Source organism: Mustela putorius, unplaced genomic scaffold (assembly GCF_011764305.1).
Source record: "Mustela putorius furo isolate JIRA1106 unplaced genomic scaffold, ASM1176430v1.1 tig00000242_pilon_pilon_pilon, whole genome shotgun sequence".
Classification (NCBI taxonomy): Eukaryota; Metazoa; Chordata; class Mammalia; order Carnivora; family Mustelidae; genus Mustela; species Mustela putorius.
In genome coordinates, this window is record NW_025421325.1 from 16,111,530 (window position 1) to 16,233,425 (window position 121,896).

Consider the following 121,896-nt stretch of genomic DNA (forward strand, 5'->3'; position numbering starts at 1 on the left):
GGTGCTATTACTTTTAGTTTTGAAAAAAGTTCAAGTTTATGAAAAAGTTGCAGGTAAAGTGTGAAGAACTCCACTCCCCCACCCCAAACTGAGACTAAATTTCTGGCATGAATGTCCTATAACTCCCAAACGCTTTAGTAGTATTTCCAACAAACAAAAACATTTTTCTCCATAAGCACAGTACAACCATGAAAATGAGGGTGTTTCGTCATGGTCCCATTGTCTTTTATAACAAGAGATCCAATATAAGATCCCACATTGCAATCGGCTGTCATATTCCTTTAGTGTCTTCCAGTCTAGAAGAGTTCTTCATCTTTCCTTGAAATGCATGCCCTTGACATTTTTGAGGATTATAGAGCAGCCATTTTTTGGGATGTCTTACGGTTTGTATTATTCTGATGTTCCCTCATGATTAGATTCAGGTTGTGCATCTAGGGCAAAAATATCACAGAAGTGACATCACTGCATCCTATTAGGTGACACATGATTTCAATTTGGTGAATTATGAATGATGTTTGTTTTGATCATTTGATTAATGGTGGTGTCTGCTAGGTTTCTCCATAGTAAAGTAATTCTTTCCTCCTTTGTAATTAATACACATTTTATGGAGAGGTATTCTAAAAACTCCTTATCAAACTTTCAATTTAATCATTTATATATTTATATTGTATAGACTCAAGTTTCTTGTTTTATTAAATGGGTTATAATCCATTGTAAACATTATTTAGTTTGGTGCTCAAATTGTCCCAGATATGGTCAGTAGATGCTCCTTCAGACTAGTTCTGTGTCTCTCTGACTTGTACCCATTATGTCTAGGTTCATCTTGTCTTTTGCCCATTCCAGCTGTGAAATAAACCATTTCTCCCAAGAATCCAGTTTATTTTAGGGTAGAATAATATTTGGAAAACAAGATCAGGACCCTAGATGGGATTATTGTTTTCATGAGTGTCTGCATTCTTAGAACTTCTCTCGGTGGACATAGCTAGGGAATACACACACACACACACACACACACACCCCTATATTTATTTCTATTTCCATAGAGTTCAATTCCAATCTAACACCACAGGGTCCATTCTGCTTTTTCCTTTCTGTATTTGTGATATCTTTTTCCAATGGTTAGACAATTGCTCCCATTATCCATAATGTATTTATTCATTGGGTCAATCCCCCTCAATCTTCCTTAGAAGCTGCCACTTCCTCTCCTATGAGGATCCCTCTGTCCACCCTACTGGGTGCCGCTGATTACCTGGACACCCTCTTCATCCTGCTCAACTCCAGTATCCAGTGTTGGGCTGCTCCTCTTCACAGGCAATCTCCTTGTCTCACTCAACTCTGACCCAGCACACTGGCAGCCCACCTGTTCACAGGGACACCCTCTGCACCCACTGGGTTTCTCTGTCCCCAAGCCCCAGCATGGACACCTATTTTACTCCTCAGCTCTGCATTATGGTTTTAGGAGTGAATTGTTCAAGAAAAGAAATGAAGGGAGGTGCCTGGGTGGCTCAATCAGTTAAGGGTCTGCCTGAGCTCAGGTCATGATCCCAGGGTCCTGGGATCAAGTCCCACATCGGACATCGGACTCCTTGTTCAGCAGTGAGTCTGCTTCTCCCTCTGCCTCCCTGCCCCACCCTGGCTTGTGTTCTCTCTTTTTCACTCTCTCTGTGAAAGAAAGAAAGATGAAAGGAAAACAGAAGACAAGGAAAAGGAGGAATTGTTATACTTTTTCTTTAAATAAAGAGAAAATACTTCTTGAGTATATATAACATTTCCAATTCAGATTTAGGGGGAGTACACAATTTTACTTAACTTCTTCGATTCTATATATTTATCTTTTTCTCTTAAGCTAAAAATCTTGATTCCTGAAATCAAGACTATTAGTTATTTATTCCACCTTACTAGATAGTTAGTAGATTCAGAATAATCAAACCAATACCATTACAAATAATATGGCGAAACAAGTTTAAGATCTTTTAGAGTTCTTTTTATCCGTAGGGCACTTCTGACTAAGAGTGTACAGACAAATTATTGAGCCTTTTAGATCAATTAAAATATTACACTCGGTGTGATTAAGTCTCTGACTCAAAATGTGGTTATGTTTAATTTGCCTTTGTATTTTAAGAATAATTAGAGAGAGAAAAGAGAACCGAGAGTGGTTAGAAATTTTGGCAGAAACAACTCTCTGAAGGAGGCTAGTTCGGGATGGGTGCAGGATAGAGTGGAGACGTTCAAAAAAATTGGATGGTCAGAAAAAAGGATTGAAGAGCCACAAAAACCATATAAACTCTTTTAAGAGGATCTTAGCAATATCTACCAACATAAACTTGAAACCTTACTACCATGTAATATTTTACTGCTCAGTATAGTCTTACCACATAAATCTCTATTTACATACAGAATTACCCTTTGACCCACAAACTCTACCTCTAGGAATCTATCCCAAAGACACAACACCAGCATAAATATGAAAAGATATGTATTCAAGACTATTCATTGCAGCTCTGTTCGTAACAGTAAAAGATTAGGGATAAGACAAATGTCCATCAAGATGATGAGACAGGGGAGCCTGGGTGGCTCAGTTGGTTAAGCTCCTGGCTCTCGACTTCAGCTCAGGTTATGATTTCAGGGTCTTGGGTTCAAGCCTCATGTTGGGTCCCACAGTTGGTGGGGAGTCTGCTTAAGGATTCTCTCTCTCCCTGTGCTTCCCCCTGCTCTCTCTCAAATCAATTAAAAAAAAAAAAAAACCTTAAAAAAAAAGATGTTGATACAATCATGAGAACATGGAACCATGAGGAGTCATGGTAAACCAAAGTTTGAAGAAGCAGAAACTGTGGGGAAACAGAATGATGGGGGAGAAAGACAGGAAGAGAAGAGAAGAATTGGTTTAATTGGAAGCTCTGTGAAGCTAGTTAGGAACTGTTTTAAGTCATTACAGTATCTCAAACACCTAAAATGGCACTTGGCACATAATGTGTACTCAATAAATATGTACTGATAAATACATAAGTTAGCAAGGTAGGAAGAAAGAATGAACTTAACAGAGAGATGTGGTGACCAAAAACAAACAAAGAACAAAACAAAACAAAGAAACCCAAACCAAACAACTATGCAAGCCGCAAAAACAAGAAAAAGAAAGTAAGCTTTTCTTCCCTAGTCTACTGTGTTCTTAGCGTGTTTGATTCAAAGCATCCTGGGATCCAAAGATAAAACTCAGGAGTCAAGATAGTATCTGCCCTCTTATACTAGCCCCTGTCTTCTGCAGATTTTGATCAGAATCAAAATATGTCGTCAAACTTTTAGCTTTTTCCTGTTGAAGAGATAAGAAAGAAGTGACATCTCTGTGTAGTTTAAACTTGCATTTCTTTTATTATGAGTAAAGTTGATCATTTTTTTATATATTTTTTTAAGTAGGTTCCACTCCTGAAGTGGGGCTTGAACTCACAACCCAGAGATTAAGGGTTGCATGCTCTACTGACTGAGCCAGTCACCCCTCTTTTCCTATGTTTAATATCCATTTGTTCTTTTCTTTCTTGGCCCCTTACTGTTCTTTTTGACTTCCTGATTTGGGAGAGCTCTATATTGTCTTTGGGAACATGACAATCCTGTCTTAATTACTTTATGACCAATTGGAATCAATCCAAGTACCTATCTAAATGGGATTGATTAAATACACCACAGTACATCTACAGAATAGAATACTCTACAGTCTTTTTAAAAAGAAATATACTAATAAGAAAGATCTCCAAGACACTTTAGTGAAAAATCAAAATGCAGGCCCGTGTACACAAAATGCAGGCAAACACTGGCCAGTTTTTTTCCAAAATGTTTCCCCTTTTCTCCTGGCACCGCTAAGCAGCAATTCTCAACCTCCATTGCAATATTGATTAAATTGCGGCCAGTGAATGTAAGCAAAAGTGATTTAATGTCACTTGCAAGCCTCGCCCCTAAAACTGTCCAGGGGGCATTTGCCCTTCTTTCTCTTCTTATATGACTGGTTAGATCCATAGGATCTTAAAGAGTTTTCCAAAGCTTTAGTGGATGGTAGAGCTACTAACTAGAAGCAAAGTTCTTGAAGGCCTATATGATTGGCCAACCAATACCAGACTGTTGTGAGCAAAATTAAATCTCTTTTGAAATGTAGGGACTATTTGTTACACCAGACAGCTCACACTGATTATAATTATGCTACCTAAGTATTTCATTTTATGCATCAACTTGGGTAGGCCGGGGTCCTCGGTTAGCTTATCAAATAGCCATCTAGATATTGCTGGGCAGGTATTTTTTTAGATTGGTTAACATTTAAATTGGTAGACTTTGAGTATAGGAGTTTACCCTGTATAGCTCAGGTAGGCCTCATCCAATCAGTTGATGGGCCTTAAGAGCAAAGACTGAAGTCCCCCAAAGAGGGAAGGCTTCTGCCTCTAAACTCTAACACAGATATTTGCCTGAGTTTCCAGCCTACTGACTCATAATTGCAACATCAGCTCTTGCCCGGATTTCTAGCTTGCCAGACTGCTCTGCAGATTTCAGATTTGCCAGCCACACCCCACAACTGCATGAGCCAATTCTTTAAAAAAAAAAGTGTGTGTGTGTGTGTGTTGGCTGAGATGTCCAGTAATGGGGGCCACACAAACATGGCATTAGAGCAGGTGGGAGGCAGAGTGGTTGGCTACATGCATGAGATTGAACAAATAACTTAATAAATTGAGGACAATGGGAGTCAGGTTTTTCACTGACAGAGACAATCGGTGTACATACGAAAACGAAGAAAGGAAGAATGAACCCTGTAGTATAGATTAAAATTAAAAGTATCAGTGTGAATTCGTGGTTTAATAGATTGGTAGATAGATGATAGATGGATAGGAAGAAAGACGATAAATGGATATGCTGAGAGGGCTTGAGAGCAGGATTCCCCAGCAGAAATGAGCATGTCTGGCTCAGACATCTCCATAGCCCTGACCTTTAAATACCACACTCTACTAAGAGGAGCCAGGAATTCATGAAAAAATGACTGATTTCAGGGCTGGGGCAATGGAAGTACAAGGTGAGCCTGGAACTTCTCTTTTTTCTTTTTCTTTTCTTCTTCCTCTTCGTCTTTTCCTTCCCCTTCCCCTTCCCCTTCTTCTCCTTCTCCTTCTTTCTCCTGCTCCTGCTCCTCCTCCTTCCTCTCCTCCCTCCTCCTCCTCCTCTTCTTCTCCTTCTTCTCCTTCTTCTCCTTCTTCTTCTTCTTCTTCTTCTTCTTCTTCTTCTTCTTCTTCTCCTCCTCCTCCTCCTCCTCTTGCTCCTCCTCTTCCTTCTTCTTTTTCTTTTTGTAGTACTAGAAATTAAGGAAATTCTCAAAGAATGATAGTAGTATGTAAAAGGACATGGAAACTAGCTTGCAGGGGTTCCTGTGTGTCAAATCTGGAACAGTTCAAGCATCAAAACCATGACATTAATAGATTTTTTTAAAGATTTTATTTATTTATTTATTTGACAGAGAGAGATAGAGAGATCACAAGTAGCCAGAGGCAGGCAGAGAGAGATGGGGGAAGCAGGCTCCCTGCTGAGCAGAGAGCCCAATGCGGGACTCGATCCCAGGACCTTGAGATCATGACCAGAGCTGAAGGCAGAGGCTTAACCCACTGAGCCACCCAGGCACCCCGACATTAATAGATTTTAATCCATTTCTTAAAATAGGAAATCCACACTGATATATGTACACAAACTAATAAATAGATGAGAAGAGAAAGCTCTTTCATATAATAAAATAAGACCTAATAAATACAAAAGAACAATGAAGTTTAAAAAAAAAAACCCCAATTCACAACCACCAAAAGAATAATTAAATCAGACCAAAACAAAAATCGACAGGTTAAAACTAGTAGGTGAGAGTAGAATAAAAAATAGAATAATCACAGAGTCTCAAAGGATTGCCATACCAAGTACCTTTCTGGTACAAAGTAGGAAGAACATAGATTTTCAGTGGCAAAATCTGGCAGACCCCATCTTAATTAAGTGATTAAAGCTAATACCACTAGGAATGGAACAAGTCAAATCACGTGAAATCTAATAGGGTGTAACAAGAACACAGCATCGCTTCTGTGCTATTCCTGCCTCCCAAAATGCATAATCCGGGTCTAATCCCAAGGAAATACTACATGAATCCAAGTTGCAGGATCTCCTACAAAGGCTGGCCTTATAGTCCTAAAAATATATGTCCACGGTTTGAATTTCAAGGAGGACCTGTTCTGGATTGAAGGAGATTAGACAGGAATGGCAGCTGGGTGTGACGTGTACCCCAGGACTGCACTGGGACCCATGCTAGAATATCTCCAGGGCGTTTGGTGTAATGTAAGTGGGGGCTCTTGGTGAAGTTCTTTGTAGCATTTTTGCAACTCTTCTCTAACATCAAAATGACTCCAAAATAAAATAGAGGTGTAGATGTAGCTACAGATAGATGTGAAGATGGAAGGGTAGATGTAAACGTTAGAATGATACCAAAAAAATTAATAAAAAGTGGTAAGCTAGGACACCAGAGTATGGGAGAAGGGATGGTTGGAGTCAGGCACGAGGACAAGACTTCCCAATACATACCTTTTCACATAATTTTTATTTCAAACCATGCAAGTATTGATTTACTCAAAAAAATAAACCAATTTTAAGAAGCACAAAACACAACTCCGACCATGTCCCTGTTCCACCTAAACCTTATCGTGGCATTTAGTTCTGTCTGTCCTTCTGTCTCAAGCAAGCTTCCTTGCTGTTCATCTCTGTTCACACCCCTTCAACCCTGCCCCCGGCCCTGCCCCTCCCTCAGGTTCTATTACTACTGTAAACACTTATGGGCACTCAACCTCACTCAGGTTATGCCAAGCACTTGGCACATACCTCATCTAATCCATATGCTTCCCCCGCTGTGGCCTTGGTTCCACGGAAGACCCTCTACGGAGAATGTTCTTCCACAACCTGGTAGGTTCCTTTGAAACCCAGCCCTCCTCATTTGTTTGAGTTTCTGCCACCAAAATGTCTTTGGGTTTAAATGATAAAAGGCACAGTCCTTGCCCTCTGGGAACAAATGATGGATTACCATTTACTCTGAGAAGTGCTAGAGATCATTCCAGAAAACCTCCAGAAAACCAAGAAACACGGAGAAAGAGCAGGTAACTCAGCCTGCAGGGGATCAGGGAGAGTAAAGCCTTCACAGGTCAGGCCTTGGCAGGGTCAAAGTAAGGGAGAGGACCAGGGATCCTTCCCAGGAGAGACCTACAGGTTGGGGTTATGGAGATTATAGGAGAGAGCCGTGCCCCACCGGTGGGTATCACCTGGGTGAGAAAGTGCACCTAATTCCAGCAAACACTAATCAAGAGATGCTGAGCGGCCCCAGGAGTGGAGGCTGGGTCTCCAGCCTTGCTCAGAAGAGTCTAGGGGAGCCTGATGGTTCAGAGGCAGCAGAAGCAGGATGGAGCCAAGATCACATCCTCAGGCCCAGATCACATCCTCAGGCCCAGATTTCCTCCTTTGTTCCTCATGTGAGCTTGAAGGTCTGGTCTTCTCAGCATCATATTTGAGCGTGGAAGGTACAGAGGTAATACATGCCCTCGGCAGAAATCCATTCCCTCCCTGACTACCATCCCAGCCCACAGGATGGTTCGCTTGCCACGGACTGCACTTTCCCTTCTCTCCAGCCACGCCAGAGCTCATCTAGGAAGAGGAGAGATTTCTCCCCCAAACGGCTCCATTTCTAACCTCTTGTGAATCTTGTCTCTCCTCCAAGTTTGGGGTCTGGTGGGCCAGGGAGGTGGATGGGTCAGTGGTTTAAGGATATGTATATGGCATGGGAGTAGGGAGTGAGGGTAGGCCCTTCAGTCTGTGCCCAGGACTGGATGGATTCCCAGTTTGGGGGAGCCTGAAACTGACATGATTTGGCAGGAGACTGTTTTTAAGAAGAGGAACAGAATATAACAAGTGCAAAAATATAGACCTTGGGCATAGGTCTGTGCAAGGACACAGGATGGAGGTTACAAAGATAGTACTGGTCAGGGAGTCAGGACTCTGTTCCAGACCTGCCTCTGCCACTCCCTAGACGATGAAATCAGAGCACATCTCTGTCTAGCTCATCTCTAAGGTCCTTTTCACCTTCCTTCCCTCTTTCATTCCTTCAGTCATTTCATGAGCAAAGCCATTTAAAAGTCACCCAAGCCCCTATTACTTTTTTAAGAAGCCCCTTCCTGCCTCACATTAAATGCAACAAAATGCATTCATATCATCCATTAACTATATACTTGTATATGCTGTGTTCTTAAGCTTTTTTTAAACTTATAAGTTGAGGGGTGCCTGGGTGGTTCAGTGGGTTAAAGCCTCTGCCTTTGGTTCAGTTCATGGTCCCAGAGTCCTGGGATCGAGCCCTGCATCAGGCTCCTGCTTGGCAGGGAGCCTGCTTCCCTTCCTCTCTCTGTCTGCCTTTCTGCCTACTTGTGATCTCTGTCTGTCAAATAAATAAAATAAAAATCTTTAAAAATAAATAAATAAATAAATAAATAAACTTATAAGTTGAACTTCAACTTCACTTTTGAAAATTTCATTCACATGACAAATATTTCACTGAGCACCTAGTATGAGCCAAGCACTGTTCTAGATGTTGGGGTACAGAGTTAACTAAAATCCCTTCCCTTACGGAGCCTACATGGGGTCAAGCTCCACAAATAGATTTTTTTTTTAAGAATTTATTTATTTATTTGACAGAGAGAGATAACAAGTAGGCAGAGAGGCAGGCAGAGAGAGAGAGGAGGAAGCAGGCTCCCTGCTGAGCAGAGAGCCCGATGCGGGACTCGATCCCAGGACCCTGGGATCATGACCTGAGCCGAAGGCAGTGGCTTAAACCACTGAGCCACCCAGGCGCCCCACAAATAGATTAAAAAAAAAATATATATATATACATACACACACACACACACATATATTACAGCAGATGGTGATAAATGCTAGGGAGAAAAATAAAGCAAGGGGGAAAAAAAGCAAAAAATAAATTTGAAAAATAAAGCCAGAATGGGGGGTGAGGTTGGTTTATTGCCCATGAAGTTCCCTGGGTTTCAGCGGTTAGTTCTGGCCCTAGGCCAGGATTAATAAAGGATCACTGAAGTTAGCCCTAGGGAGATAATATCGGTAAGACTGAAGGTCTTGCCAGGAACTCAGGATCCTGGAGCTGAGCCTTGACACAGAGATGATTCAGATGTTGGTTGGTTCAGATAAACTCGATCCCTTTATGGATGTGTATTGCTAAGTTACAAGCTTAGAATGGAATGTTTATGAATGCTACATTTCAGCATAAGGATGGCATCTTAGAATTACATTTGTAGACCCAGTTAAGTATATGTATATTAGATTGTGCTGGTGCCTATTTCAATTTGGAAGCCCAGCTGTGCTTTTAAAGGTGTCGCTGATTTCCTAGGCCCTGGAAAGCTCGTGGGTATTGTGTCGAGTAAATTGTCCTGTTAATGAACTTCTGACTTTGGGCAGCGGCTCCTTTGGGCATGGAAGTGAGTAAAGACCCAAGTAGGCCCTGCTCACAGGGTACTCATTATTTACCTTCCTATCAACTTTGGACTTCTGCATTTAGAGATCTGCAAAGAGATCTCCACCCCATCAGGGGATCAGAGGCTGCAACAAGATCACTCCTGATCCTTACACAGAGCCCCCCAACTCTTTGTACTTCCTCTATATTATCCTCAGCATCTCTCCTTGAAAAACCGCCCCCTGCCACCAGCTCCCTTGCTAGGTCCTGCAACTCTCTATTCGGCCTCAGCCCATTCCCGAAAGTCTGAGTCCCAGAGCTGCTGTCCCTGAGCCCTGCCGTTCCAGCTTCATCATTGAGAACTCCCATGTATTCTCACTGCCTTTCCTCTTTGGCCCTTCTCCTTAGTAAAGTGGTTTCCACACTGTCCTTTGGGTACATTGGGAAACCCACTGCTATCACATTCCAGGGCCATGCGGAAAACCGGCGTGTCCCTTGCTACAACATCCAGACCATTAACTCATTGCTGTCCCCTGCTCCTCCTTGGAAGATCATGCCATCTGGCTCTAGTACGTTCCCTTTCAACCCTAAGGTGTGGGCCTGGTGCCCTGATAGTCAGCGGTGCTCACCCTCAGAGGGGTGCCCCACCTGAGCTTGTTTCCACCTTCCTGACCTCTTCAGCCGCAGGCAGCACCATTTTCTAGCACATATTGCCTTTCTCCATGTGTCTCCTACTCAGGGCCTTCCTTTCCTACCATAACCAAACTCACCTTTCATTAAACCCTCAGTCACATAACCTATCCATTTCCCCCACTTCCTTTGTTCTACCTGATTTCCTTCCCCCGGGGCCTGGAGCCCCTCAGCTCCTTTGGTGTTGCCCCCACAAATGTTGCTCCCCTAAATTTACCCCTTAGTTGGTGCACGCTCAGCCCCAGACTATTCTGTCTTCCTTCTCCTTTCCTGCTCCTTGGCTGGGAGTTGGCTGGTGGAGAGGGTTATCATTCCATGCTAAATGGACCGACTGCAAAGTCATCCTATCTCAACTCTTTCCTTTTGGCAATCTGATGCCTTTCTCATAAAAGCACACTTTCATGACTCCAGTCACTATCTCAATCCTGCTCCTTCACCCTCAAATTTTATTCCCACTCCTCTCGCCAATTTCTGAAAATGTCTTCATCTGCCACTTTCTGGAAGCCAATCATTAAGGGTTTTGTCCTCTTTGTGCTAAAAATGCCTTCCTTGTCCCAGCAGATTAATCTTGTTCCCTCCAAGTCATAACTGCCTGGTCCAGGCGAAGGACATTCCAGGTACTGAAAACTTGCTAAGGGAGGTCATGCAAGTGTTATTTGTGAAAGCAGAACTCATGGAAGGCAATAGATTAGAAAGTGGAGTTCTGATTTTCTGAGGGTCAGTGGTGATGTCCTGTAACTACAGGCTTGGTGAGCTTGCCATCATTCTCAGGGAGGATTACTGAAGGGCTGCTTTAGGTGATTTAGAAAACGTCACAGCAATTATTAGGAGCTAGTACAAGTTCTTTAAGTCTCATTTTGACAAAGTTGCTCAACAGGTAAATCAAATGCCATAAATCTATTTGATCTGGATTTCAAACAAGGTGTTTTCTGATACCTAAGTAAGCAAGGAGAAAAATATGGTCCGTATTAAAGTAAAATTAAGAGGATTAGTTACTGGGAGAGTATGCCCAAAGAGTGCTGAATAATTGAGTAATCTATCAGAAAGGATGGTTCTAGAAGTTTGCTGGGAAGGTCCTACCCTGAGACCATCTACATTCAATGTTTTCCCAAATTTTTGAATTATAATATAGGAGGAATATTTATAAATAGGTAGGTAATATTTGTAAAGGGGATTATTTTGGAGTAAATAATTAAAACCAGGATTAAGTTAATGAATTCAAACAAGATAAATAGGAAAAATTCATTAAAAATATATTAAGTGAAAAAATGAAATCATAAAAAAAATTTCAAGAAGATTCTAAGTGAATGTATCTTTCTATACACTTCTTTGTGTGTTTGTTGCATTTTACAGAAAAAAAAAATCAATCCATCCATCCATCAGGCCAAAGTCCTCAAATCCCAAAAAACTCCCCCAAGCCCCAACAATCTAATCACCATGAGGTATGGAAAAGACTCTGGGGTTGACAGTGTTGGTCAAAGAGTCAGCTGATCGAGGCTACACAGTGAAGACAGGTTTCAGCCCTGTTCTGCGCAAACCGCTGGGGTTGGGGCCAGGGACTATGAATCTTTGGGGAGCTGCTCCGTCCCTGGGTGTTAGGCAAATGACTGAGTGAGGGGCGCTGACCACATGTGATGTGAGAGGTCATCTTCTGTCCTCAGAAACCTGTTTTTCTGCTAAGGGGACACTTAGGAGCAATCCCAGGGGGCAAAAGACAAAATGATGGGTAGAAGTCACTGAGACCTGTGTGGCTCCATAAGTAACTTTCTAAGAGACACGTGGCTTTAGATTTTTCTTAAAGATTTTTTTTTTTTATTTATTTGAGAGAGACAGAAAGCACCAAGTGGGAGGTGCAGAGGGAGGAAGGGAGAGAGAAAATCTCTAGCAGACTCCATGTTGAGAATGGAGCCCAACATTGGACTCAACGTGGGGCTCGATCTCATGCCCCTGAGATCATGACCTGAGCGGAAACCAAAAGTCAGAAACTTAACCGATGGAGCCATCCAGGTGCTCCTGGACAAATGGCTTTAGAAAGTACTGAGCTTCCTGTCTCTGAATGCATTCATGCTGACACTGAAGGAGTTCTGTAACAGGATATCATAAAGGGCACAAAGAGGTCCATTGGCTTTGGTGACCTTCAAGGTCCCTTCCAAACTCCACAGCACATGTTTCTATGAAAATCCATCATTCTATGAAATCTGTGCATGAATGCCTGTGAGGGAAAGCTAGAGGCTGAATCTGAAACAAAAGAAGTCTGTTTTTAAAGATAAGCATTATGTTTTGACAGCCATTTTATTTTTATTTTTTTTATTTATTTTTTTAAAATTTTTTATTTTTTATAAACATATATTTTAATCCCCAGGGGTACAGGTCTGTGAATCGCCAGGTTTACAAACTTCACAGCATTCACCAAAGCACATACCCTCCCCAATGTCCATAACCCCACCCCTCTTCTCCTAACCCCCCTCCCCCCAGCAACCCTCAGTTTGTTTTGTGAGATTAAGAGTCACTTATGGTTTGTCTCCCTCCCAATCCCATCTTGTTTCATTGATTCTTCTCCTACCCACTTAAGCCCCATGTTGCATCACCACTTCCTCATATCAGGGAGATCATATGATAGTTGTCTTTCTCCGCTTGACTTATTTCGCTAAGCATGATACGCTCTAGTTCCATCCATGTTGTCGCAAATGGCAAGATTTCATTTCTTTTGATGGCTGCATAGTATTCCATTGTGTAAATATACCACATCTTCTTGATCCATTCATCTGTTGATGGACTTCTAGGTTCTTTCCATAGTTTGGCTATTGTGGACATTGCTGCTAGAAACATTCGGGTGCACGTGCCCCTTTGGATCACTATGTTTGTATCTTTAGGGTAAATACCCAGTAGTGCAATTGCTGGGTCATAGGGCAGTTCTATTTTCAACATTTTGAGGAACCTCCATGCTGTTTTCCAGAGTGGTTGCACCAGCTTGCATTCCCACCAACAGTGTAGGAGGGTTCCCCTTTCTCCGCATCCTCGCCAGCATCTGTCATTTCCTGACTTGTTGATTTTAGCCATTCTGACTGGTGTGAGGTGATATCTCATTGTGGTTTTGATTTGTATTTCCCTGATGCTGAGTGATATGGAGCACTTTTTCATGTGTCTGTTGGCCATCTGGCTGTCTTCTTTGCAGAAATGTCTGTTCATGCCCTCTGCCCATTTCTTGATTGGATTATTTGTTCTTTGGGTGTTGAGTTTGCTAAGTTCTTTATAGATTTTGGACACTAGTCCTTTATCTGATATGTCGTTTGCAAATATCTTCTCCCATTCTGTCAGTTGTCTTTTGATTTTGTTAACTGTTTCCTTTGCTGTGCAAAAGCTTTTGATCTTGATGAAATCCCAATAGTTCATTTTTGCCCTTGCTTCCCTTGCCTTTGGCGATGTTCCTAGGAAGATGTTGCTGCGGCTGAGGTCGAAGAGGTTGCTGCCTGTGTTCTCCTCAAGGATTTTGATGGATTCCTTTCGCACATTGAGGTCCTTCATCCATTTTGAGTCTATTTTCGTGTGTGGTGTAAGGAAATGGTCCAATTTCATTTTTCTGCATGTGGCTGTCCAATTTTCTTAACACCACTTATTGAAGAGGCTGTCTTTTTTCCATTGGACATTCTTTCCCGCTTTGTCGAAGATTAGTTGACCATAGAGTTGAGGGTCTGTTTCTGGGCTCTCTATTCTGTTCCATTGATCTATGTGTCTGTTTTTGTGTCAGTGCCATGCTGTCTTGATGATGACAGCTTTGTAATAGAGCTTGAAGTCCGGAATTGTGATGCCCACCAACTTTGGCTTTCTTTTTCAATATTCCTTTGGCTATTCGAGGTCTTTTCTGGTTCCATATAAATTTTAGAATTATTTGTTCCATTTCTTTGAAAAAGATGGATGGTACTTTGATAGGTATTGCATTAAATGTGTAGATTGCTTTAGGTAGCATAGACATTTTCACAATATTTATTCTTCCAATCCAGGAGCATGGAACATTTTTCCATTTCTTTGTGTCTTCCTCAATTTCTTTCATGAGTACTTTATAGTTTTCTGAGTATAGATTCTTAGCCTCTTTGGTTAGGTTTATTGCTAGGTATCTTATGGTTTGGGGTGCAATTGTAAATGGGATTGACTCCTTAATTTCTCTTTCTTCTGTCTTGTTGTTGGTGTAGAGAAATGCAACTTATTTCTGTGCATTGATTTTATATCCTGACACTTTATTGAATTCCTGTACAAGTTCTAGCAGTTTTGGAGTGGAGTCTTTTGGGTTTTCCACATATAGTATCATATCATCTGCGAAGAGTGATAATTTGACTTCTTCTTTACCAATTTGGATGCCTTTAATTTCGTTTTGTTGTCTGATTGCTGAGGCTACGATTTCTAGTACTATGTTGAATAGCAGTGGTGATAATGGACATCCCTGCCGTGTTCCTGACCTTAGCGGAAAAGCTTTTAGTTTTTCTCCATTGAGAATGATATTTGCGGTGGGTTTTTCATAGATGGCTTTGATGATATTGAGGTATGTGCCCTCTATCCCTACACTTTGAAGAGTTTTGATCAGGAAGGGATGCTGTACTTTATCAAATGCTTTTTCAGCATCTATTGAGAGTATCATATGGTTCTTGTTCTTTCTTTTATTGATGTGTTGTATCACATTGGCTGATTTGCGGATGTTGAATCAACCTTGCAGCCCTGGAATAAATCCCACTTGGTCGTGGTGAATAATCCTTTTAATGTACTGTTGAATCCTATTGGCTAGTATTTTGGTGAGAATTTTCGCATCTGTGTTCATCAAGGATATTGGTCTATAGCTCTCTTTTTTGATGGGATCCTTGTCTGGTTTTGGGATCAAAATGAGTTTGGAAGTTTTCCTTCCATTTCTATTTTTTGGAACAGTTTCACGAGAATAGGAATTAGTTCTTCTTTAAATGTTTGGTAGAATTCCCCCGGGAAGCCGTCTGACCCTGGGCTTTTGTTTGTTTGGAGATTTTTAATGACTGTTTCAATCTCCTTACTGGTTATGGGTCTCTTCAGGCTTTCTATTTCTTCCTGGTTCGATTGTGGTAGTTTATATGTTTCTAGGAATGCATCCATTTCTTCCAGATTGTCAAATTTGTTGGCGTAGAGTTGCTCATAGAATGTTCTTATAATAGTTTGTATTTCTTTGGTGTTAGTTGTGATCTCTCCTCTTTCATTCATGACTTTATTTATTTGGGTCCTTTCTCTTTTCTTTTTTATAAGTCGGGCCAGGGGTTTATCAATTTTATTAATTCTTTCAAAGAACCAGCTCCTTGTTTCATTGATTTGTTCTATTAGTTTTTTTTTTGTTTGTTTCTATTTCATTGATTTCTGCTCTGATCTTTATGATTTCTCTTCTTCTGCTGGGCTTAGGGTTTCTTTCTTGTTCTTTCTCCAGCTCCTTTAGGTGTAGGGTTAGGTTGTGTACCTGAGACCTTTCTTGTTTCTTGAGAAAGGCTTGTACCGCTATATATTTTCCTCTCAGGACTGCCTTTGTTGTGTCCCACAGATTTTGAACCGTTGTATTTTCATTATCATTTGTTTCCATGAATTTTTTTCAATTCTTCTTTAATTTCCTGGTTGACCCGTTCATTCTTTAGAAGGATGCTGTTTAGTCTCCATGTATTTGGGTTCTTTCCAAACTTCCTCTTGTGGTTGAGTTCTAGCTTCAGAGCATTGTGGTCTGAAAATATGCAGGGGATGATCCCAATCTTTTGATACTGGTTGAGTACTGATTTAGGACCGAGGATGTGATCTATTCTGGAGAATGTTCCATGTGCACTAGAGAAGAATATGTATTCTGTTGCTTTGGGATGAAATGTTCTGAATATATCTGTGATGTCCATCAGGTCCAGTGTGTCGTTTAAGGCCTTTATTTCCTTGCTGATCTTTTGCTTGGATGATCTGTCCATTTCAGTGAGGGGAGTGTTAAAGTATTATTGTTGATGTGTTTCTTTGATTTTGTTATTAATTGGTTTATATAGTTGGCTGCTCCCACGTTGGGGGCATAGATATTTAAAATTGTTAGATCTTCCTATTGGACAGACCCTTTGAGTATGATATAGTGTCCTTCTTCATCTCTTATTATAGTCTTTGGCTTAAAATCTAATTGATCTGATAAAGGATTGCCACTCCTGCTTTCTTCTGATGTCCATTAGCATGGTAAATTCTTTTCCACCCCCTCACTTTAAATCTGGAGGTGTCTTCGGGCTTAAAATGAGTTTCTTGGAGGCAACATATAGATGGGTTTTGTTTTTTTATCCATTCTGATACCCTGTGTCTTTTGATTTGGGCATCTAGCCCATTAACATTCAGGGTAACTATTGAGAGATATGAATTTAGTGCCATTGTATTGCCTGTAAGGTGACTGTTACTGTATATTGTCTCTGTTCATTACTGATCTACCACTTGTAGGCTCTCTCTTTGCTTAGAGGACCCCTTTCAATATTTCCTGTATAGCTGGTTTGGTGTTTGCAAATTCTTTCAGTTTTTGTTTGTCCTGGAAGCTTTTAATCTCTCCTTCTATTTTCAATGATAGCCTAGCTGGATATAGTATTCTTGGCTGCATGTTTTTCTCCCTTAGTGCTCAGAAAATGTCATGCCAGCTCTTTCTGGCCTTCCAGGTCTCTGTGGATAAGTCAGCTGCCAATCTAATATTTTTACCATTGTATGTTACAGACTTCTTTTCCCAGGCTGCTTTCAGGATTTTCTCTTTGTCACTGAGACTTGTAAATTTTACTGTTAGGTGACGGGGTGTGGGCCTATTCTTATTGATTTTGAGGGGCGTTCTCTGAACCTCCTGAATTTTGATGCTCATTCCCTTTGCCATATTGGGGAAATTCTCCCCAATAATTCTCTCCAGTATACCTTCTGCTCTCCTCTCTCTTTCTTCTTCTTCTGGAATCCCAATTATTCTAATGTTGTTTCGTCTTATGGTGTCACTTATCTCTCGAATTCTCCCCTCGTGGTCCAGTAGCTGTTTGTCCCTCTTTTGCTCAGCTTCTTTATTCTCTGTCATTTGGTGTTCTATATCACTAATTCTTTCTTCTGCCTCATTTATCCTAGCAGTGAGAGCCTCCATTTTTTATTGCACCTCATTAATAGCTTTTTTTATTTCAACTTGGTTAGATTTTAGTTCTTTTATTTCTCCGAAAGGGCTTTTATATCTCCCGAGAGGGTTTCTCTAATACCTTCCATGCCTTTTTCGAGCCCGGCTAGAACCTTGAGAATTGTCATTCTGAACTCTAGATCTGACATATTACCAATGTCTGTATTGATTAGGTCCCTAGCCTTCGGTACTGCCTCTTGTTCTTTTTTTTTTTGTGTGTGTGGTGAATTTTTCCGCCTTGTCATTTTGTCCAGATAAGAGTATATGAAGGAGCAAGTAAAATACTAAAAGGGTGGCAACAACCTCAGGAAAATATGCTTTAACCAAATTAGAAGAGATCCCAAATCGTGAGGGGGGAGAAAGGGGATAAAAAGAGGTTCAAAAAGAAAGAAAGAAAGAAAAAAAAGAATTAAAAAAAAGAAAACAAAGAAAAATACAAAAAAGAAAAAAAATATATATTAGATAAACTAGTTAAAAAACGTTAAAAAAGAAAAGGGTAAAACTTAAAAAATTTTTAGCAGAAGAAGAGAATAAAAATGAAAAAAAAATTAAATTAACTGCAAGACTAAAAAAATCACAGAGAGAAAGCCAGGTGTTCCGTGCTTTGCCATTTCCTCCTCTGGAATTCTGCTGCTCTCCTTGGTATTGAAACCGCACTCCTTGGTAGGTGAACTTGGTCTTGGCTGGATTTCTTGTTGATCTTCTGGGGGAGGGGCCTGGTGTAGTGATTCTCAAGTGTCTTTGCTCCAGGCGGAATTGCACTGCCCTTACCAGGGGCTGAGTAATCCTCTCGGGTTTGCTTTCAGGAGCTTTTGTTCCCTGAGCGCTTCCCGTAGAGTTCCAGAGGACGGGAATACAAATGGCGGCCTCCCGGTCTCCGGCCTGGAGGAGCCGAGAGCCTGGGGCCCCACTCCTCAGTGTGCCCTCAGTGAACAGCTCCCAGTTACTCCCGTCTGCCTGACCTCCGGCCTCGCTCCGAGCTCACCGAGCCTGCCACCGGTTCAAGGAAACCCCGAGCTGTGATCTTACTGTCAGCTCTGTCTCTGTAGCCAGTTTTCCCATTCCAGTACCTGCAAGCTCTGCGACACTCAGACACCCCCATCCTTCTGTGACCCTGCAGGACCTGAGGCCACGCTGACCCCGCGTGGGCTTTGCCCCCGTTTAGCCTCTGGAGCGATGGCCCTCAGCGGAACAGACTTTTAAAAGTCCTGATTTTGTGCTCCGTTGCTCCACCGCTTGCCGGGAGCTGGCCCCTCCCCCCGGGGTCTATCTTCCCGTCGCCTGGATTCACTTCTCCGCCAGTCCTACCTTTCAGAAAGTGGTTGTTTTTGTTTCCTTCTTCTCTTCGATCTGCCGATGGATTTGTAGGTGTTTGTAATCTTTAGATAAGCTATCTAGCTGATCTCCTGCTAGCTGAAGTAGTCTCAGCCTGCTACTTCTCCACCATCTTGACTCCTCTCGCCATTTTCTTTTTAAATCAGTACATGGTATTGATTTAGAAGATTTAGTCACCTTCTACCCCACATTTCTAAGATTTCAGTGGCAAAGAGCTTTGAGACCCCTCCCTCCCACCCACCCAGACACCAAAGCATAGCTTTTCCAGTTGTGCTTCAAGATTCTTGGTGCTGGAGGGATACCTGAGGTCCTGTCTTCCTCCCCCAATCCAAATACAAGACATTGATACAGACTCACAAGTTGACAGCTGGAACCACAACTGGACAGAAGCTAAGACCCATACTATTCTCTCCTGCCACCTGCTGGCCCTTCCCTTCAGGTCTTGTTTCTGCAGGGTTCTCGTTCAGGAGAATTCATTTCCAGGAGGCCTAGAGGGGAACAGGAGTGTTCCCTGTCTCTAAGGGGAAAGCCTGGATGACTTCCAGTGGTTCCTACTCAATCTAAGAAAATTATAACTTTGCAGATGACAATGACTGGAAGAGACCTTCAAACCTGTTGATAGCCCACAGACAGGACTGATTTGGTGCAGGAGTGTTGGGTAATTTTGCACTGACATACACAAATTTGACTTAAAAATCAGATTCATGGTGTAATTTGCTATTGGATAGTCACGAAGTCGCAAAACTGAGAGCAGCATGTAAGTGAGTACACCCACATTTCAGTTGCAAGCCATGCCAATAAGGAGAGGACAATAGTCACAAAAGGCCTGCACCTGCCCTGTCTACCTTTCCAGTCTCTGCACCCCCTGCCCCACCTTCTAGAAGAGCCGGCCACTGGGGGGAAGAGGGAAGCATTGGGGGTGGTGGTTGGGGGGAGAACTGAAGGAAGCGGTGACCTAGCTGGTGGGCTGAAGTTTTGAATCATATTTGGGATTCAAGTTTTTATTTAAATGGCAATATTTTTTATACCTAAAAGGACATTCTAATTTTAAAGGGAATCTGTTCCTATTTTGGGCACTTGATCAGAAAGTCTCAGAATCTGATCTCTTGGCCCAAGACATCATCAAAAGGTGGACAGGGGAATCCAGAGTTCTGCCAAAGAAAGACCTAGAATTAAACAGCCACTTCTTTTTTCCTGTGCTATCAAGCTCAGCCCTTCTAATGAATCGGTTAATAAAACCTCGTTTCCCCATGGCAATTGTCCTGAGCTGAGAGGCAGCTGCCGCCTTTAGAAGCTCAAGCTTGGTTCACCTCGCTGGCCCTCCTTCCCGTTACCTGCCTGACCCCCACAGCACTGGAATTTACCTCACTTGTAGTCCATTTTCCAGTAGGCAAAAGGAAGCCCAGAGGGGACAGTCTTGTGCTAGCTCACATAGAAAATGTGCTGAGTTGCATCCTAAAATCCACACTCCTAAAGGTAACATCCATGGAAATGGTGTCTGGTGTATAGCTCCCTTTCCTTCATGTTCCTGTGCCTATCCTCAACCACACTAGATCTTTTCTCCCAACCCCTGGAAGGGGCAAAGGGGCGCTGGGGCATGGGGTAGCCAAGTTGCAGGGGGTTGGGGCATGGACCTCCTGAGTCACTTGAGGCCAGTTCTGTCCCCAGCCCCTCCTCTCCCACCCCAAGCACCAAACTTAGGTCAAAGCAAGCAGCTCTCTTCCTTCCTCGTGTTCCTTCTCCACTGAGCTCAGGCTGAACTGGTATACAGGAGACCCTCGAGAGGCAGCCTGTCCAAGCAGACATTGTTTTGTGGGTGGGGACACCGAGACACTCAACTCTTTTGCTCCTCTCTATTTCAGACCTCATTACCCACCCCAAAGCCCTAGGAATCCAGCGTGATGTCTGGGAAGTGGCTGGGCCTTTTCTTTTGGATTAGATGCCCCAGGAGGCAAACACAGAGAGAAGCCCCTCACCCCTCCCTCCTTAGCTGAGCCTCTGCTACATCCAGGCCCAGCTCAGCTGAGTCCAGAGAGAAAAATTCTACCTTTGATAAAAAACCGCTAACACTGGTTGCCTCCAAAAAGGGGAAACTGGGAACATATCACTCTGTACCCTTTCCTTCTTTTAAGTAGACTTTATTTTTTTAGAGCTGTTTTCTGTTCGCTGCATAATTGAACAGAGCTACAGAGTGTGCTCATTTACCATCTACCCCCGCCCCTACCTACACACAGCCTCCCCCAGCATCAACTTCCCGCCAGAGGTGTCCATTTGTTATCACTGATGCCTAGCTACTGACACGTCACCATCCCCTGGAGCCCAGTTTCCCTTAGGGTCTATTCTCGGTGTCCATGATGTGGGTTTGGATGAATGTCTACTGACGTGTGTCCACCATGACAGTATCCTACAGAGAACTCTGTCCCCTCTGCCCTTTTATACATTTGGAATTCTGAACCATGTGTCCCTAATTCATAAAAGGGAAAACAGTCTGAACATTCTTCCCAACTCAGAATGCCAGGAGATCCTGGGGTGTGGGGTTAGTCCTCCAGAGGAGCTCACTTGCGGCACCTGGAGGCAGCCGTGGGCAAGATGAAGTGAGGGAGGGTTTGTGTTCTGTACTCTTTTTAGTCCCTGCTATTCAAGTTGTCTGAATACGAGCAAGGAAGAAAAAGTCCAGCTAATCAATGTGATGTGCTGTTCACCAAGGTTTTACGATGTTACAAATCTTCAGTCGTTGTCTGGTTTTAAACGCGGCAGATATCACTTTTCACCATGGCAGAAGAGAGAACAAGCAGGGCCTCACTTTGGGGGTGAGGGACAGGAACCTGGACAACCTTCTCCCTTTTTGTGGCAGAAGGAAACATTTTCTAGCCATGGGCATCCATAAAGCCTTCTCTGGGACAAAATTTAAGCTTTGTCTATTTGAGACCTTCCATCCATTCTCAGACTTTTTTTTTCCCCCATGAAGCATGTTAATAACATCCTGGAAACGGCCAGGGAGAAGGAATTTCACAGTCCCTGAGCAGACAGCTATAACTTTAGCTTCTCATGCAGCAAAGGCGGTGGGAAGACCAGGCTGATCCCAGGCAAGGGCAGGAACAGGGGAGACCAGGCCTGGCAGGGTGGTCGGAGAGGCCACAAAACTTGCTTCCTGCTAGGACCTCTGGAAGCACCTGGGGAAGACTGGGGCATGATGGTGGATAGGGACTGCCCAGGGGATGCTTTCACATCCAACATTCAGCAGCCTTGGGAGGTCTCATGCCCATTTTGCAGATGAGAAATGAAGGCTCTCAGAGGTGAGGTGGAGACCAGCAAACAGCAAAGGCAAGGCAAGCAGGGCCCAAGGTTTCACGTGAGGTCTGGAGCAGGACTATCAGCACAGAGGTCCCCACGGTGATGTTCTCATACAAGCCAATGTATAGTGACTGGCTGAAGATGGCAGGTTACCATTCTCATTCTTCTACAGAACCATGTGGTCAGACACCCTCTCACTGGCAAAGAGGTTGAAGTCATGGCGGTCCATGGTCTCAGAAGCCAGGGGGACGGCTGCCTGGATATGAATGTCTAAACCCCACAGCACGGGAATTTACCTTGCCCTCGTCCTAGTCATTTTCCGGTGGGCAAAAGGAAGCCCAGAGGGGACAACGGTCTTGTGCTAGTTCATATAGAAAAGGACAGAGGTAGGAGTAGGGGAGATAATGAAGTGCTGGGAATCACTCCCTACCTCGAACATCCTGTTCTGGCCCAAGTTCCATTACTCTGTACGATCCTCTTGGCCGTGGGGCAGGGATGAAGGAACACTGAAGCTTGGAAACTCCTCCAGAGGAAACAGGAATTCAGAGAGGTTAACTAAGGCACCCAAGGTCACACAGGACATTGGAGGCCATGAAAATAAAAGTCCAGGCCCAGGTCCCAGGCTGGGCTGCCTTCCAAGCCAAGGGAAGCGGGGTCAGGGCATCCCCCAATTGTCGCTCCAGTATAACCTGAGCTACCAGAGCAAACAGAGTATGGCTGAGCACTCCAGAGCCATATCTGAGTGAAGGCTGGCAGGTGAGGCCAAGCAGGGAGTTGCCCCAAGGAGGGGTTTTAAACTGGCTTTAGGAATGAAGGGAGAATGGACTTGAAGAGTTCCAAAGACTAGCAATTCTAGTTTTGAAATAAGTTATGGAAGCCTCACTGATATAGAGGACATTTATGATAAAATGGAAAAGTTGGAGTCTTGAAGTGACAAAACAGAGATAAGGGCTCCACACCCGAAGAGAATTCTGGCAAGGCTGAGCTGGTGTAAAGGGTGGCCTCTAGCAATATTTTTCTCTTGACCTTCTGCAGTTTGTAATTTTGACCCACTGACCCTGGATTTGGCCGAGGAGCTAAAAAGGTTTAAGACTAACGACCAGTCTTTGACAGCTGAAAGATCCTATTCTCAGAAGCAGAATGCAGGAGTGAGCAGCACACGTTAGCCTGCTCTCTGTGAGGCAAAACCCAAAATACCAGCAGGCGTGCGGGCGCCTACGGCCTCAGCCAGGCAGGATGTGAAATGTCAGACCATTAGTCTTGTATTTTTACTGCAGTGGCTACAGGATGGGGTTGAGATGGGAATGAAAGCGCATGCTGACTTAGGAGAGTTCTTTTCTTTCAGCCTTAAATATCACCACCCACTCACCAGGCTCGGGAACGAGTAATGGCTACAGAAGATACTGAGGCTGCGCCTTTGTTTCCCCTTGGCCTCCATTCCTTGGCTCTCAGCAAAGGCAGAAAATGCCAGGTCAGTGGCGACCGGTGCCTGCCAACAGCAGAGAAGTTTCTTATTTCATCTGGCTCTGAGACAGACTATAGTCACAACCACTGAGGTGGGAAGTTCCTACCATAAGTGATACTGTGAAATCTGAAAGGCAGAAGGAAGCCATCAGTGTGAGCAAGAAAGAGAGGTTAAGTCAATTCCAACGGTAAACCATGGGGAGCACATGGTGTGAGACAGCTATTTGTATTTGTAGTGTATTCCAAGTATATGCTCAGGTCTCCACTTTTTTGGCATGAAAATTCTGGTTTCAACCTATATTCCTTGTATCAGTTAATTTACTCAAAAACTGAAATCCAAGAATTCTCACAGCTAAGGCAATTCAAACCAAAAGGATCTATGTGTTTCCCTGACTAGTGAGAAACAGGACTCAAAAACGTCTTGTAATAGTCATTGAAGAATTCAAGTATGCTTTTGCAGTTAGGAGAGACTCTGTGGCTCCCCTCTACCCCAAGACCTCCCCCTGCAAAGGTACTCAGTTACAGAACAAGCACCACTACAGAAGGGGTGAATCTGTAAATAACACTGGTCCAAAGCCCCTACATTCACCAGAGATACTATTCCAAGGCACCTGGGTGACTCAGTCACCCAGTTCAATGTTCAGATTATGATCTCAGGGTCATGGGATCGAGCCCTGCGTTGGGCTCCTTACTCAGTGGGGAGTCTGCTTCTCCCTCTTCCTCTGCCCCTCCCCCTACCTGTGCTCTTTTTCTCTCTCTCAAATAAATAAATAAAATCTTAAAAAGAAAAAAAAGAAGGCATACCATTCCAGCAAGTCTTCAGAAGTACAGCCTCATCCTGGTCAAAATCTCAGCAGAACCCCCAGGAATTCTGGAAGGTCAGATATCAAGCTGTAAACTTCCAATACTAACGCTTAAACATCATGGCCCTTGGGCTCCAGGCTTTTTGCTTCTCTTCCTGGAATTCTTGGGCAGTCTTCCCTTCACCCTAATTTGCTCTTTTCCTCTTGCTAAGAAGCAAAACTGACTGTTTGAAGGGCATCATTTTAGGCAGCCAAGAACTTCCTTCTTCCTACTTGCCTAAAAGAAGTATGCACATCCCATCAGTGAGACAGAGGCTTGGGGAAGCAACGTGAAAAGTAAAATCACCCCCCCCACACACACACTTGATTCTACTCAAAACTATAAGCTTTTATTGTATTTTACATATCATTCATCCAGGACGCGATGAATATGCAGTTGGCATCTTCTTGTTTGTGAAATGACACAGTGCGCATAAAGCCTCCTTAAGTGTGCTGGGCCCGGGTGGGCAGAAGCTGGAATGGAGCCCTGCTTGGGCGCTGGCAGCGGCCTCATTTCTGAACCATTACACTTACTGGATGGAGTTAGATGGGTTGAGACTGACACTGAGCTTGGTATTTCAGTTTCTAATTTTACACTTTGGATTGTAAGACAGTTTGATTGTTTTATAGTCTACTTTAAAATCAAAAGGTTGCCCACTCACTTTACCATCATTTTGAGTATGGGATTTGTTATTCACCAAGCTGTATTTGCAATCAAACAGAGACAAAGCAGGCTTCAGTATCACAGTTCAGGAAAAACTGGGAAGGTGGTTCTATTTCCCTGTCCGGCACACTGTTCCCCAGAATCTGTTCCCACCCAGAGAACAAGGACTTTGCCTCTCAGATGCAGAGGCAGTAGGGAGAGCTCTGGTCTCCAGCTGGAGGCTACAGCTGAATTCTTTCTCCTCCTGCTCTGTGTACGCCTGACACCTTCCTTCCACAGTGGGGAGACTACTGGCACTGAGTAGTTAAAAGGCTCACCGATAGCCGTGTTTTGAGAAAGTGTTAAAAATAAAACAACAGGGGCACCTGGGTGGCTCAGTGGGTTGGGGCCTCTGCTTTCAGCTTGGGCCCTGGTCCCAGAGTCCTGGGATGGGGCCCCGTGTCAGGCTCTCTGCTTGGCAGGGGGCCTGCTTCCCTCTCTCTCTCTCTCTGCCTGCTTGTGATCTCTGCCTGTCAGGTAAATAAATAAAATCTTTAAAACAAAACAACAAAATAAACAGGAGCTACTGAGAGGGTTCAACCGAAGCTTGTTGCCTATTCTGCTAATAACCACATCTTCCAGACTTCGGGAAGCTTCCCAACATGTGTTTCAGCACCGGCACTGTGACTGAGCTGCCTTGCCCAAAGACTGTGACCCCAGATCCACAAAGGCCGTTAAGAAATGAATTCTAAAGCTGTGAGAATAAAAGAGCCGAGCTTGTGAAGCCAATTAAATAATGTGACCCTCACCAGCATGCCGCTTGGAGCAGGGCAAAGAGACACAGGTAAAAAGACACACCCTTAGGATGCACAGATTTGATCAAGGGCACAGCTCATAAAAATAATGACCTGGAACTTTCCTATAGGAAGTTTAGCGAACACACCACTAGCAAGAAACGAGAGGGCTTCAGTGCCAGCAGCGTGACCGGTCAGCTCCGAGTCAACATCCTCAAGAGAAAAGGTCCTTGTCCTTTCTGGGATCATGGACGCTGGGAAAAAGACTGCCCCCTACCCAGAGGCAGGGGAGATCAGCACAGAGCAGCTCTGGAAGTTCAGAGAGCTAGGAAATCGATCCGGGACAATTCAGAGGAGAGGCTTTGACACTAAACCAGTGTGAGGTAAGAATGAGGACAGGTTTAAAATTTGGACCCCAGGATCTCACACATTACACCAAATATAGATGTCTGCTTCAAAAGCTCTAATTCTTCCTGCTGTAATGGGGGGTATACAGGAGTCCTTCAGAAGCACTGGCAGGCTAAGGTGATATGGTGAGGCCCATTCCAGATGTTGGCCACAGTGTGCAACAAGTACCTGAGGTGCCGAACTGGAGCCCTACTAGCTCCCACAGAGGGTGGGAAAGGGCTTCCACCTCGGCCCTGTGGTGGGCATGTGGGGGAGACACAGGGGCAGCGAGGGAGGAAGAGGGTACCCTTCTAGAAGCTGCCATGTTGAGCCTCAGATGGACAAGTTTCTCTTACAGTCAGAGCACCCCAAAACCAGCATGGAGATGGGGATAATGAGCAAATTCTGAGAGTTCATATATTAATATCCTTCCAAATTAAAAAAACGGTTTTTTATTTTTACATTTCTAAAATCACAGAACTCCAGGCTGAATGTTATCAGACACACGTACACGTGCGCGTGCACATGCACACACACACACAATCTCTGATTTCTGGAGTCATCTCCCATACCCTCTCTCAAAATCTGGCTGAGTTACGCCTCAGGGAAATTTTCCAGTTCAACCCTACACACCGACTTGGGATAAATAGAAACACTGAATTACCCACAGCTCCAAAGTGCTCTAACAGGGTAACTTTTGCTGAGTTGGAATACAATTAACAAGAAAAAAGCTGCATGTGGAGTTCTGGGTGTGGTTAAAATGTAAATTTGTATGCCTCCTGACCCATAGGCTTTGCTCTCCTCCCCTCTCGGTTTTGTTTTGTCTCTTCCTACCAGGACGGCAACAAAAACACACCTTCTATTCAGAATCCCACTGGAGAGTAGGTAGTTCAGATGAGCAGTCCTGTTACATATTAAGTTACTGGGCCTACAACTGAGAAATCTGAACTCTGAGGATACAACTCAAAGTCAATATTAACTCAAGGTAAATAAACAAATTACTTAGCTGGCCCCTGAAATACTTCATTGTCTCTAAAATCATAACCCCAACAGGACTTCTGCCTTCTGCTGTATCCCAAAACAAAAATCAGGTAACCTGACATCCTCAAAATGATTCAGATCATGCCGTCCTATTTCTCCCCTCAGCGCTGAGAAATGACTCCAGAGCCTGGAAGTTGTCACGTATGTGGTCTGGGTTACTTGGTGCTTAGGTAAACAGTGCCACGTGCCTGACCTTGACTAACACAGACTACGTCTCTAAGCATGATGGTAACTGGGGGGAGGCTCTCGCTCAGAGAAAGTATGCGGAAGGTAGAAGCCAGGATGAGGGGAGAGCTGAGGACAACGCTGCTAACACACTCATACAACATTGGGACAGGAGTACTGAAGCCATCAGTCTTCTGAAAATGTCACTATCACCTTCGAAACGCACAAGCTTTTTTGTTCTAGGCCCCTTCAGGGCCAAGGGCAACACTTGCATATACTGCTCACCAATACATTCTTCTTAACAGAAGTGAAGCTATTTTAAGAATATGAAAAAGCTTTTCAAGACATCTGTTTTCAGGGACACACCAGAGTAACAAATACTTCTCAGGGCTGGTTTGCTCTAAAGTCTATCCTGAGAACGAGGGCAGCCAACTTTCATGAGGTACCAAGACAGGTTTCAGCAAAAATATTTTCACTTTCCTAAAGTTATATGCCGTTTTTCAAGTCCAAATATATTATAAATATCTGATCCTTTTCCGTCAGCAAAGAAGGAAACTTTTTTTTTAAGACGCCAACGTTGGTAATATTTGTGTAGAATGAAGGTAGGATTTTAGTTGTGTTTTTTTTTTTTTATATATATAACACCAAACACAGATGAAATCAAACCGTCTGCAACTGTCCCGAAATTCACATCTTTCAAAAGTCCTTTCCTCCATTCACATGAATTCATCTGAATCATTGCCATCCTGCAGGGAACAAAAAAGTGCAACTGTAAAAGCCTTCAACATAAACTACTCAAATTTTAAAAACTATCTTTTTTTTTTTTTTTTTTAAGAATTTATTTATTTGCCAGAGAGAGAGAGTACACACAAGCAGGCAGAGAGGCAGAGGCAGAGAGAGAAGCAGACTCCCCGCCTAGCAAGGATCCCGGTGCGGGACTCGATCCCAGGACTCCGGGACCACGACCCGAGCCGAAGACAGCTGCTCAACAAACTGAGCCACCCAGGTGTCCCTAAAAACTATCTTAAGTAACAAGCTTCCTGATGTGTAACTGCAAAGTTCAGAAAATAAAAGTAAAAAGTAACATCATTAAGTTCACTCACCAGTTCTCTACCTTAAAGTAGGAGTCGTTTAGACGAGCTGGATTTCTATGGTGTCATTATATGGCCTGAGTTACATAGCCACAAGTGACTAACAGTTTCTAAGTTATGAAGTAAAGGCCCACCCAATCTAGGACAGGACGGAACAGGTGTGACGAAAACAAAATGGGATTGCTCTAACAACAACAGCAAATTACGAATCCAAACAGATCCTGCCTCATATCCTTTGCCAATGATGCTGCCAATCGGCAAACACATTTTTGGCCTAGACACCATTATTCTGAGCCCCGAGGCTGTCACAAGATGGATTTTTTTTTTTAATAGGAAAAAAGATTAGGAAGTCATGGGCTAGGTACTAAATTAGGTGGCTTGCCAAGTTTTTGATTAAAAAACCTTAAATGATGGTATACATTTGAAAGGCCCTTGTTTTATTGTGTGGCTTATAGACATGTCCTAAAGACCAAGGACAAGAGTAAAGCCTGACTCCTTTTTGATCTGTTGCATACCCTGAGAAAACTGCCCTGGATGCCACCATTCATTAAGTATCTAAGTTTGGGACATTTGCTTGAAAACGTCACAGCCTTAACATATTACTTGCTGCAGCTTCTCCTTCCCCCGGGCCTGATACCTGAGCTGTGAGAGAAGGGGAGGGCTCAGGCTTCCTCCAGGTGTATATTCTCTACTCCCCCTTATTACCTCTTATTAAAGAAGGGCAAGGAAACAGGAAATACAGGCAGGAAACACTGGTTTCTGAGGCCCGCTCTGATCTCGAGTTTCATTCGGTAGTTCTCTCTGTGCTTCTCATCAATGAGTACAAAAACCTGAGGCCATGGCAAAAAATGCCTTAAATAATTGTATGAAGAGCAAACTCATGTTGGCATTCTATGCACAAACTGGAACTGTGACTACCTTAGTTAGTGTCCTACGCTGAAATCACAGCATTAGAGATGTTCGAAGAGTAACCATCTATCTTGGAAGGTCCATATTAGATTCTGAACACTGAGGTGGAAAAATGCTCTAAGAAAATTTGGGTTGGTGACAATGAAAATGTGTCACTCCCAATAAAGGCTGTGAGTCAGATTTGCAGAGTATCTGTCCCATGTGTCTGAGGATCTGTATTTGGGGATTACAGTAACTTTTAAATATACATCTGAGATCTAAGACTTTATTTGGACAATTTAATTTTTTTTAGAGAGAATGAGAGAAATGGTGTGTACGAATGGGGCAGGGGATGGGGAGGGCAGAGGGAGATGGGGGAGAGAGAATCCCAAGCAGGCTCCAGTGCGGAGTCAAACGTGGGTTCAATCCCACCACCCTGAGGTCATGAGTTGAGCCAAAATCAGGAGTTGGACGCTTGAACAACTGAATGACCCAGGTGCCTCTATTTGGCCAATTTTTATATTGAAGATTCCCTTTAAGAGTCAATATTGGGGCGCCTGGGTGGCTCAGTGGTTAAGCCTCTGCCTTTGGCTCAGGTCATGATCTCAGTGTCCTGGGATCGAGCCCCGCATTGGGCTCTCTGCTCGGTGGGGAGCCCGCTTCCCCCCTTCTCTCTGCCTGCCTCTCTGCCTACTTGTGATCTCTGTCTGTCAAATAAATAAATAAAATCTTTAAAAAAAAAAAAAAGAGTCAATATGTTTTTCAATATAGCAAATAGATTTCCTGTCATCCACCTATAAAGTGATAAATAAACTGAATTGAAAGGAACCGTTCGCTGGATACCAAATTTAAAAGATTAGGAAGAAATTACAGATTGACAAGAATTATACTAAATAGGAGAGCAAGAGCTCAAAATTAAAATCAACTTCAGAGTGGAGACTATTTTTTCCTGATGAATTTACATAAGCCACATGAAAACTCAAGTCCTATTTTACATAAACACAAAGCTTTAACTAAAGACTAACCGATCACGCAGCCAAACTGGATCACAAAAGGTCTGTATTCCCGCAAGAGGGTTACAAGGAGAATGGAAACCTCTTCTTCAGCAGTACTGGGGGAAAGATCTAAGAGTCCTTCCACTACAAGGCAGAATAAAAACACCCAATGCAAAACTTCCCTGGAAACACAAATCTGATTGAAACCTGGAGCTCAGCTCAGGGACAGGGGAGCAAACAGACAGGAACAGCAGAGCAGTTAGGAGTCCTTTGGTTTATAAATCCGCCTCACTAATCCTGGAGCTTTTAACATAGGCCCCACTACTCAGATCATGTCTGTATATATATGTATATTTGTGTGTGCGTGGTCATTGTTGCTTCTCATCAATATAGTCCTTAATTGCTCTTTTCCCACAGACTTTCAGTATTAATGAGGATGAGATATATTTACCTTCTGGAAACTACTCTTAGTAGTTAATAATCCACAGTGATGGAAATGAAAATGCCTAAGGTTAACATAGTACAGGTGCCAGATTTCTGCAGGAAAGTAGTCTCTAAATCACAGAAAATTTTTAAGCAACAATAACCGTGACAAAGACAATGGGCTGAGGGTATGTTAAAGACTTCTGTTTAACTGTTTAGCTGTTTTAAGGGTTCCAAGAAATATAAGAGTAGTTTCCAGAAGGTAAATATATCTCATCCTCATTAATACTGAAAGTCTGTGGGAAAAGAGCAATTAAGGACTATATTGATGAGAAGCAACAATGACCATTTATATTCAGAGACTAAGAAACAACTTTCACATATATATGCCCTTGTTTGAATTTTAGCGCAGACCCAGGAAGTCATTAGGTCTCCCTGCCACTGCTGCTGAATACTCCCTCAGAGAGGTTAAATTATTTTATTAGGCTTATCCACTTAGTAAATGACAGCTTAGGGCTCTAACCTTCAAGTTCAAGGCTGTATTTAATTACATAATGCTACTCTTGTATTTTTCAGAAATAAATTACAAAGCTACAGCTGTGACTCATAAAAGAACCCCGTAAATTTAGTTCTTCACAGAGACAGGAATAAGAATATTGTTCTTACTCATTTTTAGAAGGATACTGAGATATGAACAAGGTATAAAATACTACTAACAAACCCAACTGGTGAACTAAATATGCGGTTTGACTCATTGACCTTTAAGGGATCTTAAATTCTGCTGTTTCTAAGCATCAAAGGAAGTAGTGTTTAATATTATTTTCTGTGATGGTGGAAATGTTCTATTTCTGTGCTGTCCAATATGGTGACCACTAGCAACATGTGGCTAGTATGACCGAGAAACTGAGTTTTTAAAGTACATTTTAATTTGCTATTTTAAAATTTTAATTAAATTTAAATGGTAACATGTAACTAGTGCCTAGTATCCTGAACAATAAGATCTCAAGCATACATAGTTGACCCGTGAACAACATGGTTTGAACCACACAGGTCTACTTCTACACAGACCTTTTTCAATAAATATAGCTCAGAGCCATAAAAGTATTTTCTTCTCCCTATCACTTTATGGTCTTTTCTTCTGGTTTACTTTATTTTTTATTTTATTTTTTTTTTTAAAGATTTTATTTATTTATTTGACAGAGAACACAAGTAGACAGAGGCAGGCAGATAGAGAGGAAGGGAAGCAGGCCCCCTGCTGAGCAGAGAGCCCGATGTGGGACTCGATCCCAGGACCCTGAGATCATGACCTGAGCCGAAGGCAGCGGCTTAACCCACTGAGCCATCCAGGCGCCCTCTTCTGGTTTACTTTATTGTGTGACTATGGTACGTGATACATATGACATACAAAATATGTGTGTCAACTATTTATGTTATGGGTAAGGCTTCTGATCAATAGTAGGATACCAGCAGTTAAGTTCTAGGGGAGGATACCAGCAGTTAAGTTCTAGGGGAGTCAAAAGTTACATGCTGGGGCACCTGGGTGGCTCAGTGGGTTAAGCCGCTGCCTTCGGCTCAGGTCATGATCTCGGGGTCCTGGGATTGAGTCCCGCATCGGGCTCTCTGCTCAGGAGGGAGCCTGCTTCCTCCTCTCTCTCTCTCTGTCTGCCTCTCTGCCTACTTGTGATCTCTCTCTGTCAAATAAATAAATAAAATCTCAAAAAAAAAAAAAAGTTACATGCAGATTTTCAACTGTGTAGGTGGGCTGGTGTCCTTAACCCCCTTACTGTTCAAGAGTCAACTGTATTTGTAAACTATAAAATATGCAACATAACAAATATATACACCCAGTTTCGATTTTCTGCAGCCTGGTTTAAGTGATAGCTAAACTGAGCTATCTCCAGCCACTTCCAAATAAATTCTGGTAACAGAGTAGTCATGGACAGTAAGTCCCTGACATAGTTCCAATAAAATCATTAGCTGCTGATGCTAAGAAAATTCTTTCAGTACTATAATCTGGATCTCCATTTCTCTTTATCTGAGGTCCTGAGGAACATGAAATCAACCAATGTTGTCACCTAGACTGCAGGAAAGACCCTGGGGTTAATATTTTCATTTTGTTTTTTAATTAAAGGTAAGGATTTTGTTTTCAGATGTTAATATAGAAACCACAGTCACATTAATGTAGAATATTAATAAGGGCCCTTCTGGCAGCTACAACTAGGAAAGAGGGAAATGAGCAGGAAAGTTCCGAAACAGACCTGGACATCATAAAGAGTGCAACGATCTCTTTCGTGAGGTGACCTACTTAAAAACACATTGCCCCGCTTTCCCTTTTGCTCCAGGGAAGAGGGGCAATGCCCAATAGAATGCACCTGAGTTGCCAAGTCATGTCAAGCCATCAGCAACACGTGACTCAGTACTGGCTAGTCACCCGATTATTAAAAATTCTTTATTAAGGCACAACACTGAAACAAATAACTTGAACATACCTGATTTGAAGACATATTCTCAACTTTCATTAGTGATGAATAGCTCCTAGAAGAAAACAACACATTTAAAATAAGGTCATCCAGGGGGTGCCTGGGCGGTTCAGTCAATTAAGTGTCCTAACTCTTGATTTCAGCTCAGGTCATGATCTCAGGGTGGTGAGATCAAGCCCCAAGTCAGCTGGGTGTGGAGCTTGCTTCCGATTCTCTCTCCTCCTCCCCGCTTCTCTAAAAATAAAATAAAATACAATAGCGCTATCCAGTCAGCGAGTATTTCATGAACATTCACCATGTATCCCGCACTGCTGAGGGTCTTTCAGAGGAAAATATGATCCCTCACCTCAAGGAGAATGCAACAAAAAAAGGGTAGGTATCTTCGAACAGTAAATAAAATGTGCACAGCACTTTATAATTTACAGAGTGCTCCAGCCAATCTAGCTTCAAATCTTAAAATTTTATCTACAAAATTACTTCTCCCCGGTCCATTTCTCCCCATCTTCACGACACCCCTGTATTCCAAGCTACCACCATCTGTCATGTGGCAATCTGCCATAGTTTCCTAACCAGCCTAGTTACCCCCACCTGGATCCCCTTCCCTCCAGGTCAGTAAAATGAGCTTTCCAAAACACAAAACTTATCATACAACCCCGTTAAAAGTCTTGATAACCTCACGAACGTCTGACGAGGGATAAAGACAAACATGACCAACAGGCCCTGTGTGCATGGGCACTTCGATCCATGCATTCCCTCACTCCTGCATTCCACACATTTGGGCCTGCCTTTCAGGCCCTGTGTTTTGCCTCGCTCCCTCCCATACAGTCTTTGTACACCTAGTTCCCTCTGCTTAGAGCCCTCTTGCCACTCAATCCCCTTTTAACCAGAAAACATTGTTCTGATCTTAGCTCAAGCATCACTGTATCAGAGAAGCCAAATTCAGTTATTTATAAATCCATAATACATTAACCAATCACTCACTGCATATGCAAAGCACCGGGTCACACATAAGAGATACAAAGATGCATATCAGTGCCTCTTTGAAGAAGCTTATCATTAAAATGGAGAGCTACAGCACACAGGACAGTATAGAAAGCAGCAGTGCTCACATGTGAGAGAGAAACAAAAGAAGGTACAATTAAAGCAGTCAATTCTACACTGGACTATATCATCTTTTAAATTAATGGTCTTGCTGTTGCCTCTTCTACATGTTGCCACTAAACTCATCCTACGGGTCTACTACTTCCTAATATCCTAGGACACCTATAATGGTTCCTTATCACTTACAACCTGAAATTCTGTACTATGCAAAACCTTCTAAAATCACTCTCTGCTGTGCCTATTTTTTTAATTCTTTTATTTGCCTATATGATTTCGACTCTGGCCTAGCCAACCTGCTCCTTTCTTGCCTTACAGGCAGCACAGTGTGGACCTCAGGACTCTAGACTTGAGGTAGAATTCCTGCTTTGCCACTTAATAGCTATAATTTTCCAAACATTGACCACCTTGCTAAAGTCATCTTTGTCCCCAAATCAAGTGCAGGTTACTGTTCAAACTGATGATCCATTCACCTGTGACTAACCATTTCACCTGGGTCTTGTACTTGTCTGACTTTGAGTACCCGAGCCTTGGATTCAAATTCGACCTCCCAGTCTCCCAGTTTTTAAAATGGGACTGTAGCCACAGTCCCTACCTTTTTCTTTTCTGATCTGTTACTCAACTTATCCTCTATTAACTGCCTTTCTCTATTATTTCCTCTGGTTTCAATAACCACATGGTAGAGCTTGACTTTGATATTGATGTTATCACACCACAAAGCCCAAATAAGAGAATATAAGGCTGAAAGAGACTGGCGAACTTTCATTTGCAGGCAACCATGCATTCCACTGCAGAGATGAAACAACACTACTAGGACACACCGAAGGGAGCCAGCGATGCTCTTCCCCAGCACCTGCCAACAGATGATGGTGTCTACTGGGAGACTCATGGGTAATCTGCCTAAAGGATTTCTCCAAATGCCTGGTCTCTCAAACCAAATGTAGAATGAGTAGAAGCCATTCTGCTTCTCTCACTCTCAAGGTCACATCTAAGACACCGACTACTCTGAAAGCCTGTGTTGAGTCTCTGCTGTCATCTCAGCTTGCTCAATGTATGGCTTATGGTGTAGCGGTCACAGAAAGGAAGGAACCTGTGAGGAGGCTTCTTTCTTACACCATACCCTACACAAAGATTCTGTAACCCCAAGCCCCATGAGCTTCTAGGCTCAGGAGGCATGTGTCCAAGGAGCTAACGAGTAAGATGGGTAAGTGAGAATATGCAAAGTCTAAGGAAGGGGAAATTTTTCAAATGGTTTGGATGAAGAAAATAAACGGTGAGCAGAGGGTGTTAAGATAGTGCCCTCCCAACAACCCAAATATTGCTAAAACCCGTCTAAGAGGATGATCTTTATGTAGACCTATTCACATGATCAGACCATTCCAGGTTCTGCATGCTCAGTATAAGGAGTATAGGCTCATCAGCAAGAAGAAGATGGAGTTCTGTCTCCAGAGGCTACCGCTCTTCACGGCAGAGCAGGAAGTAATGCCTTCCACAGGGTGGGCTGGGCTTTGTTCACTGCTAGCTGGGGCTGGACAGGATCCAGACTAGAGCTTGGAGAACTTGGAGCTGTATAATGGCAATTCCATCCAGTGCTTCTCCCGGTAGACATTAGAAAGGAGAAGCTTATTGCCACTCTTGTTCAACAAGTTGAGAAGAGAAAGGGGACAAGAATCTTAATGGCTTTAGACTTGGAGGGAAGTGGGCTATCTCCGGATATGAGGCTGTTGAGTTTTTCTTTGCTGCAATCATCTGGAAGCACTGGGGAGAACTTCTGGGAGAAGAATATCCCTTGGTTTCTCTGCAGAATCCCCTAGAGACTCTCAGTTTCTTAGGCAATTGCAGCAACTAAAGTGGACATTCCCTACCAGATGGTCCAAATAAAAGAACCATCTGCCAGTGAAAGCTCATGAAATTTTCATTGTCAGAAAGCCAAGGGAAGGATGGAAGGGGAATGTCAGACAGCCAAGGGAAAGACTTGAGGATGAGATGATTCTGTAGGCCCACCACTAGAGCTCCTGGGTAGAAGAGTCAAAGGTAGAAACTCAGGTCATGGATAAAGCACTATAACGTATAAAAACAGATTCTAAGGCAGGTCAGAAGCTTAGAGCTTGTGGCTGGAACTTCACAGAAGCTGCAGGGCACAGCATGCAAACAGGTAGGGGCTTGGTGGGTGTTGGTTCCCCGCACAGCAGCCCTGCCTTACATCCTCCCAGCCTCGGCAGTTTGGAGAAGTAAGTCACTGTGGTAGCACAGGTTTCACGGGAACAAATATATCAGTCGTTTTTTGCCTTCTCAGAGCCACAATCATTCATTAAAAAAGAAAGCATCAGGGACAAAACTGTGTAGAAAAACATGGACTAGAAAAGTGATTTCCCCATTTCCCCATTTTGTTCACTTACACTTTCCTTTTGATAAATACAGGCCAGAGCAATATATGATAAAAATCTGTCTGAGAAAACAAATGGAAAAATTACAGGTGACAAGGGACAGCTTAAAATATGGGACTGATTAGATAAATTTGCTTTTGAGGCAAAAATTTCATTCAACAACAATGAGAATTTTTTCCCCCTCAACTTATGTAAGTATTTTATGGGTTGTTGATACTATAAAAGAAAATCTGGGAGATATGAACATTGTGTCTTAAACTAATAAAATCAAACACACAAAATCCCCTAAATTTTACTAGTACCCAGCTTTATTTGAAACAAAAATGATATACATTTCAAGATAAATTCCCATATCTAGAAAGTTCTTGATTCATATGCAATAAATTTTATTTTAAAGCTGAATAAACTGATCAGAGGCAGAAGAGAGTGGTAATAGCGTGTTATGAGCTTGAGAATCAGAAAGACTAGCTATGTGACTTTGGGCAAGTTACTTAACTGCTTGTCAGGCTCAATTTCCTCTTCTAAAAATGCAAGTAATAACAACATTTGCCTCATATCCTTTATTGTTAGGGTTCAATGAGATAATGGAGCTAAACATAGTACAGCGTTTGGCGGATGACAAGGGTCCCAAAATGTTAGCCATTCTTTCTCAAGTTTTCAGGTAAATTAAGTGATATTATATTCCTAACATATTATGTTTCTAAACAAAATTGTTAGATTTAGAAAGGGTACCAGCAGGTGTGTTTCCAATCTTTTACCCCCTTCACATGAAAAACAAAAATGAATAAGCCGCTCTCAATCCCACATTGCTCAAAATCCCACACATTTTACTGCGCTGATCGAGCTGATAATTTTTCTTTCATTCACGAAACAAAGCAGACTCCCAATCTAGGTCAAACCCAATCTGTGCATTTGTCTCGTGTCAGCAGATTGTAACTCAGGATAACACTTCTGGAGTTCTCCATTTGAGTATTATGTTTTAATTGAAGTCACTTATCCCACTTTAGCAGAACCCCCAAAAGGGGCACATGCAGGCAGATAACTAAGAAATACCAGTACTTGATCATTATACCTACGCCAGGACCCAATACTCTTTCTAATCATCTAGTGTATTGCAAAGAAACCGAGTCAGGACATGGCAAGACAGCTCATTTTGATCCTATACCTTTTGCAGAGGCACAGCAGTATCCTTTCTTTCCCCCTTTCTTTTTGGTATACTTAACACAAATGGTATCTATGGAGAACTGTGGGAAAATCCAGAAATCCTGTGAGTAGAGGTGTAGGATTAAATTCCCTCTTTGACAAAGCAAACCCAGTAGTCCCTTTAAGTATAAACTATACATCAATTATAGATTTAGAGTGGTGGGCAGAATAATGATCCCACCTGTAGATGTTCATATCCCATCCCCAGAACCTGCAAATATGTTGCCTGGCATATTATCTGGCAAAAGGGGCTCTACAGATGTGGTTGGGTTAAGGATCCTGGATGCAGAGGCAATGGATTGTCTGGGTGGGCCCAATGTCATCACACTGGTCCTCAACAGTAGAGAAGGCTGTACTCAGAGATAGGGCTGTGACTGTGAGGGTATGTTTCAGAGATGCCATGTGGCCGGCTTTGAAGACAGAGGAAGGGGCCACAAGCCACAGAATGTGGATGGCCTCTAGGAGCTGGAAAAGGAAAAAGAGTCTTCCCTAGAGCTCCAGAAAGGAACACAGCCCTGTTGAACCTTGGTATTAGCCCACTGAGAACCATGTTGGACTTCTAACATATGAATGGATGGAACTATAAGATAAGAAATCTCTTTTATTTGAAGCCACTGAATTTGTGATAATTTGTTACTGTAGCCACAGAAAACTAAAAAAGTCAGTATTCTCATACACTAGAATTTTAGGACCCAAGCTATATTTTAACTACTCATTTTATTTATTTTTATTTGTTTACTTTTTAAAGATTTTATACCTTATTTTATTAGGTAAGCTCCATACCCAACATTGGGATTGAACTCAACCCCAAGATCAAGAGTCACATGCTCTACTGACTGAGCCAGCCAGGCGCCCCCTACTATTTATCACTTTAAAATGTAGCGCGTCGGAGTAGGCCCATTACATTAATCACTTCCAACGTTCAAAATGTTTTTCTTTCTTTAAAAAAAAAAAAAAGGGTTTTAAAAACAGATTTCTTTTTTAAAAAGATTTTATTTATTTATTTGACAGAGAGAGATCACAAGTAGGCAGAGAAGCAGGCAGAGACAGAAAGCCGGACATGGGGCTTGATCCCAGGACCCCAAGACCATGACCTGAGCCAAAGGCAATGGCTTAACCCACTGAGCCACCCAGGAGCCCCTAAAAACAGATTTTAAGAAATACTAGCATTGGGGCACCTGGGTGGCTCCCTGGGGTAAGTGTTTGCCTTCGGCTCAGGTCATGATCCCAGGGTCCAGTGATGGAGCCACATCTCAGGTTCCCTGCTCAGCTGGTGGCCTGTTTCTCCCTCTCCCCTCTGGCTCTCAACACCCTCACCCTACCACCCTTGCTTGTGCTCTCTCTCAAATAAACAAATAAAATCTTTAAAAAAAAAATTACTAGCATTGGTCTTCAGAGCTAAGACCATCTTATTCAAATACCACAGCAAGTCAATGTTAAACCATTAATATAGCATCTTTTCTTTTCCTGAAGATTTTTACAAACCAAACTCTAAAGATAACCCATGACAGTTTATCTAAGAATAAAATTAGCTCTTTTAATTTCACACACACTCATATCCTGCCCCTATAAAAGGGAGTCATTTAACTGCCCTTCCCGGGAGAACATCTGTCCTGCCCTCCACTGGTCTAACCTTCCTATGGTCTGGTCCCTGATGAAAATTAGGGGCGATGAATCTCCTCGGTTAACACCAATACTGGAGCTCCGACATACCTAAGCTCGTCCATTTCCCGCTTCTTCTTCATCTCTTCCTTCTCTCTCCTTTTCATTTCCTGAATTTGGGCTTTTTTCTCATTCCTCTCTTCTCGGTCTCTGCATTCCTTCTCTGCCGCGAGGTCTGGGAACCGCTCCATTTTGGTCTTTTCTAATCTGTTCAGGATCTCATTCACTTTCTTCTCCACAGTCACGATTTTCACCTTTGAGGGAGATTTGGGGGGCGGGGAATAAAATGGAATCTTTATTGTAGGTTTCCACCCAGAACAGAGGCGACATTTTCGAGAAGCCGAGCAACCCAGCTGAAAGGGATCCGGAAGGCAGACGTCATGCAGATCCTTCACCAACCAAGGCAGGAGCCTGAAAAGCCTGGACTCCACCCCGCCCCCCTCTGGCGGTGTGCGACACTTACATCCCTTTGCCTGTGAAAGCCTATCTGTCCCACGTCCATGTCGGCGGTTTTCTTCAGGTTAGACCACGGTGTATATACCACATTCACATTGTTCATCTTGCAGCCTGCCAAGAGAGACTGTCTTCAACATGCAGGCCGGAGGATACTGAGCAATGCGCTCCCTCACCCACTGGCGAATTACCCAAGTCCAACAAAGGGAAAGGCAGCGCGAACAGCCATAGAGGGATTCAATCCACCAAATACTTTTTTCTTCAACGCACCCACAAGAGGTAAATGGTAAAGGTGACCACCACGAATCAAGCACAAGTATTATGAAGAAAAGCAGGGGTCTGTGGCTCAGCTTCAGGGACTTCTGAGACTCCCAAATACTGAATGCAAAATTTAGGATACGCATTTTTTAAAAAGAGAAATGGACCAAACAGGTTTCCCTCAGATTCCCAATGGAGTCCTTGATTCAGCAAAGGCTGAACATCGAGATAAAAAACTACGGTCTGAGATTCAAGAGACCGGCATGCGCCCCTGGCACCAACACAAACTGGCTGTGTCCCCTAAAGAGCATGCCCAAGGCTCCCGGAATCTCAGTTGAAACAGGAGGCGACTGGACTAGCAGAGTTGTTTGTTTCTCTTCACAGTGGCCCCCTTCTTTTACCAAAGAAAACGTATCAAAGGAATAAAAGCAGAGATGCTCCGGATGAAAGGGGTGCTGGGTACCCCATACCCCACTCATTCCTCCTACCACCTCCACCTCACATTTCCCCTCTTCCCAGGACTGCTTCTCAGGCAACTTGAAGAACCTCAGTTTAGTCACTGGTTCAGCACTCTTTAAGGCCCTCTTCAGTATATTACAGAGTTTATTAAATCACCATATACAGTGGAGAAAACTGGTGCCCAACTGCTTAAGTGATCAAAATTAACCTCATCAAAAATGGAGCAAAATAGTACCATGTGCCTCCCGACTGTAACACACAAGATTTCACTTATGTGGTATTCCTGACTCAAGTGGAAGTATCAGACCAACACATATTACAGGATATCCTACAAGTGGTTTCCATTCAAAGCGTCAACATCTTGAAAGATAAAGAAGTGTCTTTAGAAGCAGAAAAAAATATACAGTGGGAAAAGACCATCTCTTTAATAAATGGTGCTGGGAAAATTGGATAGCTATGTATAGAAGAATGAAACTCGACCATTCTCTTACACCATACACAAAGATAAGCTCGAAATGGATAAAAGACCCCAACGTGAGGCTGGAATCTATCAAAATCCTAGAGGAGAACATAGGCAGTAACATCTTCGACAACAGCCATAGCAACTTCTTCCACGATATATCTCCAAAGACAAAGGAAACAAAAGTGAAAATGAACTTTTGGGACTTCATCAAGATCAAAGCTTCTGCACAGCAAAGGAAACAGTCAACTAAATAAAGAGGCAACCCATGGAATGGGAGAAGATACTCGCTAATGACAATAAAGACAAAGGGCTGATATCCAAGATCTACAAAGAAGTCCTCAAACTCAACACACTCAAAACAGATAATCACATCAAAAAATGGGCAGAAGACATGAACAGACATTTCTCCAAAGAAGACATACAAATGGCTAACAGACACATGTAAAAATGTTTATCATCATTAGCCATCAGGGAGATTCAAATCAAAACCACACTGAGATACCACTTTACACCAGTTAGAAAGGCCAAAATCAACAAGACAGTAAACAACTGTTGGAGAGGATGTGAAGGGGAACCCTCTTACACTGTTGGTGGGAATGCAAGTTGGTACGTGTAGCCCCTTTGGAAAACAGTGTAGAGATTCCTTAAGAAATTAAAAATAGAGCTTCCCTATGACCCTGCATTGCACTATTGGCTATTTACCCCAAAGATACAGGTGTAGTGAAAAGAAGGGCCATCTGTACCCCAATGTTCATAGCAGCAATGGTCACAGTCACCAAACTGTGGAAAGAACCAAGATGCCCTTCAAATGGATAAAGAAGATATGGTCCATATATACAATGGAGTATTATGCCTCAATCAGAAAGGATGAATACCCAACTTTTGTATCAACATGACAGGACTGGTAGAGATTATGCTGAGCGAAGTAAGTCAAGCAGAGAGAGTCAATTATCACATGGTTTCGCTTACCTGTGGAGCATAAGGAATAACACGGAGGATATGGGAGATGGAGAGAAGGGAGTTGGGGGAAATTGGAGGAGGAGACAAACCATGAGAGACTGTGGACTCTAAGAAACACTGAGGGTTTTGGGGGTAAGGTTGGGGGGTTGGGTGAGCCTGGTGGTGGGTATTATGGAACACACATATTGTATGGAGCACTGCGTGTGGTGCATAAACAATGAATTTTGGAATACTGAAAAAAAATTAAATTAAATTAAAAAAATAAGTGTCGGGGTGCCTGCGTGGCTCAGTGGGTTGAGCCTCTGCCTTCGGCTTAGGTCATGATCCCAGGGTCCTGGGATTGAGCCCCACATTGGGCTATCTGCTCCGTGGGGAGCCTGCTCTTCCTCCTCCCTCTCTCTCTGCCTGCCTCTCTGCCTAATTGTGATCTCTGTCTGTCAAATAAATAAATAAATCTTAAAAAAAAAAAAAGTTCTTAAAAAAAAAGTGTCTTCAGGTTAAAAGAGACTAGAGATATGATGAATAACTATAACATATGATCTTGGGTCAGGAAAACAAAATGCTATAAAGGGACAGTAGTGGGACAACTGGGAAAAAAACAACTGGGACTGTATATTAAATGACAGTATTCTATCCACATGAAATTTCCTAAATCTGGTTACAGTAACACAGTTACTTAAGACAAGTTCCTGTTCTTAGGACATACTAAAGAGTTATGAGGTCTAGAATTTTTCCATTAAATGATTCAGCTAAAAAAACAAATAATTAGAACATTATAGAGAGAAGCAAATACATATGGAAAAATTATTGAATCCAAGTGAAGGGCATATAGGAGTTGTATTTTTTCTTGCAACATTTCTGTAGCTTTGGAACTTTTTTTTCAAAATGAAGATTTAAAAAGATCTCCATGTGCATGGTGCTATGGGAGACCTAAACATGGATCAGACAATGGGTCTTGCCTTCCAAGACTAAAGGAAGGCAGGTAAGTATGTAAATCACTACCATGGAAAGCAGAACTCACCACAGCGCCGAGGTGGCTCAGTTGGTTAAGTGTCTCCCTTTGGCTCAGCTCATGATCTCAGGGTCCTGGGACTGAGCTCCATGTCAGATTTCCTGACTTCCTGCTTAGCAAGAAGTCTGCTTCTCTCCCTCTGCCTTCCCTGCAACAGACACCCTCTCCCCTGGTCCCCGCTCTCTCTCTCTCTCTAAAATAAATAAATCTAATCTTAAAAAAAAAAAAAAAGGAAAAAGAAAAGAGAAAGATAAGAAAAGCAGAACTCATCAAATGCTACTTGAAAGGTAGAGGTAAAGTGCTCCAAGAGGGCAGTGATCACCCACACTGGAAGAAGGCAAAGGCTCCACTGGATCGGTTAATACAGTTTAGTGGTTTAGACAGAAGACTTTTAGGTCAGACTGACTTCAAATGCACCTGCTGCCACACTTCAGAGCTCTGAGGACTTGGGAAGGTTCTTTACTCCCTTAAACTCAGCTCCCTCACCTCTAGAATGAAAATAATAATGCATATCTCCGTAGCGTTGATAAATGAAATAATCCGTGAAGTTTTTAGCACAGTGCCAGGCATGTAATTAGCGCTCAAGGTTAGCTATTAGTACCATTACTACAACCACTGGGTGGACCTTGAACCTTAGCTTGCATCTAGACGTGAGATGACTGACAAGGCAGATAAAACTGAGGAAAGAGAAGACAACATAAGCAGAGGTGTATGGGAAGAAAACAGCCAAGACATGCTTTGGCTGGAGGGTGAAATATGTGAAGGGAAAAGAAGCCTGTAGTCAGAGCAGAGATGCTTACCTTCCAGCTTAAGAAGTCTGGACTTAACTGTGTAATTAAGGGGAAGCATGTCATAGATAGTATCTAAGCTTTTAGAAAGTTTAATCTGGCAAAGGAGTCTACGAATAAACTGACCAGATTCCATGATGACAAACAAGTTTAACTCAATTTCTTGGAGCCAGAGGTGGTCAAGCAGGGGGTTCGGGGGTAGCAAGGAAAATGGAGCAGCTCAGCATCCTCTGCTGTCAACTCCTAGGTGAGGTTCCTGGGCTCAGCTACTTGTTCTGCTAAGAGAGCTTTCACAGGGGAAAGCTGAAGTGGAAAGCAGCGGAAGGCAGTGTCAGAACTCTTCTGTCTTTTCTGTCTTCTCTAAAACTAGTAAACTACAAAGAGATTAAAAAGAAAGAGGCCAGGCCCAGAATAAACAGTCCAAAGATCCCTTAATAAAGTAACATCTCCTCGCCAGGGGTATGGAAAGGGGACAAGATCACGTGAAAGGCTGCAACACACAGGAGGATAATGATTGTTTTAATTTTATTATTTTTACTTTAATAACTGAAGCTCATGACTGGAAATCTTAAGAACTCTGTTCTGCTCATAAAAATGGAATGTCCTAAGATTAACTGCAATTTAATGATTTATGGAGTTGAAAATCACTGGCTCTACAAGACCAGACTTCTACTTTCTTTGGCTCAGTATCTGACTCAGTAAAGCTGCCCAACTCAGATTTAGGAAACCCTGTCTAAGTGATGAGGAAAGGGTACACTGGCCAGCTCTTATCCTATAATCTCCAACCCTGGTACCTGCTATCAGCTTTGTGTCCGCCCTCTATCAAACCATATTACTTTCCAACCCTCTAGATCACATCTCACCAAATTTACTTCCACTCTAACTCTACGTCCTACACCCAAAAATCCAACCTACTAGCTCAACCATTCTTAGCAGACTATCATCTCCTGGCTTCCTTTTTAAGTCACACTTCCACCCCCAAAATTATCCTTCTTGACCTGTACCGACTACTGACTGATTAAATCTACTACTGACAGAACTAAACAAGCACCAAGCCCAGAATTGCAGGCCTCCCCTAAAACAAGCCAATTGTTCTCAACCCTCTGTGCACATTACAATCTCCTGGAAAACAATGGAAAAATATGGATACTTATGGATCACCCCAGACCAACTAAGTGAGATTCTCTAGGAGATAAAAAGATCAACAGACTTGATTCCTTTAATATACAGGGAGAAGAAAGAATGAAAAAAAGAGAAGGAAAGAGTAGGAAACAGGGATACAGAGCTTTGAGTTCTAGAATTTAAGAAAAAATGATGAAAAGAAAGACATCACATAGCATTAAAAAAATAAAGCCTTAAGACAATCTCTTGCTTAGCTATTAACCTAACCTCATTTCCAAAAGCTTTCTTTCTTTCTTTCTTTCTTTCTTTTTTTTAAAGATTTATTTATTTGTGTGTGAGAGAGAGAAAGAGAGAGAGAGAGAGTCGCTAGTGTTAGGGCAAGGGCAGATGGAGAGACTATCCAAGCAGACTCCCACTGAATATGAAGTCCCACAAGGGGATTCGATTTCACGAGCCATGAGATCAGGACCTGGGCCAAAACCAAGAATCAGATGCTTAACTGATTAAGCCACCCAGGCGTCCCCAAAAGTCTTTCTACGAACAACATCAAGGATAGGCAGGTCTAGACAAGCTTCCAGTCAAGGTAATGAGAACACGGTAGAAAGAACTTTTTGAGAAAGGACCGGGAACATGAGAGGGGTGGAGAGATTAGTTTTCAATTCTTGGACAGGTAGCAGAACTGCCACCTTAAAGAACAAAACAGGGGAAAGGTGTATTAGAGATTATTCGTTTGACTCAAGCCGAAGTCACTGACATGTTTTCTAAAATATATTCAATTTCAGACACAGACATTGGCATTAATTCTGAACTGACCTTGAATGCTATTGGCCTTCACAAGATGGGCACAGTCCATCAGGACTTCCTTTGGAATGTCTTCTATCTTCTCCCCCTGGAACATAAAAATAAACCAGATGGTTCACTACCTTGTGACTGATCAATACCAGGCTTTGGTGCCTTACAAGGCACAATTAAAAGCAGAAGCTCTTCATCATATCTCTGAACACTGAAAAATGAAGTCTATATTATGGGAATGTTTGAGAGAAGGCAGTACAAGTAATATGGAAAATAATAATACTTAATAAGTGGGGGAAAAGGGTATAAAAGAAAACCACCAAAATACTAATTGGAATTATGTCTCAGGAACTTTCTCCTCTCTCTTGTTACTTTCTTCTCTTCATTCTTACTTCTGGAAACATTGTAGGGAAATGGTACCTATTTTTGATAATTGGAAGTCTTCTTTGCTGAGGTCCCTACGACCTTCCTCTCACAGAGATATCTTATGGTCTTGGGTCTCAAATGTCATTTGAGGCAGGTCATCCACCAGCCTTAATTAGGAACCCAGCTCTTGGTGTGTTCGATGTAGCCACCCACCCTAACGGAAAAATAATATTGACTCATTTTTCTGTACAGATACTGTAACAAAGTTCAAGCTGAATAAGCAAAGCCATTCCAAAAGAACAAAAATATTTCAAAGGCAGAGCAAGCTGGAATCACCTCAGTGCTGGTTCCAACTAGGCATGGGACTAAAGCAGCACTTCTGTATGGGAATGAAATGTCCTACCTACCCAAATAACTTGAGATAAATTAAGTTTATTCCATGATGTTTTTGAATTTTGTTTTGTTTTGTTCTAAAGTGGGGATCACTCAAATACATGAATTTTGACCAAAAAAAAATACACGATTTAAGTTTGCCACTACTTCAATGACATACCTCATGCTAAGCAATTCCCTGACCACTTAAAGAAAGGATTCTGAATTTAACATCTTGATAATACAATGTCATTACTAAGACTACCAACCATTACACTAGGCCATTAAATGGTGATAGTGATGGCTTCAGAAGCTTCTAAAATGCACAGGACATTCTGTTCTAAATAAATTCAAATGAATAAGTAAAAAACAAAAGAGCTACCACTTTTTAAGTAGCCACCATGTGTCAGGCACTAAGTAAACAGTCATATGAAATAGACAGCATTATCTTAACTTTAGCAATGATGAAAATGAACTTTAACAAGGTTAAGTAACTGGGCCAGGGTCCCCCAAATCTAGTAAGTGACAGAGCTGAGAGACAGGCTCTCTCAGCTGAGACAGGCCTAAGGGTTGTAGCAACTGACCCCAGGGTACGGTGCTTTCAGAATTCTTACGGAAACATAGGTTCTTGGTCCCTGATGTTAGGCTACATCCTGATATCCCTTCTTACTACCTGTGTCTGTCACTATGGCTGAAGCGATCTCATCTTTCTGTTGGCTACTTCTAATATAATATGGGAGGACTTAAAGCAATCTTTCAGCTTAGCATCATGCATAAAGTCAGAGTGAACTGACTGGAGAAGTCTGAGGTGCTCTCAATGTAAATGTCAGAATTGTGACTGTGGGCTTTGTGCCATCTCTGTCAACGAGATAAGAGACCTCTAGATAGGTGAGGGTTTTCTACAGGTTTCTGAAAGTCAAAGAAGCCTAGGAAAAAACACTGCTGAAAATCCATGATCTTCAAGTTCTGGGTTGAACTGAACTGAATTCAACAACCAAAAAGTTAACACATACGAAGCTTAGCATGTGCTAGGCATTACTTTAACTGCTTCAGTCATTATTCAGTCATTATTCTAACTGCTCAGTTAATTCTCACAATGGCCCAAGAGGACAGGCACTATTAGCTCCTTTTACGGATGAGGAAACGGGCACAAGGTGATCTCCTCAAAGTCACAGCTAGAGAGCCTTGGCTCACCTCCAGCAGTCTGGGTCCTCAACCACTTGGTCTGACTCCAGCTCCAACACTCACTTAGGACCTACTAAGTACAAAAGGCTATGCCATTTACTGCAGATCGAACAGGTAAACTTCCCTAAAGAGTGTATATTTTTATAGAATACATGACGTGCTTCCAAAAGAAAATGAAATTAAACTTCTTCTCAAACAAGGAGTAACTGGTGGTAAATGAACTTGGGGCTACCACTATTATTTCCATTTCCTGACAAAGCAGAGTCTAAAGGAAAAAAAAATTTAATTTGAACCAAAGGGAAACTTGGTAACACCATACTCTATTTACTCTAAAATTAAAATAGTTCTAAAATGGCAAGAAGTTGCCAAGGAGAATCCAGACTTTTGTTCCAGCACAGAGTTCAATCTTCCTTTTTCCTTTACAACACAGTTCTCAAAAACAAACAGTATAAATAAAGATGGGGCACACTTTTTAACCTTGCTAAAAAATTAAGAAGTGAATATTATTATAATCATAATGAAATAGCATCTTATACTTATTAAAAAATTGTCAAAAGATTGCTATTGTTTTGAAGTTATAAAATCCCAGGAAGGATTTGGAAAACCTGTATATATCAGGCAGCATTTTAAACTAGTGCAATTATTTTTAGAGGGCAATTATCTTTTGACTCGGTGATTCCATTTCTGAAAATCACTGTAAAAAACTTAATTCAAAAGAAGAACAGAAAATGGTTCATTAAAAAAGAAATTTCTTGGGATGCCTGGGTGGCTCAGTTGGTTAAACGACTGCCTTCAGCTCAGGTCATGATCCTGGAGTCCCGGGATCGAGTCCCGCATCAGGCTCCCAGCTCCATGGGGAGTCTGCTTCTCCCTCTGACCTTCTCCTCGCTCATGCTCTCTCTCACTGTCTCTCCCTCTCTCAAATAAATAAATAAAATCTTTAAAAAAAAAAAAAAAAGAAAAGAAATTTCTTGTTGGCAATTCATAATGCCGAAAACCATAAAGAACTCATGTTCTGACATGAGAGGTTCCGTATTAATTGCGGCACAATATCTATCAACTCAAAGCATCTAGTCAAAACAATAAATATGAAATACAGTAAGATGAAAAAGCGTATCAAACTGTCATTTTAAAGAGTAATATAATTAACTAGGGGAACTAACAATTGTTGCATAATACAACAGGATGGAATGTAAACTGAGACAAAAAAAATCTAAGTGCGTGGCATGACATCACTGAAAGGCATCGGGTAAAAAACGGAGCAGCTTAAAAATAATTTTGGGAAACAGTATTTTGACTGGAAACTATAAGGCAAAAAGATAAAAAATAATTGCATATAAACACTGTACTTTAGTTGATAAAGTTGTTTTGCATGGGGAGATACCTGAACAGATCTGAAACCACTTATACAAATAGTGGAGCTGAATAAGCAAATAGATGGTAGATTGTGGGAACCAGGCTTCTTGCTCTGGGAAGTAACAGAGAAGCAAGGAGAAAAGGCTAGAGTGGCCTCTGTAATAACAGGTTAGTCAGAGACATCAGTATGAGCTCATGTTTAGCTTAAAATAGATAAAAATGGAGACACAGAAACAAAGGTTCATAGGAATTACTAACATGTTAGTATACACATATGTAGTTCCTAGCTCTGTAGCTGGCATATACATACATGTAGTTCCTAGACCTTGGAGAGGGCCTAGAAGCAATGACACTCCTGGAGCAGTGAGCACACCACATCCAGACTTGGCTTCTAAGTACCATTCCCCAATAAAAGGAATCAGCATCCCTTGAAGAAAGGGCTGGTTCTAGGACTGTGCAGGGAAAATACAAGACAAGTCCACAGCATCTTAGTAAGCCAGAAAGTAAGGAAGTGCTCAAAAACAAAAGAATGGGAGCATATCAAAGGAACATAGAAGTCAAGCTGAAAGAGCTCCGACCAAAGCTGGGACAATTTCAGCAACCAAATAACACAGAATTGGTTTATAACCCAGAGTATAAAATAAACATATGAGTCCACAGTGATACAAATAAATTACTGTATTAAATATACAGGGCAGAAGAGGTAAATTTTCCTTATATATGTAAATACTCCACCCACTGCAAGAAGTAGAGCTTAATTCCATCCCTACCCCCTTGAGTATGGGCTGGACTTGATGACTTGTTTCCAAATAACAGAGTGTGGAAGGGGGGAGAAAAATAACACTCCAGTGGGCAAACCTCGCAAACACTGGCCTGGCCAGGAGATGAAGGTTAGCCATGTCAGTGCTAAGTTCTATCAATGCATGTACCCTTGACATGATGGGATGAGGAGGGTGCTCCACCTTTGTGCTATTTCTTCCTCCAAAACCCAGAACTCCAGTCATGAGGAAAACATCAGATAAACTCAAATTGAGTGACATTCTGTGAAGAACCTGGCCAGTGCTTCTTATATTGTCATGGTCATGAGAAATACGGAGAGTCTCACATTTTCAGTGTGAAACTGCCACATATCAGAGCCTAGGCAGATGTGACCATTAAACACCGTGTGGGACACTGGGCTGGTTCCTGGGACAGAAGGAGGACATTAATGGAAAAACTGGTGAAATCAAAATAGAGTCCAGAGTTTAGTTAACGGTAATGTACCAATGTTGGTTTCTTGGTTCTAACCAATCTGCCATAGTCATGTAAGATGTTCACAATGGGGGGAAAATAGGCATGGGGTCTAGGGGAACTCTGTGCTATCTCTGCAACTTTTCTCTAAATCTAAAATCATTCCAAAGTAAGACATTAAAAAAAAAAAGTAATACACATAGCAAGTATATACACCCTATGATTCAACTGTATAAAATGTAATATATGAATGTAAAGATATTAGAAAAATAGCACTTTTATGTTACTAGGAGACACTGCATTTTTTTTTTTTCCATTTACTAATTTAATGCTGTTTTAAATGTCTCAGAGAAGCCCCTGATAACTGGGAACATCAGTCCTCAGTGAGGCAGGACAATCCCATGAGTGTGAGAAAAAGGAACCACACATGATCTCCACAGGAAAAGATAGAGGTCCAGAATTGTCAAATGAAATGAAAGGGAGAGGAAGCAGAGGTGACAAACCACACAGCTGAACTGGCAGGATAATTACGCCAGTCAGGGCAGTGGTTCTAGCTGGGGTATATGGACAATGGCCCCTTCCAAGTATCCAAAAATCACCAGACTTTCCCTTAAGTGATGTTCCAGGTCAGGGGTAAGACATCTCTTCATTTGCTCATTTTTCAACTGTTGTACATATTTATTACTTTAAGCAATTTAAACTGCAAAAAAAAAAAAAAAAAAAAAGGACAGAGGACGAGATAGGATGTTCATCCCCAGAGAAAAAGTCATGAGTCCACGTTTAAATCCAGTTACCTTATGTAATCGAAGGTATACATGAGCCGAAGAAAGTTTGTCCACATGAAACCTACAAAGAATGAAAACCACTTTTAGCAAGAGGTATAAGACAACCATCTCCTCAGGCCCCTTGCATTCAAAGCATTCCAATTCAGAAAGTATTAACTCAGTGCTTACCACATGCCAAGCACCACAGGGAGTATAAAACACAACCACCGCCTCTAAAGGCACTATCAACCGGGAGAGGTAAGATAAACACAAAAAGTTCTGCAGCTGTGTGAGACGAAGTGCCAAGATGAATACCAGAGAAATGGAAATACCCTGGAAAGGGTGATTTTTCCAGTGAGAAAGAGCTACCCATGACCAAAAGCTTCTCTGAAGGACTGAGGTTTAGAGAGTCCCTGAAGGAACCAGAGGTCTTAGAGAAACACAGGGAAAGGAATTTCAGGTGAGGAGAGAAGGGGAATGAAAGACGTCATCAAGACTTCAGTGTTGCAAGCCTGGGAGACTGGTAGGACCACAGGGGGAAATATTTTACAGCTGGAGAAGACACCAGCTTGGGAAAAAAGATGAGAGGTTTGGTTTGAGACATCCTAAGTTTCAAGGCATGGCAAAACAATCCAAAGAGAAGCACAGAGTTGGAAAAGTCATAAAATGGGTCAGACCAACAACTCATCCTCCCTCACATCTGGCAGTGGCCCTAATACAGGCCTTCTCGGAAAGTATGGGATAAACCCTTTAGGATACTGTCCTAAAAACATCTGGAATGTCCTCCCATCTCAATGTCCCAAATAAAACCTTACCTTTTATTAAGGCTCTATCACCCGCCAATGTAATGAAATCTTTCTAAACTTAATCCCTTTCTCACCTAGTCTAGTGGTTAAGATTTTCATACTTATAATTTACCAAATAAAGTTGACTTTCTCTCTTTTCAACATCCAGAGATGCCCCCAGGATTCTAGCACCAAACAACAGTAACACATGATGGTCACTTTGGGATTCCGTTAACTTGACTTGTCTCTTCCTTAGTCCATAATGTCCCGGGCTGTAGAGTTTTCGGTAAAAACCTAAGGAGGTTCCATTGCATCCCATTATGTATTTCTTAAGACATTTTCTTAGCATTAATGTATCTTTCAGAAGTGAAAATAGTCACTCACACCTAGTACAAGATGCAGACAGTATGATTCTACATAAATGTTAAGATTATGGTGTTCCTAATATTCTTTTCAACAAATTAAGCATCTTGTTAGTCACTGTGGATATAGAAAAACAGTACACATTTTTGGCAGTCAATGATGACTCTAGGTTTTTTTTTAACTTTTTATTTTTTAAAAGATTTTTATTTATTTATTTGACACAGAGAGAGCGAGAGCTCACAAAGCAGGCAGAGAGGCAGGCAGAGGGGGAGGGGAAAGCAGGCTCCCTGCTGAGCAGAGAGCCCGATGTCTATGGATGCCTATGCCAGGCTAGATCCCAGGACTCTGAGATCATGACCTCAGCCAAAGGCAGAGGCTTAACCCACTGAGCCACCCAGGTGCCCTCTAGATTTTATTTTTAACCATCACTGCTAGCCAGAAGTGGATACTGATTTTTCCCCAACTGGTTCATTTACTCATTTGCATTCCATATAAAAGATTGCTACTGATTATCGTCTTCAGCTTGGCCTTTTCCATTGGGAAAAAAATGTGTTTTTACAAATTTAGAAATTATTTATATCATTACTCTCTTTCAGAATCTTAGGAAAGACTCCATTAGGAAGCAAGTTCAGCCGAGAACTAACTCCTCCCATTCCAACTTGTTTTAAACCACTTCTCCACTTACAGCAATGTTTTCCCACATACACACAGTAGTTTAATTGTATTCTGATTTCCCTTAAGAAAAGGTCTCTGATATGGAATTTTATCAAAAGAAGTACACAAATAATTCAACGTATATCTAATCCCAAAACCCACACGGGAATATATACTGATACACAGACCAATTCCACACTGGTAGGTTAACCTCTATGAGGGCACAGGGAATGCAGGGAAATACAGGGCTTGGTTAAACTGTAAAAACAAACAAAAAAACCCCCAAAAACCCAGCTCTACAAGTTTCCTTAAAAAACCTTTCCAAACCTTCTAAAATGTTTACTCCAAAAAGTTTCAATTATTCCCTGTAGTTTCCTAGTTCCTTCTTGTCCTTGTTATCTTCCTTTCTCTTACTTCATCCCTGTTTTCTTTACTGAATGCAAAGACTAGAAAGATCAACAAATGAGTGTCAATGACTGGGAGATGCAGACCCTCAAAACTGAGTCATTTAACTCCTCAAAGTGGGGTCCCTGGAAATAGTGTTCACTAGGGTGTCTGGAGGCAAACTATTTCTATTTTTCTATGTTCTTTTGTTTAAAGATAAACCCAGTTTCATTCTCATTTAGTCCCGGGAAAATCCTTTGCTTAAAGGTGCCTCAGAAGGTTTTCTGGTACAAACTCAGGTAAAGTTCCAAAGTGTACCTTGGAGAGACACAGGTTGGAAAAATCACCTTGGAATGCTGATCAACTGAATCATTCCTAGCATGCCGAGGACTGTTCCCAGGATTGCCAAGAAAGTCCTGAAACCGAGGGCTGGCTATTCCACCTTACATTAGGCCCCAAATAGCTTCAGAATGTAAAAGTCCATCACTTCCAACAAGTCATTAGTCTCAAGAGTTGGTCAAGATGGGTATCAAGGTATCTATAGACATTAATTTGGTTAAATAGCATTCCAGGAGAGAGTAAACCATAGTGAAATAAAAAGCTCAACTCAGAACACATAAGGCATAGAAATTTCTCTTCCATGTATTTAATTTTTTAAAAAATTAAGGTAAAAGGCTGTGGTAAATTGACTTCCGTGGTACATCTGAATACTCTGAATATGGCACCTTTACTAGGCGAGTATTTACACCTCAAACGTGAGAAATTCACAGCAGATAACTACATAACAGAGGCAGCCATTCTCATCTCCTTTGACAAGATCTGGAACTCTGTGGGTTTCAAGGACAACTGAAATAAGCCAGCTCAGTGATACGTCCTCAAAATAGAGATACCAGAATGTAGTTATTGTGGAGAAATGTCCAGTAGAGATACTGCTAGAGAAAAAGAGAGTTAATCAGGAAGTTAACAAATATTTATAGGACATGTGCCATAGGCCAGGTGCCATGGTAGGTAATGGGATGGGATAGTAAGTAAAGTGATCATTGTCCTCATGAGGCGTATAATCTAGAGTTCCAAGAAGGTAAGCAGTACTCAATCCAAAAGCCCCTTGGCAGTGTACACTGCCCACCTCAGGTAAGAGGGAACCAAGCAGTGTCTACCTTGAGGACCCCTAATTTTTGAGTTCAGAAGACAGGCCACTGTGCTGGAAGAGGGGGTAGATTGAAAAAAAAAAAAAAAAAAAAAGACTTTAAAATTCTTCAGGTTTATAGTGCCTCCTGGCTCCTGGAGTGTGGACTTCAGAGAAGACGGACAGGAAAGCATTTCCTCTTAGTCATGAATTATCCCCTCCATCATAGGGCAGACTGAAACAAGAGAGGAGGCACCCTTTGGTGGGTACCTGCAGCTGGGCTTGGGGGTTCTGAGGATGGCCACCTCTGGCGGGGAGCTTAGGTTAACTTCTGTGCAATAGTTTTCCTATTAAATGTCCAACGCTGTCCACTTTATTGAAAGTAAAGCAGCCCTTCTAAAAAAGTGTCTAACTTCTGTCTCTCTAGGGAATTGAGTGAAAGATCCAGGCCCACACTTGGGAGAAAGGAGGTCCAGAGAGAGCTGCAGCAATGGCCCGAGGGAGGAAGGAAGTCACCCTTAGCCAGAGCGCAGCAGCCGAAGGGAAGAAAAAAGTTGGTACTTCAGAACTCGAGCCAGCTGGGGAAACAGCAACAACCAGAGCACATCTGTTCAGTCTCCCAGAGACTTAGTTTCTTCATCTGAAAATGGGTATAATACCAGTAACTCTTTTACAGGGTTACTGTGAAATTAAAGGTATTAATAAAGTAAACATCTACCAGCACTTGGCATGCAGTTAGGTATTCAATACATGTTTGTTATTACTATCATTAAAGCAAATAGGATCTGTGTGCTTATCTTTAGGGACAGCATTGAGGGGAGGGGCGGTGTTTGGGATGTCGTGGAGACCATTTCCTGCTCTCTATATAGAATTAGGCTTCAGGAAGAAAAAATGAAACAAGATGGGATTGGGAGAGAGACAAACCATAAGTGACTCTTAATCTCACTGAACAACCGGGGGCGGAGGGGGGTTGTCAGTCGGGAGAGGAGGGTGAGGTTATGGACATTGGGGAGGGTATGTGCTATGGTGAGTGCTGTGAAGTGTGTAAACCTGGCGACAGACAGACCTGTACCCCTGGGGATAAAAATACATTATATGTGTATAAAAAATAAATTAATTAATAAAAAAAAGAATTAGGCTCCAGGAGACACATCACAAGAGTAGAAGTTGAAGACAGAAAAAGAACACAAACTGAGCCCAAAAGTGTTATGTGAAAGTCATGGGAGTCCATGTCCTCCTAAAAGGTTCAAGGTCTGAGAAGTAGAAATGCCCATATGGCATTCTAAGGCAGTCAGAAAAAGAAAAAGAACTCAACTAAAATGAAGGAGTTTTTTGATCATTGGTCATCATCCTTTGGGCTGGGTTTTGTGAGCAGCAAAAATAATCCTCGAAGGAGGCAAAGAAAGTAATTATTATGTTTTAAATTTCCAGAAAATATTTTAAAGAAGGAGTAGAGGCTGGATCAAGATGGTGCTAACTTCATGAGGGAGCTGGAAAGACAAAGGGAAGCCAGACTCTGTTTTCTTTAAAGCTGGACCTGGTCAGATGCTCTATATATTCCATCTACAGGAAAGCTTCTATTTTCCTCATTGTAACAACTTGTAAGGCCCTCACTCATCCTTTGTCCTTTCAGGAAGAACTGTCTGAGTGTGTGAGTGAGATGGTCTCATTAGCCTACTATGAGAAGACACACATGAGGTTAAAGAAAGGAAAGCCTAGGTTCCAGAGGCCTCTGTGGTCATCCCTAGTTTACAAGGCAATTGTAAATGAGGGGAGCTGGCAGGCAGCTACTTACCACTGACCATTCGTAAACAAAATGCAAAGCAGTAAGTTCTAGGTTTCAACATAAAGATCAGGTAGGCTGGCCAAATCTAAAAAAGTAAACAAGGCATAGAAAGCAGAAGCAAAATTATTTCTTACCAAATATCTTCAGGCCAGCCATGCTTTATTAGATCTTCATCTATAGAGAGAAACAAGAAAACAAAGAAAAGGTTAAAAAAAAAAACCTCAAATGAAAATATGCCAGAGTTTACAGTAAGCTGGGGAGTGGAGAAATACCAAGCCTTTCCACAACTGTTTCTCTCACTTAATGGAGGAAAGAGGAATTCAGAGAGGCTATGATGCTCGAAAACACAGGAAAAAGAAAAATTTGTAAAAATGGTTTTTACATTTGGGCCATGATAATTGTCATTATTTTTATAATAACACTTCTAAGAAACTTCAAAAATATTTCTATTAAAAAGTAATAAAACTTCAAATCAGAGCAGCTAAGAAATTAGATGAGGTCTAAGAAATTGATGCACTGTAAGAAATTTATTTGTTAAAATGGTTTTGCTAATCAGAGAACCGCATTTTACTTTTTTAAAAAAGACCTCTCAATTATAAAATTGTAGGATGCAACAACCATCAGAAGTATAAAAAAGGAAATAAAAATCACCTAAAATTCTGTCACATATAAAACAAAAATAAAATAGAAGAAATAGCTAGAAATTAAAACTGTCTCTCTGGGATGGAACATGGGTGTTGGAAAGGATAGGGGAAAAACAAATGTTTTTATGATACGCATTGTTACTATTTGAAGTTCTGAGCTATGTATTTGTTAGATCAAAGTAAAATAAAAAATGAAAAAGTTCTTTGGAAACAATGACTACTTAATTCTATCATGTGAATAAACTTTTCTACTGTTCATATTTGTACTGTTTTTAATTATAAATACTTTAGTAAATATTTTTAAAATAAATATGTCCATATTCCTGATTATTTCCTTCAAGCATATTTATAAAAGGTGAATTATTCCTTCAAAATGTATACTTTTACATTCTTAAGGCTAATAATATATTATCAGTACAGAAAACTAATATCAATATACACTTCCAATAGCCACATTAATAATTAAAAACTAATTGTGTTTAATACAAAAGCATTATTTAAAGTGTTAGATACAAGGTTAGAAACTGTAAGGTAAACAAAATGATTAATATGATGATTTAAAATGTACCCAAGAAAGTATAATCTATCTTACTTGAAAGGGGTATTCATTTTCCAGAAAAACAAAGGGATGATAAATCTTGGATGAGGGTGTAGACACCATAAATTTTCTGAAGGGCTTCCTACTAGCTGAAATGGGAAGCTGAGCCAATAGCCAACAAGGAACCAAAAAAAGTAAAGGGAAATACAAAAACCTCTTTCCCTCAGTCAGGCCATGTTTGGCTCCCTGGTGACACCTGCTGGCTAATAAAAAGAAAACATCTGAAAGCTTTTCAGTAAAAGAAAATTATTCAATTAAAAATTCACTTATGTTCCACGTAGTCACTTGTCTGAAGTCATCAAGGCTGTTAGAAATAAGTATGAAGTGCTAGGAGCACTAGAGAATGGGGTGTTTTAAAAATTTAATATTTTCATACAAAGTTGACTAGGAAAACGGACATCTCCAAATAACTCCAAATGGTCGTGGGGAAAAAATGTTCTATCATAGATTTCTTTCTACATACATTTTAAGGACAGCAAAACACCACTCCAGTGGGTTCTGGAAAGAATCTAAATTTACATCTGTAGAATCTAAATTTATGTCTTTAAATATAAATCTGTACATAAAAGTTTCTACAATGGACATTCCTTTAAATGGGCTACAATCAAGCCCATCCTAATCCTTCTTTCTCCACGAAGCCTTCCTGGTTCTCTCCCAATCACTCTTACTCTCTGCCTCTCTACTGCTACAGCACTTACTCATACTGCTTCAGTGAATCCATACTTTTTTTTTTTTTAAGATTTTATTTATTTATTTGACAGACAGAGATCACAAGCAGGCAGAGGGAAGCAGAGAGAGAGAGGGGGAAGCAGGCTACCCACTGAGCAGAGAGCCCAAGGAGGGGCTTGATCCCAGAACCCTGGGATCATGACCTGAGCTGAAGGCAGAGGCTTTAATGCACTGAGCCACCCAGGAGCCCCTAACCCACACTTTTAAAAATAGGCTTCATTTTTAAGAGCAGTTTTTAGATTCACAGCAAAATGATCATTATTTGTTTTTGCATGTACCTCTCCACATTTAATGCTGCAAAAGCACAGATTACATCTTCCCCTTTGGCTACTCAGAGAGGATGGCATGTGGACCCACACAGATCAGCCTCAGCAAATAGTAAACTAAAATGGAAGGAAAAGAGAGACATGATGGGACTGTCCCTGGCATAGCTGCCTTGGGAGCTCGTCAATGGGAAGCAGTATCAATGCAGTCCTTCATTGTAATAAATAAAGTTTCCTGCCCAGAGTCATATAGTGCAAAACCCACACAACCGTAGGGAGCAGCTCTCCTTTAGGTGCTTCTCAGTAACCTAAGTCTTGGGCTTGCATCCTCAATGTAGTAGAAAGCAAAGTAGATTTGATCAGGTATGGATCTATATCTAGTGTAGGTAACCAGGACTGGTTCTAACTGTTCCTCCTTGCTCAGCATCCTCTTCTCAGCCACATTCATCAGGAGGATGCTATGAAAAAAATACAAATTACCTATGATGATGTATGAGTTACTAAGAGAAATAGAAAACTCAAGTATTAATATAGAGCAGATTGCTTCTCTATAACTCCACCAGAGACAATGTCATAAATTCATTATAAGGAAAAACTGTTTAAAAATTACTTTATTCTATCGTTTTTAGGTTTTTTTTTTTGGTCTTGGATGGGATGTAATTGTCTTGCTTATTCTCATTCTGCTTTATGCAACCAGTATTATTGCAAAGTTCTAAACCATTTATACAGATCTGATTAAAACTATATATATTTACACAGCTATTACATGTCATGTATCACATTATACATTTTATATATATTACATTGTATGTTATATTAAATATGTGTATATGTTAACTATAGTTCTACATCTACATATACTATAGTAATATATAACATTACTGTTCTCTGACATTTTTTTCATTTTTGACTTTATTAATTTCATTCATGTCAAATGTCTCATACTGAAGAATGTTACACTTGCCTCTTTTAAAGAATCAAGTTTAAACTGTTATCAGTTTCAAACTGCACCTGGAACAGACTGATGGCTTTAGGGGTGGCGGTGGCGGGGGGAATAAAGCAATACCTGGAGGTTAAAGAAAAGTAACTGGAGGGAACTGGCCAGCTCTCAGAGTCCTAAGGTGGTCACCCAGCTATGGAGCGGTCCCAGGAGCAAGAGGAGCTGGTTCTAGGGAGCTAAAAAAGCTCCATTGGTGACTCCTACCATTGCTGAGCACCCACCCCAGGCCAGGTGCTTTACTCAGGCTCTTTATTTAACCCTCACACCCTTGCAAGACAAACAATGGCCCATGATCCTCTTTGTACACCTCAGCAATGTGAGGTTCAGAGAGGTGAAGTGACTACAGCCAGTCTACTAAGAGCTTGCATTTTAACCCACATGGGCCTGAATTCAGAGTGCTTTTTTCCAAAACATGACACAACCCCTGTGAGAAGAGCCACTGCGTATTCTCCAAGCTTGAAGAAGAGGGGTTCTGTTGGGTCTCCAAGCTCCCCTGCTGCCTATCTTTTCTCCCTCAGCTCAGGGCTGTCAACTCCCTGCTCCATAGCAAGAAAGCTCACCTCTGCTTTCATCTCCCTCCTCACTCAGGCAATCAGAAGGCCACATCCCTAAAGCGGTTTTTCCTTTTAAACTTTAGTTTACATTGATTAGTGGATCAAAAAAATTAATATAGCTGGTTGAGTCTAGCTTTGTAAAAATCAAACAAAACAAAAAACAGGGCACAGCAAAAAGTATGGGCATTTTTTGTAAATTTTTATTTTAGTTACATCGATGTGTACAGTGTGGAATAATGTATTTCATTCTGAGCAGAGTGATCAACATAGTTTGAAAAAAATAATGTTAACATTCTGTAACTCAAAAAGAGCCATCTTCGGCCTCAAAAATCCTAAAAGTATGTTTCCTCTATTCTTAAATGTGGTAAAAACATACAGAAAATGATCTTTACAACTAAGTTACACATGATTTTTACTTGATATAAATTAGCACAGGTTAACCTCTGATTCATATCACCTTACATCAGACGATACCACAAAACTCTTAGTAAAAGTTAAGTTTCTAATCAGCAACAAGTGGTCCAAAAAACCCCAATACTATTTGATATAATTAAATCGTAGGAAAGTTAACCCACTGGAGTGTCTTATAATGGGTTTAATTAGTAGAAATTAGCTGAAAACTCATATCTGACCAACCAAGGCAGGGGTAGGGGAGGAGGCAATTAACACTTACCTGCTGGAAATTTCAAAATCAAATGCTTTTGAAAACTTACTTTCATATTTATCCTTTCCCATGTAAATAGTGTAAGCAGATGAATTAACTAAGACAAAACAAAAATATAAAAAACAGTTAGGTAATTTCATCCCCAACAAAACTGCTTCATGGAAAAAATACACAACAATACTTTGATTAGGGGTTGGCAACACATGGCCCACAGGCCAGATCCCGCCCTTTTTTGGAAGCCCGCATGCTAAGAAATGACTTCTACATTTTTTAAAGAGTTGAAAACACAAAATGAGGAAGAATAAAGCTAGAGACTGGATGTGGCTCACAAAGTCTAAAATATTTACTACCTGGCCCCAATAAGGAAAAGTTTATTGACCCTTATACAATAGATACTTTCCTGCTTTCATCAGGGATAGAGTTCAATACAATTCCAGTTCAGCCCTATACTTTTGCCTTCTTCAAAAGAGTAAAAAAACAAACAATTTAACCTTCACCTCAACCATATAAAAATAGGCTCCTATACTTAGCTGAGTTTTTTCATAATTTTATTTTGGCAGTATTATTCTCTTCCAGGTGTGCTGCAAATTTTATATATATATATATATATATATATATATATATAAATATAAAAAATATATAAAATATATATATTATATATATATATTTTATATATATAAAATATATATATATATAAAATATAAAAAATATATATAAAATATAAAAAAATATATATATATTTGTGCTGCAAATTATATATATAATGCACTATCCCATTCCGGGCAAAGACAGGTTTTCAATTATCTTCAAAATCAGTGACTGAGCCCTGATTACACATTAGAATCACCTTAATTATGTCCCAGGTCCATTAAGACTAACCAAATCCAGATTTCTGGTGGATAAGTAATGGTGTTTTTTTTTTTTTTTTTTTTAAGAATCTTCAACTATCTCTAATGTGAAGTGAGTGTTAGGAAATACTGCCTTAAACCAAACTGAATATTCTAGATATGGCTTACCTTAGAAATGACATTTGTTTTTACTGAGCTAGTGACTTGCCGCAGGCATCTTCCATCTGGAGTCAAACAAAAATTTAAGTTTCTGAAATTGAAATTCTGTCTGGGCATTGGGTTTCCAAGCTAGTCTACCAAAACTTGTTTGACCCCATCTGGATCTAAATTCCTGAGTTAATAGTCACTGGGCCCCCAATCTGGGCAGCCTGTTGGCTGTCATTCCAGGGTACAAACTAGTACATATGAGTGGTGCTCCAAAGGCCAGAGGTAGCACTCTCATTTATAAATTTTTAAATAAATTGCCTGTACTTTCAGTTATGAGAAACTCCTTAAATTATCAATCATAGTTGCTCTGTTGGGGCGGGAAAATCCCATTTCCTTCAGTTAACTATTATAAATACCATAACCCAAATTATGGTATTTATAGTAAGTAGTTGAGGGAACTATCTGGAAAAGAGAGTATTTGCATTGACTAGTTGACAGAAATACTCATCTATAATTGAGTATTACATTAGCTTGGTAAGACCTTAGCATAGTCAGAACAGCCATTATAACAAATGCCAGAAGTGCAGGAATAAAACCATTTCAGATGGTCTCTGTACAACCTAGTGTTATTCTATGTGTACACTCTTTGATCCTGTAATGTCACCACTAGGTATATACTATAACGACTCAATCAAGCAATGATGTTCTTTTTACAATCTAAATACCCATTAATTAAGACTGGTTAAACACAGAAGAACATACATAAACAAAATACCACGTACCCACTGAAAACAAAAGGCAGGAATTAAATAACAGTATTTTTGTATACATATAGCAAGATTCAATTTGTAAAAAATTAATATATAGTTGTATATTCAGGTTTCCAACCATACGCTTAATATATGCATCTGTTTTCTTTATATGTATGAGAAGATATACATATAACTATTAACAATGCTTACCTTGGCTAGCTTGCTTACCAAATATATAGATGGTTTTTTATAATCAGAACGAAAGTAATTTTTCAAATGATTAAAATAAAATAAAGCTGTTTCTGCAGGCTAAGTGACCCAAATTGTAGCCAAGAGAGTGAGAGACAATTGTTTGGATGGTTGACCTATAAAATGAGGTGATTAAGAACATAACTCAAATGCAAACTAAGAGGCATTCTACAAAATAATTCTTCAACAAAAGTGTCATGAAAGACAAAGACTAAGCAACTGCTCCAGATTAGAACAGGCTGAAGAGTACTGAATGACAACCAAATGCAACAATGATCTGTAATGTTCCTTTGTTATAAATGCATTATTGACACCAATGAAAACCAAATAAAAGCTGATGAATTAGTAGTATTGCTGCAACGTTAATTTCTTAATTTTGATAACGAGGAATGCTTTTTGATAACAGAACATCTTTGATTTTAGGGGGAAAAAATCCTGAAGTATTTGGGGGTAAAATGTGACTTACCAAAAAATGACTCAAGAAAAAGTAGTGTGTGTGTGTGCACACGTGTGCACACACATGTGGCGAGAGGGAGATGAAGAAAAATAAAGAGGGAAGGAAAGAAAGAAGTTCTAATGTTAGAATTTGGGCGACCTAAGAGGTTATAAAGGAAATCTTTTATTATTTTTGTAACTTTTCTGAAAGACTGAAATTAGTCAAAAGAGAAAATTTAAAAAAAAAGGAAAATGTTCAGTAAGAAATCTGAAGAAAGTTCCTGTGTATGTTAAGAGGGATATAGGAAAAGTAAATTGAATTATTCTAGTACTTTTGTTATTCTTGCCCAAAGAATAGGGTTGATTAGTATGGAATATAGTCATCTTAAAGGTAGAGGATTCAGGTGTAGCAACCAATCCAACTTTAGAGGCTCTGAAATAATTTCATTATTTACAGATGCAATCAAAAGGTACTAGAAGTGCAGATGGACTTATGAGCCAAGTGCATATACTGTGTGGATCCATAAATCAGATTGTCTTGAATCTGACAGTGGAAATACAGTAAGGCTAATGTTTCATTATTCCATTATGACAGAGCATGAAAGACGAATTAAGTCAAGGAGATTTTAGTCCGAAACTAATTTTAAAAGAAAAAGCAATAACTTTGTATTGAGATTTTCTTCCCATTTAAAAAAAAGTTTTTATACAGCAAACCCTAAGTTGTCTGAAAAGCTTGGCAAGTGCTTTCCTGAAGAATCTGTATGTTCAAGTTGATTTCTCTAAGAGGATATGTTAAAGTTCTATTACTATTTTACTAACCAAGTTAAAATTTTTCCATTAACTTTGCAATTTTATTTTTAAAAATTGTATTTATTTATTGGAGAGCAAGAGAACAACAGAGAGCCTGCAGGAAGAAGATGGGTAGAAGGGAGAGGACGAAGCAGGACCCTGGGATCATGACCCAAGCTGAAGGCAGATGCTTAACCGACTGAACCATCCAGGTGCCCCTTGGCAGTTTTAAAAGATTTGCTGCCCAAGTGCGTTTTTGTTAGACTTAAAGTCCAAATATTTTTCTAACAGGAAGCAGTTCTGACCTTATAATGGAAGCCAATGAGGAAAACATGACCGATAATCTGCTAAAACACCTCTCTATTATGGGCATCTGTGTAAGTACAAATAGTGCTCAAAGAATTTAGAATGGCTTTAAGGAGAATAAAGCAGCTAACATAAAATACATGTAGTACCTATAAACCCCACCTGTATTTTTTATTTCATCGTTGGGCTTCTTCTTTGGATACCTATATTGTTGGGAACTCTCATGAGTGGAGAAGCTAAAAAGAGATTGGAGTTAGGACAGAGTCAGCAAACAAAAAAAAGGGAGGATGCTATTAGGGGTCTATAACAGCTTTTCAGGCTAGTGTGAATTGTTTCTGATAATTTTAATAATATGGGTAATACAAACCAACTCTATAAAGGCAGACAAATGGCTTCCGGCACACTGTCAAGTCTAGACTACTGAAAAAAATGAGATGGGACAGTGTTATGGAACGAGGATGGGGGCAGTCTGTGAGCAAATTCCCTGGGCCTTAATGTTCTCATCTTTAGAGAAAGTATCACCTTATTCAACATGAGACTGGTTTCGCTTAAATCCCACGTTTAACAAGCAAGCAGAGAGAGTAACAACAGAATAGTATGTGCTGTGACTAAGTCAAAAAATACCTTTATTCAATAAGCATTTATTAACTACTATAAGCCAGGCACCAGACTAGGAAACAAGGAGATCCTGCCCCTGTCCTCAAGAAGCTTACACTCTAGATTAAGCAGACAGCATCTAATACCAAAGATACACAGGGGGTGTTAAGGAGGTTCCCCAAAGGGGTTTAGCTAAGTAATCTCTGGGTTAGGTTGGGAGAGGCATTTGTAAAAGATGGGCCAGAGCTGTCTTAGGGGAGTTAATGAGATGGATCAGGCAAAAGGAAAGACACAGGCACAAAAAACGAGGTCAAGACATAGCATTTCCTGGGAACTAAAAGCACCCTTTCCTGGGCTGCCAAAGACAAATCAGAAACACTATCATGTGTCAAATTTTGAGATCTGGGACATCAACTCTAGCCAGTGAGTGGCTGTACCGCCACTCCACGTTTTTTTTTTTTTTTTTTTTTTTTTTTTTTTTTTTTTTACTGTTTTCTGTTGCATTCCAGGATCTACAACGCTATCCTAGAAGGGTAAGGCGCACTTCCTGGAAGGCAGTGTGGTTGGCAGGTAAGCCCCTTCTTTCTCAAGTGGGTAATTACCAGGACGCAGTCAGAATAAAGGTCAAGGAGGTGGAGATGAGACCTGCGACGGGGGTGTGAAGAAGCCCACAAACTCTGCCCAATTCCAGGTAGCGAAGGGAGGTCTTTCCGAGGAAAAAGAACTCCCGGATGCAAAGACAGCAGGAGTGATGGTCCATTTACACTCCCCCAGACCCACACAAGGGGCACAGGGGGAGGACAGAGACGGACACAAAGTGGGGACCGAAAGGGAGTAGGAAGAAGCCCCCACTGCTGAGGAGGAGCAGCTTTAAGATGAAGTTCAGGCTGAACAGCCGGGGGTCCCGGCTTCGGAACCCCACTGTAGAGCAGGGACGGAAGAGGTCACCGCGCCCACTCACCGCTGTTGCTGGTAAAGTAGAACACCATGATCTCGGCGGCGGCGCGGGGACTCCAGCGCGCAACAGCAGCACTCAACTCGCTTGCTCAGGATACCAGAAAGCGGAGGCCGCCTGTTCCCCGGAACTCCTCACGCACTTCCGGCGGACGTCGGGTCGCGTCATAACGCCAGCCGTTGGCGCCATCTTTAATCCTGGCGAATTGCTGAGGGGGGGAAGGTGTGCGGGCGGGCTAATAGCGTTCATTGGTTTGGGGGTTGAAGAAGGAAAGTAGATGGAGCTAGGACAATTCGTAGTTGGAAAACGCAGCGAGGAAATTCTATCCTCTTAAAAGAAAAATACCTTTGGCCGACTTTGCTTTTAGAGTCACCACCAAGTGAGCAGTCTTATCCTGAGGCTTATGTGTTGGTTGTTCACGGCTACCCATCACCCCCTGATGTGCTCCGGGACAGCAGCAACCATTGCCTCCACAGTGTTCCCTGCGCCAATCACAGTAGCTGGCACGTAGTAGGAACCTTTAATTTTGAAATGAACCCAAATGCTTCCACTATTCATATTCTAGCTCCACCACTTACAAGGTGTTTGTTGGCCACATTTTGTGCTTCACTCACCTGATCTCAAAATGAAGATGAATACACCAACTAATTCATAGGTTACTTTTCCAAGGTGAAGTAAGTTAACAGGTGTAAATGGTTAGAATATAGTGAATGGTTAACTAAACTGATTTGTTAATGATATTCCCCACAGGCATATGCTTCTTGGGGTTTGGACTCAGGACTGTTCTGCTATAAACTCTATGATGGGCCATCCATTACCTGTGTTATAGGGCAAATTCCAAACCAATGAATCTTAGAAATCTTACTGCTTTTGTCACGTGGGAATAATATTACTTATGTAAAGCTCCTCAGCAGTTAGTTTTGACCTGATGGTTTCTCTTTCACTCCGACAGACTACGTTCTATGAAGAAAAGTGCATTCTTTACCCAAATTTATTTAGAACTAAAAATGTGCCTAAGATTGTACCAGACTCTGGTGACACAAAGAGAGTAACAGTAGCTGACAGCCCATGAGTACTTTAAGAACCACAGAGCTTCCCAAAGCAAGAACCTAGCTATATCCTATAAATAGTAATTGTTTTCGGGCCCTCAGTTTTAGTTTCAGTAAAATGGGAATGATAATACATATCTCACAGGTTTGACGAGAAGTAAATGGAATGAAACTCGTAAAGGGTGTGAGATGCCCGGCACGTCACAGATGTTTAGAGCCAAGACTTAATTTTTTTTTTTAATTTAAGTTGAAAAATTTTAAAATAAGCTAGAAATCTAACATATTACTAATTAAAATCGTTAATGAACAAAGCTTCGAACGTAAAAGACAACTGCCTGGAGAATCTTGGGGAGGCTACTTTTCAAAAACATGCTGAACCAGTAACCCCAGAAGGTGACTCAACTTCAAGAGGATGACTTTTTCCGCCGAAAACTACAATCCCCAGAATGCATCTAAACCAGCTCTAGGGAAGGGAGTCCAGCGCTCCCGCAAGGGATTATGGAACGTGTGGATTCCTTGCCTGAAGAGAGCGGTTCACCTGCCAAGGGCGGGAGAATCTTGGAGACCCCCTCCCGGATAGGCGGGGCAACGGCTAAAGAGCGACCAATCACCGAGCCAGCCCTTGGAGGGTCTGAAAAGCGGCGAATCAAAACGCAGCGGCTTCAGCCTTCACGGGCGCGCGGTAATTTGAATATAGTGGAGGAGAAACGGGCTCCACCGGAGAGAGATTCCCGGCTTCGAACCTCAGGTGAGCTGCGGGGGCCGAGGCGCGGGGCGGTAAGACTGAGGAGAACGGGAGATTCTGTGGAACGTGCGGGTGAATGTCAAGGAAAAAGGGCTTTAGCTGAGAGCTTGGCGCCGCGGCGGCTCGAGACCGAAACCACTCGGGGGTTCTCCGCACTTTGAGGTCACCGGGTTTCCATTTTTCTGACTTAAGGTTTCCTTGTCTTTTTGCCCTGACAGGGTTTGAGGACAGGCGCGCTTTTCTGTCATACCTTTCTTCATTCCTCTCCAGAAGAGTCCTCTCTTAAGCAGGGGCTCGACACTGACTTCCAGAGACCCCGGTTTTCTGCCTGTGTGTTACTTTTTTTTTTTTTTTTTTTTTTTTTTTTTTTTTTAATGTAACTAATCCGAAGGAAGGAGGAGAAACTACTGAGCAACATAACCAGGCTCTCTCATGCTCGAGGATTAATGTGCAGGATTGTGTTTATTTTCAGCAGCGGGAGGAGCTCCTAGTCTTTTATAAGCAAGGCTTGCTGTAGGCTCCTCAGGAAGATGGGAGAGGATTATGCTAAACCCATTTTCTTGCATGAATTCTGAAGAAAAAGCTAGAAACGGTCTCTGCCTTCATTGAGCATTTGGGCTGTTGAGGAAGAAAGTTAAACCACCAAGAAGATGTGTTAAATGTCGTATTAAGGAAGTGTGGGGTCTGGTGAGGGAAATCACAGGAAGATATCCCGGTAGAGTATTTAAACTTGGTGTTAATTAATCCGGCTAACTAAAGGGGAAACTGTGCCCTGAAATGGAATTTGAAAAAACAAAACAAAACAAAACAAAACTTCTTCCTTGGTGGGATCATTTTCCAGCTTGAAACATGTACTAATTCTTTTATTTCTTCTTCTTAATTGCTACTGTGAGACCGTGTTTTCCTTTTTTTTTTTTAAACCTTTCAAATATTTATTAAACTGATTCTTTTTAAAGTACCTCTCCATCAAAAAAACTTTTGCAGACTCTGAAAGTATAATTTTGATAGCAGTGACTTTTATACATATTGGATAAATTTGGTTGTTATAATTTTCCTGTTGCTTTTAGGAGTCCAATTAAGAAGATGTCAGCTTTTACTCCAAGAAAAAGGAAGCAGCATTCTTCAAACTATGACAAGTGAGTCTCATCCCGTGGTTAGAAACTCCTAAAAAAGTAAAATCCACCTTTTTGTCTTTCTTATATTTCCTTTCTTTTTCTTAAAATCTCCATTATTCCACTTATCTACTTGTGGCTATAGCAACATTTTAAATTCCAATTCGAGGGCGCCTGGGTGGCTCAGTGGGTTAAGCCGCTGCCTTCGGCTCAGGTCATGATCTCAGGGTCCTGGGATCGAGTCCCCCATCGGCCTCTCTGCTCAGCAGGGAGCCTGCTTCCTCCTCTCCTCTCTGCCTGCCTCTCTGCCTACTTGTGATCTCTCTCTGTCAAATAAGTAAATTAAAAAATCTTTAAAAAAACAAATAAATAAATTCCAATTCGAATCTGGAAATACTGTAAACTTTCAAAATTAATTGTTCAGTGCCTTTGGAGAGAATCAGGAAGAGCTGTTTTCTCTGACTTGGAAATGTATGTTAAATCTTTTATTACCTTCCTCCTTTCTGTTCTCTTATAATAATTAACATAGTGGTTTTCATTCAGTACTTTTCTGTGAACAATCTTAGAAAGTCTGTTTACTCACTGCTTACTACATGTCATAATAGGAGATAAATTACTCTGCATAGAACAGGCTTGAGAGGGTCAGTTTATTACATAGAATTAATAATTTTAGGGAACTTATAGTCAGTTAAGCCTGGTGAGCTCTGAATATATGGCCAAAACTTACAAATAGGTTTTAAAGCAAGGGCGTGCCACGATATAAAAGCTTTTTTATTAACAGTGTTTGTTATTGTAAGCATTATTGGGAGTTTACTTTTGAAAAATATTTGAATGTTTTGGTAAAGACACAATTTGATAATCCTGTTTAATAAATAATGTGTATGGATGGATGTTTGGTAGAGAAGATGTATTATTTTTAGTATGACAGACAAGTATGGTTGTTTATTACTTAGCAATAGATTGCCATAAAATTGAAGCACGATGATACTTAAAGATGGACTTTCTTTTCATAGCCTATTATCAGACATTCCATCAAAGAAATTAATTCTGGACTTTGCTGAGAATATACTTCCATCACCTGACCAAAATTATATTTGCCAAAGAAGTGATAACAGTGAAGAAAAGGCACATTGCTCTCAACAAGGCCATTTCCTTTCAAGTCCACTCGAAACAACTAAAAAAACCAAATTTCCACCTGCAAATCAAGGTTCGCCATTTAAATCTGCTGTGTCTACTGTATCCTTTTATAACAAAGACAAGTGGTACCTCAACCCATTAGAAAGAAAGCTGATAAAAGAGAGTAGATCCATTTGTCTAAAAACTAATAATGAAGACAAATCTTTTCCCGTTGTGACAGAAAAAATGCAGGGAAAACCAGTCTGCTCCAAGAGATTGAATAAAAAACCACAGAAGAGTTTAACTTCTAAGTGTCAACCAAAATATAAATGCATCAAGCCTCTATCAAAGAATTCTAAAAATTCTAAGCAAAATCAAGTGGCCTATAAGCCAATTACAGAGAAAGAGAATAGTTATTATTCAGCTCAAAATAATCTGAATGCTCCTCGGGTTCTAAGCCAAAAAGTCAAACCACAAGTTACACTTCAGGGTGGAGCGGCATTTTTTGTTAGTAGAAAAAAGCCCTGTCTTAGAAAATTGTCTCTGGAAAACAAGCCATTATTGGGACTCACACAAAAGAATATATCAGAAGTGATTGAAGATTCTGATGTAGAGACTGTCAGTAAAAGAAAAAATTTTGAGACAAGGCAAGTGCCAAAGTGCTTGTTACTAGAAAAAGAACCGAACGTCGAGCTACTTCATGCAAGAAGTAAAAATGAAAAATTAATAAAGGTAAAGAAAACCAAATATGTAACTTTAAAAATAATTAAAACTTCAGTATACGTAATATATATGTTTACATAATACGGTTGAAAAAAAATTTTATTTTCTTTATTGTCCAAAGGACTGTTTTATGAAGCCAAATAGTATGTTTAATCACCACAAAAGAATATAGGGGCAGGGTGGAATGATGGGACTTTTGCTCTCTTTTTTGGCTTAAGGAAACCTAAACATTTTCTTGCATTAGGTATGCATTTCATTAAATCCCCTTATTACTGAAGTCCAGAGAAGCTTAGCAATTTTTACTTGGTAGTATTTTTAGAAAGTCGAAATAACAAAACCAGGGTAGTAGTTTTTCAGTCTATGAGCATATTGCTTTTGTTTGTTTCAGCTCATTATTTAAAGTGCTAGATTCTAGAACATTTAGAGAAGACAAAGTACAACTTTTTTTTAATACCTTGTTTTTGCTGGCTAAGCCATGACATTATGATTTTACTAATTCTTCCTATTTTTTCTGTCAAAAAACACCCCTATATCTTGACTGGAGTTTTGGGTTTTGGTGATGTAAGTGTTTAAGTTAATCAAAACTGATCAGATTGTATACTTTATATCTGTGGACTTTACATAAATGTACCTAAGTTTTTAAATATGCACAATTCAGGGTAAAATTCTCAATTTAGCAAAACCAAGTGGTGGTGTGGGGGTAGTTTCTACATTTCCACCCATCCATCTTATTGTTAGTATTCTCCCTATCTGTTTAGTAATAGAGAACATTTATACAGAGACCTGATGAATTCTTGGCAACTGTCTTTTTTGCCTTATTTTCTTTTCTGAACTTCCTTTTGAGGGGCTGGGTATTGGGTTCTGTCTAGTTTTCAGTAATCTTTGAGAAGCTGGGTTTTTGTGCATCTTAAATTTGTGAAACTGAGCTCTGCTCAAGATTCTTAATAATTTGTTAAGTACCTATTAATAGTATTCATCTCATCTAGCCAAGGATGAATCCTCTTTTCGTTTGTGGGTACATCACCTTTCCCCAACTCATTATGGTGCCCTGAGAAATGGTGAACTGATGTGTTGTCCCATTTCTACTGAGATGTAATGGTCTTGAATAAGAGTTCTACTTTGATCAAAAGGGGTTATTTCCTTTCCCCTCAAGCTACATATTCTGAGTCTTACCAAATTAGTAGTGTTAGTGAAATACTTGAGAGTGTTTTCTACTTTGCTTTTCTCCACTTCCCTGCTACTGCCCAAACAGGTAGGATTTGGAAGTCTCTCCAGCTACTCCAGAGTGGTTTTTTTTGTTTTGTTTTTTGTTTTTTTTCCCCTTGGCTGCCTCTTTTTTTAAAGTTCATGACAGAAGGTTGTTCCTTCCAGTTTGGTGGCTGCTGGGGAAATTTTTGCCAATTTTTTTTTTTTAACTTCACTATCATAGAAGGGATGTTTTATAATCTTCAATCTACCATCTTTACCAGGAAATGTAATATGTTTTTGACAGGATGACAATTACAGTATTAAATATGTGCCCTCTGTCTTTTAAAAGATTATGTACATTTAGTAAACAGAGAGGAAATTTCCTTAAAGTAGTCTGAAAATTGAGGATTTAAAATCAATTTAAAAGTGTAATTTATAATAAACTTGATATTTTGCTTTAGGAATAAATCTATTGGGATTCATTCATGAGATAGAAAATAATTTAAGAATTATAACTTTCCTTTAATTTTCCCTATTCATTATTTTCAGGATTCATTAGGTGGAGTAGTTTCTTTAAGAGAATGTAAACCTAATGAAAATAAGTGTTTTCCTTCAGAGGATTCTCTCAGTGAAAACAAGGCAGGTAAGTAAGAGAAAACTTCTCAAAATGAATTTATTTACTTGTACTGATAATTCATGTGTCAATATGGAATTATATACTGTAATATATTGTGAGGTTTTTTATTTAGTATGTGAGCTTCTGTTTTGTATCTTTGTGTTTATCTCAGTAACACTGTTATCAATGGTAAGCATTGCAATGCATTTTGAAGACAAGGAGAACTTGGGCTGGAATTTAAGACAAAATACTGATGCATAATTGGTCTATGCGATTTGGCCAAGTTACTTAGGCTCCTTAGAACTTGGTCTTCTCATCACACCTACCCTACCTATCTTTTACCCAAAATAATAGGAAGGAGTAAAACCAATTTATGTTATATATATGTGATCAAAACCCTGTTGTAAATAAGCATAATTTACGAAACCATAGAAAGAACACTGAAATGGGCATCAGGAACCTTAGGATTTTGTCTAGGTCTGCCACTGTTTAACTGTGTGATCTAGGGAGGAGATGGCTAAAGTAAGGGGTTGGTCTTCATTTTTAAATTTCTCTTAGTTCTGAAATCCCATTATTAACTCGTGGTGTCATTGTTCAAATAACCAGTATTTACTAAACTATGAATATACAGACAGGTTAATTAACATTTTATTTACCAACCAGATTCTTGGTAACTTGACCTTGTTGGCTATATCTGTAATTTTGGAAATAAATTAAATTCAAGGGGTATATATGTTGACTATGAGAAAACTGCAGTTTATAGGAAGAAAACAAAGATAAAACTAAAAGCATAATCTGGAACTATAGAACGTAACAGGACTTAATGATATACACAGAAGGATTGTTCATAATGATAATTCTGAAATACACGGTTAATAACTAGTATTTACTAGGTGATGAATATGGTTTAGGCAGTGCTAAGTGTTTAGTATGGGTTGTGCTATTATTGATCTAATAGAACATGTAACAGAACAATAATGGCTTTCTCTTTGCAGTAGTTATAATGTTTTCTTTTAAAATACATTTATTTCAGTACACTAAGTCCATTTAAAGAAAAATATTTAATGAAAAATAATACAGATGGCATAAGGATATGGTAAGATTCATAAAGGTAGTATACAAATGGTAAAAGTTTAATTTGTACTTCATAATTAGTTTATCATTTCTCACAATAACCCTAGGAAATGGGTTTGTATGCCCATTTTATAGAAGAGGAAAGAGACTTAGGTTAAGTAACTTAGCCACAGCAGATCAGACCTGTTTTGGCCTTGTTTCTAGAGAATGAGCTCTATTTTTCAATGTGAAGTTTAAAGTTTGCTTTTTTCTACATAGCCCACTGCAACATATTTTTCTCTAGTCAACTACTATTTTAACTTCGATCTTTAAAACTTTTTTTTTTAAGATTTTATTTATTTGATAGAGAAAGCAGGGAGATCAGCAAAGGGAGAAGCAAGCCCCACACTGAGCAGGGAACCCAATGTGGGGCTCGATCCCAGGACCCTGAGATCATGACCCAAATCTAAGGCAGATGATCAAGGGACTGAACCACTCAGGCCCCCCCATCTTGACTTAATTTTTATGGAAAGTGCTGTCAGGTTTTTTTGCATATGACTGCACCCATTTGTTGACTGTCCTTTCTCAGCTTAATTACTTTTGCTTCTTTGTCAAAAGTGGTTGGCTGTATGTGTGTAGGTCTGTTTGGTGCTCTCTATTTTGTTCCATTGATCTATTTGTCCTTTTGCCAATACCATATGGTTTTGATTACTTGTTAAGTCTTGAAATCAAGCAATTTGAATACTTTGGTCATATTAACGTTTAAAATTTTATGATTTAAAGCTTTGAGTTTATGTTATAAATTATTGTCATTTTTTCCCCCTCCCAGTTTCTCCTGAGTCCATTGTTTATCCCATCTTCAGTGTGTCTCCTGTCAGTACAAAAAGGTAGGGATTGCTCTTCTTTAATGTTTAAGTTGTTTTTAATTTTGGGTCCTCTGGGTATCTTTCTTTCTTGCATTCTTTAATTTGGAGAATATTTTTTTTCCTCCCCACTAAGGGAATATTGAAAATAAGATGAAATCAGGTCCTCTCATAGAAACTTCGTAAGAACCTAAGAGTTGAGAGAAGGGAAAAATCTTTATGGGTTTGAGCAATAATAATTGTTAGCTTTTTTTTAAATAAAGATTTTGTTTATTTGAGCGAGAGAGAGCATGAGTAAGGGAGAGGCACAGAGGAAGAGGGAGAAGCAGACTCCCCACTGAGGAGGGAGCCTGATGTTGGTCTCAATCCCAGGACCCAGAGATCATGACCTGATCCAAAGGCAGACAGATGCTTAACCAACTGAGCCTTCTAGGCACTCCATTTTGCTAACGTTTTTATTACAGTACCTGACCCATAGTAAATAGTTTATATTCTTTATCTCACTTGATTCTTACAGTAACCTAGAAGGTAGGTAGTATTAATAATTTTTTAATAATTTCATTTTCAGCTGAGGAAACAATTGCACAACTCTTAGGTATAACAACTTTTAATAGCCATGATTTGAATCCATATCTGAATTAAAGCCCATTCAGCTATATTGTCTTTCCTGGGTGATAATATATTAATAATAGTTCATGTTTAACAAGCATTTATAGCTTCACGATGTAGGTACCATTATTACATTATTACCTGTTTTATAGACTGGGAAACTGGCCAGAGGAGTGAGTAACTCGCAGCAGTTCAGTGCTCTTTTATAAATGCCAGCTGAAGCTACCACTATCCTAGTCAAAGCTAAGACTGGGTTGAGGGAGCATTGGCAGGTGTGAGCAGGATAGGTGGAAAAGCTCTGGAAAAGAAGTTTCTTATAGTCTTAACATCTTCCTAAGTAGTTTTGCTCCTTCTCTCCGTACTTGATTATAAATAGCAAGGTATTGAGCAAGGAGCTTGTAACTAAGTTTTACTTTCAGGACACCTTAACTTCTGTCACCTCAGAGACTGGGTTGGGTAGACAACTTTCTCTCTTCAAAGGCCATTTTGCGGGTTTTTGTACGTTTCCATTTTTTCATCTATGTCTTCTTTCATGAGTATTTATTGCGAATTGAAACCTGCCACAATTGACTGACAAAACTATATACACTAATCTAGCCTAAGGAGATACTAGGATACTATTGCTTGAATTGCTCAAAATTTCTCTTTATGTAGGATCCAAAAGGTCAAATCTCATCAATCCCTTACAGTTTAACCTATGATTTTTAATTTAGGTAGGTTACAGATTCTCCAGGCACCTTGTCTCACATTTTTTTTTGTTCATTCACTCATTTGGCCAACATTTAGAGTACTACGCGGTACTGAACTGTACTGAGTTTTGGAGCTGTGAAGATAAATAACACATAGTCCTATCATTGAAGTTATGGTTGGAGGAAGACCGGTATTTAAATGAGTACATATAATAAAGTGTTAAAATTACTAGGATAGAATAAAGGGGGTGCCTGGCTGGCTCAGTCACTTGGGCATTTGCCTTCAGCTCAGGTCATGATCTCAGGGTCTTGGGATTGAGCCCTGCATTGGACTCCTTGCTCAGTGGGGTGTCTGCTTCTCCCTCTGCGCCTTACCCCTTGCTTGTGCTCTCTCTCTTTCTCTTTCATAAATAAATAAAATTATAAGAAAAAAAAATAGATTGTGGTCATACATGCAGGGGTGGGAAGAGCTGAGTTCCTTAGCAAAGTTTGCATAAACAGGAGGGGTTAAATCAACCTAGAGAATGTGTTTTATTTTGCAGGTGTGTACCATTAGAGGTATGTCAGGTCAGTTTAAAAGCATCATATCTAGCATTTTTTAAAAGGAATAATGCATCTCTCACACTTATTTTCAGTAAGTCGTTTAGTGGAAATTCTTTGTTTTTAGTTTTATATATGTGTATTGGTCAAAATGTAAAATACATTTCTTACCAAAATATTGCCAAATCAGTCTGAAAAATATTATTCTAGTCAAATGATAACAGGGTTGGTTGGCTTAGCCTTAAAGCACTGGACAGGATTTTTTCTAGTGTTTGTTTATTTAACTTGTTAGTTTTCTCTGAATCTCTTGCTTTGGGCCCTTGGTTTTTTACTTGCTAATTTTCTTTTACCTCTACCCTCCACAGATTTTTATTCCTTTCATTCTTGGAAACCAAGGTCCTTTCATTATAAGACAAGAGTTACAAACTCGGCCTACAGAGACTGGTGAAGAGTGCATACCTCATCTAAAAGAGCATGCACGCTATTAGTTACATTCTTTGAAGAAATAGTGGTCTGGTGATATTATAGTGTCTCTTGCAATATTGAAAATACACATTTTTAAGTGAAGTCTGTAGATTTTGAAATATTGGTAGCTAATCCAAAGTTTTAAACATTGTGTAAGCCAAACAAAACATACCTGCTAGCTGGATTTGGCCTAGTTTACAACCTCTATAAGCCAATCCCAACATTCTTTCCTAATGAGAACAGGTTGCCTCAACACCATCTATCCAGCCAAAATATTTTTTTCCTAAGTATTTGAGAACAGTGGAGTAGTGCATTTGGTATGAGGACAAGTGAATATATTAGCCTCATTCAGCTGCTCAAGTAAAGAGTTGTTAGATCATGAAATGCTGGTGACTGACTTCCTGTGGAACTGTGAGGTTCAATAATAAATCTGCTTATTTTGTATGGTGTTAGGAATTTCTTTATGCCTACATTGGTAGTATTATGCCTACATGTCCTAAAATTTGGTAAAGAAAAAAAAAATTTTTTTTTTTTTCACTTTTTAAGAAGGAAGTCAACTTACAGCTATGTATGTACATGTGATACTTTCGATGAGAGTCCCTTGGATTTTGAGTTAGAAGATAAGGATTTGTGTCTTACTGCCATTCTTTACTACTTTGCCTGGATGAAACTACTGATCCTCTCTGCGTGGGTTTCAGGTTTCTCTTTGTTCTGAGCCATATTCATTAAGTTACTGTCAATAAAGAGCAATAAAAATTGCAAGGTTCTCTGCAAGTATTATATACATATGTGTTTTCATTGTAAGTCCTTAGACATTTTTAATTTATTAAATAATTAAATGCTATTAAATATTAAATAATAATTAATTTTCATTTCAAAGATCTTTAGTTGAAGAACAGTCTTCTGTGGAATCCATCATATCTGCTAACTCCTTGAAACAGATCAGTATGCAGAAAAGTACTAATACCAGAGATACAAATAAAGGAACAAAAGAGCAGCTCATCATTGTGAGTAAATTTAAAACAAAGCTTCTCCTGTTTTGTGGCTCTCACATACAGAACATGAAGTCAGACATGTTGGCTTAGCGTAGTTAACATGGTTTAGAGACATTTTGAGTTTTGTAAATGCCAGCTTTGTTGTAGTGATAGCCTTTAAAGTTAGTAGAGTAGATTTTCAGACTCATAATGTTAGGCAGTGCTAGTAATTTAGTAGAATACTGATGAATAAGTTGTCTCCAGATAAGGAAAATTATTAGTGATCCACAAAAGATGTAATGAGCATAGCCACACTGTATTAGACCTGGGCTTGGCAAATGATGGCTATGAACCAAATCTGAACTATGGCCTGTAAACTAAGAACAACTTTGACGTTTTTAAAGGGTTGGCAAAAAGAAAAAGAGAAGAATATGAGACAAAAGGAGCCTAAAATATTTTCTGTCTTTCCCCTTGCAGCAAAAGTTTTCCAGCCCCAGTATTCATTCAGAACTCGGTGTTTTTAGTAGCATTAAGTATTGCCTTATGAGATAAAATGGAAATTAATAAGCCATAAAATTGAATATTCCTGACTATCCTATAGTCATGAATTTAACTGTGCTTTTTCTGATCTTTTATTATGTATTACATTTGGGGTTTTTTTTATTAACTCTTAGGGCAAAGAATTTTAATATTTTGAGTCACTTAAGGAAAAAGTACTATATAACGAATATACAAGTCCTGAGATTTTTGCCCTACCCCTTTGAAACAAGGCCTTTTCAGATCTTTCATTTAAGAGCTTAATAAAGAGGCTCTATTGTTCATCTTAACTATTGTCTTTATGATTTAATTTGATTCCTTCTAGAACTATGGGTCCAGGCAAGGAATCTTGATTTTTTTATATTATCAAAGAAATAGTTTCATTTCTTTCATCAATTTATTGCATTTTTAAGTTTCTTCTCATTCCATTATTTTTAGGAGATGGGGGAAGAGCATATAATAACCAGACTTTCATTTAGTATTTCACTCATGCCGGCATAAAAGAAAAATAGGGAGAAATTTGAGTGAGTGGTTACATAAACTAAACATAGAGCTATTTGTGATATGTTTAAGATGGGCTTTCTCTTTTCTTTTCCCACATATAGGACGCAGGTCAGAAACACTTTGGAGCCACCATGTGTAAGTCTTGTGGCATGATCTATACTCCTTCCAGCCCTGAAGATGAACTGCAGCATGTTCAGCATCACTACAGATTTCTGGAGGGCATCAAATACACTGTAAGTCAGAAATAGTCTTTCAGTTTGGTCTAAAAGTAAAACTGCCTTAGAAGTTATATTTCTTTTAAAAATAAATAAATAAATACGTATATGTGTGTGTGTGTGTGTATACATATATATTTTTTCTTTTGCTTAGATGTTGAAAAGGCATATATGATCCATAAATAATATCATCTGTAGTTTCATTGTCTTAATATTTGAGGCTGACGATACTCAAAAGCTGAATTTTAATAAAAGTGCCAGTTCAAACTTTCTATCCTAATATAAGGGAAGTATTGTTCTAGGTTGAGTGAACACCCTATTCCTAAGTCTAGCCTTTTGAGCAGAGCTGAACCATGAGGATACAAAACTGAAAGACTTGAAACCCTCACTTCCCTGGACCTCCTCACTTTACTTTCTTCTTTGTAGATAGGATTAGAAAAACAGCTTTTCTGTGACTTCTTCAGACTCTTTTCTTTTCTCATAGGAGAGGTTCCATCTTTTTATTAAGCACCTTTCTAGTCCAGTACATCCACTTGTTGGCTTTGTGATGGTTCCTGCTACTCAAATGCATTTCCTTTTTTCTTCTATTTTTAGTGTGGTTTATTAAAACTGCTTATTCTAGCCCTCCCCCACCTTCCTACTGCTATTAAGTCATCATTTTTTCTCTATATTGCTATGAAGGGCTCTTTAATTGACTTTGTCTTATTTTGTAGTAAATTATGTACATGTCTCCCACTAGGGTGTCAGCCTCCTGAGGACTGGCATTTTATTTTAGGCATCTTTTATTTCCCTTTTCACATTCCTTTACATGGATCATGTCTTTTTTCATAGCATTCATCGTTCATCTTTTTGTTCTCTCCAGACTGTTTGATGGTTTTTTTCCCCCTTCTTCAATTAAACTGTGACTTTTTTTCTTTTTGTCAGGGCTGGAAAAAAGAACGTGTAGTAGCACAGTTTTGGGATGGGAAAATTGTGTTGGTCCTGCCACGTGATCCAAGTTATGCTATTAGAAAGGTATGGAACATTAGTTTTTTAATCCTTATTCTCCTCCTACTCCCTATTTCTCCTCTCACCAAGAAATCAACCTAAGTATAAAATACCATTCCTAAGGGCTAATCCACTTCAGTGCACATGCATCTTTTAAAATATAAATAAATAAATATTAAAAATTAATTAAAAATTAACATAATAAAAGGTGCACTTTCATTCTGGTTTATATAAAACTAAATTAAAAATTATTAGACAAAATGTCAGTAAAAGATTAAAGAAAACAGTTGTCTGTTTTATCTTTTACCTTTATTTTCACTTATGAAAGATAAATTAAGCTTTTTAATATTGAGAAATTGCCCCCGTAGTCTTTTTCTGTATTGGTATTGTTGTTTCTTGGGCGGGATGATGCGCCCCCAGTAAACAATGAAAAAAGCTGAAACAATCTCTTCTGGCACTTCCCACTCGTTGCTCCCCCAGGAGTCTGAATTTCTTTCCGCTGAGAGTAATATATAAAATCAGTTTTTCAGACCCTGTTTCCAGAGTGACAGATACATGCAATAGTGAAGTAATTTGGGGAGTGTGTAAATTTAGGAAATAGAGGTAAAGGAGGCTAAAATGAGAGTAATCATAAATTAATCACTTCTCATGTCTGACATCGTTAGGTAGAAGATGTCCAAGAACTGGTCGATAATGAATTGGGTTTCCACCAAGTTGTTCCCAGATGTCCAAACAAAACCAAGACGTTTCTCTTCATATCTGATGAAAAGAGAGTAGTTGGGTGTTTAATTGCAGAGCCCATCAAACAGGTATGGTATATGTCTTTTAAATTATTGTCATAACATGTGAGCAAAATAAAGCAGTTGGGTGAAATCTCAATAAGCATTTTAAGCATGCTACCATTAATGACTTTTTTCCCTACTAAAGTATCCTTGACCATGTGGATAATTGAAGTCATTTATTTCTATTAGATTTGGCATTTTGTCATATGTAAGCAGAGTAAGTCAGTCTTAGGTTCATGTAGTCCTCTCCATACCTGGGCTGTAAAATACAGGGATTTTAAATAAGCAAATCTATAGAGCCCAGATATTGAACATGTGGCTTAATGCAGGTTAATATATCTGGCAAAAAATTATTGTTCCTTAATTAGCATCTATTTTAAGTGCTAATTAGCAATGTTCTGGAAGAAGAGTTGGCAAACTTTCATCCCATGGACCAAGTGAAGCCCACCACCTGTTTTATAAATAAAATTTTAGGGGCACCTGGGTGGCTCAGAGGTTTAAAGCCTCTGCCTTGAGCTCAGGTCATGATCCCAGGGTCCTGGGATTGAGCCCCACATCAGGCTCTCTGCTCAGCAGGGAGCTTGCTCCCTCCTCTCTCTCTGCCTGCCTCTCTGCCTACTTGTGATCTGTCAAATAAATAAATAAAATCTTTAAAAAAAAATTTATTGGAACATAGCTATGCTTTTTAATTTCCTATTATCTAAGGTTGCTTTTGTAACAGAGACCACGTGGCTCAAAGCGCCTAAAATACTTACAACTTGGCCTTTCACAAGAAAAGTTTGCCAACATTTGTTCTAGACTAGAGAGAGATAGTTTTTGTCTTGAAGGAGCTTACAGTATAATCTTTAGCTAAAGAGAACTATAGTTCAAATATGTTTTTTTTTTTACCAGACTTTATAGTATTCTACCCTTATGTCTCCTTTTAAAAATACTGTTTCATTGTCTTAAAATGAAATTTACGTAAATGTATCCTTTACCTTTGTATAGGTCTTCCCTTTCTCCTCTCATTTCTACAACCTTTTTTTTTTTTATTTTTTTTAAAGATCACATGTACTTATTTGAGAGAGAGCATGCGCACAATCGGGAGGTGGGCAGAGGGAAAGGAAGAACAAAATTCCTGGCTGAGCTGGGAGTTGGCTGCAGGGCCCAATCCCAGAACCTTAGGATCATGACCTGAGCCAAAGTCAGATGCTTAACAGACAGAGTCACCGAGGCACCCTTCATTTCTACTATCTTTATTGTTCTTCCTTATTTTCTCTTTTTAATCTGCCTTTTCATTGTGTATATATGTGATACCCATAAATATGTGTGTGTATGTGGAAACGTGTGTGTATATATACGAGATATATACACAATATTTGTGTGTATATATGTGAGGTATATACAGACATATCCACATATACACACACATAATATAGGGTGTCTTGTGGGTTTATCAGAAAATGGAGAGAAAAGTTACTGGTTTGTATTAGTGATCAATTTGGCTTTTTCTTTCATTTTAAGGAAGTAGACTATTTATGTAGTGATGATAGGCAAATACAGCCAAATATATTCTCTTCTACTTTTTATTTCTTATTTCAAAAGCAAAGTTTTCTTGATGTTAGTTAAAAATTAAGTACCCACCTATCAGAATAGCTACATTTAAAAATAGTGACAATACCAAATGCTGGCAAAGATGCAGGGAAACTAGATCTTTTAGACATTGTTGAAGGAACATAAAATGTTAAGACTGAAAAACATTTGCCAGTTTTTGGTTTTTTTTTTTTTTTTTTTTTTTTTTTTTTTTTTAAGATTTATTTATTTCAGAGAGAGGGAGAGAGTGCCTGTATGTGCACCCAGTAGGGAAGGGCAGAGGGAAAAAAAGAGGGAGTCCCAAGCAGACTCCATGCCAGACCCAGTGCCAGGGCAGGACTCGATCTCACAACCCTGAGATCACAACCCAAGCCAAAGCCATGAGTTTAACACTCAATGAACTGCACCACCAGGCACCTTGGCAATTCGTTAAAATTAATCATACATTTTGCATATGACCCAACAATCCTATCCCTGGGCATTTATCCCAGAGAAATGGAAACTTACTCTACACAAAAGCCCATACCTGATTTTTTTTTTTTTAACAATTTTATTTATTTGACAGAGATCACAAGTAGACAGAGAGGCAGGCAGAAGCAGTGGGGTTGGGGGGAAGCAGGCTCCCTGCTGAGCAGAGAGCCTGATGCGTGGCTCCATCCCAGGACCCTGAGATCATGACCTGAGCTAAAGGCAGAGGCTTAACCCACTGAGCCACCCAGATACCCCCCATAACTGAATGTTGATAGCAGCTTTATTTGTAGTAGTCCAAGCCTGAAAACAATGAAAGTATTCTTCAGTAGGGAATGATTACACAACTGGTACATCCATACAGTGGAATATGACTTAGCAATAAAAAAGAACAAACTATTGATATATGCAACAACTTGGATAGATGTCAAGGGCATTGTGCTAGTGAAAAAAGAAAACATGATCTCAGAAGGTCACCTGAAGTATGATTCCACTTAAATGACATCCTCAAAATAACAGAATTATAGAGATAACAGATTGAAGTAGCCAGGCTTTAGAGCTGCTGAAGGGAAAAAGGTGGGTGACACTGTACAGAGGCAGCAAGAGAAAGATCTTTGAAATGATACAGTAGCTCTGTACGGGTTGGCTGTGGTGCTGCTTAAATGAATATACAGGTATGATGAATTGTTCCCTGACATGGAACTATATGCATACATTATACCTATGTTAATTCCTTGGTTTTCGTATTGTATTTTTTTTTTTTAAAGATTTTTATTTATTTATTTGACAGAGATCACAAGTAGGCAGAGAGGCCGGCAGAGAGAGAAGGAGAAGCAGGCTCCCTACTGAGCAGAGAGCCTGATGTGGGGCTCAGTCCCAGGACCCTGGGATCATGACCTGAGTTGAAGGCAGAGGCTTTAAGACACTGAGCCACCCAGGTGCCCCTTGGTATTGTATTACAGTTAGGAAAGATATAACCACTGGAGGAAACCCGGTGAAGGATACATTTTTTCAAAATAGAAAGTTTTAAAAAAATCCTTAAATACCAACCAAATTTCATAGTTAATTTGCAAAAATCTTCTTTAGTATAGTCAGTTTTTTGGGATATCATAAATATGGTTGAGGCTGGAGAGAATGGGAGAAGTTTACGTACTAGATTAAAAGTAAGAGTCTGATTTTTCTAATTTTTTAATCAGAAGGAAGTTTCATAATGGTATATAATACTCTAGAATGTAGGAATATCTCAACAGCACTAGTTTTTGTTTTTAAGCATTGTGTGACTAAATGGATAAGAATTCAAAAAGTATCAGAATTTTAACATTTTTGGTGAAGGTATATAACAGGATTAATTTTAAATATTTAAGTTTTAAGGAATGGCTTTTAAAAAGAAATATGAACACAGCTGTTTTTGTTAGCTCTAGATGTGTCTGTATATCATTGCAGGCCTTCCGTGTCCTTTCTGAACCAACTGGTCCAGGATCCCCAAGCTCTAAAGAATGTCACCGGGCTTGGCAATGTTCAGATGTACCAGAGCCTGCAGTCTGTGGAATAAGTAGAATCTGGGTCTTCAGACTGAAACGAAGAAAGCGCATTGCACGACGATTGGTAGATACTCTCAGGTAAGAAATAAAATAAAATGGATCTAGACCCAGATTAGCTTTCCCATAAACTTTCCCAGCTCATGAGTCAAAGGGAATGATGTTATTAAAACACTTTTGTTTAAATATTACCAAAGTCAGGCTAAGGCAAGTGTTGGCACTGGGGGGGAAACGCGGTTTAGGGCACAACATTCCAAGTTGAAACATGATAACCCAGAGCTACTCAAACTACCTGTGGTGAAAAACTAGTTTAATTATATACCAACCCTTTAATAAAAACAATAAAATGAGATGAATTGCTAGAAAATGAAATAGAAAATAAGAAATATAAGCCCAAATTTTTATTAGATTCAACAGAGGTAAATAAAAGTAATAAGGTAAATAACATTGCAATAAATACACTTTATACAAACAAAATTCAAGTTTAAAAAATAACTATATATATTGTACTTGTTCATTGACTAGTGGGTGACCAGGTATAATTAATGAAGACTTACTGTAATTCACGGGTACAACTAAATGTAAAAGTGAATTAGCAAGGCAGCCCATAAAATGGGAGAAAATATTTGCAAATCATTCATTAAAAAAGGGTCTCGTATATCCAGTATATATGAAAGAATACTTACTACACAACAATAAAAAGACAGGGAGCCCAACTTCAAGATGGGCAAAAGATTTCAGTATACAGTTCTCCAAAGAAAAAATACATATGGCTTCTATCAGGGATTTGCAAACCCAAACCACAATGAGATACCACTTCACACTCACTAGCGTGATTATAAGGTTTTTTATTTTTAAGAGGGAAAATAACAAATATGGGTCAAGATATATAGGAAATTGAAATCCTTGCATGTTGCTGGTAGGAATGTAGGATGGTACAGCTACTGTGGGATAGTCAAGTAGTTTCTCAAAAAACTAAACTCTTAACCATATGACCCAGCAATTCTACTCCTAAGGTATATACTCAAAAGAAATGAACGCATGTGTCCATATAAAAACTAATACATAAAGCTTCATAACAGCATTTTTTGTAAGAGCCAAAAAGTGTAAATAGCCAAATTCATGATTAACTGATATATATATAATGTGGAATTTCCATGCAATAATACAATGGAATATTATTTGGCCACAAAAAGGAATGAAGTGTTAACCTGTACTACAACATGGATGAACCTTGGAAACGGTATGCTAATTGGGAAAGCCAATCACAAAAAAAACCCATATTATATGATTCTATTTACAAAAAATATCTAGAACAGGCAAATCCATAGATAGAAAATAGACTAGGAGTTTCAGACTAGGAGTTTCCAGGGACTAAGGACAAGGTGAGCAGAGAGTGATTATAAATAGGTACAGGGTTGCTTTTTGGGGTGATGAAAATGTTCTGGAATGGATATTGGTGGTAGTTTCACTGTTGTGTGAATATCCAAAAAAAACACTGAATTGTACACTTTTAAAGGGTTTTATGATATATGAATTATATCTCAATAAAAAACAGTGATTTGCTATTTTAAACTCCCAGGTGCACATTTTTAATAACATTTAATTATTTGAAGTTTCTTCCATGACAGATGAACTTAACTTCTTGCTTCATAATGTACCTACCTGATCTAGGTTGGCTGGATGAGTTTCGCAAAACTTCCCCTCTACCCGAAATCAAGGTTACAATCCAATGACCACACTTTGATCAGACCAGAAACCAGGTTTCAAGTAGCACTCGTCTAGCATTTTGAGTCCTGTTTACTTTTTAAAACCAAAACCGCTGCGGGATCCAGTGTTGGGCCATCATCCTAGTCCCCTACACATGCCTTATAAAGGGGAGCAGTGAGAAAAGTTAGTGTCTGTAAGATTTTTGACAGTTAATTATGAAATACCTCTACTTTCTGTGTATTAAGAGATGCATGCCTTTGGCATAGGGAATACCAATATCAAATCATCTTCACCAGCCTGTAGTACAGTGCTTCTCAAATGGGAACGTGTGTATGAGTCACCTGGGGATCTTGTTAAAATGCAGGTGTGAGGGGCACCTGGGTGGCTCAGTGGGTTAAGCCGCTGCCTTCGGCTCAAGTCACGATCTCAGGGTCCTGGGATCGAGTCCCGCATCGGGCTCTCTGCTCAGCAGGGAGCCTGCTTCCCTCTCTCTTTGCCTGCCTCTCTGTCTACTGTGACCTCTCTCTGTCAAATAAATAAATAAAATCTTAAAGAAAATGCAGGTGTGATTCAGAGATTCGAGTGGGGCCTGAGAATCTGCATTCCTATGGGGCTCTCAGGGTCTGATGAACGTTTCTGGTCTATAGATCATACTTTGGGTACCCAAGCAATAGGTTATCCATAAGCAATAATGAATAAAAATTACGTTGCCTTCAATGAAAAAATAAAAGCACATTCATTTGAGAACATCTCTTTCTTTTCATGTTCATGAGTTAAAGCTACAGGCAGCATAATTGGCAGCTATCTTGTATAAGAGGAGCTTTGGGCTCAACTCTCTCATCTATACAGGCAATACATCTTTAAATCCTCGTAAGAGTTGAATATTGTTCCTAGTTGTTTTACCTAAGAAGCAACTGAGACTCACCTGGGATTATTAATACACGTCTACACTGATAGGCCAATAGAAGGACAGAGTTAGGGCTCAAACCCACAGATCTAATGTTCTTTCCACAGCTGATACCACTTATAAAGATAGAAAGACCTGTTGAATCAAACCAATATTTTGCCTTGGATTCTAGTAAATTTAGCAATAAACTTTGTATGAAATTGCTTAGTATACCATATGCTTGTATCTTCTAATTGAATCCAATCTTTGGTTTTATATTTTTTTTAACTAATTTCAAGCCTGTAGGAGTAGCAAGAGTAGTAAAAAGAAACCCTTATTTACCTTTGCCCAGATTCATCAAGTTTCAACATTTACTTTCTTCCTGAATTATTTAGAAGTGAGTTATGTACATTATGCCTCTTCAGCTCCTCTTACTTCAGTGTGTATTTCTTAAGACCAAAGATAAAAGGTAGTCTCTTTCGTAAGCATACTTCAGTCATCAAACACAGGGTATTGAATGGGAATGTAATGCTTTCATGAATGTATAGTTCATATTTCTGTTTTGGCATTTGTCTCAAATGTCCTTCATAGCACTTTTTTTCCCTGCCAGGATCACATTGCACATAGTTGTCCTAGCTCTTTCGTCTTCATCTTCCTTCACTTGGACCAGTTTCTTAGTCTTTGTCTTCTATGGCATTGAAGAATTTGAAGAGTACTGGCGGGTTATTTTTGGAATATCCCTCAATTTTGTTGAATTCTTTTAACCATTTGATTTTATAACTGTTAATCCTAGCTAAGCTGGGTCAGGAGAGTTGTGGTCAAATACAGGTTACCTTTTGCCTCCTTAAAGCTCTGAGCGTGTGAGTGTAGTTGAGGAGAATAGTTGTTAAAATTATTGATGGTAGCTTTTTGGTTTTAATGAACTGTTGCTTTTAGTCAGCAATATTATTGTCTATTCATTGCTCATCATCATGGATCCCCCGGCATCAGCTAGCTGGTTTTTATGGTTCCTTTTGCCTCTCAGCAGAATTTTATCTGGACCTCAGTTTGCTCATCTGTGAAATGGTATCATTAAACTTCCATCTCTAAAATCTAAGGCATTAAATCACTTTATCGTTTAATAATTTTAACTTTAATCAAGGGTATTTAAGGGGATTGAAATTTTATAATTGGATTGCTTTAAAATAAATTATAATGATTAACCAGAATTTTAAGTTTGTTCCATTGTTAAATTGTCTTTCCGTCTTTAGGAATTGCTTCATGTTTGGCTGTTTCCTCAAGATTGACGATATAGCGTTTTCTGACCCAACACCAGATGGCAAGTTATTTGCAACCAAATACTGCAACACCCCTAATTTCCTTGTATACAATTTTAATAGTTGAAGTCAATGTCTATTATCAAACAGTTACTGTGTGGATGAGTTCAGACAGCCCCATGTCATATAATGTGAACTATTTGACAAATATCAAAATAAATCTGTTAAGACACATATACACACATAAACCTGTGTCAGTTTTGTTCCTTATGAATTGAAAAGTGAGGGATAAATTTGTTAAAAATTATCTGGGGATTCAAAAAAGAAAAAGAAAACTTTTTGGATAATATACTGACAAGCGCTGGAATCCTTAATTATGAAACTTTGTAGCTATAGCTGGAAAATGGCGTGCCTCCTACTAAAAGCATTGGCAAAGCTAGTTTCCACAGATACATACCCATTTTATAAAGCATACTTTTGCACCAGGATTATCTCATGCTTAATCAGAAGCAAATAGCAAAATTTTAAATGTGCAAATAATTTCAATGCCTGGTCTTTAAATTTAATTCCTGAATTCTGTACAGAAAGTTCTCACTTTATAGGTATCGGCTGGAGGAACTCAGTTGAAACAGATATAGAAAGTATTTTGAATTTTTAATTTGTGAGAGGGCTTTTCCATCTTTATGGTAAAGAAAGTGTAAGATTTCCATATCCTTTTATGTAGAACAGAATTCTATAGCTTAAGGTTTTAATCCTTTCAAAAATCCTATTAAGCAAAATGTACGTGTCACTAGATCTGATTACAGTTAAACGTAGTAATTGTACTGTTGTCATTTCATGACTTTCGGGAGTGTGAAAATGCTCATTGTGCTGCTTACCTTCAGTGTGCTCGTTGTTGGGGATTGATGGCATTAACAGAATGGACCCCCAGTTTTATTAGACGATTCATATGGTTATATTTTTAATATGTTTGCATGTTTAAAATACATCTGACTTGTTCTGAGTCTGGCAAATATGCTGACAAAGTCAATAGTAATATATAACTGAGGTCAGTAAATCAATGTATCTAGGCGGAACGGGCAGAAAATGTGATGACATTATGTAAACACATCAGTACGCACACATTTTTCTAGAATAATTCTTGGATACTTTGAAGAGCAAAGAATATTGTTTTGATTCTAAAATTCATATAACTGCTTATCTGGTGGTAGGACTCTAGAGAAATAGTTTTCCAGATTATAACTCTAGAATCAGTTCATCTTCATTCTTCTATTTGCCTGTAATTTAACATGTTCCCCAGACTTAAAAGCCTGGATTCCAAAAAGAATGTGGAAGTGTTAAAATGTCTGTTATATGCAAACATTTTAATGCTGTTTTCTGCACTGCTGTTTTTGTTTTAAATATTTTATTTAAGAATTTTTATTAACATTATATTGCTTGCTTTTAATGCTTTGTGATAAATCAATTAAAATTCCTTTCAGTGTTCTCTGTCTGTTCTCTTTTTTTTTTTTTTTTTAAGATTTTATTTATTTATTTGACAACAGGAGAGATCACAAGCAGGCAGAGAGGCAGGCAGAGGGGGAAGCAGGCTCCTCGCCAAGCGGAGAGCCCAATGTGGAGCTTGATCCCAGGATCCTGAGATCATGACCTAAGCCAAAGTCAGAGGCTAAACCCACTGAGCCACCCAGGCGCCCCTCTGTCTGTTCTCTTATACAACCAAATGTATTGATTTTCTTTCTAAATTATTTTTGTGATTATAGAAATAGTATATGCTCATTGATTGTAAAAACTGATCATTGGAAACATATCCACACAAAAACTGCCCAATGGAGATTTATAGCAGCTATATTCATAATTGCTAAAACTTGGAAGTCATCAGGGTGACCTTCAGTAGATGAAAGTACATCCAGACAATGGGGTATTACTCAGTGCTAAAAAGAAATGAAATATTAAGCCCCAAAAAGGCACAGAGAAACCTTACTCTGAATTAATGAAAGAAGCCAATGTGAAAAGGTTACATACTGTATGATTCCAACTGTATGATTTTCTGGAAAAGATAAAACTATGGAGATAGTAAAAACATCAGGTGTTTATAGGGAGGGAAGGATGAATTGGAGGAACACAGGATTTTTAAGACAGTGAAACTAGTCTATATGACACTGTAAGCGTGGATACATCTCAAACATTTGTCCAAACCCATAGAATGGACAATACCAAGAGTAACCCCTAATTTGTCAGTATAGGTTCATCAGCTGCAACAAATGTACCACTCTCATAGGGGATGTTGATAGTTGGGGGAGGCTGTGCATGTGAGGCGGGGAAAGGAGTATATGGAAATCTCTGCTTCCTCCTAATTTTGCTTGAACTTAAAATTGCTCTAAAAAAATAAAATCTTCCTAAAACAAAATTTTAAAAAAGGATAGTCTGAAAAATTATTATAACCAATGAGACATAACATCTAAACATAATATGAGATCCTAGAATGGAAGAGGACATTAGTTGAAAATCAAGTAAATCTAAATTAAGTACTAAGTATACTTTAGTTAATGTATCAGTATTGGTTCGTTGGTTTTTTAATTGTGACAAATATACCAATGTAAAATGTTGACATTTAGGGGAAGCTGGGTGTGGGGTATATAGGAATTCTCTTTGCAGTTTTTCTATAAATCTAAACCTTCTTTAAAAGTTTGTTTTTAAAAATGTACACCTCAGTTATCAAACAACTTCATAATTACTACCCTGGTTAAAAAAAAAAAAAAAAACCCACTCTCAGAAGTCTCATGTTCTCTTCAATCATTATTTTCCTCAAATGTTACTATCCTTTTTTTTAAAGATTGTGTTTATTTGAGAGACAGAGTAAGAGAGAGAACATGAGCAGGTGAGGGGCACTGGGAGAAGCAGACTCCCTGTTAAGCAGGGATCCCCATGCAGGGCTCCATCCCCAGACTCCAGGATCATGACCTGAGCCGAAGGCAGACGTCCAACTGACTGAGCCACCCAGGTGCCCCTACCGTTTGTTTTTGGCTTTTTTTTTTTTTAAGACTTTATTTATTTGAGAGAAAGAGCACAAGCAGGAGGAGAGGCAGGGGCTGGGGAAAGATAGAAGTACACTCCCTGCCATGGGGAGCCCAACTTGGGGCTTGATCCCAGGACCTTGGGATCATGGGATCATGACTTGAGCCAAAGGCAGATGGCTTAACCAACTGAGCCACCCAGGTGCCCTGTAACTACCTACTGATGTCTCAAATTTTAGTCTGTTTTTTAACTTTATATAAATTGAATATGTTGTCAAGATGCATCCATGTTATTCCATCTAGCTGAAACCCATTTTCATTGCTGTATATTCCATTATAAGAATATACCGTAATTTATACTACTGTTGATGAGCATCTTTGGTTGTGACTACTGAGCTATTTATTTTTGATTTGCAAACTTTGTCATAGATTGTGTCCAATATATGGGTCCATTTCTTTTTTTTTCTTTTTTTTTTTTAAAGATTTTATTTTATTTGACAGACAGAGATCATAAGTAGGCAGAGAGGCAGGTAGAGAGAGAGGGAAGCAGGCTCCCTGCTGAGCAGAGAGGCCGGATTCGGGGCTCGATCCCAGGACCCTGAGATCACGACCCGAGCCGAAGGCAGAGGCCCTAACCCACTGAGCCACCCAGGCGCCCCTGGGTCCATTTCTGCCTGTTTATTCCCACTAGCCTTGTGGGTTTTCCTTATTGCACATTGTGTTATTACATTCTTGACGTTGGTATTATAAATGCTCCCACTTTTTTTTTCCTACACAAGTATTGGTCTTGGGGCACCTGAGTGGCTGAGTCAGTTAAGTGTCTGCTTTTGGCTCAGGTTATGATCCCAGGGTCATGGGATGGAGTCTCACATCCCCGCATTGGGCTCCCTGCTCAGTAGGGAGCCCGCTTCTCCCTCTACCTGCTCTGCCTGTTGCTTGCCCTGCTTGTACTCTCTCTGACAAATAAAATCTTAAAAAAAAAAAAAAAAAGTATTGGGTCTATTCTTGGTCCTTTGCATTTTCATGTATAGTTTACAATTAAAAAGCTCTCAAAAAGCCATCACCAATTCAAAAAAACAACTATTGGGATTTTACTAGAATAACATCAAATTGTATTGGCCAATTTGGGAAAGATTGTGGAAGCTATTTTATCTTTTATTTGTACACATGTTATATTTCCCCATTTATTTAGTTTCTCTGTAATTTGGGGCTTTCTTGTTAGAGGTCTTGTGTAATTTATATAGATTTATTCATTTGATCCTTTCTTTGAAGCCACTGGAAGTAAAGTTATTGAAGTTTCATTTGTTTGCTGATAAAATAAAACTGACTTTTCTGTATTTGACCTTGTATTCAGCAGCCTTTCTAAACTTATTTAATCCAAAGTTTCATCTGTAGATTCTTTTGGATTTTCAGTTTTGAATTAATGTCTCATTCCATTTTATGTAGGAAAAGCTTTCAACATTTCACTCTTGTCTTAGTTGGGCGCTATAACAAAAGTACCATGGCCTGGGTGGCTTAAACTATTTATTTCTCACAGTTCCTGAGGCTGCTAAGTCCAAGATCAAGGCACTGGCAGATCAAGGGCCTGGGGAGATCCTACTTCCTGCCTTGCTGCAGCCTCACAGGACAGAGATCATATCTCTGTCAAGGACAGTAAGTCCACTCCTGAGGGCTCTGCCTTTATGACCTAATGACCTTTCAAATGTTCCCCCTTCCAGACACTATGACGTTCCGGATTGATTAGGCTTCAACCTGAATTTTAGGGGACATAAACTTTCTATTCTTGGTAACTATAAAATGTTAACTTTGACTTGTTAGATGCAGACACACTTAAGGAATCTCCTCTTCTCTGTTTTTAGGTTTGGTGTTTTTTTTTTTTTTTAAGATTTTATTTATTTATTTGATAGACAGAAATCACAAGTGGGCAAGAGAGGCCGGCAGGGAGGAGAGGAGGAAGCAGCAAGCTGTCCGTGGAGCAGAGAGCCTGATGTGGAGCTCGATCCCAGGTCCCTGGGATCATGACCTGAACCGAAAGCAGAGGCTTTTAACCCCCTAAGCCACCCAGGCACCCCTGTTTTTAGGTTTCTGAGAGGCTTTTATTTTTATTTTCTAAGCTTTCAAATGTCTTTAACTATTTTATCAAAATTTTTCTTCTTTGGAGATCACTGAATTTTCTTCATTGGGCGAATATGATTACATTGATCTTTGAATGTTAAGTCAACCTGGTCTTGCTGAAATAATTCTCAACTTGGCCTTGAGGTTTTTATGTTACTGGTTTTGGTTTACTAATACTTTTGGATTGTTTTCAGCTGTTCATGAATGAGACTGAGTATCTGTAGGGAATGTACTGTTACCTTTTTTCACTAGTGATGCCTTTTTTACTCTGATGACTCTTACTAAAGCTTATTAGGCTTATGAATTTTATTTGTATCTTCAAAGAACTTTTGACACTATTGATTCTATTATAGGTTTGTTTTCTGTTTTATTTGGTAGATTTTGTTTTTAAATTTATGCTCATTTCATCCCTTCTATTGGGAGTTTTGTTTTTCCTATGTACTTAGCTTGCCAATTTTTCAGGGTTTTAATAGCATTTAAGACTATAAATCTCTATAAAGCACCATTTTAGCTGCACTCTCAAGTTTTTAGGTATAGTGTATGATTACTTAAAAATCTCTTCTAGTGAGGTGCCTGGGTGGCTGTCGTTGGGCATCTGCCTTCAGCTCAGGTCATGATCCCAGGGTCCTGGGATTGAGCTCCGCATCAGGCTCCCTGCTCTGTGGGGAACCTGTTTCTCCCTCTCCCACCCCACCTTGCTTGTGTGCCCTCTCTTGCTGGGTCTCTGTCAAATAAAGAAAGAAAATCTTAAAAACAAACAAAAACCTCTTCTAGGAGCACCTGGGTGGCTCAGTCTGTTAAGCATCTGCCTTCAGCTCAGGTCATGATCCCAGAATGTGGAGATTGAGCCCCACATCAGGGTCCCAGCTCAGTGGAGAGCCTCTCCTTTTGCTGCTCTCCCTGCTTGTGCTGTCAAATAAAATCTTAAAGAAATAAGAATTTGTAAAAAAAAAAAAAAAATGAAAATTTTCTGGTGGCACCTGGGTGGCTTTACATCAGTTAAGTGTCTGACTCTTGGTTTCAGTTCAGGTGGCGATCTCAGGGTTGCAGGGTTGAGCCCCAAGTCTGGCTCTGTGCTCAATGGGGAGTCTGCTTGAGGATTCTCGATCTCCCTGTTCCTACCCCTGCTCTCTCTCAAATAAGTAAATCTTTTTTAAAAAACCAATTTTATTTTAAGCAACAAATTGTGGATAAAGTAGGAACCAGGAGCCAATGAATAATCCACATTTCTTGAGAAGCACTGATCTGTTTTCTAGAGGTGCAAACGGGTTCTTGGAGGCCTTGCCCTGATAACAAAGGGAAATTTTCTGGGAGGTGAGAAAGCTAGTTGGGAGAAGCCTGTGTAGAACTGCCAATTATAATTAATTCAGCAAAAAAGTCCTGCTGTATCCTTCACTCAGTCACATTACTTTTCTGAGAATAAGGCAAATGGTCCCAAACAAGGTAACATCTAAGATTCACAGAGCAAGTTCCAGAACAGGATAAAAAACTTTCTTGGAGTTGGCAGCAGATCACCTACAACTTTGTATTGAGGACTTTAAGACCCCCCATCCAGACAAAAAATGCCAGGAACATTTTGCAGTGTCTGCCATTGACAAGTGACAAGTGCTGTGAATTTGCTGACCCAGTTCTTGGGTATTAGTTTGTTCCCATTTAGATATTCCAACTATACCACCCGAAACAAATTTCTCATGGGAAAAAAAAGGTATAGGTTAAGAAAAGTATTGGATTATGTATTAAAAAGAAAGCTGCAATTCATGAGAATGGTCCGAGAGACTTGTCAAACTTGGCAGACCTAATGAGATCATATAAAAGTCAACGTGAGGGTAGCTATATACAGCATGCAAACTTGTACATTAGATTTTTCTATGAGTCAGCTTTCAGTTTGCTTTAATGTCATTTTACTGGTATGCTGATGGAACATACACCCATTAATATCTGTGTACTATTGCTTGGTACAATCTCATTCTAAAAGGAACCTCCAGTGAATTCTAGAATTGTTTAAAGCTCAGTGTGTAATGGTTCTTCCTCTGTCCACAAGAAGGGACAGTAACTTTTCAAACTCTTTGTACAGTCAAGTCCAGGTGTATCACCTGGAGTCACAAACACAACTCACTAACGACAAATGCCCAGGCGGGGGGCACTGGGGTGGCTCAGCTGGTTAAGTGTCCAACCTTGATTTCATCTCAGGTAATGATCTCAGGGTCCTGGGACCAAGGCCCATGAGCCTGCGCTGGGCTCTGTGCTCAGCGGGAAGTCTGCTGGAGAGTATCTCTCCCTCTCCCTCCGTCCACCCCCTTACTGTCTCTCTCTCAAATAAATGAAAAAATCTTAAAAAAAGATAAAATGCCCCAGCGGCTGTGGCAGAGAAACTGCTGATCCAAATCACCCTTGTTTTATAGGCCACAAGAAACTCACATTCACTCACATTCATTCAATACATTTAATGATGACACTCAAATTAATTATGTATAAAATAAGACAAATTCTGGTAACTGAAGTCTCCTTTATTCTATATCATCCTATTCAAATTTTATTGTTCTTACACCGGAACTATGAAATGCTTAAGACAGATCACTAAATAAAAATAAAAAAGGGATCTCCATGCAGAAAATACATTTAATAAATTAAAGCAAAAGCGAAAGACCTGGGGAGATCCAAGAGAGCAAGGCAAGCCTGAACCAAAAATGCCTGTAAATACCCAAGGAGCCAGTCTTTTGAGCCTCATTCTCTCAGCTTCTGGTGACCATATTTAGTAATAAGCACATCAGCCAAAAAGGCCAGGAAAAAGTTTAATGGTTTAAAAAAATAAGCAAACATGGACTTATTTTGTAGTGCGCAAAGTGCTAATCTCAATAGATCCATTAAAATAAATTTTTGGAATTAATATAAGTAATGGTCACTCAATCTAAATTGTTAGACATAGAGTGTATAGTATTGTGTTATTGCTAGTGTTTTAAATTGTACAAACAAATTCACATACTTAAGTAGCTAGTTTCTTAAACTTAATAGAAAACTTCTACAATCTCAAATGCTTACCATCGTAAACATGTTAAATATAAATAATTGTTTAAATGTTCTAAGAGCCATGGTCCTAAAGCTGGTCACTTCAAAAAGTATAGTAATTACAGCTTATCATAGTAACTATATAATGTATTACACTAAACAGAACAGTTATATACATGAGCCAATGTAAAGTAAAGCTCAGGAGTCACAAAAATGAGGGGATCACTGGACATCTATTTCCAAAGCTTCCACAATGTGTGCGGCAGAAGGGCGATCTTTAGGATCTTCATTAGTGCATACAGAGAAGAGTTCAATTACTTTCTGGTACGTTTCATCTAGTTCTTCCATATTAACAGGAGGCCTCGTCCCCAGAGCTGCATAGTATGCTTCATCATCAAAGTCACTTTCATCAAAAGTTTGATCTGCTCAAGAGGAGTTGACACAAACAAAATAACACTAAGTCATGGAAAATCTTAGCATCTGCTCAAACTCACCCTCCAAAACAATAGCTCGTCACCTGGGAGACAGGTGGTCTCTTCCATTACCCAGCCATGGCAGAGATGAGCTACCGTCATGGTTTACAGGTCATGAACCCTTCCCTTCTTACTACATGACAGCTCTCCAATTCTGCTGGCGAGGGGAGTTTCCAAGGAAACTTTCTGCTCTGCAGGATCTTCTCAATTTATCTCCCTATTTATTGTCAATTAACATATTTCTCATTTGTAGGAGATTAAACTGAGATCGTGCCAAATTAGTCCTCATTAATATAATCCATTATTTCATGCACTAGATCAAACAACTTCCTCTTTTAAATTTTAACTTAATAGAAAGATGAAATATAATTTTATCAGCTAATCTTAGTTCAAAATGAAGAGACTGGGGTTTATAGTAAAAATATGTAGTTATACCTTCATCGTCATCATCTGGGAGATTAATGTGTGGAATAGACAAAGTCATCATTTCCCACAGAGTCAGGCCAAAGGCAAATATATCTGCCTTGTCAGTAATAATCCCATTCTCTTCCAAAGCTTCTTTGGGTTTCCAAGGCTCAGTGCCAATGTAACAGGCCTCAGGGTCAGTCACTGAAACAAGTAAAACATAAGAATGTCGGTCTTTAGGGCAAACACTAGAAATCACTAAGAAAGGCAACCAACCTAAAGAAAACTGGATAAATGTTTTAATGGTTACTAAATGTAGGTAATAAACATGAAAATACACTCAATCTCAGTAAGAATTACTTTTTCCTTATCAAATTGTAAAATATTCAAAAAGCCGGCCAGTTGGCAAGGGTGTAGAGAAACAGCATTTCTCTTAGAAGGTGGCAGGAATTGGGGTGCATGAGGGGCTGGCTCAGTCATTTAAGGATCTGACATGCCTTCAGCTCAGGCCATGATCTCAGGGTCCAGGGATCAAGCCCCAAGTGGGGCTCCCTATTCAGCAGGGAGCTTCTTCAGATTGTCCCCCTCCTTCTGCCCCTCCCCTCTCTTAAAAAAAAAAAAAAAAAAGAAGTGGCAGGAATATAGAATATAGATACCACAAAAGACCTCAAATAGCCAAAGCAATCTTGAGAAAGAAAAACAAAGCTGGAAATACCACAATTACAGATTTCAAGATATACTACAAAGCTCTAGTAATCAAAACAGTACGGTACTGGCACGAAAGTAGACACACTGAGGGACAGAACAGAGCCCAGAATGAAACCATGCTTATATGGCTAATTAATCCATGACAAAGGAAGCAATCAATATATGGTACTAGGAAAACTGGACAGCAACATGCGGAAGAATGAAACTGGACCCCTTTCTTATACAAAAACAAACTCAAAGTGGCTTAAAGACCTACATGTGAGACCTGGAATCATAAAATTCCTAAAAGAACACACAGGCAGTAATATCTTTGACATTGGCCTTAGCAACATTTTTCTAGATCTGTCTCCTCAGGCAAGGGAAACAAAAGCAAAAATAAACTACTGGGACTACACCAAAACAACATACTTTTTTTGTACAGTGAAGGAAACCATCGACAGAACAAAAAGACAACTTACTGAATGGAAGAAGATTATTTGTAAATGATATATCTAATAAGGGTAAGTATCCAAAATACATAAAGACTCATAAAACTCAACATAAAAAAACCAAACTATTAATTAAAAATGGCAAGAGAATCCAAACATTTTTCCAAAGATGACACACACACAGCCAATGGGCACATGAAAAGATGCTCAACATCACTCATCATGGGGAAACTGCAAATCAAATTCACAAGATACCCCCTCACACCAGTCAGAATAGCTGGTATCAAAAAGACAAGAAATAACAAGTGTTGGTGAGGACGTAGAGCAAAGGAACTCTCGTATACTACTGGTGGGAATGCAAACTGGTATAGTCACTGTAGAAGAGAGTATGGGGGTTCCTCAAAAAATTAAAAATAGAATTACCATATGACCAGTAATTCTACTACTGGTATTGACCCAAAGGAAATGAAAACAATAATTCAAAAAGAAATATGCCCCTCTCAGTTTACTCTAGCATTGTTTACAACAGCCAAGACCCAGAAGCAACCCAAGTGTCCATCAATAGATGAATGGATACAGAAGATGTGGCTTACACACTTGTACATATATGCCTGTGTGTGTACATATGTATGTACACACATACACACACAATGGAATATCATGGAGCCATTAAAAAAAAATGAGATCTCACCATTTCCAACAGCATGGAAGGACCCAGAGGGTATTATGTTAAGTGAACTAACTCTAAGAAAGACAAATACTATAATTTCACTTATATGTGAAATCTAAAAAACAAAACAAATGAACAAACAAAACATAGAAACAGACCTATAAATTCAGAGAACAAACTGATAGTTGCCAGTGGGAGGGAAAAGTGGGTAAAAGGGAATGGGAGGTACAGATTTCCAGTTATAGAAAGAATAAGTCACAGGGATGAAAGACACAGCAGAGGGAATAAAGATGGTGCTGTAACAGCGCTGTATGGTGATAAGTGTAGTTATACTTATGGTGAGCACAGCAGAACATACAGAACATACAGACTTGTCACTGTTGCGTACCTGAAACCAACATAATATTATGTGTCACCTATGCATTAATTTAAAAAATACATATAAAAACTTTAAGAAGGGGTAAGAACTGTGTCCATCCATTTACCTCTATATTCACAGTACCTAGCACAATACCCGACTGCACTCAATACAAAAATATTTGCTAAATCAATCAACCAATCTAGAGATAACCATTGTTAAAATTTGAGCTTGTCACAGAATACCTTGTGTATAATCTACATGAATATGTCTCCTATTAAAATACAAAACATAAAAATAAGTTTTAAAGATTTAGATGTATTTTTTCCCAACTTGTCTTAATACATATATATTTAAGTGCTATTTTAGAATGTGTTCGTTTCACTTAATATATCTGGACATACCATTCCTACAAATATAAACCTATGTAATTCTAATGAAATTCTATTGTGTGGTGGTACAGTAAATTAAATCATCCCTTACTGATGGACATTCACTTAAAATTCTGCAGTCTGTTCTGCTACGAAACATATTTTTGTAACACAAATTAGTGCAGAAACAATGAAGTATAAAAAGATTAATTTTGTTTCCCCATTACCTGTTATTTTTAAACTTCCTCATAAAGAGAAAGCCTTTGCTCAAGAGACGAAAAATGCCTTCTCTTAATGCACGACTGGTCTAGCAGCTTTAAGAGCTGCTAGGCTCACTCTAACCTTAAATTGTCTCCTGAAGCTGAGAGTTCCAGTAAAGGAGCTGCCCAGACACATCCCCCAAGCTTGCCAATATTTTTTTTTTTCTTGAGAAAGCCAGATCAAATTTTTAAATTTTATTTTTTTATTTTGTAAAGATTTTATTTATTTGACATCACAAGTAGGCAGAGAGGCAGGCAGAGAGTGGGGGAAGCAGGTTCTCCGCTGAGCAGAGAGCCCCATGCGGGACTCAATCCTAGGATTCTGAGATCATGACCTGAGCCGAAGACAGAGGCTTAACCCACTGAGCCACCCAGGTGCCCAAATTTTAATTAAAAGTATCTATTGAAAATAAATGCCCTCAAGGAAGTACAAACCCAGGTTTATGTTTACTCAGGATGGACTGAGGCTGAGGGTCAGCCAAAATTCCAAGTATTCGTATTTTTATCAGGATCGTTATTGTTTTTGTTTCTGCTTTCCTTTTAAAGCTACATGGGTTTTGATTTTCTGTCTCAATTCTATTTCCTCTATAAGCCTATGTCTCCTTTGGTTTTGCTAAGTTAATATATCAGGTCATTATTAAAAATACCTACTCTGGGGGTACCTGGGTGGCTCAGAGGGTTAAGCCTCTGCCTTCAGCTCAGGTCATGATCTCAGGGTCTTGGGATGGAGCCCTGCATCGGGTTCTCTGCTCAGCGGGGAGCCTGCTTCCTCCTCTCTCTCTGCCTGCCTCTCTGCCTGCTTGTGATCTCTGTCTGTCAAATAAATAAATAAAATCTTTAAAAATAAAATAAAATAAAAATACTTACTCTAAAAAAAAAATACCTACTCTGCCCAATTATTTCTTTTGGAATACGTTCTTGGGAATGAATTATAGGATCAAAGGGCATTTTGAAAGGGTTTTCTTCTTTAAAAAAATACCCCTTTCCAAATTGCCCAGTGTAGCAGTTACCAGTGCTGTTCATCAAGTAGTTCATACTCTCTCCCCTCAGGACACATGGCAGGATTGCACTCTCTGGCCTGTCAAGCTCAGATGGAGCCAACTGCCTGGTCCTGGCCAGCGAGTTGTGAAAGAGGGGACTTATGTCATTTCTAATCTTGAGTATCTGTTAACGCAAGACTTTCTAGGGCAGCACTTTCCAACAGAACTTTCTGTGACAATAGAAATGCCCCATATCTGCCTTGTCCAGTATGGTAGCCAGTAACCATACATAGCTACTGAGCGCTTGCAAAGTGGGTGGGTGGGCTGCGAACGGAATTGTTTAAAATGTTAAAATATTAATTTAAATAGCAAGATGTAGCTAGTATCTACTGCAGTGCACACATAGAGCCTTTTTTACCCTCCATACATACAATGATGACAATATTCCATACAATGGATGTTCGAGCACCTTAGGTCCTCAAGTGAGCATGCGTGGAATGCAGCCATCTGGACGTGCAGCCTGAAAAAGCCTTGGTTGTTGATGCCGCTGAGTTTTTGAGGGTTTGCCGCCAAAGCACAACTTAGCCTAACCTGAATGGTACACCAATCGTACTTCTACATCGCGTATGAGAGTACACGTTAAAGCTATCCTATCACTCGTAGTAGCATTGAGAAATTTGTTAAAGAATTCTTCATAGTCATGGCTTTTTTAAAAATTGTATCTAACTTTGGTCCTTCTTAATCCCAATATTTAGGAAATATTTACTTACAATTTTTTCCACTTTTTTTTTTTTACATCCTCAATCTATGAGGATGAGCGTGAGTATGGAAAACAGCTTTATTTTTCTAAAACATCCAGACATCATCATTTATTGACTCAACCACCTCTTTCCCACTAATACTAAATTGTCACTTTTATTATAACAAATTTGATATATTTGGGAATACCTGACTTTATATTTTTCTGCCTATTTTCTCATGAGTATCACTGCTTTAATTACTGTGGCTTTATAATACTTCTTAACATCTCCTTGGGAAAATTCCTACGGGTCATTCTTTCATAGAATTTTCCTGGCTCGTTTGAACATATATCAAGGATGAACTGTTAATATGTTTATGAACTGTATTACATGTTTATAAACTATGAACTTTGACACATTCTAAAATAAAATAGATCATATTGGGATAATGCAGAATTTATGGGTTTTTTAATTCATTCACTTTCTGCTTTCTGTTTTTTAGGGCTTCATTTTTTTTTTTCTGATGAGAGCTGAATACTCAAACTTAATTTCATAAAGATTAAATAATGAAAATGTTTTAATCTGTGTAGTGTTGACAATATCAAATAGGTTTTGGTTTGTCGTTACATTCTCCTCATTTTGTAAACATTTATGTAGGTGGAATTTGATTTCAGGTAAGAATTATTTACAAATATTTTGAATTCCTAAAAAATGCAGGTGTTTTGTTTCTAATCGTGTCATTAATTTCTAGATTTTTAGTGCTAACTGACATAATGACTGTCAACCATTAGGCCACTTATACTATTATTTTAAATTTTTTTTTCAGTGTTCCAAAATTCATTGTTTATGCACCACACCCAGAACTCCATGCAATACTTCCATTTTTTGTAATCTGAGGTTTTCTCTTATAATTTATGTTCAATTTTAATAAATACTTGGACGCATAGAGAATGACCTTATTATCTACTCAGCACTTCTACATCTTAGTTTTGTCTATCTGTTCTATTAAGAACTGAGAAAATTATGCTAAAAAAAAATCTTATTTTTACTGTTACTGTTTCACAATTTCTCCTTTAATATTTGAAAGTTTCAACTCTGCAGCAGTTATGTAGCCTAAAGGCTTGTAATAGGCCTACCTTCACGAATGATTACAGACATCTGTATAAAGTTGCTCTATTCATCTTGGTTTTTTCCTTCAACCTAACTCATAGATTATTTTCCCTTAGTTAGAAATTAAAGTGTGCAAAAGTTCTTAACAGCATTCGTTAATCTTATATTCATATCAAGAAGCAAATTTAAATGTTATTTATTAAATAACATGTTGAAAGCAAAGGCTTTCTTTACAAGGCTGGCTTTTGGTTCTCACCGAGATCTTAAATTCTCTGAGGATGTATTTATATTAGAGTGAAAAGAATGAGTAGAGAGACAGGCCAAGGGACAAGAAGCAGAAGGCCTTTAGTAGCACCCCACTTTCCTACTTCTACCCCGTTTCTACCAGTTTCTCCAATCTTGTCACTAAATGAATTCCTTTATAAAACCTTATTAAAAGAAAACTTTGTTTTCTAGTCTCAGATCTTTTACCACATAAAAATCCCAATCCTGGTTAGAAATAGTTCCTAAAGTCACCTTTGGTTAAAGTAGATGTTAATAAAAATGAAATAATTTACATTATGGGTATAGTGGGGGGGCGCTGGAGGCTAAGTGGAAGAGAGGAAAGGAAGGATACTGTTTACTGTATACTTTTTATACATGGTTTTTGATTTGTGAAGTACATAAGCTTATCTATTAAAATACATAAAAATAAGAAATTTAAAAACTGCATAAGAATAACATTTAAAAATTCAAATATTACTGGGGCGCCTTTGTGGCTCAGTCAGGTTAAGGTTCTGCTTTCTGCTCAGGTCATGATCCCAGGGTCCTGGGACAGAGCCCCCAGGGAGTCTGCTTCGCCCTCTCCCTACCGGCTATTTGTGCGCTCTCTCTCAAATAAATAAATAAAATCGTTTAAAAAAAATAATAAAAATTCAAACACTACTTACCAGTCATATTTTCATCCAATGGTAGAGAGACTCCTACATCACAGATTTTAATTGTTTCAAAATCACCTTTAATGACAACATTTGAAGACTTTATATCTCCATGAAGCAGTTTCTTTTCTTGGTGTAGATACTAAAATAGTGGGAAATTTAACACATCTGAGCAAACACATAAACTGATAAAAATATATATGATAACTTTCAAATACAAAAAAACAACTGAACTCCCTTCCTGAACTACATGCAGGGCGATCTGTCCATCATTTCAGATTACTCAAAGTCAGACAAGAGAACATCCCAGGTTACTCCAGTCTGCCATACTGAGCAGACATAAGGCGGCTTTGGAAATCAATGTCTGTTTATAGATAAGCTAACTTTTCCTTTTCAAATGCATTTCATACTTTTACAGCAAAAGGGGATACTGTGACTTTAAAAATATATCACAATTCTATTTGAGACTAGTAAGTTTTAGAAATGAATTTGGAATCTTCAAAATGAGGCACATTTTTCACAAACAAGTTGTCAAGATGATGCAGATAAGGGCATTAGTTACAACAAGAAGAGGAAGCAGAAATATCATCTAAGACTAAGAGTTTATTTTACACATTAACCCTTAGTAATGATACTCACCCATAATCAAAAATAATCCTGCCAAACTCTTATTTGTTCATTCATCAGCATTTGAGCAACTACTCTGTGAGCTGCTTGAAACTAGTGCAGAGACAATTTTGGTATATACTTTCGAACACCTACTGTGCTTAATTTAAATGTTGATCATAAATTGAGTATACTCAAATATATTTATAGTGAAATTTATTAATTCTACTATCCATACATAAAGTTATTTATTAAATAATTCAAATGATTAATTTAGCTTATCCTATCCATTTAAAATCAGTTTTTCTACATACATATGAAAATATGTACTTAGAAATACTGCTTTTATGCAGTTTCATATTTCACAAGTCAATTTTATATGAACTCTTAACATGCAACTTTGACGTCAACACCAATACATGCTCCACTTTCCAGTCATCCAACAGTGTTCCCAAGCTGCCGTTTCTCCTGTTCGGTTACCTACCATAACAAATTCTTTTCCTTTTGTTGTATGTATTCAAAGGCACAACAATTTATCTGACAACACTAAAAGAGCTTTTTTTTTTTCACTTGACTTATAGATGTATATTGATATCCAAAACTTAACATCTCACAAAGCAATCTTTAAGAGGTTTGTTTACATCCACAGAGGATTAGGTTATCCACACCCCCCCAGGAATAATTACTAAATTTGTGTTAAACTGATTAATCCTTTTAACCAAACCTAACATATGATCTCTATAAACAAAACTACCTGACTTGGATTATTTCAGGCTCTGTAAAGGCCTCAAACAATACTCTGCTCATCAAGATAAGGAAGCCCTGCTAGCTGCAGTATGAGTGGATGAAGACTTTCACTTAGCACATCTACTTCTTTTGGGGAAAAAAAAAAAATCCCACCTTGTAATTAGGTATGTAAGATAGTTCTTTTATGTTCCACAAAAGCCATTTAAAATATAATGGCCTGCTGGGGCGCCTGGGTGGCTCAGTGGATTAAGCCACTGCCTTCGGCTCAGGTCATGATCTCAGGGTCCTGGGATTGAGCCCCCGCATCTGCTCAGAATCCCTGGTCAGCAGGGAGCCTGCTTCCCCCTCTCTCTCTGCCTGACTCTCTACCTGCTTGTGATCTCTCTCTCTCTCTCTCTCTGTCAAATAAATAAATAAGTAAAATCTTTGGGAGGGGGGGAACCAAACAAACATAATGGCCTGCTTACCTTTAACCCTCTCGCCATGTTCAAAGCAACTTTTAAAATTACGGCTGCTGGAAAAGGATCTTGGCTGTCTTTATTTCGTTCTTCTATTAAGTCATTTAGAGACTTTTCACCTCCATATTCCATAGCAAGACAAAGACTGCCATCACTGGCTTCAGTGAAAGCACGATAACCTTAAAGAAAACAGGACATTTTCTTACAGGAATAGGAAAAAATAACAGTATTTAAGTTTTTTTACAGTGATGTGATTGGAAACTGACAAAATACAATGAAACAATTATTTATAAAGTTCGTTCAGTAGATACAATGTAAAATGACTTCAGTGTTTGCCAATAGTAACACAAATTAAAATATTTTTAAATGTTCTATGCCTCCCTAAATATAATGGTTTCACTAGTCTTATTTACATTAAAGATGAAAGTAAGGAAATTATCTAAGTGAAGGTCATTTTATATTCCTGAATTCTCTACAGTGCCAGCATCATAATGAGTATATCTAGTCCCATTAAATTTTAAAAATACATAAGCATCTAAAAATATAATTCTTATTTTAGAACATTCACAATAATCTGGTTCTTGCCAAACTCCATCACCACCTTCATTTTGACTGGTCAAGAGACTGTATAAACTGTTTCTGAATAAACACATGCACTACTTCAAGATAAATTTAAACTTACCTACAATGTTTGGATGATGGAGGTTTTTCAAAATCTTAGCTTCATCTATGAGTCTCTTTTGATACATACTTTGATAATGATCATTACATCTAGGGTTAATCTTTTTCACAGCCCAAGGAGAATGAGACAAACCTCTGGGAGATCTTAAAAAAAATAATCAAACAATGTATGGAAACAATAATAACATAATGCATTTCAAATGACTAACAAGAACATTCAGATTTTAGAAAGGGTTCAATAATAATTTGTTTAAAAATTTTTTACAAATATTTTTGACTCCTGGGACACCTGGGTGGCTCAGTCACTGAAGCATCCAACTCTTGGTTTCAGTTCAGGTTATGATCTCAGGGTCATGAGATCGAGCCCTGCATTGGTTCTGTGCTCAGTGCACTGTCTACTCAGGACTCTCTCTCCCTCTCACCATCCCCCACCTCCATGCACGCTCTTTCTCAAATAAATAAATCTTTAAAAAAATTTTAAAATAAAGTATTTTTGATTATCAGCACCTCTGCTACATATTCTTTTTAATTGGAAGATATATAGCTCATATATCTATTAGTTACAAGAGAAGTCTGATATCCATTGCTGAAAGGGAGGGGTTAAAAAGAGACAACTAAAAGGAAAAAGATGAACATTATAAATTCTAAACTTCAAAATTATTATACTATTTTCTAATTTTTTCCATTTCAGCATGTCAGACTACCAACTACTTATCAAACATTTAACTATATGTACCAGAGGTAAGTTATAGAATGCTAAGTAATAAAGACTACTATTCAAGAAGTTTAAAGAAGAGATGTATGAGAAACATTTGGCCCATATATAATTGTGCAAAGAGTAACAGACTGCTCTTCACTGACAAATATTGTGCCTCCACCGTAACCGATCTGTCCAATACCTTCCACCATATACTCAAAGACACAAGCGTAAGGAGATAATAAACACAAATGAGAAAAAACATAAACTGTCTGTTTTCTAAGAAGCGTCAGTCATTTTCAGAATATTTAAGGGGAAAACAGGTGGAACAAAGTCAGGGAAAAGTTACCTGATAAAGTAGGTAGTTATTCATGGGACAACAGCAAATTAAGAAGGAAAAAGTGTATGCAGCATATGGGCAGGAAAGCTAATAAAAGAGCCTCGAAAGTTAGAGATAAAGCATTTTACCATAAGAAGATAAAACAGACTAAACAAAGAATCAGGAATCCACTGTTTTTTACTAACTCATGAACATGGCTCCATGATTGCAGGATCTTTTTTTTTTTAAATCAAAAAACATGCACTCAAAGGATGACTAGATTTCTTAATTCACATCCATCTATCTATCATAAGTCTATCCAAAGTATTCTTAAACCTCCAGTTTTAGATAACAATAGCATTTAAGGATGACCTCTTCCATGTGATTTTATTATGAAAAATATATTTTTCAAATTTCAAAGTGTACCCCTCAGCTTCTGAAGATTTAGAATTCAGTGAACAAATCCATCTTCACCTTTTCCACAACATATCTGAATCTACCGAACATCAAGAACATATTTATGGGGGCGCCTGGGTGGCTCAGTGGGTTAGGCCTCTGCCTTCTGCTCAGGTCATGATCTCAGGGTCCTGGGATCGAGCCCCGCATCGGGCTCTCTGCTCAGTGGGGAGCCTGCCTTCCTCCCTCTCTCTCTGCCTACTTCTGATCTCTGTCTGTTAAATAAATAAATAAAATCTTAAAAAAAAAAAAGAACATATTTATGAAATCTGAATAAAATATTTTGCCAAGCTAAAAATTGATTCATTGAAAAGACAAAACAGGCAGAGTTTTAAAATGAGATTGCACAAGGGAAAAAATGAGACCCAAATAATATTGCCAACAAAAATAGAGACATAACCACAGATTTCTCAGAGATAAAAATTATAAGTGAATAAATACTAAAACTTTTACCCCAATAATTTAAAGGACAAAATGGACAAATTCTTAGAAAAATCTAAGAAACCTGACAAAAGAGAAAATGTAATCAAGAGTTTAAAATATTCCCATAAAAAATACAAAGCCTAAATAATTTTACAGGTCAGTTTACTAAACTTTCAAGGAACCTATCATTCCATCTTACACAAATTGTTCCAGGGAATAGAAAGAAAGGGGGCTATGAATCTAGCATAACCTTAATAAATCAAATAAGGACAACAGAAAAAGAAAAATCACAAACCAATTTCACAGACATAAAAATCTTAAATAGCAAAATGAATTCATCAGGTTTATTAAAAAATAATAATGTGTCACAACTAAGTTAATCTAGGAATCTAAATTTGATTTAACATAAAAAATAGACTTCTTGGTTAAAAATATAGATTTCTAGCTTATACATACACAATTAATTACGATCTGTCCCAAGCCCCATTAAAATAAGAGAAAATGGGTATTTTAAGACCGATACCCAATGAGAGGGATAGAAATAATGAAAAGGAGACAACAACATACTTTCGGAAGCTTAGAAGAGCATGGGGAAGCCCATGACAGTAACAGACTAAACAGGCCTACTGACCTTCTTGAAAGTCACTTAAAAACAGGTGAATTTCTAGACACACCCTCCCCGATTCTGCATCAGCTGCCCAGCTATTCCCCCAGCTTCTGAACACTGGAGACCCACTTTGGAAGGGTTAAAGCAGAGAACTTTAGCCTGAGGTTTACTGCCATAGTTGAGAACTCGTGAAGCACACGGGAAGAGTAATCCATGACCATATGCATATTAAATGCTGAATGTGTTTTCACATGTGTTATACCGGTTTATTAACATCCAGACCAGGATGGAGAGCACTTATAGCACCCTCAAAAGACAGGATGCCAACTGAAAATGCAAAATGTTAAGATAATTAATGAAAAACAAAACAGACAAAAATGAAAAAATAGAAGTATCAGAAGATGAAGTTGTTGGAGAAAGCTCCCAGAAATCAGAGCAAAAAGAAAATGAGCCCTGCACCCAAAAAAGAATAATAGGAATTCCAGATAGAGAGGAGAATAATGGGGATGAAAATTATCAACAAAGTAATTTAAAAAATAATTTCCAAAGATTTAAAAGTAAGAATTTTCAGATTCCAGAAGGCCCACACCCATGTATCTCATTGTGAAATTTCAGAACATGGTGACAAACAGAAGATCATACGAGGTTCCAGGACAGTGGGAGGGACAAATAACCTAAACCAGATTACATAAAAAGCAGCAGCAATCAGAAAGGCTTCAGAAATCTCAATAGTAACACTACAGGCTAGTAAACAATGGAACAATGACCTCAAAATTCTAGAGGAAAATTATTTCCAAATAAGAATTCTGACTCAGAAAAACAAAAAGGCCCATTCAAGAATGAGAGTAAAATGAAAACATATTCATAAATGCAGATTTGCAAAAAAGTTATTTCCTGTACGTCTTTCAATGGGGAGCTACTACGTGCCCTCAGTCAAAATAAAATATAAACCAAGAAGATACAGAAAAACAGAGAGCCCAATTCACCAGAGAAGTGAAGGAAATCTCTACCAGTTAAAAAAAAAATCCCGGGTGCACAGGGCTATGTTAGGAGGAGTGGTAGGTCAGTAGGTGACTACTATTGTCAGTATCAACAATGTAAAGTTTTCTAATTAAGTCTTGCCTACAGTAGAACTTTGTTGGTAAGACACATTTTACATTTAAGGATATTATTTTAAAGGGAGGGGAAAATAAGACTAGCCATAAATCTGTGAGAATTTTTTCTTTCAAAATAACAAGCTTTTAGGCACTAAAAAAATGAAGGTCTAAAAAACAAATAGCACAAGAACACACTAAGGGGGTGTTTAAACTACAAATATTCAAGAATAGCCATTTAGTAAAATAATTGCTATGCTAGTCTCAATTCATTACCTTTTTTATTGAAGAAAGCATTTCTATTTGGAAACAATATAAACCTAGATAAAGCTAACAATATGCTGGTAGTCAGCCTGATTCCAAGAACGCAATGAGGAATATATATTGACTTAAGTTATTTGCCACTTAATAAATAAAAGTACAGAGTAATGGATATAAGAAACAACTTTAAAAAAATGTTTATTGACACCTATAATTTCACTCTTCTTTTAACACTATTTTCCTACTTTAAAATCAAGCGTATACCCTTTTTTTTAAGGTTTTAATTTATTTATTTAATAGAGAAAGAGATTGTGTGTGTGTGAGCAAGAGAGCACAAGCAGAGGGAGCAGCAGAGAGGGAGAAGCAGACTCCTCACTGAGCAAATTCCTTCTCCTTTAATAATCTATCAGTAGGAAGGTAAGAGAAAAGTTAACCAGACAAAACTCTGGCAAAGTTATAAAAGGCTTCTAAGACAGGAATATAGCAGTCAGATAAGACCAGGAACATATCTGAGATCAAAATATTTGAATTTTCATCTTCCTTTTTGTCTTCAATTACAGGGCAACTAGGGTTCCATGTGAAAAGTTTAATGTGGAATGTTATACTCACCTTTTCATAAGGTAGACGTTTACCCCAGTGCCAAAGCCAAGCTTCTGCATAAATGGAGAGGCAGGAATATTTATACATGGAGTTGAACATAATGCTAAATGTCAGAAAGAGAAATAAAAAAATATAAAATGAGTATTTGAAAAGACCTCAACTAAAGCATAAATTGGCATAGTCTTCTAGAGAGCAATTTGATACTAACTACCCTAATTTTAAGTGGAAACCCTTTGACCAAATCTACTTTTGAGGCCCTGTCTTACAGTAACACCGAAGCACGGGTCAGCAAACAGCCTATTTTCGTTTGGCTCACAAGCTAAGATTTGTTCTTAGATTATAAAAGTGTTGTTAAAAAACAAATAATAATAATCCACAGAGTCCCTATGTGGCCCACAAAGCCTAAACTATTACTGTATGTTGTTTGCCAACTGTGTACTACAGCATGTGTGCAGACATCATACACACACATGCATGCACACATATGTATTTGAATATTGGTATTTGATTTTGTGACTGCAAAAAAACAAAAGCCTAAGTAGGCATCATTAGAGTCATAATTACACTCTATCTGTATTGCAGAGCTTTATGTAGTCATTAAAGAAGATGATATTGAGGAGTTCTACTTTTGTTCATGGAACAAATGAACAGCCTTCTTGCCATGAATAACTAAAACACTTGACAAAATGTAAGTTTTCAGACATTTGACGACAGGCAGAGCAGGGTTGTGAACTCTGAGTGAAGAGAAACAATGATGTGAGTCCTATCATAGCCCTAACTTGCTGTTTTAAGGCAGTTTCTGGGCTGCAGTGCAAAGAAACACAGCCCAGAAGTCTTGTCAAACTCAGGAGACAGAGATCAGAAGTCCAAGAGACCTAAGTAGCTAGAATTTGTGGAGTAGAGAACTATAGGGAGCCACAAAAGGAGAGAAAAAGCTCCAGAGACCTGAAAGAGGTCTCCCTCTTTTCAGTGTTGGTTATAAGCACATCCAATGGATAGACCCCCAGACCCACCCCCTGCCAAATCAGGGAAGACACCAAGTGTAAACAGTAGACTAAACAGCTCTCAGAGAGCACACGGGTCCAGGAATGGTTCAGTTACCAACAGCCAGGGTGTGGTAACTCAGTTAATACCCAGGGCATTGAATAAAGTCCTCTAAACAGTCCAGCTAAATTGTAACCCAAGGAAAAGGTTTACAATAAAGCTTAAAAGCAAACCTCAAAAAAAACAAGCTAATGTGCAGGTAATGTTAACTGGACCATCACAAAACCACACAGTCCTCCAAGGAATAACGAAATCTAGCACTCGACAATGTAAAATATCCAGCAGCCAATAAAAGAACCACCAGGCATGAAAGAAGAAATATGACCCACACCAGGAGAAAAATAAACCAATGGCAATATACCATAAAATGACAGTGATGTAGAATTAGGAGGTAAGAACCTTAAAATAGAAATCTTAAAAATATGCTCAATAATGTAAAGGAAAATGTGAGTGTAACAATAAAAAAAAGATGTAAAAAAGCTTCTAATGGAACTACAAGAAATAAAAAAGACAATGGATAAGAATTAGAGCATCTAGAGATGCTGTTAGAGATGCATCTAGAGAAGAAGGTAACTAAATTTTAAGACAAAGCAACAAAAACTACCAAAAATGAAGTACAGAAAAAATATATAAAAAAAAAAAAAAAGAAATAATCAGCAAATTTTGGGACAATGGCAAAATAATAGATTTGATCCAACCACAGAGAATTACATTAAAGGCTGTCTAAATACTGTTGTCCAGTAGAATTTTGTCATGATGGAAATGTTCTATATCTGTGTTTTCCAGTATGGTAGTCACTGGCCACATGTAGTTACTGAGCACTTGAAAAGTAGCTAGTACAACTAAGGAACTAATTTTGTAATTTTATTTTTAATTCATTTGAACCTAAATTTAAATCACCACATGTGGCTAATGACTGAACAGTCCAATTAAAGGCAGAAATTGTCAGAATGGATAAAAACAAAACAAGACATAATTATCTGCTATCTATTATAAACTCACTTTAAATATAAAAACATAGATGAGTTAAAAGTAAAAAGTTGGAAAACATCCTATTCAAACAGTAATCAAAATAAAGCTGGACTGGTTTTATCACATAAAAGTGAACACATATCACATAAAATGAACTTCAAAGAGTACAACACTGGATAAAGACATTTCATAATAGTAAAGTGGTAAATCATCAAAAGAAATAACCATCCTAAATGTAAAAGTATCTAATAACAAGCTCCAAAATATATAAACAATCACTGTAGCACTCAAAGGAAAAAGTAGGTAAATCCACAATTGTGGTTGGAGATACCTCTCTCAAAAACAGAATAAGTAAAATTGGTAGAGATACAGAAGACCTGAACAAAACAACTTAAGACAATCAACTTGACCTAATTGATAGTCATGGAACACTGTACTCCTACGCAGCAGAAAGCATGACCTTTTCTCTCTCTCTTTTTTTTTTTATTTGACAGAGATCACAAGTAGGCAGGGGGCAGGGGGAAGCAGGTTCCCTGCCGAGCAGAGAGCCCGATGTGGGGACCAACCCCAGGACCCCAAGATCACGACCCAAGCCAAAGGCAGAGGCTCAACCCACTGAGCCACCCAGGCACCCCAGCATGACTTTTCAAGTGCCTGAAGTGTTCACCAAAATAAATAAACCTCAAGACAAGAAAGAAAATGTAAAATACCAATATCAAACATGAAAAAGGAGATATCACTACAGATCCAACTGACATTAGAAGGGTCATAAGGTAATAAAGAGAATATCAAAGATAACATTTTGCCAGTATATTTGACAATTTTAAAGTGAAAAACTTTATTGAAAAACACTAGCAAAGTTTATACAGAAGAAATAGATAATTTGAAGATCCCTATGCCCTTGTAAAGTCACTGTTAAAATCTTCCTTCTGAGAAAACTTCAGGCCACATACATGGCTTTACTATCAGTAGAAGAGGAAAAACCAGTTAAGGAAAAAAAAAATTATCAACTCCACATATACTTTCCAAGGAAAGAGAAGGAAACACTCCCCATCATACTTTATGAATATAAAATATGCTAATATCAAAACCAGAAAGACATTCCAAAAAAAATAAAAGACTATACAGTCCAATATCCCTTATGAACACAGAAAATATTAGCATACCGAATCAAACAATACATAAAATACACCAGGAGCAAACTGACTTTACCCCAGGAATGAAAGGTTGGTTTAACATTTGAAAATTAACATAAGTTACATTTAAAGACTAAAACAAGCAAACTATCTCAATGGATTCTGAAAAAGCTCTTGACAAAGTTCAACATCCATTCATAATAACCTTCAACCTGATGAAGGCTAATAAAAGGAAATCCCTCTCCCTGATAAAGGATAACTGAGGACACCTGGGTGGCTCAGTGGGTTAAGCCTCTGCCTTCTGTGCAGGTCATGATCTCAGGGTCCTGGGCTCGAGTCCCGCACTGGGAGCCTGCTTCCACCCTTCCCCACTGCCTGCCTCTTTGCCTACTTGTGATCTCTCTCTCTCTGTGTCAAATAAATAAATAAAATCTTTAAAAAAAAAAAAAAAGATAACTGAAAAACCTACATCTAACATAAAACTTCACTAGGAACAAGGGAGGTATGTCTAATTCACACCTCTTCTATTAAAAAATATACTAGAGCCAATGAAATAGGGAAAGAAAAAAAGAAACTAACACAGACTGGTTAAAAAAAAAAAGTAACACTATCTTCATATATTCATCTACAACAGTACCAACTATGTATGTAATAGCCTAAGAAACCCATAAAAAGCTAATAGAAGAAGTGACAGCACAGTTGCAGGACACAAAGTCAGTACACAAAAATCTACATACTAGAAATGAACAAGATAAGATTTTCTCCTAAATTATCTTCCAGAAAATGTATAATTTTAATCATTTTTGTATGATTAAAGTGGAGATCAATTTGCATATGAATATCCAAAAGCTTTTTGTTGTTGTTGTTGAAAAGATTACCCTTTATTCACTGAATTGCCTTAGAAATTCTTCCCCCACAAGAGCACTGCATGTACCAGAAGGGGAAAGCTAAAGTACTTCATTCTAAATCGGTTAGAATATCAATAAAATTATCCACTAGATGGCCAAACCCTGGCCTACAAAACAAGTCTTATTAAAATCAACATTCCAAAGAGGACTTACGCTAAAATTGTATGTGTATGATAAATAATAATTAAAGGATCAAACTCTAATAATGATAAATAATAATTAAAGGATCAAACTCTAATAATGCTAAGACATTTCTATAGCAATAACAATGAAAAAAGATTTTATATCTCACCAGATTTCTTTTTTTCAGATACTTTGCTTGGTGTCTTGAAATTATTGATTTCTTCCATTGTAATAAACACTTTAGGTCCTATGATGAAAACAAATTGAAAATTACACTGCAGTTATACAGATTACAACTCTTATTCATGAAGGAAAAAAACCCTGTAACACTGTAACTCATTTTATCATATAAACATAAAATCTGAGAACTGAAAAAAACCATGACAAATATTTAGTCCAATTTTATTTACAATGAGAACACTGAGACCTAGAGAAGTAGAACTACTTACCCAATGTCATACTATTAATTATTAGGTTTTTATGCTTGTGTGTTATTAAAAAGTAATATACACACTAGGGGAAAAAAAGTTATATATGAACTTGGTTAAAAAATAAAAATCACCTAGTACATAAAGTTTCCCTCTCACTTCCCGGGGGTCATTGTTAACAGGTCTTTCATACATTTTAGAGAAACCATCTGTGCAAGCAGCATTTATTCAGAACAGCCAAAAAGAAGAAGCAGAAGTATTCATCAGATGATGAATAAACAAAATAAGGCATACAATATACACAACAGAATATTATTCAGTAATAAGGAGGAGTCCTGATATATACTACAGTATGAATGAACCTTAAAAAGATTATGCTAAGTGAAAGAAGCCGGACACAAGAGGCCACATATATGATTCCATTTGCAGAAGATGTCCACAATAAACAAATCCACAGACAGAAAACAGATTAGTAGTTGACAGGAGCGGGGGAGAAGGGAGAACACAGAGTGACTACTGGTGGGTGTGGGGTTTCTTTTTGTGATGATAAAAGTGTTCTAAAATTGGGTAGTGATTTAATATACTTAATTCAGACTATTCCTAAACTTGCTGCATCATATATTTTCAGAGAGTAAGTTTAATAATATGTGAATTATATATCTCAAAAAGTTATATAAAAATTATTTATCAACAAAAAATATACATACTGTGTATACAAGCAAGTTAATCCAAGCTTTTTATTTCTTCTGTAATACATCTGTTAAAGAATCCTTTTTTATAAAAATTTTAAATATTACTTTTTCTTTATTAAAAATAGTTTGGTTCATATTAGATTTATTGTAAAGCAAACTGTCACTACATGTCTATAAGATTGTTTGGTTTGCCTATTAAAAAAATTGGGAGGCAGATTAAGGGTTTGTATCCAAAATATATAAAGAACATAAAAAAATCCAATTAAAAAATGAGAAGACTTGAATAGACATTTTTCCAAAGACATAACAGATGACCAAGAGGCACATGAAAAGATGCTCAACATCACCCCATCAGGGAAATGCAAATCAAAATCACAGTGAGACATCACCTCACACCTGTCAGAATGGCCAAAATCAAAACCACAAGAAACAACATGTGTTGGTGAAGATGTGGAGAAAAAGGAACTCTCATGCACTGTTGATGAGAATGCAAATTGGTGCAGCCACTGTGGAAGACAGTATGGAGGTTCCTCAAAAAAACTGAAAACAGAACTATTCTATCTTCCAGTAATCTCACTACTTGGTATTTGCACAAAGAATACCAAACACTGGGTGCCTGGGTGGCTCAGTGGGTTAAAGCCTATGCCTTCGGCTCAGGTCATGATCCCAGGGCCCTGGGATCGAGCCCCACATCGGGCTCTCTGCTCAGCAGGGAGCCTGCTTCCCCCTCTCTGTCTCTGCCTGCCTCTCTGCCTACTTGTGACCTCTGTCTTTCAAATAAATATATAAATCTTTAAAAAAAAAAAAAGAGTACCAAACACTAATTCAGAGGGATATATGCACACAAATGTTTACTGCAGCATTATTTATAATAGCCAAATTATGGAAGCAGCCCAAGTGTCCATCAGTAGATGAATGGATAAAGAAGATGTGGTACAAATATGTAGTGGAATATTACTCAGTTATAAAAAATGAAACCTTGTTGTTTGCAACAACATGGATGGATCTAGAGAGTATAATGCTAAGTGAAGAAAAATACCATATGATGTCACTCATATGTGGAATTTAAAAAACAAAACAGGGGCACCTGGGTGGCTCAGTGGGTTAAGCCACTGTCTTCTGCTCAGGTCATGATCTCAGGGTCCTGGGATCGAGCCCCACATCCGGGCTCTCTGCTCAGCGGGGAGCCTGCTTCCTCCTCTCTCTGCCTTCCTCTCTGCCTGCTTATGATCTCTGTCTGTCAAATAAATAAATAAAATCTTTAAAAAAAAAACAAAAACAAAAACAAACTGGAGGTGGTGAAACAAAGACAAACCAAAAAACAGACTCTTAACTACAGAGAACAAACTAATGGTTACCAGAGAGGAAGGGATGAGATAGGTGGAATAGGTGAAGGGGATTAAGAGTACACTTATGATGAGCACTGAGTAATACACAGAACTGTTGAATCACTATATTGTACACCTGAAATGAATATAACACTGCATGCAAATGACACTGGAATTTAAAAAATAATAATAAAATAAAATAAAAATTGGCAGGTAGAGAGAACATATGTTTAAATTTTGAATAGAGCTCTTAATAAATAGTATTTTTAAAAACTCTGCCAAGAAAAATCACCTCAAAGGCCTACCTTTAATTGTCTATTAATGAGAAGTTTTTTTTTTTTAATTAGTTACAATCACCACTGTTTTCAGATTTGCCTGAATTTTGAACACCAAAGATCTGCTCTTCGTGCAAAAATACCCTAATTTTATCAAGCGAAACATTTGACTAAAAGGAACGAACACATTTTTGAGGACATTTGAGGTCTTTCAGGAAGGATAAACCATTTTAACAGAGGGGGTTGGAGGAGCTACTTCCACTTGGGAAATAATTTCCCCATATGGTTCTGATTGCCCTTCTTCCATCTTCATTCATTTGCCCTCAAAAGAAGTTGTGAAGGAGCACTCAATGAGCTTCTAAGATTCCTATGTACCTATGAGAAGCCATTCTTCATTCACTCAGTCAACACACAAACTTATTGAACATGTATTATGCACCAGGCACTGTTCTAGGCACCGGAGACCCAACAGTGAACAAGACCCAAACAAACAAGACAAATACAGAAGATAATGGTATAGGGGCTGGGGAAATATACAGCAGTGAGGTGAGACAGGAGCTCCTTTGAAGGAGCTTGAAATTTGAACTGGGGTGGTCAAGGGAGGTCTCCTTGAGATGTTGTTTAAAAGAAGTAAGGGAGCTAGTCCATGCAAATATCTAGGGGAAATCTGCAGGACAAAAGTAGTAAATACAAAGGCCCTGAGGCTGAAAGTATTCAAGGGAAAGCTAAGAGGGCAGGGCTAGCAAAAGGGAGAAAGAAATGAAGTCAAAGAGATTGGGCACCAATGAGAGCAAACCAAGTGCGGCACTGAAGGCACAAAGACCTCATCTTTTCTTCATAGAACATCCGTCACAGTAAGGATTTCAGCTCTTGCTGAGAAAGAGGAAGATATTGGAGGGTTTTACAAGGAAGAATGATATACTCCATGTTGTGTTTCGACAGGATCCCTCCCGCTTGTGTTTATTAACAGAAGGGGAACAAGGACAGACACAACATTGCAGTAATCCAGGAGAGATATGGTGGTTTGGATCAGGATGGTAGCAGTAAAGAGATGGTGAGAAATGGTTGGGTTCTAGACGTATTATGAATCTGGAACCAAGAAGAATTCCTAATGTTTGGATTTTTGTTAGGAATGAGAGAAAAGTCAAAGACAGCTCCAAGTTTTCAGACTGAGCAACTGAAAGAATAGAGGTACCATTACTCAGATCAGGAAGTCATTTTTTTTCTTTAAACTTTTTTTTTTTTTTAAAGATTTTATTTATCTATTTGACAGAGAGATAGAGAGCATAAGTAGGCAGAGCAGCAGGCAGAGGCAGAGGGAGAAGCAGGATCTCCACTGAGAGGGAGCCTGATGAAGGGCTCGATCCCAGGACCCTGAGATCATTACCTGAGCTAAAGGCAGCGGCTTAACCAACTGAGCCACCCAGATGCCCCAGGAAGTCAATTTTGAATACCTGATTAGACACCTGAATAAAAACGTGAAATAGGCAGCTGGATAAAGGTCTGGAATCCAATCTGAAGGTATAAATTTGTGGCATATCAGTATATACATATGGTATTAAAGCCAAGAGACTGGTTAAGATCATCTAAGGAGTAAGTGAAGATAGGAAACACAGAACTCTGAGGAATCTCAACATGAGAGATGAAGAAAAGAGTAAACTGACAAGGAGCCAGAAAACTAGGATGCAAAAAAATCCCACAAAGTGAGGTATCCTGGAAATTTTACTGCCTTTTAAGTCTCATTGCCCTTTCCCTCAGCTTAAAGAAGATCTGATCCTCAGAAGCAGCATAAAATCTTCCTCCAGCTAAAAACATCTAAGTTTAAACAAGGCTTTTAATATTACATTCTAGAACACTCGAGGACTCAGTCCCGCTTCCCACTACAGCCTACTTGCACCTAAAAACACTACACCCTCTCCATCTCACGGTTGTCTGAGCACCTTCTGTTATGGCAAAATAGTTCAGGCCTCAGGCAACTGAAAGATGGTTTCTAGCCACTAGTCCAAACTCACAGATTTGATATATGTAATCTATATACATATAGATCTATCTCTTTCTCTATATATAAATTGCTAAATAACCACAGTGTTCTGAATCACAAGGTTTTTACAAAGGTAGCAGCATTAAATTGTGAATATCTTACATGACGATACATTAGAAATGAAAGTATTATGACTGTGGGCAAAATTTCATTGTCTATGGAGTATTTAGGAGATTTTTTTAAATCAAGTACTGTTTAAGAAGCAATATTTAAGAATTAACAGAGCTCAGCAAGTTAATCAAAAGATCTATTGGATCAGATGTCAATAACTTTGGTATGTGAAGCCACTGTAGGACTAAACACATGGACACTAGTGGGCAGAACTGAAGTGTATAGACAGGCAACAACAACGAAAAAAAAAGAAACAAAGAAAAAAGAAAAAGCATAAATACAGAATTGGTAACGATAATGAGAAAAGGAAATAGAGGGGGAAAGAAGCCTGAAAAAGAAAGGCAAAGTTCTGATCGGATTATTTCTAAGGTTCTGCACGCTTTACATCCCAGGGCTTCCTGGAGGTAGAAGCACAAACCGTTTACCCACCCCGTCTGCTCCCTCCCACCCCCCATCCAGGAGCTTCCAGAAGGCTAGTAGTTAAAATCCTTCTTCCACTAGCTCAGTCACCTCACCTGAAAACTGGAAGCAACATTAGACGTGAAGTTCAAAGAAGGGAAGCGTGCTTTCTCAAGAACCCTCTTTTTCAAGCCCTACCCTCTCTGTTTCCACCAGAAATCCCTCACCAATTCCAGCCGCCCCTAAGAGCTGGAACTGAGATTCACTGGGCGGCGGTAAGAAACCAGCGTTCCCACCAAGCGCAAGCCTGTGTCCGGATCTGGTGCATCTAAGAGGTCCCTAAACCCTGGGGTCTCGCCTAGAGCAGAGACCCGGGCCTCTCGGCGTCTGTCTGTGAAACCAACCGTAAAATAAGGGCAACCCGCTAGATCCTTGGTCTTGTCCTACGGATCTTCCATAAACAGTACAGACTGTTAGGCTTTACTTCGAGGAAAGGGCAATTTCTTTCTTGAAATCCCCACCCTACCCTGCGATTCAGATGCACACGCGGGTTTGGGTCGAAAACACTTTTCCTAAGGAAATTCCCCGTTGAACGCCACATTCCCAACGTCACCTTTCCCTCTGGGCCCCGAGCTGTCACCAAGCAAACACAGAGACCGCGGCTCCAGGGGGTGCGGGGGCTCTGCCCCAAGCCCGGCCCACGCGCGGTTAGGGGGTCCACCAAAGCCCACCTTACCGCAACCGCGCCGGGGTGGAGCGGTCCAGGCTAAGGCTGTCTTGAAAACGGATCCCGAGTGGCCCTCAGCACAACCGCGGGCTGCCTCAGGGCCCGCCACCCGCCGACACGAGCACTCCGTAACAGTCGTTGGGACCGGACCCTCCCCGCTTTCAAAACCGCGCGCGCCGCCCTTGCACGGCGGCGAACTACGGGGCGGCACGAAGGACATAACAAACCGTATTCGTCGTTCTCGGCATTCCTCCTCCCCCCGCCCCCCGCTGGCTTTTCCTATCTCAGCCATTCCATCTTACTATCAAATGCCGACGCCTTGAAGACAAACGAAAGAAAGAAAAGACAAACTGATTTTTACACATCCTGTCAGCCATTCAGAGGGACAACTTCGGTTAAAAAGAGTTCTATCTTAAGGCCGAAATTCTTCCCCAATTACGAACCCCGTTCTTAAAATGTGTAATGATGATTATATAAATTTTATTAGAGATTGATTTGGCCTTGACACACTCTAAAAACGCATTAATCTAGAGTAACAATCATTTTTGGCTACGAAGACAAACATACTTTGAAATTTTGCTAACTCTTGCGATTACCACATTCAATTTGTTTATCTCTTTCTAGAGCATCATTGGGAGGGCACTACCATTGGCGAAGTGTGTGTTGACTGTCCACTGCATGGTATGGACTATAGTAGTTATACAAGAGGCACAAAGATGATCAAGTCATAGAATGACCTGCTCAGGAGGAGCTTGGACTCTATGGGGTGGGAGAAGGGGAGGGTGAGGAAATGCCCTAAGAAAACACACACACGCATATGCACACAATATAATACAAAAAAAGACTATTTTGTAGGTTATTATGATCATAAACCCCATCTTTCTTTTTTTTAATTTAAAATCAATTAATTAACATGTAGTGTATTATTAGTTTCAGAGGTGGAGTTTCGCGATTCATCAGTTGCATAAGACACAGTGCTCATTCCATCATGTGCCCTCCTTAATGCCTATCACCCAGTTATTCTATCCCTCACCCACCTCCCCTCCAGCAACCCTCATTTTATAAACTCCATTTTTCAAATGAGGACTCTATGGTACAGAAAGGGTCATTTACCTAAAGTCACAGAGCTAGTAAGCGGTAGGATCAGAATTTGAACCCATGTTGAGCTTAGACTTCCTCTTTAACAAATGTACTCAAAATCTCTTCCAACACATACACATGCATACACACTGAGACACACACACACCCACCCCTCCACCTCCAGCGCCTTCTCATTTGGGCATC

The 121,896-nt window shown here is 39.2% G+C and overlaps 3 protein-coding genes across 10 annotated transcripts; 1 reads left to right on the forward strand and 2 right to left on the reverse strand.

Annotated features, from left to right (window-relative positions):
• Positions 1-24,590: 24,590 nt before the first annotated feature.
• On the reverse strand, positions 24,591-65,882 carry CCDC25 (coiled-coil domain containing 25). 3 transcript variants are annotated; one of them, XM_004775114.3, is made up of 9 exons: positions 65,734-65,881; positions 60,699-60,746; positions 56,332-56,371; positions 51,130-51,181; positions 45,848-45,923; positions 39,983-40,086; positions 39,571-39,773; positions 33,179-33,224; positions 24,591-28,038 (listed from the first exon to the last, which is right to left on the reverse strand). In XM_004775114.3, exons 1-9 carry the CDS (start codon positions 65,759-65,761, stop codon positions 28,009-28,011), a joined length of 627 nt encoding a protein of 208 aa, XP_004775171.2. In that variant the 5' UTR covers positions 65,762-65,881; the 3' UTR covers positions 24,591-28,008. The 3 variants fall into 3 exon arrangements, with proteins under 3 accessions (XP_004775171.2, XP_004775174.2, XP_044934301.1); XM_004775117.3 differs by lacking the exons at positions 60,699-60,746; positions 65,734-65,881 and adding an exon at positions 58,447-58,551; XM_045078366.1 differs by lacking the exons at positions 39,571-39,773; positions 39,983-40,086 and having other exon boundaries at positions 65,734-65,882.
• A 1,345-nt stretch (positions 65,883-67,227) lies between these two features.
• On the forward strand, positions 67,228-88,172 carry ESCO2 (establishment of sister chromatid cohesion N-acetyltransferase 2). 3 transcript variants are annotated; one of them, XM_004775118.3, is made up of 11 exons: positions 67,228-67,524; positions 68,589-68,657; positions 69,647-70,481; positions 72,210-72,303; positions 74,159-74,216; positions 77,376-77,502; positions 78,612-78,743; positions 79,650-79,739; positions 80,378-80,521; positions 83,978-84,153; positions 87,919-88,172. In XM_004775118.3, exons 2-11 carry the CDS (start codon positions 68,605-68,607, stop codon positions 88,049-88,051), a joined length of 1,842 nt encoding a protein of 613 aa, XP_004775175.1. In that variant the 5' UTR covers positions 67,228-67,524; positions 68,589-68,604; the 3' UTR covers positions 88,052-88,172. The 3 variants fall into 3 exon arrangements, with proteins under 3 accessions (XP_004775175.1, XP_004775176.1, XP_004775177.1); XM_004775119.3 differs by lacking the exon at positions 67,228-67,524 and adding an exon at positions 67,571-67,683; XM_004775120.3 differs by lacking the exon at positions 67,228-67,524 and adding an exon at positions 68,070-68,236.
• A 7,367-nt stretch (positions 88,173-95,539) lies between these two features.
• On the reverse strand, positions 95,540-120,778 carry PBK (PDZ binding kinase). Of its 4 annotated transcripts, none has more exons than XM_004775121.3 (8): positions 120,622-120,778; positions 114,781-114,858; positions 110,438-110,531; positions 105,973-106,115; positions 105,300-105,469; positions 103,492-103,621; positions 96,968-97,141; positions 95,540-96,481 (listed from the first exon to the last, which is right to left on the reverse strand). In XM_004775121.3, the coding sequence occupies exons 2-8, from the start codon at positions 114,836-114,838 to the stop codon at positions 96,282-96,284; spliced, it is 969 nt and encodes a 322-aa protein (XP_004775178.1). In that variant the 5' UTR covers positions 114,839-114,858; positions 120,622-120,778; the 3' UTR covers positions 95,540-96,281. The 4 variants fall into 4 exon arrangements, with proteins under 4 accessions (XP_004775178.1, XP_004775179.1, XP_012902621.2 ...); XM_004775122.3 differs by having other exon boundaries at positions 120,617-120,770; XM_013047167.2 differs by lacking the exon at positions 120,622-120,778 and adding an exon at positions 115,174-115,248.
• Between the last annotated feature and the right edge of the window lie 1,118 nt (positions 120,779-121,896).

Excerpts from the sequence above, each read along its gene's own strand:
- CCDC25 (XM_004775114.3), bottom strand. The coding sequence starts at position 65,761 with ATGGTGTTCTACTTTACCAGCAACAGCG. Across the intron at positions 56,372-60,698 it reads GGGAAAGGATAAATATGAAA|ATGAAGATCTAATAAAGCAT; the intron begins GTAAGTTTTCAA and ends TTCTCTCTATAG. Across the intron at positions 28,039-33,178 it reads AGAATATGTCTTCAAATCAG|GATGGCAATGATTCAGATGA; the intron begins GTATGTTCAAGT and ends TGTTCCCTGCAG.
- ESCO2 (XM_004775118.3), top strand. The coding sequence starts at position 68,605 with ATGTCAGCTTTTACTCCAAGAAAAAGGAAGCAGCATTCTTCAAACTAT. Across the intron at positions 72,304-74,158 it reads TCTCAGTGAAAACAAGGCAG|TTTCTCCTGAGTCCATTGTT; the intron begins GTAAGTAAGAGA and ends TCCCCCTCCCAG. Across the intron at positions 84,154-87,918 it reads CGATTGGTAGATACTCTCAG|GAATTGCTTCATGTTTGGCT; the intron begins GTAAGAAATAAA and ends TTCCGTCTTTAG.
- PBK (XM_013047167.2), bottom strand. The coding sequence starts at position 115,234 with ATGTATGAAAGACCTGTTAACAATGACCCCCGGGAAGTGAGAGGGAAA. Across the intron at positions 114,859-115,173 it reads AGGGAAACTTTATGTACTAG|GACCTAAAGTGTTTATTACA; the intron begins GTGATTTTTATT and ends TTTTCATCATAG. Across the intron at positions 96,482-96,967 it reads CCCAGATGATGACGATGAAG|ATCAAACTTTTGATGAAAGT; the intron begins GTATAACTACAT and ends CCTCTTGAGCAG.